Source organism: Argentina silus (assembly GCF_951799395.1).
Source record: "Argentina silus genome assembly, chromosome: 10".
NCBI lineage: Eukaryota > Metazoa > Chordata > Actinopteri > Argentiniformes > Argentinidae > Argentina > Argentina silus.
Genome location: NC_139664.1, coordinates 3,585,687 through 3,727,370, shown reverse-complemented (window position 1 = coordinate 3,727,370; position 141,684 = coordinate 3,585,687). Strand labels below are relative to the sequence as shown.

General features: G+C 43.2%; 12 protein-coding genes across 16 annotated transcripts in view; 3 read left to right on the top strand and 9 right to left on the bottom strand.

The window, feature by feature from the left end:
* glcci1b (glucocorticoid induced 1b) overlaps positions 1-6,211 on the bottom strand; it is a 15,811-nt gene extending 9,600 nt beyond the window's left edge. For 2 of the 3 annotated variants that reach the window (XM_083678141.1, XM_083678142.1), the window contains exons 1-3: positions 6,080-6,211; positions 5,569-5,963; positions 1,866-2,014 (exon numbers count right to left, since the gene is read on the bottom strand). In XM_083678141.1, coding sequence (XP_083534267.1) covers positions 1,866-2,014; positions 5,569-5,911 — 492 coding nt within the window. In that variant the 5' untranslated portion in view covers positions 5,912-5,963; positions 6,080-6,211. The remainder of the gene's footprint in view (positions 1-1,865; positions 2,015-5,568; positions 5,964-6,079) is intronic. The other variant, XM_083678143.1, reaches the window with a different exon arrangement.
* A 793-nt stretch (positions 6,212-7,004) lies between these two features.
* mios (missing oocyte, meiosis regulator, homolog) lies at positions 7,005-15,614 on the bottom strand. Its single transcript, XM_083678899.1, has 12 exons — positions 15,532-15,614; positions 14,124-15,001; positions 13,442-13,931; positions 13,045-13,143; positions 12,481-12,735; positions 11,791-11,960; positions 11,056-11,121; positions 10,496-10,654; positions 9,799-9,951; positions 9,236-9,440; positions 8,264-8,393; positions 7,005-8,101 (listed from the first exon to the last, which is right to left on the bottom strand). Exons 2-12 carry the CDS (start codon positions 14,940-14,942, stop codon positions 8,011-8,013), a joined length of 2,637 nt encoding a protein of 878 aa, XP_083535025.1. The 5' UTR covers positions 14,943-15,001; positions 15,532-15,614; the 3' UTR covers positions 7,005-8,010.
* A 1,379-nt stretch (positions 15,615-16,993) lies between these two features.
* col28a1b (collagen, type XXVIII, alpha 1b) lies at positions 16,994-32,851 on the top strand (the record flags this gene model as incomplete). Its single annotated transcript, XM_083678916.1, has 34 exons — positions 16,994-17,105; positions 17,475-18,040; positions 18,902-18,922; positions 19,045-19,104; positions 19,308-19,361; positions 19,459-19,503; positions 19,603-19,629; positions 19,914-19,958; positions 20,200-20,244; positions 23,570-23,623; positions 24,197-24,265; positions 24,637-24,705; positions 24,953-25,021; positions 25,152-25,220; positions 25,358-25,426; positions 25,565-25,633; positions 25,778-25,846; positions 26,472-26,543; positions 27,066-27,134; positions 27,385-27,456; positions 27,546-27,614; positions 27,713-27,781; positions 27,871-27,939; positions 28,041-28,109; positions 28,298-28,366; positions 28,480-28,548; positions 28,695-28,763; positions 28,970-29,050; positions 29,163-29,198; positions 29,311-29,347; positions 29,535-30,089; positions 30,440-30,624; positions 31,947-32,229; positions 32,678-32,851. The coding sequence occupies 34 exons, from the start codon at positions 16,994-16,996 to the stop codon at positions 32,848-32,850; spliced, it is 3,558 nt and encodes a 1,185-aa protein (XP_083535042.1). The 3' UTR covers position 32,851.
* On the bottom strand, positions 19,986-21,660 carry LOC310810975 (C-type mannose receptor 2-like). The gene has a single exon (XM_083678921.1). The coding sequence runs from the start codon at positions 21,518-21,520 to the stop codon at positions 20,507-20,509; it is 1,014 nt and encodes a 337-aa protein (XP_083535047.1). The 5' UTR covers positions 21,521-21,660; the 3' UTR covers positions 19,986-20,506.
* Positions 32,852-33,689: 838 nt separating the features above from the next.
* LOC310810972 (uncharacterized protein) lies at positions 33,690-40,576 on the bottom strand. The gene is made up of 12 exons (XM_083678917.1): positions 39,962-40,576; positions 39,724-39,863; positions 39,330-39,505; positions 38,840-39,000; positions 38,387-38,527; positions 38,108-38,229; positions 37,672-37,840; positions 37,239-37,384; positions 36,213-36,337; positions 35,984-36,110; positions 35,632-35,765; positions 33,690-34,471 (listed from the first exon to the last, which is right to left on the bottom strand). The coding sequence occupies exons 1-12, from the start codon at positions 40,459-40,461 to the stop codon at positions 34,346-34,348; spliced, it is 2,067 nt and encodes a 688-aa protein (XP_083535043.1). The 5' UTR covers positions 40,462-40,576; the 3' UTR covers positions 33,690-34,345.
* Positions 40,577-41,493: 917 nt separating this feature from the next.
* LOC310810976 (protachykinin) lies at positions 41,494-42,883 on the top strand. The gene is made up of 5 exons (XM_083678922.1): positions 41,494-41,584; positions 41,787-41,889; positions 42,088-42,111; positions 42,401-42,457; positions 42,552-42,883. Exons 1-5 carry the CDS (start codon positions 41,546-41,548, stop codon positions 42,560-42,562), a joined length of 234 nt encoding a protein of 77 aa, XP_083535048.1. The 5' UTR covers positions 41,494-41,545; the 3' UTR covers positions 42,563-42,883.
* Positions 42,884-43,215: 332 nt separating this feature from the next.
* septin7b (septin 7b) lies at positions 43,216-52,573 on the bottom strand. Of its 2 annotated transcripts, XM_083678919.1 has the most exons (13): positions 52,476-52,573; positions 50,636-50,742; positions 49,605-49,705; positions 48,992-49,126; positions 48,082-48,199; positions 47,525-47,617; positions 47,281-47,377; positions 46,748-46,799; positions 46,460-46,588; positions 45,956-45,976; positions 45,064-45,199; positions 44,636-44,778; positions 43,216-44,310 (listed from the first exon to the last, which is right to left on the bottom strand). In XM_083678919.1, exons 1-13 carry the CDS (start codon positions 52,483-52,485, stop codon positions 44,271-44,273), a joined length of 1,182 nt encoding a protein of 393 aa, XP_083535045.1. In that variant the 5' UTR covers positions 52,486-52,573; the 3' UTR covers positions 43,216-44,270. The 2 variants fall into 2 exon arrangements, with proteins under 2 accessions (XP_083535045.1, XP_083535046.1); XM_083678920.1 differs by lacking the exon at positions 45,956-45,976.
* A 2,548-nt stretch (positions 52,574-55,121) lies between these two features.
* Positions 55,122-65,462, top strand: nek10 (NIMA-related kinase 10; the record flags this gene model as incomplete). Its single annotated transcript, XM_083678579.1, is given in 35 exon segments — positions 55,122-55,286; positions 55,288-55,400; positions 55,592-55,652; positions 55,743-55,891; positions 55,988-56,083; positions 56,214-56,298; positions 56,442-56,483; positions 56,596-56,674; positions 56,778-56,845; positions 57,257-57,336; positions 57,451-57,537; positions 57,696-57,920; positions 58,202-58,341; positions 58,603-58,664; positions 58,827-58,904; positions 59,008-59,072; positions 59,183-59,285; positions 59,627-59,755; positions 60,125-60,262; positions 60,485-60,530; positions 60,636-60,757; positions 60,909-61,011; positions 61,406-61,481; positions 61,615-61,744; positions 61,981-62,051; positions 62,143-62,350; positions 62,561-62,669; positions 62,950-63,004; positions 63,133-63,170; positions 63,337-63,437; positions 63,593-63,703; positions 64,287-64,392; positions 64,598-64,650; positions 64,784-64,839; positions 65,015-65,462. Coding segments are annotated over 35 exon segments (3,384 nt in total). The 3' UTR covers positions 65,049-65,462.
* A 1,018-nt stretch (positions 65,463-66,480) lies between these two features.
* On the bottom strand, positions 66,481-77,744 carry LOC310810973 (retinoic acid receptor beta-like). The gene is made up of 8 exons (XM_083678918.1): positions 77,432-77,744; positions 74,663-74,811; positions 73,087-73,228; positions 71,386-71,552; positions 70,873-71,049; positions 68,940-69,144; positions 68,420-68,578; positions 66,481-67,737 (listed from the first exon to the last, which is right to left on the bottom strand). The coding sequence occupies exons 1-8, from the start codon at positions 77,583-77,585 to the stop codon at positions 67,541-67,543; spliced, it is 1,350 nt and encodes a 449-aa protein (XP_083535044.1). The 5' UTR covers positions 77,586-77,744; the 3' UTR covers positions 66,481-67,540.
* A 13,753-nt stretch (positions 77,745-91,497) lies between these two features.
* On the bottom strand, positions 91,498-98,363 carry nr1d2a (nuclear receptor subfamily 1, group D, member 2a). Its single transcript, XM_083679163.1, has 8 exons — positions 97,947-98,363; positions 96,178-96,405; positions 95,789-95,877; positions 95,475-95,619; positions 94,582-95,294; positions 94,171-94,356; positions 93,155-93,365; positions 91,498-92,828 (listed from the first exon to the last, which is right to left on the bottom strand). The coding sequence occupies exons 1-8, from the start codon at positions 97,972-97,974 to the stop codon at positions 92,632-92,634; spliced, it is 1,797 nt and encodes a 598-aa protein (XP_083535289.1). The 5' UTR covers positions 97,975-98,363; the 3' UTR covers positions 91,498-92,631.
* A 2,392-nt stretch (positions 98,364-100,755) lies between these two features.
* LOC310810896 (ubiquitin-conjugating enzyme E2 E1-like) lies at positions 100,756-106,982 on the bottom strand. 2 transcript variants are annotated; one of them, XM_083678801.1, is made up of 6 exons: positions 106,831-106,982; positions 105,832-106,013; positions 105,300-105,350; positions 102,268-102,400; positions 101,532-101,679; positions 100,757-100,995 (listed from the first exon to the last, which is right to left on the bottom strand). In XM_083678801.1, exons 2-6 carry the CDS (start codon positions 105,981-105,983, stop codon positions 100,898-100,900), a joined length of 582 nt encoding a protein of 193 aa, XP_083534927.1. In that variant the 5' UTR covers positions 105,984-106,013; positions 106,831-106,982; the 3' UTR covers positions 100,757-100,897. The 2 variants fall into 2 exon arrangements, with proteins under 2 accessions (XP_083534928.1, XP_083534927.1); XM_083678802.1 differs by lacking the exon at positions 106,831-106,982 and having other exon boundaries at positions 100,756-100,995; positions 105,832-105,984.
* A 2,743-nt stretch (positions 106,983-109,725) lies between these two features.
* Positions 109,726-127,914, bottom strand: ube2e2 (ubiquitin-conjugating enzyme E2E 2). Its single transcript, XM_083678800.1, has 6 exons — positions 127,775-127,914; positions 125,765-125,950; positions 124,562-124,612; positions 113,192-113,324; positions 111,517-111,664; positions 109,726-110,525 (listed from the first exon to the last, which is right to left on the bottom strand). Exons 2-6 carry the CDS (start codon positions 125,941-125,943, stop codon positions 110,428-110,430), a joined length of 609 nt encoding a protein of 202 aa, XP_083534926.1. The 5' UTR covers positions 125,944-125,950; positions 127,775-127,914; the 3' UTR covers positions 109,726-110,427.
* Positions 127,915-141,684: the final 13,770 nt, after the last annotated feature.

The following is a 141,684-nucleotide window of genomic DNA, read 5'->3' as shown; positions in this document are numbered from 1 at the left end:
TGTGCAAAGAAAAGAAAGAAAAACACGAACACTCGTTTGTCAAGTCCCCTGACCTGAATCTGGGGTAATGAGATGGAGTCAAACATTGATGGGACCAGGCGAAAGTCACAGCTACCCCCCCAGTTCTGCAACGGTGATAAGCCGTTTAAGGATGAAATCATGGTTATTAGAAACCATGGTTATTATTATTGTTTAGCGATTATTATTATTATTTTAGCAGTTGATCTGTGTCAAATCATTGTTGTGAGATACAGTACCAGTCAAAAGTTTGGACACACCTTGCCAAGAGTGTGTAAAGCTGTCATCAAAGCAAAAGTTTACTACATAATTCCATATGTGTTCCTTCATAGTTCTGATGTCTTCAATATTAATCTACAATGTAGAAAATAATTTTAAAAAGTAAAGAAAAAACATTGAATGAGAAGGTGTGTCCAAACTTTTGACTGGTACTGTATGTCAGTACTATTGCAATGGAATTCAAGTCGGTTTGTTGGTAGCACACATGCCAGGGCAAGTGTATGGAACATCACTGCTATTGTTTGGCATGTTTTGAGTTGATGAGAACATGTTTTCCTCTTCTGGGAGCTTACGTAGCCTATCTGCTGTCTTGAGCACTTCCAAAATGTGTTGAACATCGTAGAGAATGGGTGAATATCTTTGAGAAAACGTTACTGTTTTCAATCTTCTTCAAGTGAACAAGCATGTGTACATTTTCACTTTCAAGTGAGTGAAAAATGCTGATTTGATTGTGAATGATAATGAATATTGTCTACTTGCTATGTAAAATAGATCAAAAGAATAAGTAAAGAAGATTAAGCCAGTCTTCTGTGTGTGTGTGTGTGTGTGACTGCTTGAGAGTGTGTGCGCTTGTGTGTGTGCAAGACCACTTGTGTGTGTGCGTATCAGTGTGCGTGTCTGTGTGTCTGTGTATGCCTCTGTGTGTCTGTTTAATCTTCATACAGACATTCTCTCTGTTCTGTAACCACAGGGCCTAAGGCAGACAGACCTATCCCGGAACAGCGATTAGCATATGTATGGCCCTGCGCTCCTCCACTCCCACACAAAGGCAGGCCGGGCCAGCCATGAGGGCCAGGTGGTAAGCAGTGGGATTCCTTGCCTCCACCATAGCCTGGGGGACAGGTGCAAACAACTTCACCTCCAAAGAGAGCTGCATTACAACTCAGAGGAGAGGCTGTCTTGGGCTTATGTATTACAACAAAGAGCCAGGGAAGGTTTTTGTCTCAGGTTTTGGCTGTTTGTGTGTGTTATAAGAGATCGCTTGTTAACAGGAAGGAGTGAGTAACTACTCATGGGAAATTTGTCATTGTGAAAGTGTAGCCAGAGTGAGGCAGCCCCAACACATTATTAGACGGATGTTTATGCTATTTCCAGCTACTTCAACCTCAGCCCCACTCACCACTTCCGAAGACCATCGCACAAAGAAATCTGAGGTGAATAAAGGGTTAAAGGGATGAAGCCCATGTAAATGAGTCCCGGTGGTCTCATTCAGCCACATGAAAGGCTTCTGTTACGACGGAGAGAGCAGCCATGGTCAATGGACTTGCCATGATTATACATATTCAATATTCTTTCATATCCATCAAAAAAAATTCAACCTATTCCAAAACAAAAAAAAAGAACACCATTGAACAGCCAGTCATGTTGGTGAGATTTGTGGGTGCTTTGAAGCTGATTTGTGGGTGTCGGCTTCTACCCAGGAAAATTGCGGAATACCCAGCTCTGCCTGGAGCAAACGTTCGGAGAAAAACAAAACTTGAAGGATAAAACTGTTATGCTTTTCAGGACATGTTGACTATGAATCTTGAATGAATCACTATTAGCTTCTATGACTGCATGCCAGTTACCTGTGTGGCTTTGTCTTTCATGCAGGAGGGGTAGGGTCCGTGGGAGTCGCGAGGCCACTGGCCTGTGAGGTACGGCCCCGTAATGGCGTCCAAGGAAGATGCCCGTCGGATGGCACTGGAGCTACGGACCTGTAGTTTGGACCTCTCTGCTGCAGCAATGGGAGAAGAGAGTAGGGGTTAGACACACACACACACACACACACACACACACACACACACACACACACGTTTAAGTAATAAGGCACGAGAAGCCGTGCTTTATTGTGAATTAAGTCACAGCTGAGGGGCGTTGTAAGGCCCGAAGCGGTGGGGGTGATAGAGGAGAGTAGGGGTTAGGCAGACACACACGTTTATATGGTAATGATTCTCCAGGTATCCTTGATCGTAAAACACATGAATCACTCAGCAAACACTTGAAAAAGAGCGCCAGGGCCATGTCTGTGGTCCATAAAATCATTCCACAAACAGAACACCTTCTACAATTTGCATAACCAAACTGTCACATTGGTGACCTCAGAGCAATGCATAGTGGTGATACCTGGATGTTTTATCAAAGCATATCTATTATATCTATATCTATTATTACAGTAATTTGTGAGCAGTAGCCTACAGTGTACTGTACTTTTACAGTATGCACAGTAAGCCATGATGTGAGTTGTGCTCAGGTCTTCCATTTGAAACAATTAACCCATGACCCTTTTGTTGTTTATGCCATCCTGCTTGTATCAGTGCAGTCATAGTAGGCCTGAATAATATACAGGCCTGAAGCAAATGTAAAAGACTGAACTGAAGTTGGGTCTGATGTTATGGAAGCTGTCTTCCAGCCAATGAAGTTTAACACACACCACCCACATAAGAACTCATAAACAACCACACCACAATGAACATCAATACTAGTGCCTGCATTTACTCAACATTCCTGCAGTAAGTCACAGTACAACACCCAAACAGAAATGGGTACTGTTTTCTAGTGATGGGGGGGAATGGGTGGATGAAGAGGTGGATACTATGCAAGATAAGCCTATGCTTAATGATTCTTGAGAGCCAAGGGAAGCTCCTTACTTTCCCTATCAACGATCTTCTGAAGGGTAAAACAGGTGACCAGGGTACACATTCATTCACTCTGTTCCGGCTTGTCTTGGTAGGCGTCATTGCACAATGTTCCTTTTCTGGACCGCCATACATCACCTAGGCTACATGATTTGCCAAGATAACTACTAGAGGCATAATTAACTTAAAGGTATGGCTGAGTAATCTAACTGGCCTACGGTGGAAATCCCCATACCAGTCGAGACAAAGGGGGTAGATTTCGATAAATATTGGTACAGCAACATGTCTCCTAACACACCTTGCGAATCTAGGGCCTGGTTATTTTCCACTGTCTCAAAGTTTAGGCGCTATGAAAGTGCAAGAGGATATGAGAGAAATTCACAGTCAAACTGTGACTAGTGACCCATCATAAGATGTATGAGCCAATGTTGTAACAAAAACTAAAAGTCTACCTTTAAAGTCACCCTGCGATCCATTTAACTTCCAATTCAACCTTTCAAAAATATTTCTTTGGGAGGGGACATTACAGTACATCAGTTCTGTGCAGGCACCAAAAGCGTCCACTACGTCCGATTTCTACCAAAGTTGACAGATTTAGGCTATATGGTTTTACAACATGGTTGTTTTCCAATTTATTTGCTCTTACTCTGCAGTTTGGGAGGTGTGACAATGAGGCAGGCCGTTTCAGCACAGCTGGCACTTTGACAGGGAGGGGGAGTTTCTTTGTTGGGACGGCCTGGTGTGGGGATGATGTCATGGTGGTGAACCTAAAGGTCATGTGGTGGAATGTCACCCTTTTCCATGGCCTTCACGCTGGCCTGTTGTCCTGGTGACCCTTTCACCACCATCAGAGCTGAGATGAGTGATGCGAGCCCTGAACACCCGGACCGGGCTGAAGATGCCCACTTGTTTGCCCGCGCATTTGAACGTCTGAAAATAAAAGCTGTACAACTGTCCACTTTGTCCAGCTCCTTAGTCAAATGTAGCCTGCAACCGTATTCTTGTCTTGCGTAAATTTCACTTTCGACTCCATTCAGCATATTACACAGACAATCACTCAAATTAAAACAGCTCCACATTTGTGTTAGGACAAAGATGGATGAACAATACCAATCCAAATGTCCATTCCTGTGCGCTTCCCAACGCTCCCCCAATTCCGCTTGTCGCAATGCAGTGCGTCTCCAACCCCACTACCCCTAGCAGATGACATCATATGGAGCTTCTCTTGTTTTCAACTGGGGGGTCACTGTCATCCAAGAGCGGGTCAAGTACCCACCGAGACCTACGGGACTTGACACCGGATGGGGTCGGAGGTCGCCTCTCTCCGAGGACCGAGGAATGCGAGGCATGCCACAACATTGTCACAAACACAAAGTTACCATCGCCACAATAACCGCAATGCAGCTCGCAGACAAGGAGGCTGCCATTTTGGGGAAAGGTAAGGGACGGACGCCATTGTACTCCGCTGATGCGAGGGGGCATCAAGAACGCCCGGGTGTTGTGGCTGTCGCTGTATGAAGCGCGATGATTCATGACCTGCACTCGTAAAACGCTGAAGGTCGTTATAGTAAAAACACTTCGGCGTGTGCCTGGCATTCCTTGCAGATTCAGAGTCCCCTGCCAGGTTTGACGCGGCGATCGATTGCAGTTTAGTATCTGTGACTGAAACAATTAACGGTTTTACAGACATCCTTGATATCTGCATGCTAGCATACATACTTTGGCATGTGTGCATATCCTGTTTGACAGTGCATACAGGGGTTTGCTGAGAAATGCACCTCCAATTTTCCAAAAACTATAATGTTGGGGAGGGGGGGGGGGGGGATATTATCAGTTTCAATACCAGCTGCAACATCAATATTTGTCAGGACAGCTTGTCACATAAACAGGATTTAGAGGCCCTGAAAATAGTTGATTTAGAGTCGTCTGGTCCCCAATCTCCTCCTTCGGTCCATCTCCTTATCACCTGAGTGGAACAACAGCTATGGCTAGCTGGCTGAGCCAACACAGGCACGAAATGTCACACCCCGCTGACCTGCATTATCCAAGCAAAATGGTGGGTAGCTTGCCGTATGTTCCAGATGTGTTTACAGGCAGCATACACATAAGGCTACACCTGCCTGTTTGCTTGACAACGTTCCCGAGCGTGTGTGGGCTGTCTGCCACTGTAAGCGTGTCTAGTTGCCAATTTTCTCCTCCCCCTTTCCTGTCTATAGTACATAAGCAGCAGGGAGGGAGAGTAAGAGGACACTTCACCAGCCTTGTTATCAGGGACCGATGAGTAACCTGCTCCTACTTCCCCTCCGCTTCCTCGTTTTGTTATACGCCCTTATCGATAAGGACCTCAACCAATCGTGTTGTGTTGACTTGACTTGAGATTAACAGGTTGAGTTTCCTCTTGTTGGAAACTGTAAATGTTATTTCACAGCACAATATGAATCATGTTTTTGGATTACCCAGCAAGCTTGAGTCCTATACAGTTGTAGGGTGATTGAATGAGGGCCTATGTTCATTACAACACAATATAATATTAGACACAAGCCTACAGCAAAAAAAAAAATACATACATTAAACATAATATGATATAGCATAGCAAAATAGGGATAATTGTCCCTATAGCCTATTGCTGGTGGGAAATAAGAGTAACCTTTACCTCTGCAAATGGGTGAATTTGGACCCCAGTCAGGTGAGTTTGAGCCCCTATTTTCTGGGGATAGTCTCTGTCTGGCGACGAGCTTCGGTTCCCCGGTGCCATTTACTCCGAGACTCAGAGTCGGGCTCGGGGGACTTGAGCCGCGGCTGTTTGTCGGTCCATTGTTGCTTCCCACGCAGAGGGACGGCGAGCGTGTGGGGCTGCCCTGACCCCCGCGGAGGAGCTGGTAGGGCACCATAGCACGGATGGGGTGCAACCGGCAGTTGTTGGATAAACTGGGGGAGCCAGCATTGCTTCGTCTGACTCTCGACTGCTGTTGAAGCGAGTTGGTGGGAGCTGACATTACGCTTCAATTCGGATCACTTTTGGAATATGTATTGCCAAGAATTCCGCTTCTGGAAAAGAGAGGATAAACATGAACTTCCTTTTAATTTTAGCTCGTGCGCTCGGCTCGAGCTCATTGTGCAGCTGTATCTTCTCGAAGGGACGTATTCTGTGGTGAAAAACTTACCTGAAGAACACTAAAGCAAGTCGATATGGTCCATATTTAGCGATAACTTCAAATGCATTTTGTTTAGAACTTAATTTTGACACCTAAATATCCCAGTTCTTCAATTCTTCCTTACCTTCTCTCCATGTCCACTGTAAATGACAGTTGTATCGGCAAGACTACTGGTTGATACACGTGGGCGGGCTACGCTCTTTAATTCGGATCATGTGGTTGGACAGCTGAATTGTACAGTAACATTACTCATTGGTCCGATGCGGTCTATCGTCTGTACTTTTAGCCAATAACTTCATTGGTGTATTGTAAAGATTGGACCAATTTGTATCAGAAAAATTCTTTAGAAACACATAATGATGATTGATGCAAAAAACCCGGATTATTTGATAAAAGACAAAGTGATACAGAATACCATTGATACTTTCCAGTACTCCTAGGAAAGTCATGTGAGCTGGATTCTGTACTGGATTCGGTTGGTGGTGTGTTATCTTCTTATTCAAAGGCAAACCCCAGCTGTTTGTACGTTAACCCATTATTTAAAGGTTCTCAATATGCTCTACATACAGTATTGTGTTTTACTTCGTCTCCAGGGGCATATGTGAATGATTGGCAGTGGTTTTACACAACAGAGAACTCCTAAAACATCCCATTAAAGTACATTTAATTAAGTAATACAGTAAGCATGAAAATCCCATCGAAACTGATCTAATTTGTTGCCTTTGGATCTGTTTTTACATATACACAAAAACATTTTGATGATGGAATTCAAGTTACTTTTAATTCAAAACAGTACACAGCTCACCAATTTGTCAACCCCACTCCATTACGGTTCACAAAAGGGCAAGCCATAAAACATCCCACACTGGTGAAAGCAGTATACAGTAGCTCCCCTCCCTCCCTCCCTCCCTCCCTCCCTCCTCCATGACTAAGTGATTTAGCCAGCTCTGGTGCTGGCCCCTCTCATTTACAATGCTTCTCGGGTCCAAGCAGGAGGGAGAGGAGGGGTGGCAGAAAAGAAAAACACATTTACAATGCAGCTTACACACATCGCCGTCCCTGTGGATGGCGCCCGGCCCTGGATTGATGTGTGGTATGCATATTTTGGGGCGCGTTTTTGGCCCGGAGAGCAGAGAACAGAGGGCCCTCGCTCCCCGTTCTCTCGCCCTCCTCTTCGAGTCAATGGTGTTCCGGCAGCTGAAGTTCTTTATGAGGAGAACAATCTGGAGGGTCTTGTCAGAGTGCCGAGCAGCTGCTGTTTTTTCACCGAGCCTCTTTCATAGACCACAGGCCGGGAGTGGGGAGGTGAATACAGAGACAACCCCCATGCCCCCCCCCCACGCCCCCCCACTCAGAATTGAGAATTGTCATTGTGTTCACTATTCTATTACCTGGGGTACCTTCATTACCCCTTACAATTTCTCTCTCTGAGGTATCTCAAGGTCTTTTTTGTAACCCAGTAAAAGACCTTAAATACATAAGTCTTAAAATATAACTAAAATATATTGGCACGTATTGTCACATCAAGCATCTGATGGACAGGTTTAGCTAAGCTAGTAATCAACAGATCATCCTGATTCAGGTTAGGTCAGAGGGGGGTCGTTTATAACACGACCCCCTTAGTCATTAGTAGGCATGAAACCACAATCCCTCTCTATAGTTCATTATTCATTGATTACATTAAATATCAGTAACACATCGTGTGTCTCTCTCTTATACCAAAATCACAAGACTATCAATGGATGTTACAGTACATGTCTCCCTTCCACGCCAACTATAACGTACAGTGTTATCACTATTCAAGCAGCCCCCTAGCTCAGTCCTGGTTGTGGTGGGTGATGTAGTGAGACTGCTTCAGGCTGGTGTCCTGGTCTGTGGCCCCTAACTGTGAAGTCCTTCTCTAGACTCTGGTCTGTGGCCCCTAACTGTGAAGCCCTTCTCTAGACGCTGTCTGAAGGCACCAGGTTCCCTGTGGTATCCAGCTGCATGCATTTACAGGTGCAGGCCGAGACTGGACACTCTGTGTGGTCTCTGTTGGGAGGGAAGGGCAACCATTAAACAACCAACAAGGAACCACTTGAATTCACAAACCACAAGACCTCTGACACATAGCCCGAACCTTGCCTGAGACACTTTACCCCTGTAAAGTTAATGTTTTATAGGGCAACAGACATGTTATTGTTAAGTTCTCACCTGAACCAGCTGAGCATGTGACCTGCATGGCCGCCATGGCGACAGTTGTGACACCAGGTGAACCAGTTGTTGAACTGAGCTAGTTTATTCTCTCTGGTTAGGTCCACCTTCTCATCCGACTTCCCTGTGCCTGGTAATAAAAACAAAACACAAAGTGGTACCAGTGGTTCAACTGAAGTCTAGTGGCCGCACACATGAGCTTATCAACACGTACTATCATCATCTTCTTCATCATCATCACCACCACCTATTAAAGAGGTAGCAGAAGTCAAAGGTATGCCTACCGTTCGCTGCTTTCATGAGTGAAAACTAGTGGTGATACAACGGCATTTCACACTCAAACAACAAACACAGAAGGAAGTACGCACTTGCGTTCCGAGTTGTATTTGTTGTAACTCGCTTTGGATAAAGGCGTCTGCTAAATGCCATAAATGTAAATGTAAATGTAAATGGGTGTGTGTGTCAGACACCCTGAGGAAGTTAGAGCACTGCACAGAGATCCATCTACATATCTCCTTCAGGATACATCTTGACTGTACCTCCAAAAGACTTCTTCACCCCCCAATACCCCTCTGTACAGTTCCTCTACTGTTAGTAAAGCATTGTGACTGCCAATAGCCCCTGGTCCTAGCATAGATTTGTGCTTACGATGACTGATGTATAGATGATTCACTTACTTCAGACAAATGTACTTGTTGTGAGTCGCTTTGGATAAAAGCGTCTGCTAAATGTCAAAAATATAAATGTAAAATGTTTAAACCCTCAGTATGAGAGCAGTGTGGCCGTGAGGGACAGAGTGGCCTTCGCATGCATGTTCCTCAACGACACACAGGTACAGTAAGACCTCCGGCGCCACCACACCTATAACAGACCTATAACAGACCTATAACAGACCTATAACAGCACAGGTTATCAGCACCATACTGTGGTCCTGGTGAATGTGATGTAAACATAGCGTGTCCTGCCAAGTACCTGGGCAGTTGGACACGGGCGTGCCCATATTCATCAGGCAGAGGGCACAGCGGGGCAGGGGCTTCCTACAGCCCGGGCAGCTGGTGACCTTTGACTTGGTGGGTGAGCCGCTGACGCCATATTGGCTGAAGCCCCGGCCCTGGTGGGGCATGGCAGAGCAACTGTAGGAGATGGACTTCCCACAGAAGTTACAGCTCACAAACACCTGCAGGGGAACAACACAAAGGTCAGGTGATAAGGACTTATGGCACTGAGGTTGGTGTGAATGAAAAACAAGCAGGGATAGGGTCATATAATTGTTGGATTTGAATATAACCCAGGAACATGCATAATAAAAATACAACTTGATGTATTGTAATAAAGTTGTCATTTGTAGGTTTCAATAAGTTGCGTTCTGAGTCGATGTAAAACATGATTTTTTAAATAACATTAAATAACATGATTTTTTAAAAAACATTCTTTATGTGAAGTGCATATGCACGAACAGACATATACAGTATGTACTTAAAACAATAACAAATGGCGTTAAGACACCAAATACCATGGTCTCCAGAGTTACTTGCCTGTGCGAGAGGCTTAGAGCTGGGGTCCAGTTTACTCCGGTGAATGTCAAACTCGGCCCGTTTGTGCCAGAACCTCCATGCGTCCAGCAGGTTGCGGTAGTTCTCGATCCAGCACTGGACACGGGGGTCCTTCACCACCTCGCCCGGGGAGCCCTGGTTGAGAACACCATCAGTCAGGACTGTAGCAGACAGACACACTCTCGTCACATTTCGAAAGGAGTAAGTCTTTAATTGTACCGTCGTACACTCCCCTGAATCCCAGTGCATACAGGACAATTAAACCTTTGAAACAGACACACCAAAGGGCAGGAGATCATAATTGGCAGCAGTGGATCGAAACATGTTTTGTGCTGAACCTGAAGATTTTGGAGTGTACTTGTTACCCACCAAGTAAATAAAAACAATGTTTCTGGCCTTGACCCAAGTCTTGAGCCACACACACTGAACGACTGCACCAGGACAAACCATTTGGAAACGTCTGTTGCGTCAGAGACAGTATCAGTCAACCCTGCCCCTGACTACCTTGATAATGTAATAATAATATATGCCATTTAGCTGACGCTTTTATCCAAAGTGACTTACATTGCAGTGAGTGCATACATTTTTCAGTATATATGGTCCCAGCGGGAATTGAAGCCCCAATTTAAGCATTGTTAGTGCCATGCTCTACCAACTGAGTCACAGAGGACCACCATACCTTGAGCATGCAGAAGCTGGCGGTCTGGACGTCCCCGGTACGGTCTACGTAGCTCTCCATCAGGTCCACTCCATCATTGGTCAGACCCGTCAGCAGGATTCCCTCCAGGTTCCCTGCCTCCTTCATCTCATTGGTCAGCTTCTCAATGTAGCGAGGCAACTGCACCAATCACACAGCGGAAAAACCTTAATCGCATCATTCATCAGGATATAAAACAGCAAAAACACCAATACCATGTGTATAGTAAAAGAGAGGTAGAATATACATAGGATAGGAATACATACAAGGATATGATTTAATAAAGGATACAATATAATATATGCCATTTAACTGACACTTTCATCCAAAGCGACTTACGTTGCAGTGAGTCTATACATTTTTCAGTATATATGGTCCCAGCGGGAATCGAACCCACAACCTAAGCATTGTTGGCGCCATGCTCTACCAACTGAGCTACAGAGGACCACAATATGCTGCTGATAACTTGTGCTGTTATAGGTGTGTTATAGGTGTCTTATAGGTGTGTTATAGGTGTGGTGGTGCCGGAGGTCTTACTGTACCTGTGTGTCGTTGAGGAACATGCATGCGAAGGCCACTCTGTCCCTCACGGCCACACTGCTCTCATACTGAGGGTTTAAACATTTTACATTTATATTTTTGACATTTAGCAGACGCTTTTATCCAAAGTGACTCACAACAAGTACATTTGTCTGAAGTAAGTGAATCATCTATACATCAGTCATCGTAAGCACAAATCTATGCTAGGACCAGGGGCTATTGGCAGTCACAATGCTTTACTAACAGTAGAGGAACTGTACAGAGGGGTATTGGGGGGTGAAGAAGTCTTTTGGAGGTACAGTCAAGATGTATCCTGAAGGAGATATGTAGATGGATCTCTATGCAGTGCTCTAACTTCCTCAGGGTGTCTGACACACACACCCATTTACATTTACATTTATGGCATTTAGCAGACGCCTTTATCCAAAGCGAGTTACAACAAGTACATTTGTCTAAAGTAAGTGAATCATCTATACATCAGTCATCATAAGAAGAAAGAAAAAAAAAAAGAAAAGAGAGAGACAATGATTCTCATCCTTTTCTTGGACTGCAAAAACCCTACTGAGCCCCTTGGAAACTCACTGAGGCCCCCTAGGAGTCCACTGCCCACTTGTTATGAACTTTACAGTCCTGCAGTGCTTTGATAGATTTTGTTGACGATCAAAAATACATTTAAAATCACCTCCAATTCAGCTACGGCATAACATAATGTTTTGCCTCTCTGGTACTGTACATACCAGTACTCCATCATAGGCGCCAGGCTCGCTGGTGAGGAAGGCGAACATCACACACAGGTAGGGGTTCTTCAGCTGCAGCCTCAGGGCACTGCACATCTCCCTCCACAGGGAACTCTTCTCGTCCGTGTATCCCGACAGCGCCATAGCAACCACGTTCAGGTTCAGGTCCCCTGCGAAGAGAGAGAAGGTTAGGTAAGAGTCGGGCTTTCTGATTAGCTGAGTCGTCGGCGTCCGCTGTACACGTTTACATTACGTCCAACATTCCCAACAAGCTTGGTGTGCTATCTTGTGGTGCTGTAGACCTTCTTGGTCAATGTGAGGTAGATCCTGGAGGTACACTGAGATAACGCAGTGTGACAAAGATGCCGCATGAGGCAGAGGAGGCACAACAGCGCACTGGAAGGTCTGTTCACACAACCTCTCTAATGACTCTCCCCGTCAGTCATGTTCAGGCAACGCTCATTAGAGCCCGCGCCAGAAAAACAGCAGCGGGACATTGGGTGTCTGGCGAGCAGCAGGCCCTGGACTACACCTTGAATTCACCATGGTGACAACGACGACAAGTCAACAAAGGCTCTATCCAGAAACAACCCCTTAGCCCCTACGGCCTAGAGACGCATGTCGAGATCCTGAGGGGATTGAAAACCAGTAACTCAGACAGCTCTGGGTCAGTCCCCATCTGCGACCCACCCTTCTCAGCAGAGGCTCCCTTGTTGAGGATCTGGATGGCCCTGCGGATGTCCAGGTTGAAGAGGGCCACGGCAGCAGCCCTCTCCCACTCGCCCTCCTGCTCCAGGGAGCGCAGGAAGGGCTCCACATCGATGTCGGGCCCCTGGCTGATCCAGCCACACAGCCGCAGGGCCAGGCTGCGCTCCTCGCTGTGGAAGCGGGGCACGTCCGTCTGGCGGTCCGAGCCGCTCCAGCACCGCCGGTTCTCCGTCGTGCCTGGGGGGGGAGGGAGGGGATAAGGATTGAATCTGTGCGACGGAAGCCAATGACACATTTCCACATACAATCAAATGGATGATAAAGCTTTCGAACTTCACTAAACCTGAAGAGGAGTTCAAGAAAGAGAGCATTTTGCCTTTACACTGGGGTGCTTGTAGCTGATTGGCTAAATGGCTAAATGGACAACAATGTTTATAATCAGCTATAAGCCTGTTATTAACATCAATTCAGCCTGTATATTTATTGAAATAACAAAGTGGGTGTTTGCAAGAACATTTTCTGTCAGGGACATGTCAGACGGCTCACCTGAGCTGGTCTTTACTATGTTCTTGATGCCTGAATACACCAGAGACTGTTTGCTCCCCTGCTGCTTCAGCTCCATGTCCTCAGTGTACTGCTTCATGAGTGATACTTACATAGGAAATATGTAACACTAGGATATCATAGTAACTGCGTACAGTGGCGTATGGAAAAAAGGGTACATTCTGTGGAATCTCAGTCCAAGGCAACAAAGGCATAATACATTACATCCCAATTAATTACGCATCAAATTATAACTATAGATACTACATATAATATAGAATACTGTAAGTATCATACATCATAGACTAGACGAGGTGTTTGGACAAGTAAATGACATCTACATCATCCTGCAAAACCAAACATAGTCCCCGTCGTAACTTGACCTTGAAGTGAAGGATATAGTAGAGGTCGTACCACAGGGACTTGAGCTGGGGGTCGTCCCCTCCAGCCAGGAGATGGTTCTTCCACACCTGGACAGTGTCGTGTCCATACCTGGACTGTGCTCTCTGCCTCATCTTAGTGGCTATGTCCTTCTCCACCATGCCCTGCCCTCCCTCGCCCCCCTCCTCCGAGCACTCGTACAGGTGCCTCCCGCAGGCCCACATGAGTGACGAGGTCGAGCTCCAGGCTAGCGAGATGCGCTCGAACACGGTGAAGTCGGTCATGGCCCGGTTGGCGGCCGACACCACGACCATGCGGTTCTGGGAGGAGGGGTGCCAGGCGAAGCTGCCAATGAAGCTATCGCAGGGCTGCACGCTGCGCTCGATGATGGTGGGCTCCGTCTCGTCGCCGAGGGGCGTCGGGGTGTGCTGCATGTCATACAGGCGGATGATGTTGCTGTCGCGGGTCAGCGTGGCCAAAAGGCCCGTGCGGGTGGGGCACCAGGCCACCTGGAATTGAATTCAACTTTAGTGGGACCCTTTTCAGAAGCTCAAAATAAAGTGCCAGTATCACAACAGACTCTCTATTTGAGACGAAAGCCTACAGAGAGGGCAGCTTTAGGCATTTAAATGATTCACCAGGGCATTGATGTACACAGAAATTCCCAATAAACTACTGATCGAATAAATCAAGCTGTATACCTTGGTGAGGGGCTTAGGCTGCTCGGTCAGCGTGAGCACAGGCTTCTCAAACTTGCGAAGGTCCCAGATGGCGACCTGGCCCTCGAAGAAAGAGGCCACGCGGTCGTGGAAGTGAGGGTCAACCGTCACGCCCTGGATGGCCTTGGTGTTGACGAAGGTCTTCTGGCTGGTGTTACGCAGGTCAAAGATGGCCAGGTTCCGGTGCATGCCGGCCAGGAGCAGCTTCTGGTCGCGGGGCAGCCAGCAGAGCGAGAGACAGGCATCGTTCTGGCCCAGCTCGTACAGGGGCTTGGTCACCACCAGGCCCGAGTCCATGTCCCCGGACGAAAGGCGGATCTTCTCGGCCGCCACACTCGCATCCGGGGAGAACTTACTGCTAATGTCCCATATAAGAACCGAGAAGTCTGCTCTGTGCTTGTCCAGCCCTGCGGCTAGCCAGTTGCTGTCTACTGGGTTCCAGGCGAGAGTATTGCATTGGCGAGCGTGCTTGGGCACAAACTCCTTCCCCATCAACTCCTTGCATTTGGAGTTATGGCTCTGGCCCAGGCTAGTGAGGACTACTCTACCGTTAGCCTGGCCCACGGCTAGCAGACACTCAGGCTCGTGCTTCGGGTACCAGGCCACACATTTCATGTACGGGGTGTCTGAGTTGATGGCTAGTAAGGTGGCGGCGGTCTCCTCCGAAAGCGGGAGAGCTCCGGATTTAGTCTCCGCGCTCCCCACAGGTCCGATGCGGTAGAGTCCGAGCTCAGAGTCACAGATGACATAGCGGTCGGGGTGGTGGGGGGACCACAGGATATCTGGCTTAGAGCCGCTCATTGTTCAAGAGGAAGAGCTTCTGCGCAGAAGAATCGTGTTGTTGCTTTCAAGTGGGCAGGCTGAGGGACAATGACGTGAACATAAGTTGTTTAACTAGTTCAAAGTTCAAAATGATGTGAGCCAGCAGAGTGCTACAACTATAATCACCAGCTGACATCTGTATTAATAACTCAATGTACAGAATTAGCCATAATATTAGCTAGTTAGCCCGATAGTCTTGGCAACTAGCTAACAGTTATCGCACAAGCTCAGCTGTCACACAGAAGGACTCAACTTAGTCATGAACGACTGCGGCTGTACTGTACATTAGAACATAGCTGGCTTACTAAAACATTGTAATCATACTATGCTAATAACTTACTTACTTTTCGTCTTGGCTGATATACTTTTAACAGAGTAGTTAACAGGAGGAATGCCAATATGCTGTCTAACTGGTAGCTAACGTTAGCCAGCTGAGCTAACGCTAGCTGCAAGTTTGCTACACATGAGTACTTACAGCTGGTAAACGTATCATTAAACATATATTAATTGAAATATAACAAAGTCTGTCAATTTTAACAATGTATATATGCAATCAATAGAAACTTACATTTTGCAAAAGACATGTCAAAGTGTGACGGACCTTGCGTCGCTTGTTTTCGTGTTCCACCAAAATATTTCCCCGGAAATTGCAGATTGCTATCCGAAGGTTCCTGTTACGCACATCAAACCAGTTGGAATGACGAAGACAACCGTCGCTTTTTCCACGAGGTGACGCTACAACCATGTTTATTACAAATACTGGCAGGTTACTGTAAATCAAATTAAGTCTTCTTTACGTGGGTGTTCATGTTTCTTGAACATGCGGGGGAAGATACTAGGAAACATTGTGTTTTTGTGAGAATGCTTCATGACTTCTTTCAATTGGAAGAGCATCATGACTGTTTTTCAAATTAGTAGGCGTGCAAGAGTAGAAGGGGAAAATAATCGTCATATGAGTATAGGTTTGGGACTTATATGTACAGCATCCAAACAATCTCCATGGAAAAAATAATACAGTTCTAAACTGTAACATTGGTCAGGACGCATATGCTTATTTCAAATGTATTATTATTATAAATAAAAAAAACACAATTCTGTTTCAACTATTACAGTTTTGATTATGCTTTTTTGCTCTATGTGTAAACGAGATGGGTTAATTGACTATGCACACTACGGCCCTAATTGCCTTTTACGCACTACGAACAGTGCGTGACAAAGAATAGGCTTTTGAACATGTCAAATTTGATGCGTTAAAGATAAGGGGACAATAAAATAAGCACAAACTGAAATTTGGAACAACCAATGGACCCACTCCTACACACTGCACAAGGATCCAGAGCTGCGCACCCCTCCGCGTCCGCGACCGCACAGCATTTCAGTTTGTGGACTATACCCAGTCAGAACCGGTGACCAGGACGAGATGTTGCCCAAATCACTTCAGATGATTATGCCAAAAACGGTGGTTGTATTTAAATGAGATCCGAGGTAAGATTAACATTTTTTCCACAATCACATTATTACTTTTGAGTGTTGGTCATAATTTTTCTTTACCTTTTTGGGTAACTTTTTTGCATTCTATTTCATTCATTTTCTCTGTTGTGAAAACAGTCACATTATGACGGTGGATTATGCATTATTATATGATTACATACATGTACCACAATTACTGTGGCAACAAACTACACACATTTGTCATGCTAAATATTGTGGAAAACTATGCTTTTCTTTTCGACATTTTAAACACTTTTCGACATATTATTTTCAGTTGATTATTGATTAACAGTTACCAGGAAACTATGTTCAATATCATTAGTTTACAATATTACAGTGATTTGAATAACATTGATACTGTAACTCTGTAGATGGGCAGTGTGCTGTAGTTACTTTAGGTTTCAGGACTCTTAATGTGGGGATGAGAGTGACCGTGGCTGAGAGGAGCACAAGTCAGTGCGTTCACACTTGCTCATTGGAATGTTTTTTTTTTTTTTTTTACATTTATTTCTAGGGTGGAAATGTTGATGCAAAGCACCATGGGGAAAGGGCTGGTATTGTTCTTTTTACTGTTGACTCTTCTACATGAGACCAGAGGCCAGAGAAGAAGAAAAGGACACAAGAACGGAATCCTTAGAGATGCAGGCAATGGTAAATCAAGTATCCGCATACTGTACAGTTCTGATGCTAGAAACGTTACGCTGTGCCAGGGCGCTATCAAAACAAGTTCAGTGCATTTACTGCATTTATTTTTAATTACACAGGTTTTAGTTAGACGACTGCTAGTGAATGTTTTATTTGACATCCCCGATGACACAGCAGGCCTGCTAAGCTCTGGTTCATTGTAACAACAAAATGCGACATATGTATCACCTCACAAGTGGAAAACGTTACATCTGCCCTTCACAGAAGATTGCATTTTTCATAAATGTAGTATAAATGTTCCATCACTTTTGACAATACGTCTGTGTTCCATTTATTATTATGTGTCTAAATACATGTACTGTATTTCTCTCACAGATCTGTCTTGCTCCATGGAGGTGTCCTTCATCCTGGACAGCTCGGAGAGCGCCAAAACCTTCCTTTTTGAGAAGCAGAAGTCCTTTGTTCTGCGTTTCAGCACCCGCCTCGCCATGCTCCAGGTGTCCGGCTGGACCCTGAAGGTGCGGATGGCTGCTCTGCAGTACAGCAGCTCTGTGTCCATAGACCACAGCTTCTCCACCTGGCAGGACCTGGACGTGTTTCACAGTAAAGTCAGCTCTATGACCTACATCGGCCATGGCACTTACTCCAGCTATGCTATCACCAACGCCACCCAGCTATTCATCCAGGAGACCCTGGAGGATACCGTCAGAGTAGCGGTGCTCATGACCGACGGGGCCGACCATCCCCGGAACCCTGATGTTGTCGGCGCGGCAGCGGAGGCAAAAGGCCGTGGCATCAGGCTCTTCGCCGTGGGGTTATCGGACCTGGCACGACAGAGCCAGAACAGTGCCAAGCTGCGGGCCATCGCCAGTGGGCCGCCCCAGCAGTTCGTCCACAGCCTCACTGACCCCCAGCTGGAGGAGAAGCTGCTGAAAGAGATGGTGAGTGGTCGGGGGGGGGGAATCATCCCACACTTTAACTCAAGATTATTGGTTAAAATCAGTACCTCTTTGTGTGATACTCTCTTATAAGAGTATTTTAGTTTTGTGAGGTTTTTCAATCTAACTGATCATTTGAGAGTCCTCAATGTTCTCAGTCATATCCATACTTGGTAGTGAGGAGATCAAGTGAAAGCAACCCAACTAGGTTACCTTCACACGTCTTTCACTGTTCACACCGTGGTCCCTAAGGGTTAGGGTTAGAGTTAGGGTTAGGGTTAGTGTTATTAAACATGGTAAGAAAAGAGTTCGAGTGTCTCTTCCATTCTTTACGACATCCATAGAGATGGATACATCCAAACAGAATTGTGACCGAGCATTGCTATCCAACAGCTCATTCTCCTCCATACTGGTTGTGTCTGTCATGTCCCCATCTACTCTGTCCTGAGCGAGGGTTCAAACCTCAATGGCAGAATTGTGTCCCTGTGGCAAATTCTTCCCCTGATATGCATTTTCCATAAACACACAGAAATGTCTGGAGTCGACAAGAGGTCAGGACCTGGCTGCTGACAGACAGTAGCATTGGTTGTACTGTTCTCCAAAACTGCATAATGTTTCTCATTCGTATTCATCATTTACAGGGGACCTATTAAAGAACTGATTTAGCCATCACACATTGACTGAAAGGGGCTCATCAATGTTAAGGTTCTCTAAGGTTCTCTTCTAGTGACTTTACTGGCTATACCATTGCCAGTGTAGGCCTGCCCAGGTAGTAATACTCAGTCAATTGTGGCATTTGAATTGCTGAAATAGAGAAATTAAGTTCAAATACTCACAAATCGTCTTGTATTGTTTTCCACCCAGGCTACCATTGCGCTTGAAGGGGTAAGTACGGCACAATAATGATGACATGAAATGCACAACAGAAGAACAATGATGACACTAGACATCTAGTACATATGTATTTACATATGTAAATAATTATTTTTATTTATTTACTGTATCAGTGTCCACAGCCCAAAGTGTGTTTGTGTGAGAGAGGAGAGAGAGGCCCTCCTGGAAACCAAGTGAGTGCTTAATCAAAATGCCATGTATAGTACACTAGTATCACATATAGTATCTGTCATATGTACGTATATGAAAGACACCTGATAAAGACGTACAAACACTTGATAAAACGCACAGAATACACTCATCACGTGCAACACATGTTTTGATATAGTAAATTCAAACCAGGCCCTAGCTATGAATAACTCTATGTTTCATCCAGGGTAAAAAGGGGGAACCAGGATATGAGGGACCACCTGGTTCAAAGGGTCCAAGGGTAAGTGTTAAAAGAAGATTACTTTATTTTTCCATCATAATGATCTCATTGATTTACCACAATCTCATACTGTATAATAATGTCTGAATTCTACCAGGGAGAAGTTGGAGGCAGCGGCCGCCCCGGAAGCGAAGGGCTTGAGGTATACTGTGTCATTCGTTTTGGTGCAATTGTTTTCTGCGGCCATTTTGTTTCCAGACTTTCATGGTTTACTGATACTGATATTTCTCCTTCCTTATAGGGCAGACCAGGTTTTAAAGGTGATAAGGTGGGACATTTACAGTACAACATTTCACACATTTTTAGAATATAACAATTTTGTATTTGAATACATGTTGTCTATTGCCTAGTTGGCTTGTTCAGTCATTCTTAAAGAGGCCATTTCAACACTATTCTGACCACTCACCAGTATATCTCTGATATATAGCTCTGATAACAGACTCCTCTCACCTCAAGAGACAAAGTGTTTTTTAACATCCCCACTAACCAAATATGAACTAACTTAGCATGTATTCAATTAAATGTTTGGGTTGAACTTGTGCTGTATTTCAGGGGGAGAGAGGTGACTGTGGCACGCCGGGAGAAAAAGGAGATGAAGTAAGTTCATTTTTTATTTTATTTTATTTTAACATTTTAAAACAAAGCACACATATTACACAAATATACACGAGTACATGAATACAATCATTGAGAATATTAGACAATAAAGTCCAGGACTTATTTCCACTTTGCACCTCAAAGACAAGTTGGCTCAGCAAGATTATACCATGACAATTAATATGGGTCAATCAATACAGTGAGCTGTGTGGACAAACTCAGTCATGATGTCATTTTACAGGGCCCTGGGGGACCCCCAGGACTACGAGGATCCAGAGGCGAGCAGGTAACTTTGATTGATTGATTTACTTTATTTGACCATTTTTAAAACATACAATTTATGCCACGACTGTTTAAAACTAATGTTTCCAACGCAACACAACACAACCAACATCATTCACTGTTCATCATTTAAATGTTAATGGAAAAAATATAATGTTTGACAACAAGCGCAGTACTACGAAGATACCCTCTGCAAATAGAATGAATATTTGGGTGCTATTGGGACCTGAGGTCAAAATACACATGACTCACAATAGGGTCCAGCTCTAGTCATCTTCATAGTCATCCTCATATTTGCTGCAGATGAAGTTGAGTTCCTCTGTCTCCGGTCGGCCAACCCACTGTTGGTCTCCATCTCTCTCCACGGCCCCTGTCAGCCCACGCGTCCCGGTTCCATTGCCAGGGGCCCAGTTGGGGTAACAGGCGGTGTCTCCGCTCACCCAGAACCAGAATTTCAGGGTGTAGATGTAGCGAAGTCCCAGCCACACAAAGGGAGTGGAGGCCCTTTTGGCCCTCTGAGCGACCCAGTGCTGGAGCCTCCTGGAGTTAACAGACACCAGGTCCATATGCTTTTCCCTGCAGTAATTCAAAGCCTCACTCCACGTCTTCTTCTCATCGACCAGGATCAGCTTGTCATCGTAACAAAGGAAACTGTGTTTTTCACTGTATTCACTAACATCCCATGTTCTTTTGTTATTTTTGAACATGATCAAACCACAGTCCACTTTCCTACCAGAATTGTGTGGTCTGCCTGGGGGCCATTTTGTGAATGAGAGGTTTGTCTGATCTGACCACCTCCAGGAGCCTCTGTACAGGCCAATCCAGTATTCTTTACTTTCCAAAAGATTTTTAATTTTCTCATTCTCATCCTGGTTCCTCACACTAACCAGGTCTGTGTGATGCTCTCTGCAGTAACTCTGAGCTGCCTTCCAAGTCTTCTCCTTCTCTGTCACTGGGGTGTAACCTTTACTTGACGCACTGTAGCAAATGAAGAATTTTTTTTTGCTGCATTTTTCAACATGCCATTTTCCTCCTTTCATGAATGTGCAATCACCATCCCATTTTTTGTTGTTGGCTTTGTTGTTGTCTTTGTTGTTGTCTTTGTTGTTGGGTTTGTTGTTGGTTTTGTTGTTGGTTTTTCCACAATGCCAGTTTCTATACTCAGTCCCACCCTCCCTGTTAACACTGTTATCAGTCAGAGACCACTGCCAGCTATTATAAAGTCCTATCCAAACCTTTCTTGTATTTTCGATGCCTACAGTTCGAGCCAGCCTGTCCATGTCTTCCTCGCTCTCGATGGTAGCCAGGTCAGCGTAGTTTTCTCTGCAGTATTCCTGGGCTTCAGGCCAGGTCTTCTCCTCATCCTCAAAGCGATACTCACAGGAGAGAAATGAGCAGAGAGGCCAGACTCCTGAGCATAGGAGGATCACACAAGCAAACCAGTCCATCTCTGATGATTGCAGACTGGTCTTCCCCCGTCCCCTTGTGTCTCTGTCACCTGTTGAGCTTTGGGCTTCTACAAGATCACACTAAACGTCCTGAATCAAACCCCTGTGGGAAGTTGTGTGATGTATTAGTCTTTCACAGTAGAATGCAAAACAGTTGTTGCTGTTTTCCATAAGTACCCAGAGGAACATACAAGAGTCCTTTGTGATGAAGCTGTAGTAACACAATAGTGCCCTGAATAAAGTCAGTAGTCTGTGGTGCTCGGTTAAACAAACATGGCCTAGAGGAGCCCGTTGTACACTGAAATAGAAGCGACATCATGCAGAGTACTTTTTGTTTGCATTTCCAACATGATGTTCAGCATCACATAGTCCTTGACTGCAGCATATCGTATTGACTGTTTACTTCAACTGTGGACAAGCAGATCTGTATTGTAATGCCATTGGGTTGTTCCCATTAAAGGTCTGTAGAAAGAGTCCCTCTGTTGTTGTAGGTGTGGGAACAGTACAGGGGAGGCTCGTGGAGGTAGAAATCGGAGGACGGGCTCGTTGTAATGCATGGAACGGCATAAGGAATGATATCAAACATGTGTGCTTGATACTGTTCCTAATTCCATTTCATGCATTGCAATGAGCCCGTCCTCCGATTTCTACCTCCACCGGCCTCCCCTGGAATAGCAGAAGCTTTATTATGACAAACACAATGAACACCATAGGTGAAATTGGAACACATTTAAGCATTGGAGCTGAAAATCTATTGGATGAGCTTCAGTCAAGCACTGTATCGCTCTTCTGTGCATGTGTATATAATGTATTAGAGTATCAGTATTTTTAGTGTAATTTTAAGTGTGTACTTACAGTATGGGCATACTGTATGTGTACATAGACATCCAAGTACACCTCTGCATCTTTGTGTGTGTATTCTACATGTATGGTCCTCTGTATGGTCTTCTGTGGCTCAGTTGGTAGAGCATGGCACTGGCAACGCTTAGGTTGTGGGTTTGATTCCCGCTGGGACCATATATACTGAAAAAGTGTCAGCTAAATGGCATATATTATTGTGTGTGCATGGCTGTATACTGAATGTGTACAGTACTTGTGTTTATGCTTTACATACTGTGTGAAAGTAGATAACACAGGGACAAAGTAACAGTGGACGTGGGTCAGACATCCCTTCCACTCTCAAACATGGAAAATGGAAGTTGAGGTTGTTGTTTTCCCACCCATGCACATATGGAATGTGAATTTTGGATTACGCCTAATCCTGAAGATAATGTGAGTATCTGAGGCTGTGAATCCAGGCTTGCAGGATATTATTCTTTTACAGGAGCAGACTTTGTGTCCTGGGATTAGTGCTGGGTCATGGTTGCCCAGCGTAACTCTTCCTCCTCTGTAGCATTGGCAGGGTGTCAGTGGCCTTGTTGTTTTGGGACCGGGCCCTGAGAATCCAAGGAAACTGCCGTTGTGAGTTCTTCTCCATCTGTGTAACTCGGTTCAGGCGGGGTTTTGTGTTAGTTAAGTTCGACAGTTGAGTAAAATATGCAATTTATAACGATTTAAATATGATTTCAGATGTAAAATATGTTCAATTTCTATTTCCTTGACTGTCCACCTTTATTATGCAAAGTGAAAATCATATTCCAGTGGGAAAAGGTGGTTATACAGTAGATGCCACTCTTAAACCATTTAGACAAGGAGAACCTGTCACCGCCTTGATACTGGATCGTACCTACAAACATTATGAATGATTTGACTCAAGGCACCAATGAAGAAGTACACACATACTGTAATCTCAGAACCCAGAATCGAATAGTGAGACGACACACACTGATAACGATATTATAATTTCTGGACCTTTTTCTGACTTTTCCATTTCTTCCACAGGGAGTTAACGGACCTCCCGGGGACCAAGGTCTGGAGGGCCAAGCCGGTCCCAAAGTACGCATGCTCTGCCTCAGCCAATAACATGCATCCGTGCCATGACACTTTCCGACATGGAAACACATATACACACAACATCTCTGTTGTCAGGCTGTGTTGGTTTGCCAGAAAGGCCATGGGAGATGACCGAGTCAATTTAGATGCTGATCTTTTATATCTCAGCACCAACCCAAGGCCTCAAACAAGGAGGGCCTTGAGTTGAAGACTGATTTATAGCAACTTTTAGAACGTCTAGACATTAGCAGGAGCTGAAAATATAATGTGGGACAAGCTGCTCTATTCTTTCCGAAATGCCACACACCAAACTGATTTATTGGTCATTTGGATCCTTTGTTTGCATTTTATTGACATTTCCACAGCTCCGTTCTTTTACATTAGATCTCTGGGATAGAGTGGGTGAAAAGCACTGTGGAAAGCACTGACACCGATGTATAGTACTGTATTTACACTCACAATAAGCATGGGTGGAATATTATCACAAGTAGCTTTGTAAAATGGGAACTGTGTCCTACTCTTGTTAAATGTTTCACATTAATCTCACAGATTAATATCTGTATAACTCTTTCACAGGGAGATAGAGGAGTTACAGGTGCTTCCGGACCAAGAGGTGACATTGGTATCGGATTCCCAGGTGCAAAGGTGCCTAATAACCCATTCTCCTTCCAGATATCATGCTCTTCATATACAATGTATATACAGTATAATGTACAGTACCAGTCAAACGTTTGGACACACCTTCTCATTCAATGGTTTTTCTTTATTTTTATTATTTTCTACATTGTAGATTAATATTGAAAACATCAAAACTATGAAGGAACACATATGGAATTATGTAGTAAACAAAAAAGTGTTAAACAAACCAGAATATGTTTTATATTTTAGATTCTTCAAAGTAGCCACCTTTTGCTTTGATGACAGCTTTGCACACTCTTGGCAAGGTGTGTCCAAACTTTTGACTGGTACTGTATGTTAAGAACATAACGCTGATTAGAAATGTATTGTTATTTCAGGGGGACAAGGGGATCCAAGGAAGGCCAGGACCCACAGGACCCATGGGGATAGGAGAGCCAGGACAGCCAGTAAGTTGAAGTGTCCTTCAAGTCCTCATAACATAAAGTGTCCTCATCCTGAAACATTGGTTCTAGATCCCCATTGAGAGGTTTTGCTTCGGTTAGGTTACACTGCCCTCTGTCAGGCAGCGATTGACTACAACTTAAATAGAGAAAATATTATTAAATGCTAAACAAAAAAAGCTGGTGTCTACAGTGTTACGTGACTGTGAATACTGAAACAGACGGACAACATTTATAATACTGTTTATTTCAGGGCCCCTCAGGACCTGCTGGAACACAGGGAAACCTGGGAGCACCTGGGGAGGGGCTTCCAGGACAAAAGGTAGGCACATGTTGACCTGAATATCCTATGCTTTCTATTGGACATACCTCAATTACAATCATGTCTGAGCTGTATGAAGATAAACATCTGCAGCCTCAATGTGGATTTAAGTTCTGTGGGTCCGTTTCAGGGTGATCGAGGATATGACGGTGCCAGGGGTCTGCGTGGCCCTGTAGGTGTTGGGGTCAAAGGTGACAAGGTAAAGCAGTTTTGAGGTCTTGAAGTATGAAAGATATGGCGTATCTTCCTGACCAAGATTATATTCTACTGAATGACGCCATACTGCTGTAGTATTACTATAACGGACTGACTGGGACGTCTTACTTTTTCTCTCAGGGAGATCATGGACCGCCTGGATTACAAGGACCAGTCGGGGGCCCTGGGGCGGGCATTCAAGGAGAAAAGGTACATTGTGATCAGACTTGAACAAGACCCGCAAGTCTGATTATTTTGTTGTTCATAATGTTCTCACGTTTGTTGCTTCACATTGAATTCGTAGATCATGACATTGACTGATAGTGTAAAAATGTTCTTTCTCCTCAGGGGAACCAAGGGCCACTTGGGCCCCCAGGCTCCAGAGGGGCTCCAGGTCTGGGACTGATAGGTCAAAAGGTAAGTCTCAGGTCAGATTTATCAAAGGGGTCTATTTTCTACATTCTGTCTGAGTAACAATGAAGACGATAGCTCTGAAAGTGATATGCACTGTGCACCCCAGTAGTAAATGTGATGTCAGAGGATGTCCCTTTTCTTCTGCAGGGAAACCAAGGGTTCCCAGGTGAGTCCGGAGCCCCAGGGGAAAGAGGTGTTGGTGAGCCAGGACCCAAGGTGAGTTTGATACTTCAGTATACTGTATTTCAACATGTATCAATGTTATGACTAATTAACACCCTAATCCCTAATGGTTAGCCCCCAAACCCCTGCACGATCACTCCGCTCTTCCACCTCGGCTGCCCGTCTGGCATCGCCGCCTCTACGTGGATGCAGCGGCCGCGCCACTCGGTCACGGCTTTTCACCGTCCTGGCGCCCCGCTGGTGGAATGAGCTTCCCACCACTGTCAGGACTGCAGAGTCACTACCGATCTTCCGCCGTAGACTGAAACCCATCTCTTCAGGCTACATCTTAACAGTCCCTCCTAAAGACCTCTTCACCCCCACTACCCCCCCTGTACTAACCCTAACCCCAACCCTTGAGACCTCTTCACCCCCACTTCTCCCTTGTACAAGTTCTCTCCTGTTAATTATAAATATATATATATATTTTTTTTTTAAAAAGCTTCTGGCATTGTGACTGCCAATGGCCCCTGGTGTGAGCATTGATTACTTTGTCTTATGATGACTGGTGGATAGATGATTCACTTACTTAAACAAATGTATTTGTTGTAAGTCGCTTTGGATAAAGGCGTCTGCTAAATGCCATAAATGTAAATGTAATGTAAATGTAATCCTCCAGGGAGACCCAGGATCTGAGGGGTTGTCTGGTATTCCAGGCCTCTCTGGAGAAGATGGTCTCTCGGGACAGAAGGTGGGCACGCCAAACGGTGGTACAATATCATGTATAACAGTCTGTCAACTGACTTTTATTGCATTTATTGTGAACAGTGTTGTATCTGAAGATCACTCTCAGAATAAGAAATAATAATGTAAATGGTTATACTGTGTGCAATGGAACCTTAAAGGGATAGTTCACCTTAATTACAAAATCACATAATTTGGTTCCTTACCCTGAAAGGAGTCTATGGACAAGGACAGACTTCAATCAACACTTTGGTTCTGTTCATCTGGGCACTGTCAGTTGACCCTATATTAGCATGTTTAAAATGTCATGCCCGAATCATGTCAAAGTCATATAAATCAAATTACAATCATAAAAAAGTAATTAAAAAACAGTTAGCTGTTAGTAACAGTGCCCAGATAAACAGAACCAAATTATGGATGTATTTATGTCTGTCCTTGTCCATAGACTCCTTTGACTGTAAGGAACCAAATATAATTATGCCTTTAAGTCTGTGAAAATGCTGACAATTTTAATTTCAAATGATATCAGGGTGATATAGGGTTACCAGGGCCTAGGGGACCTGATGGTGCACCAGGAAAAGGTGTCCCTGGAGGAAAGGTACAAATCTATACTCTTATTTAACCATTCCACTTGAAATGTTCTCAGTTCAACTGTCAGGACAGAACATTTGATATATTAATTGGTCTAATACCAAAGTTGTTTACTGATTTCATGTGCCAGACAGCTGCAATATTTGGAGACCCACTAGTCTGGCTTCACAATATTAGCCACCATGTTGTCATGGTGATTCAATATGTCAAAGGTCTCTATGTCAGAGTGTCTGAAATAAGCGGTGTGATGTTCCCAGGGGGACAGAGGGGACAGGGGTTCCAGAGGTCAGCCAGGGGCTGTGGGACCTGTGGGGCCAATGGGGGCCAAGGTAAGCACACACACAACAGTTATGCTCAATATTGTTCTGATCCAAAACATGGATGGAAGGTTTGTGTTGAAGAGTGTTTCCTGTTTCAGGGAGAACCAGGAAATGCTGGACCAGCAGGTATAAGTGGACCACCTGGGCGAGGAATACCTGGTACCAAGGTAAGTCCCTACTGTATGTTAAGAAAGAACATGGTTATCAAAGTTGAAGTATGTTATTTGAAAGTGGGAAATGGTCATGGTGGTTCTGTTTCGGACAGGGGGATTCTGGTCCTGTTGGCACTGCTGGACCTCTTGGTGAACCAGGAATAGGGATAGCTGGACCCAAGGTAAGTCCCTTCCTTTCATTTGTAATCCATACATTTGTTTTAAAGTGTTCCTCCACTCATGCACTGAACACCTGTGTGGCTCTCGTTAGGGTGACAGAGGACTACCTGGACCCACTGGACCGCCTGGTCGTAAAGGGGAAGGTCATCCTGGCCCTCCAGTGAGTATCCTAATTCTGCTGTCATTATCCTCAATGATACTTCATTCATTAATGTGTGCTCACTATTAATCTATGAATGGATGTTTTCTTATGCCTGTTAGGGACCAGCAGGGATACCAGGATTAATTGGAGAGGCTGGACCCGAAGGAAACGGTTTACAAGGTCCTAAAGTACGTGTACTGATACATTAATCCTCACCTTAACATGGACAAAAATGCTATTTAAATTTAATTATGATAGGTCACCATTTTTGTTGTGCAATGTTGTGGTTAGCATATTCATACAGATAACTTTGTGTTTTGTTGAGATCTACAGTATGTTGTAGCATTGATTTAATAATTCAATTTCTTATGTTAAGGGGGACCGAGGATCTTCAGGCCCAACAGGGCCAGCTGGAGCACCAGGAATTGGCCGGATCGGCCCCAAGGTCGTAAATTATATATTAGACTAACACTGCCATTAAGTTAGCCATCATTTGAGGCGTCATTTGCCTACTATGAAATCATTGATGACATGAAGATGATCCTGTCATCTCTGCAGGGATCAGCTGGTCAGCTTGGAGCCCCTGGTCCTCAAGGAATGTCTGGGGAGGGCATTCAAGGACAAAAGGTGCTAACTTGTGTCACGTTATTGCTCAGTGAACCATGTTAAAGACTTTAGCTACTGTAGATGTATTACTGTATTACATAGGTTTTCTGTAGCCTCACCAGCCCCATTCAGTTCTGACTGGCTCTGTAAAATGCTGATATTCTTAGGGGGAGTCAGGATTCCAGGGGATCCCAGGCCCCAGGGGCCCCCCAGGACAGGGACTACAGGGTGATAAGGTAAGGACCCCCAGTATGCACAGAAATCATGACATATCTGGATCATTAGTCGCTCATACTGGAATATTAGATTGATTATTGATTGATTGATTATTGTGCATGAACTGTGTTTTAGACATTGTCATAGTCCTGGAAATGTTCTTGAGCTTGACCAACCGATATTGCTGCCAGTGTTTGTAGAAAATGCATTGTTGCTGTTCTTGCAGGGGGACCGAGGCTTTTCTGGTGAACAGGGCAGAAAGGGGGATAAAGGGGAGACCGGAGAAACAGGAGTAGCTGGAGTTCAGGTACTACGAGCGATTCCTCAAATCCAAAGTCTACCTATAACAACAAGAAAACAAAAAAAACAACAAAACCTTTATGTGAATATTTGGTCTTGATTTACTTCCTGAATTACAGGGTAGACTGGGACAAAAAGGGGAAGCAGGCCTTACAGTAAGTGGAGTTATCACACATCAGGACAAATCACTGCAACTAATATGTAACAGCATTATTGACAAAGAATACACCGATTCACTAATAATTGTAATTTCATCATTCGTCACAGAGAGAGGAAGTCATCAAAATAGTCAGATCAATATGTGGTAAGTGATATATCTTACTGTACTTTTTGGAAGAGACCGTTCCCAGGTTTGACCGTCCCTGTGAGTGATTCTGTGACATACTGTGGTGTGTCATAATGTAAATATACTGTAAGTATGTTATGGTATCTTCTACATCGAATATAAACATAGTACAGTACATCCACCATGTATCGTCCTCTCGTCCCAGGTTGTGGGGTGAAGTGCCGTGAGAGCCCTCTGGAGCTCGTCTTTGTGATCGACAGTTCCGAGAGTGTGGGGCCTGACAACTTCAAAGTGGTCAAGGACTTTGTGAACGCTCTCGTCGACCGCGCCTCCGTGAGCAGGGAGACCACGCGCGTGGGCGTGGTCCTCTACAGCCACATCAACATGGTCGTGGTCAGTCTCCACCAGCGGTCCACGCGCGACCAGGTCAAGAGTGCGGTCCGTACCATGACCTACCTGGGCGAGGGCACCTTCACCGGCAGCGCCATCCAACAAGCCAATCAGGTGTTCCGGGCGGCGCGGCCGGGGGTGAGGAAGGTGGCCATCATCATCACGGACGGACAGGCGGACGTGAGGGACTCGGTGCGGCTGGAGGAGGCTGTGGAGGAGGCCCACAGTAGTAACACCGAGATGTTTGTCATCGGGGTGGTGAACCAGAGTGACCCACTGTACGAGGAGTTCAGGAAGGAACTCCACTTGATGGCCTCCGAGCCAGATGACGAACACGTCTACCTTATCGACGACTTCAGAACACTTCCTGGTAAGCTGTCACATGCTGCATCTAATTCAATATGGTGTCCATGCTGTAGTGTAACTCTCCCTGTGGTAAACCAACACACTGTGTATGGAGATAGTAATCTATGTTGATGATAAGAGAATATCGGCATCTAAATATGCAGAAAGACACAAATAGTCTGTACTGTGTTGTGTTCATTCAGTTTAATGCACTTGAATAGCAAGTAGCTACATAGGTGGCACTGTAAGGCTGACTGATTGCATTAACTTACACTGGCAATACAAAGAGCATGAGGAGTTGCTGTAATGCCTTTTCAATGGTACAGTATGATGCCGGTCAGTGATGTCCTGTCTGTACTGTGCTGATTCCTCCAGCCCTGGAGAGCAAGCTGCTGAGTCACATCTGTGAGAGCAATGATGGGGCTTTGTTCAGCTCCATCCCCAGCTCCAGACACTCCCCTGGAACCCCTGGAGTCGCCGGGAACGTCCGGGAAACCCCAGACAGAACAGATACGGACACACCCACGTTTACTGGAGACGTGAAGTGGTCACAAACGGTGGTGAGAATAACAGAACACCAGCACTACCTAGTGGGTCTCTCATCAAACTGTGGTCCCCGTTTGAGGAGTATATGGTGTAAAGGCAATAACATAGGTTATAACTTCAGTCATAGCATACTGTATTCGCTATTAAAGGGATAGTTCAGAAATTGTAATCCATGGCTCAGAATTGTTTAAATAGACACTACTAACTTTAGCCACCGCTAACAAAAAACAATTTGTTGTAGAACAACAACAAAAAAATCGAGATTTGTTTTCAAATCACCTCAAATGAAGTCTATGACTTCGTTGGAAGTTACTTTGAGGTAATCCCTAATCACTCCCACTGTAAACCATGGATTACAGTTTCTCCTGGCCCATAGACTACTTTCAAGGTAAGAAACCATCTGACTAAAGTTGTATAATAGTGAACTATCCCTTTAACTAACTGATGATTAGCGAATGTAAGTAGAACTTTAACCCAAATCTCCAAATGAATGATTTTCATGACCAATTGGATCACACCTATACATATTTCAGGTTTGTATTTGCCCCTTAGTGCACACATACAGTGCTGCTTGAAAGTATGTGAACCCCTTGTGCAATTATCGATTTTTTTTAGTTTTTACCATGACATTTTTATTTAATCAGAACCATCGTCTTTTTTATCTGACATAACAGGTCTATATTGATCAATTCCGTATGTTGGTTTCGAGGAAATCATGCGTGTAGTAGAAAAACTAAATTATAAAGAAATTAGTGCAGGTGCAAAAATAAGTGAACCCCAAGTTGCATTGGTTAAATCAAGTAGGTAAGTAGAATCAGGTGGGTATATATGGGTACCAAGTAGTATCTTTACTACTCCACATCATTAAGGGAACCATGAATTCAGGAGAAAGAAGATTTGTGTTTTGCCAAGTCAAAGTTCTGACCTAAATCCAATCGAGATGCTGTGGCAGGACCTGAAGCAGGCAGTTGCATGCCAGACACCCCTCAAACCTCACTCAATTGTCTGAGTTCTGTAAGGAGGAGTGGGCAAAATGGAGGTGCCACAAGCTATTGACTGAAGAGGTTCACGTATTTTTGCACACATGAAATCTGGGTTTTTGTTAAATAAACCACTTTCGTTAAATAAATAATGAAAATATAATATAATATTTTTTAGCTTCTGTCCTTTGGAATGTCTGACATTTGGGTTACGAATTACGAATTGGGGTTGAGATAAAGATTTCATAAGTTCATTTTAATATTTTACACAAAAATAATGACCATCCCTGTAGGGTTCCCAACCTTTCAAGCAGCACTGGACTACTACATTCGATCTTTATCCTTCTATTCCGCAGCCGGGTCCACCAGGAGTACCAGACAGAGTCTTCATCCCAGCGGGACCCCAGCCAGGCGACACCGACACCTCCGAGACCCTGAGGGTGCCGTTGTTCGACAGAGAACCCTTCAAACGCCTGCCGGTGTTCCCCCTCCCGTCTGAGGCCAAGAACCCCACCCACAGTATAGCCGTGACGGGTCCCTCGGCCCCCACACAGAGACCCCTACCCGTAGAGAGGACGCCACTGACCCCCCAGCCGCCACCACCACCACCGCAGTTTCCCCAGGATGCTTTTACACCAGGTAGGAAATGGCTGCTTTATCGTTACTTCGTGTCAATGAATATCAGATAAACCAGTGTTGTTAACATGTAAAAATCTGTTATTGTACGCTTACCATTGTCATGTGCTTTCAAGGTAAATACCTGGTGAATAGCAGACTGTAAAATTATGGGTCAACAAAACATCAACACCTCAGTATAACTAAAACATAATGCTAATACATTATTTATATATATATATATGTGTGTGTGTATGTATGTATGTATGTGTGTGTGTGTGTGTGTGTGTATATATATATATATATACACACACACACACACACACACACATATACAGTATATATATATATATATAATTATGAGCATGGACTATAAGCATAGACAGACTCATGACGTGGCTCTTCACTTTTTGAAGTGGCTAGTTCACTTTCTGAGATGAAGCCCTCTCCTCAATTCCTCTGTTGTTTCCAGATGAGAGATGTGGACAGATTCTGGACCCTGGTCCCTGTAGAGAGTATGTGGTGAAGTGGTACTACGACGCTGCGGCAAACGCCTGCGCTCAGTTCTGGTTCGGAGGCTGTCTGGGAAACAGGAACCAGTTTGAGACGGAGAAGAGCTGCAGAAAAGCCTGTGTGAAGGTCTAACACACACAAAGCTACTGGTTGACTTGCTGAACAATCACAAATGCAGGCCTACTTGGTTATTGTTATAAGGGGGAGAAATATTCTTGGTAAAATGTGGGTCAATTGCTATGCAAGTAACACAGCAGACCAGTAGGTGGCATACGTCAAACGCATGGGCTTGAATCATGGACATATCCTGCGTCCCAACACTCTATCCTTTTCCCCAAAGTGGACACTTGTCCACTCCTATACACTGAGGTATAAGCATAGGATTGGTGTAAGCATGGGCTCTACAATCCTAAGCACGACTCATCAAGCTAGAAAACCGTATCTTGAGTTTGGCAGAATATCCTCTTTTTTTTTTTTTTTAGAACCGTTGGTACCATCATGGCTCCCATTAGAATTCGAAATTCAAACAATTTGCAGAATTCTGTATACTGGATGTCTTGGTACCGTAAACCAAGCTAACTTGTTTTTATTATGAGGTATCTGTCAGTGAATGAAAAGTCAAGGTGGTTTTGAAAGAGGTAAACAGAGAGATGGTGGAGATATGGGGCAGTGCCATCCTTTAACATAATGTAATATTAAAACACTGTTAAACGGTAAATAGTCATGTGACACACATGGCTGACTGTCTGAACACTAACCTTTCTAGGGAATTAACTTTACTATGGAGTAAGTAACCTGTCTGTATGAAAAATGACTTCTAAATATGTAATTGTTTTTAATACTGCACTGTCATTAAAGATCAAAGTACATGAGAATAGGGATAATGTTTTTTCATATTCATTTGAACTTCTCAATATCTTCTTTGTTGAAACATTTTGCAAGACATTGTTCAATGTATTGGTGTCTGTTACCATGGCGCCCAACCCCCCTCTCCCTGGCCCCTGCAAATAAGCCTTTCACTGTCACACTCTGATCACAAGCAGTAGAAAGTGGTGGATCTTGTGTCAAGTCAAGGTTGGTATGACGAGCCACAAGCTCATCCAAGACACACAGCTGACAGATGACTCATTTCCATAAGAATTACAATCAAGGGTGTTTTCTTCTCCTGAAATTCCAAGTTTGACACCTGGGGTGAAGATTGTGTAATTACACATAATTGATTGGGGTAAGTGGTTCAGAGAACAATTAATACACTATCTTCTTAAAAAAAAAAAAATGTCTTTGTTTGAGGGTAAAATGAGCTACTTCAACCCAGTAAGCTGAAAGGATGGCTTCTTCTCAGCAAACTTGAGTGCAATATCTAAAGTGGACACCCATGTATTCATGGGTAAGGCTCCTATCAATAACACTTTACTGTTGTCCTTGCATGGCTACAAAAGTGCTTGTTCAAAGCAGCAACAACCCCAAACGCGGGATACAGTATTACTGGATACAGAATATTTTGAAACAAACCTTGAATACATTTTTTTTTAAATTACACATTTAGTTATGATTGGATTTACACTCATGACAATCACAGTCATTTTCATTCACATTTGACAAATCACATTCATTTTTCGTTGGGACTTCACTTGTAGAACACAAGATAAGAGACCATCACAATGTAACCAGGGTCGGAGGCTGGGTTGGGGTCCCGTCCTCTGTACAACCCAAAGTAGAGCAGTGTGTTGACTTCATGCACACTCATGTCCAACTGAAAATCAAGACCAAAGGAAGTAGAGAATCATTTAAGGAAGTAGATAATCATTTAAGGAAGTAGATAATCATTTAAGGAAGTAGATCATTATTTAAGGCCCCATGAGAGAAACAGTAGCCAGACAATTGTGCATTTAAAAAAACTGCCATACAATTATCTGTGAGTCAAATAGATTCCATCTCAAGTACAAGTATGTTTTAAAACAGCATATCAAACAGGTTGTACTATGTGTTCTAGGCCAACACCATATTGCATGTGCATTGTAGGGTACATTGTGAAGCACAGCTTCAGTCTAAATCTCATTCAATTCCTTCCTTCCTTCCTTCCTTCCTCGAAATGATGCCATGTTTCATGCATCAGTCACAGATTTGAACGGTGAAAAAGAAACAGGCAGAATTGAAAGTTGTCTCCCAAGTCATTCAATGACAGAAATAAGAACTAAGAAATAAGAGCGCGGATTTGTTCATTCCCAGAACACGTCTGTTTTACATGGTTGTTTGAAGGATAGAGGGACAGTCTTTTCCACTTAATGATGTACATTGCCTTCTTTGACACTCTGCATTTATGGTTGTCAGCCCCAGTGACGGGAATGTGGATGACTCAGCTAACAACATTCAGCCGAGAGGGAGAGAATTACAATGATGTGCAATCCTCAAAGGTACCATCAACTGAAGAACACCGGAGTAAGGTGGGGCTCGAGCAAATAGAACTCCCTGAAGCATATAACACTTCCCCTCTAAGTACGCTTCTGAAAGCTGCAACTTTGTGTACTGTGTTCTGTAAATGAAAAATAGCCTGCAACGTCATAATTCCATAGTTGTAAATACAGTAAAACTATACTTAGAGCATACAGTTAAAATGCACTGATGCATTAGAAAACCTGCATGAAAACCGCACTGTGATGTCTCATGTCATCTCATAATGATCCTGAACTATGACAAGACATTTTCGGTCATAGACAGACATAACACATTATAGGACATATTATAAAGACATTATAAGGCATCACACATGCCTTGTAATGAGTTATATTGCATATGCTTGTAAAGTGCTACCATGAATAATCTTGGAATGGTGGAACAATGGAATGGTAGAACAATGGAATGGTAGAATCACCATGAATCATCATAGTGTAAGACCAGGGTAAAAGAGCATACCTGTCTGGTGATATCTGTCCTCCAGGGGTTGACCTGTAGCCCGTCACACCAGCCTCCACGCCCGTACAGCCACGTGCCGTGCTCATTGGGCACCGCTCCCTCTCTGACTCGCATGGCACACCCGAGGGCTGAGCCTACAGTACCCACAATGCACCAAAAAAGACAGACAATATGTGACTGTCCTACAGGAATCCTACAGGTAGGACTGATGGCAGCAAAACGTGCGACACATTTTTGGATACGTTTTATTATTTTTTATATAACTTTAAAAAAATATATAGGCTATAACAGAATATGGGACTATAAGCATAATAAGCATTAACAAAATGTATGGTTTTGCCATTTTTCTCACCTGCTGAGTCAAATATCCGAGTGTTATTGAACACTCCATTGACCAGGAAGTGGTGTGACGTCACACAGAACTCGCCACAGCCGTTGTCATCACTCCCGTGGCCTGTGATCACAGCGTACAACTCCACCTGGAAAACAAGAGTGATGATTAAGAATGCAGTCGTCATGGAAACTAACTTCATTTTTATTTCAACTAAATGTCAATGGGTTTAACGTGTTCTGTTTCATACCCTCTTGGTTGAGGGCGGGACAGTGAACTTCATTGGTTGGTATCTGTTGTTGTAGTTCTTGTCAAAGGTTCCTCCGCTGTACAGTGGTATCAGCTTGAAGGGGTAAAGCCTCTCCAAATGATTGCCTGTGACAAGAGCAGATTCACCTTCGGTTTCGTCACTGTTTATTTTCGAATTTAAGAGTTTGATACCAAACTAAATCAAGATTTATAACAACATCAAGAATATTTTTATGTCCTGACAGCAATAACTGTATATAGAAGACAACATTTACATTTATGGCATTTAGCAGACGCCTTTATCCAAAGCGACTTCCAACAAATACATTTGTTTAAGTAAGTGAATCATCTATCCAACAGTCATCATTTATGAGTACGTTTATTTTCTGGTGGATACATGGTTTTGCAATGAAACCCCTAAATGATTACCATAAGCATACAATATTCCTAACAGAGTAATGCAACTTCCACTGAGACTGTACTATTACTTATGTGACAAGACTGACACACATCTGGAGGTTAGATACATACAGCATCTTCCACGACTACCTCCATTTATGTTGTCCTTTGTCTGGATGTCTTCTCAACATCAATTTTCTGACATCCTGTTCCTTCCCTTTTTCATTTTGTTTTTTTTGTGTTCCTTCCCACAACAGAGACATTTACTCTAGCCAGCCAGAGTGAGGGAGGCACACATCTTTCTATCTGAGGGATGAAATGGTCTAAATTGCTAAAGGAGGGTAATTTCTGTCCATCTCTCCACTCTCACAGTAGGACGCATGTGCACTTATGTGCTTTTCTGCCATTGCTTTGTCACTAGCAGGCACACAAGATTATAGGGTGACACCTACCCACCAATTGGACCCTCAGAAGGGTCTTTTTAGGTTTGGACCCATCACTTGCTATGTACTGTACTGCATTCAAGACTAATCTAATAAAAATCAACAGAGAACAATACAGACTAACCCCTGAACCAACGTACAGTGTGTCTGGCTTATGACAGCCTTATGTAGGCATTACAACACACCTGATTGATTACCGTGACTGAATCTCAGACTGAGAGACACCACCCACGGCATGGCCCAGGCCACTGTCTTCATGGTAAAGGTACATGTCCCACTGTTCAACAGTGGCATCAGAGGAGAAACATCTGTGAGCCAGCGCCCAATCCCTCTGTGGGGGCAACACATAAACAACGTTTAAGCAACGGTTATAGAACACAATTGGTTCTGCCTTCAGTGATCTTGCTTTCATGTTTTTAATCTTGCTATATTCGGAGACAAACTTCTGGCTCCATGAGATTATACATTTAGTGATCCTAGCTATTGAATAAGTAACAATTTTTACATGACACTAGTGATCAATATGGTAATCATTTAGGAGATGACATGGGACATTGTTGGGAACATTTTTAATAAACTCTTAAGTCATGCACTGCACAACAAATTAACAGAACACACCTGCGGAACGCCGTTATCCAGCGCCCCAGCTCCATGTTGCAGGTGGGACTGAAAATATCGCAGCACACATACAGGTGCACAGTGTGATCCCACTGGGCACAGGTGTCGTCCCTCCGACCAGGACAGGATAGGGACGCGTCCAACTCCAGCATGTCATAATCAAACATGTCTACCACCAAAGTAAAAAGTAAACATTGATAGTCCCACTTCAGAAGAGACACCTCGACCAAATGCAAATTAGAAATTCAAAGTCGATATATTTACAGCTCACTGACTGGATTTACAGTGTATGTGATACCTATGTGTAGTTCTGTATACATGAATGACTTACAGTGCAGGTGATACATTGAAGTACTGTCTATTTCTATGAGGTGATATATGTAAATGTGGTGTTGTATACATCAATGAGCTGGTGATGCAATACAACTTGCTTTACCAGAAGGCAGGTCAACAGTAGCTTCTGCCCCTTTGTCCCCCTGCATCTGGACCATGTCAAACACTGAGACCACCTGTGCTGTGCTACGGAGTCGATTCTGAAGTCCTTCATAGAAGTCAAACCTACAGGGGGAATCGAGATGAAATGGAGGATCCACTGATAGTCCAACCTTATTCAGTTGCTATTCCCAACAGCTGAAAAACATCTTGCAATACGACTGTCTGATGTCTAAAGCAGTACTACTGTACTACTGTTCATAAATGAGTGGGTGCTGCTTACCACTGGGCCTGCCAGTTGACAAATCTGAAGGAGGGGTAGAGGAACCAGCCCATCTCGGACAGTGCCCCCTGCTGGTTAATGCCAATGAAGAAGTTTGGGGAGGGGGTGCTCTGGAAGGACACGTTCACTAGCTGCTCAAATCTACGAAACAAACATCAACATACAGTAGAACACTTAGTACACTTCATAACCGAGTACCATGATCCTGCCCAAATAAACACTCATGGTGGAATAGAGTCAAGCACAAGAAACACCTGCACAAATCTGCCACTGACTTCTTCAGGTTATACACGGACCCTTCATCAAGTCACGGTTTTGCACATCATTTCCGTATGGATACAGAATCTAAGAATACTGACAGAACACTTAATCCTCACAGTTTGGCTGAAGAGGAAAAAAGCAACCGGACTGAAGTTCAAACCTAAGCCCTGTAGCCTTGAGTCACGGGCTTACCGAAGGGCCTGGGCTACCGAGGGCTCCAGGTGCACCATGGCAGCGGGTATACCCAGTGGCGTAGAGCACTCATCTCCATCACAGTTCATATCCTGGATGGCGTTACCAGGGAGAGCGTACACAAGGACACCGGAGGCGTTGGAGGCCAACATGGCCTTCACCTGAAGGAGGAACCAAGTGGTGCCAGGCAAGGCGGTAAACAGTCAGTCAAGTCTAACGGAAGGCACTAGGAAGTGTATACAGCAAGTAAATATCTACTGTATTTTGTTTTGAAGATACAGCATGTTTAATTATGTGTCGTCACAAGGAGCTGATAATCTTTCAAAACTCGTCTTTAGTAATTTGACACCTTGGATTTAATACTAGCAAATAAATAACACAAAAACATATCTTCCTTCTCCCCTAAAACTGTACAATGGCCATTGCAAATGCTCTATTTATTTATTTATTTTCTTCCTCCTCCATCAGTTTCACGACTGATTTGACTGACCTTGGTGTAAAAGGAGCAGTTGCCCTCGGACACCCAGGCAACAGCACCAGTGACAGAGGGGGAGGGCTCACACCCACTGCCTGCGTCCAACAGCTGCCGTGAGCTCTGACTCCAGCGTCCCCTCAGCCAATCATATCTCGCATCCAGTCTCTTGACAATCACAGGCATATTCCATCCTGTTTGAAAATGATATGAAAAATTAATTCAGAAAAGTACCTCTAGCTCACTTAGATCTGCAAGTCAATATGTTTTCCAACACAACACAACCTGGCCAACACAACCTGTCATTAGTAGGGCCAGGTGTGTGTTTGCGCAGCGGTTTTTCCTGAGGTTCATCCCTGGATACTTCTTGCACTTCTGACACTTTGAGCCCCTTATGCATAATGTCTCATACCTTCAGAGGTGAACACAGCTTGGGAGAGGCCACAGTTGTGCCCCGTACAGCCCCAGGAGTATAGCACACTGGGAATCCAGTTACCCATGGCAAACACAGGGACAGGTGAGAAATGCAACCTGGACAACACCTCTTTCTTCCTGCAAAACAAAGAAAAGTGCAAATGGGAAAGTGCGCACAACCACAATATGTCATAATGAAACGTTTTGAGTTGACTAGAAGAGGCTATGTTGCCTACCCGTGCATTGCCGCGCGTTGGACTTGGTCTCTCATCCAAAGAGCATCAGTGACAGAGCTATCATCAAGAGACACGAAGAGGACATGAGTGCTTTCGGGTAACTCCTGGACCAAGTCGGACAGGGAGGATTCTGAGTTCCACAGGCACTCCAAAAACCCTGACTTGTTGGTAAAGGCATGAATTATCACTGACACGTTCAACCCTGCAGGTGGCGGGTAAACGAATTCTCCATCTAGGGCTGTCACTTTGAAAGCTGGCGCCGTGTCCTGCGGCTCGAGTCCCGTGACTTGGGGGGCTCTTTTAGATCTGAATTTGACCGCGTCGTCCGAAAATTGAGATGGAACGAATGCACGCTTGTCGTCTTCTAATTGCGTTAGTTTCGTCCGTCTCACTCTCGCTGCTGTTGCATCAATGTGAAATACATGGGATGTCACAACAAAGCACAGCATCAGAATCGTTGAGGACAACCAACTCCTGTTTCCTCTCGAAAAAGGCTGCATTGCCGCAATTGTCTGAATCAATAGGCGCGCAGTAAAATATTCTATGTGCGGGGGAAAAAATGCATTCTAGACTCGTGACAGTTGGCAATGTTGTTATTCCCCCCCCCCCTACTGCTTCCTCGTTTACTTGTTCAAGGGACTTTCTTTTTCAAGTAGGCGTTCCATACACTTGTACGGTGGCCCGTAAATACAAAAATACCTATCACCGATGACCTCATGTCATGGACATAGGACACATAGACTGTTATGGGTCCCCAGATCAGTGGTCCCCACCAATAATTATCTGTTGTTTTGTATGTAATCGGCGTAAAGAAGACATCACAATAATTGTTGCTTTGTAACAATGGATTCAATGTATTATTCTCTCTATCATTCATCGTGTGTGTATGTGTCTGTGTGGGTATGTGTGTATGTATGTTTGTTACACACATGAAGGATATGTGATGATGATGATGATGATGATGATGATGATGATGATGATGATGATACTCTGCAGTTGGATTCTATCATTGCCTCCATTTCGAAATCTACGTTAAATATGGAAGTTTTTACGTCACTTGAACATCGCATAGATTGCAGATTTGTATGGCGGTGCCAGAAGTTGGGTCTCAGGGAGACGTTTTGATTCAAAATTATGACCTCTGTGGAGAAGGTACAGTATTTTTCCCTTATTAAAAAAACACAGTGACGAGAACAGCGAACTGACTCATTAATTATTTCACAACAAATTAAACTGTAGCACTTCAACTATGCGTAAAAGCGCAGCGCGCACGGATGCGCCCACGAGACACTGCAATGTCGCGCCAATGGAGGAGACGCATTTCTCGCTGTGATAATTTGCTCCAGGGGGTATTCCAGCAGGGTGTTGCTTTGGAAACGCTTCAGGTGTATTGAAATTCCGCGTTTATCTAATCCAATAATCACTTTCGTGTGATTTCATCAGTGTAGGGTATCCTATTCTCCAATACACTTTTACGCACGAAGAAGACGCATCATTACGCACAGCGTACCTTCTCACACAATGAAGATTCTACTACCTTTTCTCGTAGTTTTTCTCCTTTTGGCAAACGTCCTCTGCCAAGAAATGTATATTGACGACAACTGGGAAGAGAGTGTTAATAAGGTAAGCTAATAATTGTAGTGTCAATCTAGGTTATTCTACTTACTATGTGACGTCCTATTGTGTGTATTGTTAAATGATTCTTAAGATAAAAAAACAGACATTTCAAATTCCAAATACTCTACTGTATTTTATATTTTGATTATTAGTCACTGACATCAAAGTCAAATATTGGGTTACCCATAAAGATTTTTTTTTTTCTCAGAGCCAACGGCCACAATCTGAGCCATTTCAAAATATCCTGAAAAGAATTAGAGGAAAACTTGGGCCACGCCAATTCTATGGTCTTATGGGGAAGAGAGCCTCTGGTAAGTCTTTACTGCTACTAAAACAAATGGTGTCCAAATACTTTATTTATAATTGACAATAAGCGATGTGCTAGTACAATAATTGTCCTGAATGGTTTATGAAAATATAACACTTATTATTAAATGTGTCCTCCCTGTCTGATAATAAATAGTTATGAGAATATATTCGAATTACGCATCTATTGTCTCCTCTCGCAGCAAAAACACAGAGAGCACGAAAAAGTAAGTTGGATACACGACACGAATGTGCATTGAGAAATATTGCTTTATACGAGACATACTATATCTTTACAAACCTTTAAATATGGCTGTTATGGGATATGCCTAACCTCTTCACATTTTTGTGGATTCCTGCACCGACGGGGAACTATTCTTATGCCATTTTCTGGTGGCTCACAATTCAGAACTAGCATCCTTTTACTGAATAGTGTCAAAATGAGCGCACTCTGGCGGCTCGCTCATTCAATGGAATGTCTGAACTTTGCTCTTCCGTCCTTTTTTGCCTTTCCAGGGCAGAAGTTCGAGTCTTTTGTTGGACTGATGGGCAAAAGGAACTCAGGGGTACAAGGTAAACTCCTATCACTCACTGTACAAATAGTCCTTGCAGTAACATACACTTTCTTTCTCTGCGATATGCTCTTGATAACGTTCGTCTCTTGCAGGTTTCTACTAATGGATCTCTGTACAACTCCACATTGACAGAATCTCGGATGCATAAACAATGAACATATGTTTGCATGATTAGTGTTTTCAGTGTGGGCATGAGGTAAATAATGCAATCACTAATATATTTTGATAAAACATTATGATATTGTGATAATACTATCAAACAGGAAATGTTATGTAATGCTGCTCTATTGTACAATGTATAGCATTACGACTGCCAAAGGCCCCTGGTCTGAGCATTGATTACTTTGTCTTATGATGACTGTTGGATAGATGATTCACTTACTTAAACAAATGTATTTGTTGTAAGTCGCTTTGGATAAAGGTGTCTGCTAAATGCCATAAATGTAAATGTCTCAGAACACTTGAGTGAATACGTCATTGATGTACGCAATGCAAACAAGATATTAAATGTAATGTTCAAGCAAACTAAATGGATGACCTGTAGCACCTTAACTAAGTAGATGCTTCCCCCTAGTGGCGATATGGGGCAATAGAAACAGGACAAATGCCCATAGCGACAGAATAGATAGAAAACCTCAAAGAAATATTTATGCATTTCATTTCACAGCAAACATAAAATAATGGATGTTCATCATGTAGAAACTGTAGTATACACATGCATTGGCCTCTCTAAGTACAATTCATTGCACAAGTCGATATCATCACAGGTTTATTAAGTGACTTTGTACAATACAAATGAAAAATAAAATTAAAAATACAGATGGAGTACATAGCCAAAGCAAAACGTGGTGTTGTTGACTTTCATTTCCTGCAAAATCTGATCTCATTTACATTGAGTTACAGAAATATTCATTACAGATTTTTTTAAATGTTTTTTTATTTGTTGCTCCTTGTACACGACTACTGAATGTATTTGAAATCCTCATCAGAAACTGGTCAAGTTTCAGAAGATTTCTCTAACATACAAAAAAGTATTACTTTAGCTGGCTCGGTATATATAAAAATAAACTAACTGAAATATAACACTTATGAAGTTATAAATGGTGGTCCAAGGCTAGTGAAAATTGCTAAACACAGAAGAAAAGCGTTACATTTTGACAAAAAAAAGAAAAGCCATTTAGCCATTTAAAAAAAAGCCCAAGGTGCATTTTAGCTCTTTTTTTTTTTTGCAATTCCCCATGACTCCTGTTGACAAGGCAGAGTGAGACCAACGAGTTGTTTCGTGTTAGGCTACATTTCACAGGGAAGTGTTCAGTACAAGTTTAACCTTTTACACAATACTTAACAAAAAGGATTCTGTTAATGCCTTTTCCTTTTCTGACTTTTTAACATCATGGAAGATCAGGTTAGATATATATACTGTAACTTTATTTAGCCTGTAAACCAATAAAACCACCGAAACATGATTGTACAACAGTTACACGTTTTTTTGCTCTGCAATAAAACTGTAGGCATCAGTTGTTAAATAGACATCGCAACCTTGGGGGGGAGAGAGAGGGGGGGGCTAGGGAGGACAGTATTCAGTTATAATATGGGTTTGGCCTGCCTAAGACAGTAGGTAAGTTTTCATTAAAGTAAACACATTCCTTGGATGAGTCCACAGGCAGCTCTCTCGCGGTAATTCTGACAGTACATGCAGACCATCGCTGAGCTGTACCAGAACTGTGGTGTTGGTTCTCAGTGCCACACACGGGTGTCCTGGCTGGCAACGTTGGCAAACAAGTACAACTTGGTGTTCAGGAGACTGTCTCTTAGAAGATCTTGCCCTTCTTCTTGTTCTTCTCCAGAGTCCTGTGAAGGAGATAGTGAAGAAGTGAGTTCACACAATAACAAGCTATTGAAATTTTAATTTCAGGCCAATTTAACCATATTATTTACTAGTTCCTCACAAAAAAGAATTTCTTAAACCAACTCAGCATAAAATAAGACAAAAATAAATAAAAACAATAGCTCTAAACACAGACAAATTGAGATAGAATAGGTTTCGCTAACACAGGTAAATTGATTAAGAGGCGGCAATGAACTTGATTTTCTGACAACACAAATGCAGTTGTTAGTTGAGCAGATGGTCATGGAACAGTGGCCATATTTGTAGTCCAGGCGAGAGTCTGGGTACCTGGAGGCGTCCAGCTTCTGTTGCTCCAGGCGTTGATTGGTCTCCCAGTTGGCCCTGTCGTCCTCAAACTGGCGTCTCTTCTCCTCCAGCTCCTTGTGCTGGGCCTCCAGGTTCTTCTTCATCTGCTCATGACGTCGCTGCAGCTGCACACCAACATCGGGGGGGGGAAAGAGAGAGAGAGAGTCAGCACATCACATTCACACCTCACACACACAGGAACTAGTCTACAACACATCCTATCCCCTAACCACCACCCCCACACACACACACACACACACACACTTCTACATTTCTAGCCTTATTCACACACACTCACGCCCGCTAAAAAGGAAGTAAGAAGTGAAACTACACATAATATGCAGTTTGAGAGAGACAGATACCACAGCTTCTGCAGCAGTGCAGTCGGCCATATTGTGATATTATGTTACCTCAGCCTCGGAGTCCTTCAGCTTCTGGATCTTCTCCTTGACCTTCATCTCAAACACCTGCTCCATCTCCATCTCCATCTTCTTCATCTTAGCCACATGTTCTCTCCTCTCCTCCTCCATCTGAGCCAGGGGACTTCTGCAAGGACGGGAGGACACGTACACACACACACAGTCAGACTTGTCCTACAGTGCACCATCGCCGACCCCTCCCTCACCAACACAGTGGAACAGTCCGCACAGTAATGCCACCAAAACCGTTCAAGGAATTGGAACGTGTAGGGGTGTGGATATACACTGTACACAGGCTGGGAGGAAGGACACAGGAATAGAAGCACCCAACAATGCTCTGATACAAGTGTGGACAAAGAGAGGAGGGGTTGGAACCCAACCAGTTCTGGGGCTCTAATAAAGGGAAGGAGCAGGAACCCAAAAGCTTAGCCGTTAGCATTTATAGAACACTAGGGAGGCCAGTGCTTTGAGGATGTTAGCATAAATGTTAGTAGCCCCAATTGAAAGCAGTGTTAGCATGTCGTTAAGTAACAGCAGATTGAGAAACTCACTAATATCAGTGAGACTACGCCACCAATTGAACAGCCAATCAATCAATCAATTAATCAAATAAATAAATAAATATGACTGCGAGTACTCATTGGGGGGGGGAGAAAATGTATATGATATGCATGTTATTATGAAGTAGATTCAGAGGTGCGTCTCTGAAGTGTCTCTTGAAACCTTATCTGGAACAAAGGGAGTGAAATGAGGGGAGAGCACACACCCTCAACACCGGGAGAAGGAGGAAACCAGGGCAGAGCATGACAAAGAGGGGAGGGGGGAAGGTAAACACAACATCACAGGAGGTTCTGGAAAAAAACAACAGAAAATGACCACTTACATGCCTTCAACTGTGTCATTTCTAAAAAAACAGAAACACATAAACACTTAGCATGCTGTGATGACATCATGCACTACAATGAAAAACCCTGCAGACCCTATAGTCTACAGAATCACAAAAAAACCAAATCCAGTATTCAAACTGTGTGTGTGTGTGTGTCGGTGTGGGTGTGTTTGTGTGCTTGCTTGCAAGTGTGTAAGCCTTAAATTAGTAGCTCGTGTTGGGTGCATAGCTGTCTGTTAGGAATAGCAGTGTGTGAGGGTGTTTATCAGTCCATCTGGACGCAGCTAAGCGTGGACTTTGAGTGACAGTGTGAGAGCGCAGCAATGTGGGATTCATAATACCTTCACTTAGAACAATGGACCTAGTGATGCTACACCAGTAACGGGGTACTACAATAACAGCCATTAAAATGACATTACATCACCAGAGCTACACCAATAACGGAACCAAATATATAATACAAAAAAAAAAATGAATGACAGTTTGCACTGCTGGACTCACTTGGTTGACATTTGACCTTTGGCCCGGTTGTTGTCCACTCCGTTGTAGGTGACGGCGGCCAGCTTCCTGCTGCGGTAGTTCTCATAGTGGACGTTGTTGGTCACGTCCTTCAGGTCCTGCATGTGGGTTCTGGGGACACACCACACCGACACCGACACGCGTCAGAAACCACCCCGCAGGTTGTTTCAGAGCCTGAGACTACAGTCACTGCGAGGATCGCTAGATTAAAACACTTCACCGGTGTTCAATAGAAATCTGTTGTCACAACGAAACACTTGATGTGTCTACCTGATGAGCATGTCTCGTAGGATGGTGAAGTCACAATGGTCTCCATTTTCAACTGCAAGGCAAACAAAACATATTTAGACATTTCTAGTCTTAAGTTAAGGAGTAATTAATAAAGGTAAGGATAAAGGTAAATAAAGGTTAAGGAGTAATTAATAAAGGCAAAGGTTTATGCATCAATCAGATCATGAGGAATAGGACTGTGACGGTAATCGTATAACCGCCGGTTATTGGTCTCGACCATGAACAATTTCTCCAATTTTCCATTTAACCATGACCATTTTTCTCCGATAACCATTTTTCATGCCATTGTAAATGTTTGTATTTGGGTAGGAGATAATCTGGATTGCTTATTCAATTTTATAAACAAGGTTCTTTATTCATCATGCGTTTTTCACCCAGAAAACAATTTTCCCCATAACTCCCTGGACATTTAAAGATATACACAACTATATGGTACATCATTGTTTTGACCCCCCCCCCCCCCGCTCCCCCCACACACACACACCCTATTCAAACACATTCTCATTCTGTACCTTCTGCCACTCCCCAGGGGTACTGTCTTCCTCTGGTCCTCTTCCCATTCACCTCAATGATGGTGTTGCTCCCCACCACAGCCAGGGGCAAACGGTCCTGAAACAAAATTCATAACACAGGATTATTATGTGTGTGTGTGTGTGTGAGAGTGTCACTGTTGAATATAACAGAAGCTCCTTATCAGCCTGAGAGTTCTGGTGACACTTAGTCTGTTGTGTGTGTGTGTGTCTAGTCATTCTATACCTTGATCTTCTTCACCAGCTTGTTCTCCTCCTCGTCATCTGTCTCTGGGAACTCATAGATCTTGATCTTGTGCTCCAGGATTTCCCGCATGATCTAAGGGGGGGGGGGGGGGGGGGGGGAGATGTTTCTAGTAGGAACCCAACATGACAGTCGGTGTCCAGTCCCTTTGATTACAAACTATATTGATTAAAATGTACTTCCTGATCATGCAGGATCAATTGAATCCAACACAACTTTATTCATCCCCTCAGGGGGCATCTTGACAGAAGTATCAGCAATAGAGAAGTCCGTCCATTCTATACCATCGCTGTGTGTTTCTATCTGCACCGTGGCCTCATATAGCACCGTGAGCTCTTTGGGGTTAGGGTTAGTCCCTGAGAGCTCTTTTGGGTTAGGGTTAGTCCCTGAGAGCTCTTTTGGGTTGGGGTTAGTCCCTGAGAGCTCTTTTGGGTTGGGGTTAGTCCCTGAGAGCTCTTTTGGGTTAGGGTTAGTCCCTGAGAGCTCTTTTGGGTTAGGGTTAGTCCCTGAGAGCCTAAATTAAGATCTGGCCTACTGACCTGCTTCTTGAACTGTTGGCACTCCTCTGGGGTGAGGGTGTCTGCTTTGGCAATCAGGGGGATGACGTTCACCTTCTCATGCAACCGTTTCATGAACTCGATATCCAAAGGCTTCAATCTGGGGGGGGGGGGGGACGACAAAACAGGGTTTAGGACAGGTACAGGGTTTAGGGGTGTCGGTCGGTGGTGATGCTGTGTTACTGAAACATAATCGGACACTTAGTGTTGAAGCCAAATGTTTACAGGAAAGAGAGACTCCTCCTTCTCAAAAGCCATTGAGGTTGACATCAAAACATGACGACCATGACGACCATAACATGACGACCGTCATCAAATAGAGTTTGCATCATGCCCATCCAATATAAACCAATAAGGAAAAGCAACACAATGAAAATCTAAAATAAGTAGTGTAAATAATCAGGTTTGGGGGGAGGTCAATTTCAATGGTGCAAGTAATAGAGAAGATCTTTGTTCAGTCTCCGTTCAGTAACAGTGCCATTGTTCTAGACACTTGGGCGTGAGGAGGCTGTCAGCTGGTGCTGGGAGGGGAGGCTGTCAGCTGGCGCTGGGAGGGGAGGCTGTGCCAGAGCCCAGCATACGCTGCTCATCCTCGGCCGTGAGTACTGCGCCCTTCTGGAGACAGAGGGCAGGCTTGTACGCAGACAATGTCTCACAGAGGATGGAGAGACAGAGGGGAAGAGAGTGTGGAGGAGACACACACACACACACACACACACACACACACACACTTCCTGACAAGCAGCCAAGCACTACGACAGCAAGCTAGCAAACCGGGCCTTATTGTTGTTCTCTACGAGGCTGGGGAGAGGCAAAGGAGACGAGAACAAGGTCCACTGGTACAGAAGGAGGTATAGCTGAAGTGCAACCCCCCCCCCCCCCCCCGACTCACCCATGTCCTGAGGGGGCGATGAAGTACAGGCAGCACTGCACTCTGCTGTCGGGCATCAGCCGTCTGTTCACGCGCGACTCTGAGTTGAGGTAATCCTCGAACTTGCTGTCTATGTGATCGATGACCGGCTGCCAGCTGCATGGGACAGACAGTCACATGGAGGAAACAAAAGCCGTACATGTTGAGCCAAAATGGACATATTGCAGTATAGTACACACAAGATGTGAGCCAAAATGGTTGCCTTTTAGGTAATAAGAAAGAATGGTTGTTGTAGTGTTGTAGGGTCTCAAAATGGCGGCCCGGGGGCCAAATGCGGCCTGCGACCTGCATTTTTGTGGCCCCCAGACTAACACTGACTTCATATTGAAATCAGGCACCCAGTAGGATTTTCTCCTGGTCCTACCCAAGTGCAAGAAGAATGTTGCCAATTTCAAGAAAACACCAAGAGAGCAGCATGCAGAAACATGCAGAGCAATATGCTTTTTTTTTTTGTTTTTTGTAGGAAAATGTTAGAGGACGGCAAGGACGATGTCAGTCGGTTGGCAGGTAGTTTGAGACCCTTCTTGTAGTGTGTTGTGAGCTAAAATGGAGGAATTGGGGTTCTCAAGCTCACCAGTTGCTGTTGTCCACAGCATCACCAAATCCCGGGGTGTCGACTATCGTGAGCAGGAGCTGGACACCGCCTTCCTTTACTAACACTTTGGATTGCTCCACCTGGGGGACGACAATTTGATTTACATTATTTTTCCCAAAAAAGTAATATTTTCCACATCCCGGTGTTCATGATATTTGGTGAAATGACTCTTTGGAAAATAAGAGAGAAGACGGTAACAAAACGACGCAATAATAATAAAAAAAACTAAAAAAACGAGCACTAACTCGTCCTGAAAGTAATAAAAAGTGGTATTTCAAATTCTGTTGTAGGTCCCAAGGCTTTAGGCAAAGGTTTCCATACAAGAATATTTTTGCCACGCTACACTGTAGGAAACGGCCAATCACAATGAAGGGAAAGTGGAGCATCAAAACAAAGTCGTAGACGCAACCTGCCACCAATCAGCGCCCCTCTCCTGACCTTACATAGCAGCACACACTGTGCAGACCAGAGATAAGTGTGTGTACATGTTTGTATCATCACACACTGAAGCCTGTGACGCTCACTTCAGCTGCAAGCATCAACATGCAGCCCAACACTGTGCTATTACCTAACTATGCTGAGGAACCAGAAAAACTGATGAACATCTGTGCAGACATGGTGTTGTGTGTTTGGAGCCAGCCAGAGCACAGCGCTCAAACAGCAAGTTTCAGGACCATATGACACACAGATACAGTCCGAGTCGGGGGGGGGGGGGGGGGGCTCTGTGGCGTAGCACACTAATGCGCTCACCACGTAATCGCAAGGTTCCCGGTTCGATTCCGACCCTCGACCTATCTTGCATGTCATCTCTCCTCTCTCTCCCATCCTTCCTGTCAATCTCTACTGTCTCTATCCCAATAAAGCAGAAATGCCCTAAAAACATATTAATAAAAAGATACAGAGTCATGGAAAGGCCAGCTTATCAACACTGTGACGATCTTCTGGGCCGTTATGAGAGAAACATTAAGCGCCACAAAGATTTAGACTAGCAGGTCCAATGTTTTCCATACCTGTACAGTCTTTTTGATTCTGTGTGATGGTCCAGGGTATTCCGAAGAATACAGGTCTGTTAGGAACAGAGAGTTGATCAACGTGGACTTGCCCAATCCCGATTCACCTACAAAAAAAAGAGGGGAAAAAAAAACCCAAAACTACGGTTATGCATAAATACTATGATACTGTACATTGTTGGCTATACAGGTAATTTCAAATGCAGTAAACAGTAGGCCTCTATGCAATATGAAATCTACACATACAATAAACAGATATACAGTAGTAGCTAAGGAAACACTTAAAATCATGTTCATCCCTTTTGCAATACCCAGTCATGCAGTGTATGCAGCTACCAAATCAGCATCCAACACCACTGGTGAAGAATCCAAGACAATCCATTCATTGTATACAATAAATAAATACAATAAACCCCATCAAAACGTCATGACTTTAATTGGAGAACATTGACATTTGTCCAGGACGTCCATCCATCTGAACAACAGTATTAAGTCAAAAGCTCTTAAGCCTGAACATGGCCAGAGGACGGCTCTGTTATCATGCTAGCTGTGTGGTCCCATTTCTCCAGTATGGTCGGCCATTGTGTTCCTGGTTTCCATGCTCCTGGTGAATGGAATCATTAGGGCAGTGGAATGGCCACTGGCTCAATCTTTAACGAGGGGCCATTTAGACGGGGAGTCAAGGGCTACTGTATGTGGGTGAGTGAGTCCACTTGAATACATTTCCATGGGTAAAACATCCGCCTGAATGCTGATATGTTTTAAGTGGCTAGCACGATAGTGTTTTCCATGTTTTTTGTTGTTGTTGTTTTTCCAACAGGAAGGGTTGGTGCTCCGTTGATCAGTGAGGAATAGTGTCACGTGCCAGTCACTGCTGATAACGTCTGTACTCTGATAACGTCTGTACTCTTTCACACTAGACCAGCGAGTGACGCAACCCAGCAGGAACATGCGGGCTCACAGCTCCTCGGAAGCCACTACGTTATACTGCTGGGCCGAGGCAGACTAAATATAGAAGAAACATTGGCACACAAAACCAAACCTACACACAAACACCAGCAAAAAGCACCCCCCCCCCCCGACACACACTTTGTTGAAGATGCAACAATCCAGTACATGGTAGCCTAAACCATGTCTAGTGTGTTTACATTCACCCAAATGGCTAATTCAGCCGAGGGGTGGCATTTTTGAGCCTCAGCAGACAAGTTGGGCAACATCCAACACGTCGCCTTTAAAGGAAATTGTATGCAGCTGGAGAAATCATGGTGCCTTGTTAACTAAGAGGCCGTGCGAGTGACTGCCTGAAGAAATGTTTAGATAGAATGAGGAGTGTTTCTTGAATTTATCAATGGTAACCCCATGACCGGCTGTACAAGAGACTGCTGTTCAGATGAAATGCAAGACGCCCTATTCTTAGCAGTGAGGGACAAAGTCTGCTCCACCGACTACAGGAAATGGTTTTGACCCGAAGAAACATTTTCCCTCAAAACAGTGGCTGATTAGCAAACGAGGGTCTTGGCCGAGTTTCATCTACCACATCCAAGCACTTGAAAAGAACTGTTGTATTCTCCATAATAGAGCAGTTTTGAATAATCCAATCTAAATGTTTCTGTTTGAAGAACGGACTGAAGAGGGGAAAATCAAGAAGTGAAGTCAAAGAAAGTCGTTGTCTTCAATCCCCTGACTCAGTGGTTACAACCACAGACACACACGCACATCAAATGCACATCAATGTGGTCTCACACACACCCACACACAATTTGCCGCCAACTGTCAAAAAACCCTTAAACCATTCAAAACAAGTAAGGCTACAAATTGATCCATGATCTGGTTCTCTTACCCACAACCATCAGGGTGAACTCAAAGCCCCTCTTGACAGACTTCCTGTACACTTGGTTGGGGAGGCTAGCAAAGCCCACATATCCCTCTAGATTCTTTTGTTGCTGAAAAGTAAAATAAGAGAAAAATGGTTACCACCAGCATAGCTTTTGCAATGAAAATTCATTACACGGCAAATGGGTCTAATGGACCGTATAACGTTTTACTTTCATTATTGAGTACATGAAAGATACAAATGACTAAACTGACTAAATCAATACTTACAGCTGTTTGAGAGAGAGAGAGAGAGAGAGAGAGGGGGGGGGGGGGGGGGGGAATGTGAAAATGTGATGCAGTCCACAGTGAAGGAAGTTGCAGCCATTTCAGAGGGAGAGATCACAAAAAAGACAAGAAGAATTAATATCAGCCATTAGAATAAAATACAATTCTGTTTTCAGAAAAAACTTCACAAATAATAAAGCCTGGGGCCAATGATGCATGCTTAGGCAGGCATAACAGCACAGAGTTGGATAATATTATACAATGTTCCACTCCAGTAGCTCCTTTAATGTCAGTGGCACAATTTATACTGTTGTTGGCGAAGCCTTAGGCTAAAGAATTCCAATCTCTGTGTTGCTACCTCTCTTGCCTTGGACAGTGGTCCAAATGTCTTAAAGTGATAGGCCCCATGTCTGTCCTGTAGAGTATGTTCAGAAGGACAAACGGTCCTCTTAATTGAGGCCACAACCTGCACTGTTACAAGGAAAATCTAGAAAATGCTGCAGATTGCTGCAGTGTGTGTGAGAGAATGTCAAATGACTTTGAAACGACACTTTGTTTCGGTTTCTGTTAATGGGTCAACTGGAGGAAGTGGTGACAGGTGTAAATTTTGCTCATGTAGTCCTGGAAGTAGATTTGGTGTCATGTACTGTAGTAGCTATTAACACAAGGCCTAGTACTTCAAATCAGTCTGACTTTCATTTAGTCCCTAATTAATGTGAAGAGACAGGCACACTTGAAGACACTGATCTTTATCTCGTGGACTAAGGTCTCTTTGCTAGTAGCAGGCTAGAGCGTAAAGACCTAAAGCTACGGTTTATCATTCATTTGTCCACTTCCCACAGCTTCTCAGAACATGATGGTATGCTGCTTCCCTTTGCACTCTGGTGTGTCACACACACACACACACACACACACACACACACACACACACACACACACACACACACACACACACACACACACACACACACCAGTGAAATATATAGCCTCACTTGCCTGGACTGCTAGGATAAAAGCTAACTGTTTCTGCTGAAACGCTTGAGAGTAAAACAGTTACCATCTATTAGTTATCGAGATACTGTGTAGCTAGACGATAAGCTAACGTTAGCCTAACTGGCTAGTTAGCATTTATGAGTCATTTATCGTTGTCGAACTAACGTAGTTAACGTTAGCTAGCACGTCACGTTAACGTGTTCTAGAAACTAAAATGCAGTTAGTTAGCGGCGTAACTTTATAATTAGTTAGCGAAATGTGGTGGAATTAATTATCGTACTATTAGCTAGCTAGCCACAGAAGAAGGGAAAATAGCGAGCTAGCTAACGTTACACAGGAAATGCCCCCACACTCTCGTTAGCGACGCTAGCATCCAACTGGTGGCGGAGACTGGGCGTTGGTTACAGACAACTGGCTAGCTAGATAGCCACGAACAACCATTACTTTGTAAACAGGCACTCTGGTGGAAACACCAATAAAAAAAATTATGTATCAATGCTAAAAATGTTTTTCAGAAATTTCGGAGACAGTAGCTAAGTAGGCTTACCCATAATGTTGACGTTCCCGGCCGCCTCAGAAACCGATCATTCACAACCCGACATTCCCCTTCTTACTGCTGGCTGCACGGACGTAGCGGGATTTGCGTAACGCGCTGGTTCACACAGGACTGCACGCCAAAATAAAGGCGCACTCAGATTTGTGAATAAGACGTTTATCATCAAAACGTCTCGCGATAGATCATGCGTTAATTTGGTACCTGACGGACGTGTTGTCGCGATGTTGCTTCATGCTTATTTATCTATTTATCTGATAAATCATTTGATCATCATAATTCACCATGGGGCAGGCTACTGTTGTTACACATGAAGTCCTCCATTGTTGCCATATACTATATTAGAACACTGATAAAACTGCACAGTCAGTGTAGAGTTTTACAAAGATCTTTGAAATAACAGCTACCACACAAGTGTGTATTTCGTTTATGGATGATTGATTGCTTAGTTGGTTTGGTTGGTTGGTTTTAAGTGTGTGTCTCTGCAGCTGCCGGAGGAACAACCGGCACACATTCCAATGTAAGAATTCTCCGGTGGCGGAATGTGAACACAGCGTCCGTTGTAGCCATGGTAACTGGAACCCCGATAACGTTGTTTCCTCTGATTGGTTTAGAATGTCGTCAATTTCAAGTGTTACCTTTTCTTATTTGGCCATACCCCTCCCCGTGAACCGTCTGCTAATTTTACCTAAACTGCTGCACCCTTGATAAAGCCACGAATGTTGATTTCAGTGGATGAAACAAGCTTCTGGGAAAACTAACAGGTGTTTCACAGCTTTGCTATGGTGAAGGAGGGTAAGAGATTGCTCAGTGTGGCTTAATGCTTGTTGTTTCTCTTTTATGTTCACCTGTGGGCTCGCTGGTCAGTTTGACAGTGACGCACAGTTTAGCCTGGAAACTGAGCTGGCTTTTCTCCATGATGCTCCTAATGTTTCTTTCTTTATTTGTACCCATAACCATCTATTAAATGCATTAGTGACCTGCTGTGTCAAATACCTGAAGTTGAACCCTCCGGTATGACCCATGGAAGCAAAGGGGTGTTTTTAAAATGCCCAACCCAGTTAAACAGGCGAGACGAGGTGACAAACTACTTCAGAAGCCAAAAGGAGTTGACAACAAGTAAGATATCATTCTACTCTAATCAAGTAATATTATTTTGCTCAAATCAGTCAGTTTTATAGAGATATTGTATCTTTAAGAATGAGAATACTCCCTACATCATTGTTCATCATTTCCTCTGAAATACCATTCAACATCAATTACCTGACTTGAATAGAAATAACTCTGACCAAAAATGTTATTATTTCTAGAGAGTCAAATGATCTCAGAAAGCTTCTATCCCTGCTTGCAACTAAAATTCCCAGACACCAGGTAATGAAATGTCAATTGAATATGTAGGCCTACACATTTTTCTGTCTGTACTATCTTGGTGTGAGCAGGTGTTTTTTTGGTTGACGTTAGGTGGCAGCACTGAGTCCATGTAAGGTCCGCAGCGAGGGGCACATGAACAGTGGAGGAAAATACCGTAACACTCTTCAGCAAAACAATGGCAGTAAACAAAGGACTGAGATTCACAAAGCCTCGGAAGATTCTGACCTGGAAAAATTCAGGTATGTCCCGAAAGCATATAATTGCATTCTTGAAAATATGACTGATAGTTGACCCTCTTGTGACTTTATTTCTACATTTATATTTCCATCTGAAAGTGCTACATACAGAAATCAGAGATGTTTCAGCAGTCATCCTCTACATAAACTCTTTTTGGAGATCTTCACTGCTTTGGTCAAGAACAGACTCTGCAGGTACCCTTGGTTCTAAGATTGCTGTAACCGTTTCTGTTCATGTGCCGCTCCAGCTGATGTTATGCCGCTTAACGAAAGAAAGATTTGGAAAGTTTCTCGCTAAGTTGTGCGCTGTATCTACCGCTTGTAGTGAGTGGATCGACCACGCGCCACCCGAGTCTGTCTTTAGAGTGCTGATCTGCCTACGACTGTTGATAAGAGAGCCGCTTTATCAGGTGACCAATGAGAGGCCTATTTCTTTCCCTTGCTCATTGACATCTCTTATGACCTCTGAAAAATCGGACAACAAATCAGGATGATAAAACTTTTCATGCATTTACTCTTTACTTTTCATTCACTTTCCGCCCATTTCCTCCAGAGAGTTTTCCATCAACTCCAAGGTGTCCATTGTCTTGCCAGGGTAAAAGTTAATTTATGCTCTTACTGTACACACATGACAAGTCTACAGAATATTTCTCTGTTGATTTGTTTTGCTACTGTATCACTTGATTCCTCCTCCTCTCTCTACTCAGTATATGGACACGGTCTCCAGTAGTTATCTGGAGTGTGGAGAGCAGTCCTTTGCCATGGAGAAGTTGGTCACTATGACATGTGAGCCATATGTCATTGAATCTTGACAAAACATATTTCATTGATAAATGCCATTCCTTATTTTATTTTTTTGATCATTACTTGTCTCTTCATCTCTGAATAGATATGTTTCAGAAACTCTCTGCTGTTGAGGATCAAAGGGAGTGGGTTATTGAGAGTGGAGCTCATGAGGTAAGCAAGTTAATTGTCTTCATTTGTTTATTTATTTGTACAAAACAAGCAAGAGATTAACTCGACACTCCCTTTTATTTGATGTACTGAACTTGTGTCCAATTTGTGAAGCTAACATTCTATTATGTCACTGATTGATCTACAGTAAACTGATCAGAATAACTTATATACATATATACAGAAACATGTATGCACTCACTGCAAAATAAGTCGCTTTGGATAAAAGCGTCAGCTAAATGCATATATTATAGTTAATATACCATAATAATAATAATCATCATCATCATCATTATCATTATCATTATCATTATTATTATCATTATTATTATTATTATATTAACTTGTTGGAGACGAGTGTCCTGCCTGAGTGAAGGCTTGGTCAGACTAATGGGAGATGTTGTCGTTGTCCAGACCCTGGTAAAGCTGCTGTCCACGAGGGACAGCAGTGTGCTACTGGGAGCCCTCCTAGCACTCACCACTCTGGCTGAGAGGTAACTGTCCTTCACATCACACAAACCTTATCTGGGGCGTCATACTGGACCTGCTTTTCAGTTTAAATGCTCTGGCTAACAGTTGAACTTCTCATCATTCTCTCCTCTCTCTAGTTCAGAAGGCAAGGAGATGATAGCAGAGCTGTCAATAGTGGAAAAGCTTCTGGTGATCCTCCAAGAATACGATTTACTATCCAAAAGGTTTGCAACCCCCTCATCATGTGCAATATGTTGCTTTGAGAATACACGTGTTTGATACCATTCCCCATTCCATTCCACACATTACCACGAGCACGTCCTCCGATTTCTACCTCCACCAGCCTCCAATCTGCCTCCGTGTATGTGCATGTCCCTCTCAGGATGAGTGCGGAGCTGCTGAGGCTCCTCTCCCCGGTGCGGCAGGTGAGGGATCAGGTGCGGCAGTGTGAGGGCCTGCCTGTGCTGCTCAGCCTGCTGCACTGGGAGCACCTGAAGCTTCTGTGGAGCGTGGTGTGGGTCCTGGTCCAGCTGTGTGAGGAGGCCGACGCCAGCGCAGAGATACGCACCTGGGGAGGGGTGCGGCAGCTGCTCCGCCTGCTCAACAGGTGGGGGGCTACCTCTGTTGCGGAGGTGTTGTTGTGTCCTGTTGTACTGTGTGTGCTGGATGAAATCTGCAGGCTCCTGTCCCAAACGAACGGTAAAGGTTGGCACCATGTCAGTTGGGTCTACGGAAGAGATAGTATGTAAAATACAGAGTTGGCTCAACTAAATACCACGTCTGAGAGATGAAAATATCTGGGTGAACTTTAAAGTGGAATGGAATTGTGATTATTAGGAACGGTATGTGGTCTGCGCTGTATTCCCTGTTGTCTGTTCCCTGTTCCAGTGAGCGGGGGTATGTGTCTGACCGCTCCTCCATCGAGGCCCTCTCCAGCGCCAACGCAGCGGGCCGCATCCAGAGACAGCACGTCAGTGAAGAGCTCAGTCCACAGGAGGAGGTGGACAACACCATGTCTCTACAGGCAGGTAGGAACACGTTTCTGATTTGGAGCTACGCCTTGCAGCCGTGTGATTCGCTGAAATACTTTACTTAGTGAATTTACTCCCACTAAGGACAGCTTTGAATCGGTGTTACTCCAGACTTATATGCGTGCAATAGCCTGGGGAGGAGGTTAGGTAGGAAATACTAGGTATAAATACTGGATATTCTTCAGGCTATGTTGATTGTGGTAATCTGTATCACTCCCAATGACAACGTAGACACTGACTAGTGACTATCTTTCCCAGCATGTTGTGCGGCCCTGACTGAGCTTGTTCTGGATGACACCACTGCACACCATGTGGTTCAGGTGAGAGGTCCTACCCACAAATAGAATACTGTTGAATGCCATTTGGTTTGCAAATCATAACATTTTGGTGCATTGTACTGTATATGAAATTGACGAGGAACTGTGTACTTTTCAGTGAAGCAGACATTTTTGAAATACATAAGCTACTCTTTGCTTTTCCAGGAGAATGGGATCTATGGAATAGCAAAATTGATTCTTCCACGAAGTTCCCAGTCTGGACCAAAAGCAATATCTCTGCAGGTACTTCAAAATGTATTACGTTCGTGTGGTAGTGTAATTGCTATCGTTGTATTCTGTATTTGTCCTCATATCACCATGGTGATGTTTTTGTTGTTGTTGACAGTGCTATGCATTCCGGACCCTCCGTTTCCTCTTCAGCATGGAACGAAATCGACATTTCTTCAAAAGGTGAAGGGGTTATTTTGTGAATGTATTGCCCTTTTATTCCGTACATTTGAAAGCTTTTATTTATTTCTTTATTTTTATTCTGACATTCTGAGTGTTTTTTTCCATTTCAGACTCTTTCCTACAGATCTATTTGAGATGTTTATTGACGTTGGACATTATGTGCGTGACATTACTGCCTATGAGGCACTGCAAGCAAAAGTCTCTCTCTACACTGTAAGGACAAATCCTTTTTTATGCTCAGGTGAGGCTGGTGGAGGTAGAAATCGGAGGACAGGCTCATTGTAATGCATGGAATGGAATAGAGAATGGTAACAAACCCAGATACCATTCCGTATTCCATTCCATGCATTACAATGAGCCTGTCCTCCGATTTCTACTTCCACCAGTCTCCCCTACATCTCACTTTCCTTATTACTAATTTATATACAGTGAAACATAGCTCCATGTAATCATAATAAATGATGAATAATTTATCAAACATGTGAGTGTTCTTTTTTTAATACTTGCTTCGCTCCGGGAGAATTGTTTAGTAAGGTGACCTGTCTTGTGGTTAGGAGGAGGACCTGGACAGCCTGAGGGAGAGCATTGAGAGTGTCGATCAGAACCGCCCTCCTCTCAGAATGATCAATGGATACGCCATACTGGACCATCTGGGCACTGGGGCCTTCGGCAGTGTCTTCAAGGTAGACTTCTCCTCTCTGACGACTATTCATCAGGGTCACCAATGAGACCTCCCTTTCAAAGTGGATTGCACGGCTTAGTGGTAACGCACCTGACAATTACGCACATGTACAACCTCCCCCGAATGCTTATTTCTGACACACCTGTGCCAAACATTTACATACTCAGCTTATTAGTAAGTGGAGTGTTGTTCTTCAGGTCACCCTTGTAACCCCCTGACACCACAGGTGTTTCGTCCATTAGATTTCAGCACCAATTACATGCTTGAATTTGCATTCCATGGACCAAGTGAGACTCATGTCATACATGAAGTGTCTCATGTATTTGATGTATTTGAATTCTGTATCATTTATCTGGGGTGGTGCTGAGAGGTCCGTAAGCAGATTGGACAGAATCTCCAGGCTCTGAAGGAGGTGAACCTCCACAACCCTGCCTTTGGCAAAGACAAGAAGTCCCGGGACAGCAACGTAGACAAGATAGTGTCTGAACTCACCATCATTAAAGAACAGGTTAGGATTAGTTTCCCCTTTGGTTATTACCCACATATCCTGTTTTTTTATTTTTTGATTGATTTCATACCTTGTGGATATCATACATTACAGACATGCCAGAGATTACATTATACTCAAGTGAAGGCTATGGTTTTACTTCACTTATATACAGTAGTAAAGTATTTGGTATTACTCATTTAACCACTGTTGATACGCCCCTCCCCTGTCTGTTCCTTGAAGATGACCCATCCAAATATTGTGAAATATTACAAGACATTTTTGGAAGGTAATGTACAGCATCACAACAAATTTCAACTCACAACAAGCATAATACATAACCAAGAGATATCAGTTCTACCACCAGCTATGACCTCCTCTGTTGATGTGACAGGTGACAGACTGTACATTGTCATGGAGTTGATTGAGGGGCTTCCTCTGGCCGACCATTTTAACTCTCTGAAAGAGAAGCAGCAGCAGTTCACTGAAGAGAGAGTTTGGAACATATTCATTCAGGTAGCACATTATTCATGAACAATCCATTTGTAACATAGAGACACTTTGGTTATGAATTCTCTATGCTATCACCACAGGGAATGATAATAATAAAATATTAAAATATTAATATATTAAAATTAAAACATAAAATGTGATTAAAATTCCTCAGATGTGTCTGGCATTGAGGTATCTACACAAGGAGAAGAGAATCGTCCACCGAGACCTCACCCCTAATAACGTCATGATGGGAGAGAGGGACAGAGTCACCATCAGTCAGTCTATCACACTTTGCTGCTTTTCATGCTCTATTTCTCTCTCCTTATCTCTCTCTCTCTCTCTCCTTATCTCTCTCTCCTTATCTATCTCTCCTTATCTCTCTCTCTCTCTCTCTCCTTATCTCTCTCTCCTTATCTCTCTCTCTCTCTCCTTATCTCTCTCCTTATCTCTCTCTCCTTATCTCTCTCTCTCTCTCTCTCCTTATCTCTCTCTCTCTCTCTCTCTCTCTCTCTCTCTCCTTATCTCTCTCTGCCGTCTCCATTAGAAACTTGGCACAAACTAATGTGAAAGTGTACTGTACCCCAGCCCCCTTCATTCACTCCATCATGTTCACATGGCGAAAGGAAATGTATTTTCAGCTTGTGACCTGTGACCTGAATCTGCTTCCAGCTGACTTTGGGCTGGCGAAACAGAAGCAGGAGAACAGCAAGCTAACGTCAGTGGTCGGGACTATTCTGTATTCCTGGTGAGTTCTCTGTAGATGACAACATGGGAGGAAACAGAGCAGTTTTAATCATGAACGTCAGGCTTGTGCAGGTTTTATTACTGCTACCTCAAGTAACATTAGAATGATTTGATTCATCCTCCGTGTGTGTCAGTCCAGAAATAGTGAAAAGTGAGCCGTATGGGGAGAAGGCTGACGTCTGGGCCATAGGCTGTATGCTCTACCAGATGGCCACACTGAACCCTCCCTTCTACAGCACCAACATGCTCTCCCTGGCCACCAAGGTAGCACACACATACGCATACGCACACACACACACACACACGCATACGCATACGCACACACAAACACACACACACACACACGCATACGCACACACAAACACACACACAAACACACATGCACACACACACACACACATGTGCACACACACACACACACGCGTGCAAACACACACACACGCACGCACGCACACACACACACACACACGGCCTGTCTAATACAGTCCTTGTATTGGTAGATTGTGGAGGCGGTCTATGAGCCAGTGGATGACAGTGTTTTCTCAGAGAGAGTCACAGACATGATCAAATGGTGAGATCAATGATTAATCACATTGACTGATTAAAGGGATATTCCACCCAAAATACAACACAATGCTATGGAATACCACCCTTCCCCCCAGGTGCCTGACTCCACACGCTGACCTGCGACCTGACATCGTGGAAGTCAGCTCCAAGATCTCTGACATTATGATGAGGTTCATGGACAGCCTCTACACTTCCCAGCATGCATTGGAAAGGAGAGCAGAGCGGGACAGGAAGCGAGCACAGAAGTACTTCCTGGAAAGCCAGAGGGGCGGGATCAGCGATTGTCAATCATCCATGTCCCAGGTGAGCTGTGCTAACTGGTGAAGCTAATCAGTTAAATAGACATGACAAAAGCACACCAGAGGTTTTAGTTTGATATGTTCAGTCAGTACAGTAAACGTTAAAAACACATAGAAATATAATTATTCTATTATTCTAAGATTCTATTTCTATGTCAAAACTATGGCGTCTGCACTGTTGTATGCGTTTCTGTCCTTGTGGTTTTTCTGTCAGGTTCTACATGTCAAAGACCGTGAGAGGACCTCTATGATGCCAGAGTCTGTGGCTCCATACTCCCCTTTAGCCTGCAGCTCCAACCAAAGTGAACACAGACGCAGTCAAGGTACGTCTCTCCTCTCCAGTATTTCATAAAGTTCTCTTGATTACACCAGGCTGTGAGTCTCCTTATGAAATAGTAGCGGCCATATTGATCACACGTATGTTTTCTTAAACATAATGGCTCAGATGAGGATGATCCATCTGACACTAGCAGCTCTGGCGCCCGCCCTCATTATGAAACTGGTGAGTCGTGATTTATTAATTAAATACAAAATACCAGAATCTTTCACTAGAGTATTCATACGTCTTAACTTAGAATCAATGGATCTTTGATATCATTTAAGGGCCTACAAAGCACAGTGTCAGCGCTTCAGTGACTGATGAACAAAACTTACCTGGGTAAGTCTGTATATACGGTATACACACCCTGATGTACAGTCTACACTTCATATGAAGACCTCATGTACTGCATGCGTGATGTACTTCTTTGCCAATTAATTCGCGTACCATTCACTTATTTCCCTCAGTGGAGATTTTGCTCTTCCGAAGCCCAAAGCTCGACCAGGTAAATGATCGTAAATAGTAATTTGCCAATATGACAGGGAGCTCAAAGGCTGGACTTGATGCAGTCAGGTTATTAAAGCATCATGTTCATAACTTCCACCAATGTACATGGTGCATGTTATTTAGTATTTATGTCCTGTAACCCATGTTGTGTGTATTCTCCACAGCATCAGCAGGAATTTGTGTTTCTCAGAGGAAGGTTCGTCAGATCGATGATCCTGTCCAGAGACTTCTGGTACAGCTGCATAAAATCATATATATCACTCAGGTACAGTGGGTCTCTTTCCATGTAGTTTGTATTTGTCTCTAGACTTACGTTTAACAGTGACAGGCTCATTGGAAGAAGAGTAACATGGTGCGCTGTTATGTACCATATGTTTTCATGTCGTTATTTATGGCAGTTGGGAATTTTTGAATTTGCAGCTCCCTCCAGCTCCTCACCACAGTGTGAAGCGGCGGGCGATTGAGAGATTCAAGAAGTCTCTTTTCCACTATAGTAGCAGTTCCTGCAATCTCAAAGTGGAACTTAGTAAGGTTAGTCTGGCTCCACTGTTCAAGTGAAATCAGATACATACTGTATGATTGTATGAATTGAAAATTGTACCTGTTTTAGCGGGTCATTTGTTGTGATTCCTATTTATTGTGTTTTGATCTGTTATCCACAGACAATCTAGCACACAGTACATCTAGGTTGTGCTTATATCTTAAGAGTTTATATCATTGTTGTTTTTCTCTTCTTTTTTTACCTTAATTATTGTGTAGATTTCCATTTTTCCCCCCTCTGCTTTTATTTGGTTGAAATATTGTGTGATTTAGTCCGTCTGGATGTTTCTTTTACCTTACCCCCTGTGTAAACTCCTTGATGTCTCAAGTCTGTTGACCGAAACATTGGTATCTTACCACATCAATGTAAAGTAGCAAGAAAGCCAGTGTGCTCGAGCTTCTTCTTCCTTTTCTGATCTTATTCCCTGTTGCCATGTACTTTGTTCTTCCAGGGCTCCTCTGTAAAATAGACTCAGGTCTCAATGAGATCTCCCTGCTTAAATAAGGGATGAACATCCTTGACATATGTGTGGCATGACATCAAAAGAGAGCTGTTCTCTTCCTGTGTCTCCAGCTGCTGCAGGGATCCCCAGAGCTGATGGAGTCGGGATCTGCCAGCTCAGACTGGAGGTCTCTGGTCCAGTCCTTTGGAGGAGACCCTCTTAGTTCTGACAACCAAGGTACAGAACATAACTCTCTCCTCAGCGCAAGACCAGGAATACACACTGCATTTAAACTGAATACAACCCAGCCAGGACTTCTGGTTGCCCCCTAGAAGACACCTAGATACTCTCTCTCAACTCTCTCTCCCAGTGGGCTTGGGTGCTTTGGTGCTGTTCTGTTTCATTTTTTGCATTTTTACATTCATGCATGTTTTACACACAGGTGATGTGGGCAATGGGAATCTGAAGGAGGGGGTCACCTATGAGCAGATGCAGGTGAGTGCCTCATCTAGAAGAGCAGCAATGGAAGGTACAGTAACACACAAAATGAAAACAGCCTTTCTGGGTCAACTTAAACAAAGTCATGTGTTTAGGCTGTGAAATGCCCTATGCGTGTGTTTCATTTCAGGCTGTTATAGAAGAGGTGTTGGAGGAAAATGGATACTACAACGCAACATCTGCTAGGTAACGTGTCATATGATGAAAGAAAGACTTTCACTGGAATTTCACTGTATTGTTAATATACAGTATCATATTATTATATCTTAACACTTTATAGTAAAAATAACTTTGATTGTCTTTGATTCTACAGTAATGTTTTGCTCTCTTATTGTTATTGTCTTATTGTTGTTTGTTTTAGGAAAGACCAGGAGACAGCTGGTGCACACAAGTGACCGCCATCCTCATAGGCTATAATGCTAGCTGGTATTTTTAAGTCTCACCGCAGATTGACAGATATTTATGTCAACCAGACAAAAAAAAAAAAAGACTATCCAATATAATTTCTTGAATCTACAGGAAAGCAAAACCTCAGGGGGCAGTTTCCCGGACACTGATTAATCCAAGTCCTGGACAAAGTTGTACTTCCACTGGAGACAATCCATTGCTGATGCGTTTTAGCGTAGGAGTGGTCTTAATCTGTGTCTGGAAATCAGAGCCAGGTGACCAATGGTCTTAATAAAAAGGTTGTGTTTCATGACACAAGTTAAAACACAGTACATATAAAGGGCCAGAACATTGTATGCATGCACATTGTGACTGACACAGAACATTAAGTTGCAGTGTGTTTCATTTATGAGGTTTGTCAAAGGGCAACTCTAGCTGCAAATGGAGGTACTGACCTGGAGCAACAGTTTCCTCAGGCACAGATCAGATGTTGAAATCCCATGTCCTGCACCTGTCCTTCCATGCAAACGATACACATTGCTGTTTGCTGTGTTTTCCCTCATGACAGAGGATGGACTCAGTAACAAGTCATGAGCTGTGTGGGGTTCTCTGTGGGGTTCTCTGTGGGGTTCCGTTGCCCTACTCGTGTGAGGTTTAATTGTGTGGTTCATTTGCTGTGATCACTCAAAGAGTTTCTGAACTGGCACTTACTATACTGTCCTTTGAAATCTCAGGAGACAGAATAATTTACAGTAACTGTCCATCTTTCAACACTGCATAACTGCAAATCAGGCAATGTTTTTTCTGTTGGTGTGTCTTCTGTTGTATATGTCAGGGTTATATATTTATTCTATCAAATCCTTCTATTTTATGAATTGTACATTTCCTTCTTTTATACTGTATATGGCTTTGATAACATTTCAGGGGACGCTTGAAGCACTTTCAACAGAAATCCTGAAGAGGGGATTGTCTATTGTGTGTGTACAAAAACAGCTATTTGTGTGTATTTGCTTCATATGTGACATAAATATAGGCCTACTGGTGTGTGGAGCAACCTGCCCTCCGTGGTGTTCATTTTCACAACATTTTGTCAGATTGATACAGATTCAAACCAAACTGCCAACATTGATACAGATTCAAACCAGATTGCCAATGTTTTACAGCCATAGTTGGTAGAGCATGGCGCTAACAACGCTTAGGTTGTGGGTTTGATTCTTGCCGGGACCATATATACTGAAATGTATGCACTCACTGCAATGTAAGTCGCTTTGGATAAAAGTGTCATGTAAAAAAATCATGTAAAAAAACAACAACAACACAGTCTACAGTTTCAAGACTTTAATAGATCGATAACTATCTGAAATATGATCATATTCAATATCACAAACAAATGCACCATGACATTCATCATAGAGAGAAACGTAGCCATACAATGGTATGTAGAATATACGCTGACATGAAAGAGTGTAGTAGCACTTACTTAACAAAGCCAATCATGCAAGACTTGAAACAATGGAAATGTGAACACCCTTACTGCGTGGTTGTAGGCACATGTTCAAAAACTCTTGTACATTTGTTACCCACACACACACACACACACACACATGCAGACGCGCACACACCAACAGACACACACACGCACACACACACACACACCTCTACAGCTGTATTGGTCCACACACAAGCACACACAACCACAAACAGTCAAACCTCTACAAATGCATTGTTCCTTAGAACACATACAATGCACATTGTCATGCCTTACCACAGTGCTGGAATGTCTATCCACACGCATCTCCACTCCCGTTCATAAGAAAGGCTCAGTGTGAAGTTAATACAAGGAACTCTTAGTACTGCACTGGACTGTATACTTTATGTACTGTATTTACATCACGTGAGCACTGTACATGATGATATTGACTGACACACAGGCTACTTCTGTTATCTCCTGTTATGAATAGTCAGTTGTGTCAAGTTAGTTATTAACAAGTTATGTCCAGTTATTAATATTCTCTTTGCTCAGTGTGTATGCCACCCCTATGAGCACTGAACCGTTTTTTAATATTTACATTTCCCTTTTGTACACAAGTTCAACCCCTTATTCACTCTTTAAAGAAACAGTCCGGAGCTTTTTTCCGCCAGGGGTGTGCACGGGCAAATAAGGATCCCTGAGATTGGACCTCACTGAATGTGTCTTCCTGGGCGCAACCCTCCATGCACACAATCAAAAGATTATACATTTAAAATGTGATTTGTTTCAAAAAGTACTCTAAAGCTACTCTTAAACTGAGTATTTCTTGGTTTCATGAGGTAAGAAATAAGAGCTGTGATACGTGTTATGCATTTAAAACCCCCCAGTTTAAATTCCAAAGCCAAAATTCTGAGGTAAACAATTATCAACTAAGCCTCCGGACTGCATCTTTAGCTATTATCGTTAGCCTTTAGCCATCTGATTCCTTCTCAGGGGGTTTCCACTGGAGGCATTCTTCTGTCCAGGTGATCAGGCAAAGAGGCCAGCGTCTTTGTACTGTGTGGAGACGGAGAGTGTGTGTGGGATGACGTTCTTCTCTGCCTTCCCCTCCTGGGAGTTGTGGTTCTGCTGTTTCTGCAGGTTCTCCAGGTCCTCCAGCATCTCCTTGATCAGAGGAGGCATAGAGCCTGGGATCTCCATCTTCAACGTGACCACGCGCTCCGCCCCTGGAGAGTTACGTGGGAGACAGTCGGTTAGGTCAAAGGTTATAAGGATGGAAAGAGAGCCGTACTCTCTTGCTCTGACGCTAATTATTTATTCAACCGATGTTTCGGCAGCAAGGTTTCGAAGCCGAAGAAGGGTTTTCTGCGAAACGTTGGTTAAATAATTAATTAGCATTGCCGCAAGAGTGGGTAGTTCTCTTTCTATCTTTTAAGTTGCATCCATCAGCCTGTACCTCACCAAACTATGGTGTGCATTTTTTTGCAAAGGTTATACCTGAGGGGAGTGTCTCTGACCTTATCAACACAGGTAGCCTTTGTAATGTCCATCATTTTGTAATGGTGTCGTAAGGATGACAAAATGTGCTATACCATGAGCAAATATGTTAACAGAGTGAGTGGAATAGTGACATATACTATCTAGCAGTTAGCCTTCACTGATTAAGGCGATGTAAATGTTTAATGTCAGTTGGCAAAGGGTTTGTGTTGAGCATCATAAACTGTTGCCAGAGTTGTTTTTAACTGTTATGCTATGTGATTTGTTTTTATCATGTGGGCTTACTGGTGAGTCATGAAAAAGTGTCCTAGGCTGCCGGTGAGGATGATCTGTTATTTGACATCTCAGGATGTACTCAAGTACAGGATAACTGCATGTCATGCACAGGCCGGCAGGCCATTGACCCCTGACCTTTGGCGCTGATGCTGCGCAGGTCGGTGATCTTCATGAGGACCTTGGGGAACATGAGGGGCATGGTGGGCCGGCGTTTGCGGGAGTAGATCTTCAAGGCCTCCAGTAAGGGTTCCTGCAACACTTCCACTTTAGACGGCTCCTCCAGGTCCTGGCGATCTGACGGACGGAGACGCTAAGGTTACAACTCCACATCGCTCATTTACTGTTCATTCTGATGACTTTATGTAGCTTAGCTTTAGCTTCGGTTATGTAGTCGTGTAGGAAGAGCCCTTAAGACGCACATCCACAATAGGAAAAATATGTAGATGTCGCTGGACTTAGTGGTATCAAATAAGGGGTAATTTCAACAACGTAAACATTTGTTAAATCAGTCATCATGGCATAGTATTTTTCACCAAACCCCTAATTATCAATTTATCAAACCATGGTGAGAAAGGGGGCATTTATTGTCTACTAAAACAGTTCTTGTTCTATTTTGGAGCAGGACCTGTAATGCTCTGAGCACTAGCTGCAGTACCTCCAGACACCAGGCAGATGGCACTGAGGAGTCCGCTCTCTGTGTCGTCCATCTCTAAGGGCAAGAGCTGGCCGGCGAAGGTGAACACCAGGTCAGTGAGCGGGCCGAAGCCAGCGTTGTGGATCTGAGTGCGGGTGAGGGTCAGGCCGTCTGAGAAGGTCATGGTGTCCTTGTCGGGGGTATACCTGGTACAGATCCGCAGAATCTACAGGAAGGGGGAAAAAGAGGGAGAATAAGGGGGGGGGGGGGGGGGGAGCGGGTTGTATATTTGATGCAGAGAGAGAGGGGGGATGGAGAGAGAGAGAAGGGGGAGGGGGGAGGAGCGCAACAGAGGTAAAACTCAAATAGACATGAAAGAATGTGCAGGAGATAAAGAAGTAGGTCACAGGAGACAGAAGAGAGACAAAAGAAAAGAGAGGAAAAAGCTTCCAAAACAGAGTAATTAAAATGTATTAATAACACCACAGAAGATGAAAGACGTCGAGTTCCAGAAAAAAAAACCCCGCCTCAATCATGATCAATTTAGCCAATAATTGCCCCTGCACACCTCATTAGAAAAAACATCTAGGTTATGTAAGACAAACATGATCACTCTTTGATTTCCCATTAAAGGATCTCCCATAGAGAAAGCATGGGGCCGCGAGTGAATCATCACCACCAGCGAGAAGGCAGCCTTTGATGGCGATGGAGGAGGACAGTGAATAACGGGAGATGGGGAGATGAAAGGGAATAAAACATGGCTTCCACTCTGCCTGAACCCAACACTAGTGTCTGTTTGCTGCGCAAACGTACGCCGCCGCCATAATCTAATACGAGATCCATAGTGTCTGAAGGCACACTGTCTGTGAACTCACACAGCTTGGTCCACATGGGCTGCTGAATACACAGCAAGGAGGTTATCTCTGATATCATGATATGGGGGTGGGGGGGGGGGTACTGTGTGTGTGTGTGAGTGTGAGTGTGAGTGTGAGTGTGAGTGTGTGTGTGTGTGTGTGTGTGTGTGTGTGTGTGTGTGTGTGAGTGTGTGTGTGTGTGTGTGCAGCAGGGGCAGAATAGCAAATGAGAGGAACTCATTGAACTCGTCTGTCTGCATTTGTGAAAGTGTTAATGATTCAGACTTCGCCATATGCAAGACACCTCAGTCACAAAGCGCTTTCTGGATCAAGCATTCACATTACTCAAGTCCTTTGTGAAGTTGTTATTGGGAAACTTACCCATGTACCTTTAATTCTTTGCCGAATCAATACCCAACCGTGCTCAGTTATTGTTGACCTGTTGTGGGACAGATCTACAGTGCTTATTTGCTTCGTTAACTAACTGGATTTCTTTCACTCTTGTAGCTCATGAATCAAATAAGGAAGAAATACAAATTTCAGTATCTGCTCTGCTTTATTTACTTTGCTTTATCTGCTTTATTTACTGTAAATAAACAGTTGTGTAAGTGCATAGCTCACACCTTGATCATAATCTCACAGGTGGTACTGCACCTTTATTTTGATACCACGATCAGCAGTCTGTTATCTTTGGCCATGTTCTTTCAAAATCCTCACGGAATTCTCAAGAAACTTCTGGGCCAGATTTCGAAATATATTGTTAATAATTAATCTTTTTTTTCTTTTTTTTACACAAAAAAATGCGAAAATAAGCCTACTAAAGCACGTACACATACAGTATATGTTTGGGGCAGCGAATGGTGTTGCGTTGTATATAATGAATCACCTCAAAAGCAACCAACACATGCTATGTTTCCCATGATTATGTTCTTATAAACCTACTGACCAGGGATAGACCAGGAATAGACCAGGGATAGACCAGAGATAGACCAGGGATAAACCAGGAATAGACCTGGGATAGACCAGGGGTAGACCAGAGGTAGCGCACATGCACACACACACACTTACACACACATACACATACACACACACACACTTACCAGAATATCCAGACAGGCAGCTTTGAGGAGGGTGATCTGGTCAGCGATAGTCAGGCCGGTGAAACCTGGCACACGTTTGGCAAACTCCACCACCTTGATGATGCACTTGGTGGCCAGCTCACTGAACTTATCCCACAGGCCCAGGTCCAACTGGATCCTGTGGTCTGAGCTCGAGTTCTACAGAGAGAGAGAGAGAGAGAGAGAGAGAGAGAGAGAGAGAGAGAGAGAGAATAGAATAGAATAGAATAGAAGGGAAGAGAAGAGAAGAGGAAAGAACAGGAGTAGAATTGAATACTCCATAAAAGTTCATGGATAACAATAATATAAGGTTATAGCCAAGTAGGAATGATGGACATGTGCATCTACATCTCCTATATAGGCTCCAACTTCCATGGCCCTTGAACCACACAACACAACAAGTTATCCTGTTGTAATTATGGTCTACGGTGTTTATTGAAAGAGTGTCTTAGCCTCACAATCGACGAAACAACTATGACTGTGGTTGCGACTCACTGTGGTGTATTTGCCCAGCTGACAGAGGGAGGGGAAGGTCTCTCTGTGGGCCCTGCAAATCTTCTCCACTATAAGGCCCAGCTCTGCAGTCAGCTCATACGTCTCGATGATGGTCATCTTCGGAGCATCAGACTCCTTCTTCTTCTTGCTGCGGTCGTTCCTGACAGCTGGAGAGAGCAGCGCATGACACGGGGGAGGAGTTAACTCAAGGTTAACTCAAGGTTAAATCAGGAATAAACCAAAATAAACTAAGTGGTTCAAGGTTGAAGATTCCCATGGGGATTAATGGGAATTTACGGGAATCTTTTTTTTTTTTTTTTGTATTTGTCTCTGATCCTTTTATTATGCTCTTCTATTACGAATGAAAACAGCCTCTTTAAACTTGATTAAGGTTGACCTTTTGAGCTGTAATTGAGTAAGATTGTAACATGAGGTATGACGTAACATTGACCTTGTACTTGTTACATTGCTCCAGACTATCCATTCAATAACAATTGAATCACTGCCCACCCCCCTCCCAAAAAAAATCCATTTAGTATAGAAAATAAGATAAGAAGTTAGAAGTCTTAGTAATTAGCCTGTAGACACTACTGGAGCAAGATGAAGGCCAAATGACCAATAATTTTCACATTGAATTTATTTCTTTCACTTTTTTTCAACACGACGGACCAGCTGTGAACAGCTGAAAGCGATGTTTCTCTCTCCCTCGCCTGTTGTTTGAATCCGGACTGTGTTTCCATTTAAACTTGCTGCTTCCATTTTAAACCTGGAATTCTCCAAACAGCCTATTTCATATCATTTCCACCAATTCAAAACACATGACTATATCATAGTACTTCATCAAACGCCTTTAATTAATATACTTTTGAATAAATTGTTAACGTTATATACTGTGATAAATACAGTTAAAGGAGGCAGGCTTTTGTAATCAACCTGTACATCATGTCAGCTAGACGGCTCTGATGTCGTTGTCAAGATCTAGACACAGGATAGGCCTCCTCCTACTCTGCTCTGACGGATATGCCCACGTCAAGGGGGAGATCCATCAATCTTATACAACGCAGGAGCCAATCTCCTCAGACACATGGGTCTGCATCGTCTGTGCTATCCCTGGGTGCATCCATCCACCCTACTCCCTGCTGATAGGCATTGTGTAAACACAGAGATCATGTTAGACACCCATGAGTGTAAATGGCAGCCTTAGTGGCATGCCATCCACAAGGTTCATACATGTGATGGATTTATGTAATAGTGGCATGCTTGGGAGACTAGTGTACTTGGATGATATTGTAGTACTCTATGTGGGTATCTGTCATCACCATCCCTCATCCCCCTGCTCTGGTAACAGAGATTTTACTATCTAGGTCAGTGGTCTTTTGGGTAATGGAGTTTGAGGTTTGTTTTTTTCCAGAGGTGTTGAACAGCAGAGTGTGATTGGATAGACATTTTAGAGATGCACGTTGTTAACGGTTTGTTGGGGTTTGAAAATGGTTTCAGCTGTTAAAGCTGCGGAAGCAGTTCTGATAGGTTTAGAAATATTGCTCAGCAGAGGTTCGCGCTGCAGTGTTTTGGGATGTTAGGCAGAGGAGCTAAAAAATGTTTTGCAATATTGCTCAGCAGAGGGTAGAGGCTGTGTTTGTAAATAGGCCAATTGAGTTAAGGGGTGCTCTGAGATGGGGGGTTTTGTTTTTTGGCACTCACACTCCTTGGACATGCCCGCAGCGAAGCACCTCTGTAGCCGGCAGTACTGACAGCGGTTCCTGGTAATCTTATTAATGATGCAGTTTCTCTCCCGGTGGCAGGTGTACACCATGTTCTTCTGGACACTTCTACGGAAGAAACCCTGGAATACCAGTGGGAATAAGAGGATACAGTATGTATTGAGTGAAGGAGATATTTCACTTTTTCTTATCAACAGTTTGTTTGTTATCAGCATTTGTTTGTCTATTGTCAAGAGGAGCTACAACTAATTTGTAAGTATTTGGAAGAGTACAATACCATTTCTTCAGAATCCATGACTCTATTTGCAAAAAACTCCCAAAGGACATTCCCTATAATAGTACATATTCTCTCCCCACAACAGGCAGGGAGAGAAACACGCTTGTTTTAATCAATTCCTATGTTATTAGATCATGTACAGGGGATAAAATCAGGCAAAAACCACATTGACAGAAACTGGTCAATAGAGGGATGTAGCAGGGAAATAGCACAATTGGTTGTGTCTGAAGCGGGGTCTGTTGTCAATAGTATTGACTGAGGCTGTCTGATCCAACACGGACAGTTGATAAGGTCAAAGTTCAGGCCCTCTAGTGGCACGACTGTTAGAGTGCAAAGAGTAAATGATCTCTGGTGGCCAATAATCAGCTCATTTGGATAAATTGAGTAACATGACACAGTGAATTACTGTATTTGTTCAAATTGGATTGCTCCTGGGCTACACTAGCATCCAAAAGAAATGATCGAAATCTTTTAGTTAATAGTCGTTTAAATCAGGTTTTTCATTACAAAATATTTCATATTTCATTCCTAAATAGAGGAAACACAAATGTAATGAGAAATGAAAAAGGCATTTCAACAGACACCAGCTCATATTTTGAATGTATACAGCTTCTATTTTTCCATTTTCATATATGTCCTATATATATATATATACACATCAATGGAGAAAATTAACAATCAAGTTACTTTCTCAAGTGGCTAGCACATTATAAACCCCTCCAGGGCTAACTTGTAGAAAAGGATAATGGCTACATGCTCTATCAGTTTCCGCATTAAAGTGCGACACAACTGTGCAACAACTCAGCAATATGTGACATCAATCTATAATTAGGATCATTGCCTTTCATCTTGTTATGGAAAATGAGGAGAGGCCATCATCCGTAGCCAAAGTCTCTTCCACTGTTCTTGTTCTTGTTCACTGCGCTGCCACTGCCCATCAATTATTTACCTTCCCTTTGTGGAGGCCCTGCGTTGCCTGAGCATTCAGCGGTAGCAAAGGGAAAATCGGCCTTCACCAACGATTGTGTTAACAGCTACTCACTGACGTGAGCCGTCAAAGGGTGGTGTAGGGGGTCAGTGAATAGTAGAGGAAAGGGTGTGTGTGTTTGTGTGTGTGTGTGTGTGTGTTGTGTGTGTAGGAAGGAGGGGTTGAAATAGCTTGTTGTAGCGCCTCATTTCATGTAATGCACCTATCTTGTGTCACTGTTTTGTAGGTGACTCCAATGACGGTCTCAGGAGAAATGAAGTGACAGGCGGACGGTCGGCTTCACGCGCTTACCTTACAGCCCTCACAAGCGCTGACGCCATAGTGGTAGCCCGAGGACTTGTCCTGGCAGACGAAACAGGGTTTGTAGGTGCGAGGAGGGGGCGGAGGGGACAGGGAGCTGGCAAACAGGTCCTCGGAGCTGGAGCTTTGAGTCTCAACAGCTAAAGACACACAGGAGAGAGACGGAAGAGGCACTTAAAAACAACACAGCCCTGAGAGTTGCTAATGAGCAGAGTCACACATCCAAATGCACTAAAAATGGCCCCGTTTCCTCATCTCATTTCTGTCACGGTGAGTCATAGAGAAAGGGACTAGTTGTTGTCGTTTTTTGACGAGGAAAGGAATTTATCGAGGACTCTAGGGACCTACGGTATGAAAGAGAGGAGGGTTTCAATGCAGTAGCTGAAATTCACTTTTATATTTCTGTGTGCTCTCAACTCTCTACCCTATATTTCCTTTTTTTTTTACACTAAACATGAATGTGTGAGTATGAAAAGCATTTCGGAAAAATATTTAGTTACAAAGCCTTTCCTCCCTGTAGCCTTAAGTCTTTTGTTCTGACACCAGATGTATTTATTATTTAATTATTATTTTTTAAAATGATTATATGTCTGTTAACATTGTACAGTACTCAGCATCATTACTATCTCTATGAACTCTTCTGACTGATTTGAAGGAACCCACAACCAATGGGCTGAATATTCAAGTCACCTCAGACAACAGTGCCAAGTCCACGTGTTTAAGGCCTTCCGATAGCCCCATATCTGACTGAGATAATGTTCAACAGCTCAAGCAAAACAATTGTTTTGCCTTGACTAAGACTTTTATGAAATCATTTTAGATTTTTGAGTGTAAGGGTGAAGGCAGGCAAAACACAATCTTTGTAACACTTCAATTTACCGCTCCTTTTCCCCTGGTATCTACCTGGTATTGACCAAAACATTATGTGCTAACAATGGACATTTTCTGGTACTTATACCCCAACACAACTAAATTGTGTTTCTGAGGGAAAGAAACAAGTAATTCGTAGGTTATTACTATGTAATTGCCATTTCAACATGTATTTTCCAAGTAAATACCAGGTAGTGTAAAGTGTAACCACAACCTTTGTACCCCGTCCTCAAATATAAAAAGGAAGAAGAAAAAAAAAAGAAAAGAAAACATGACACTCTTTTGTGAAGTGCTCTCTACGCCACCGCGACAAGTCAGCCGTCCCTGTTGGCTTCCCATCACCTCCAATATTAGAGCACTTAGGACCCCTGACAGAGACTGACAGAGAAGTAAAAAAGCCCTTTCGGAGGACAAAAACGAGAAAGATTGCTCATCTCCATCCCCTTGAACCAGTGGCCTCCAGTTGAACCTCCTCTCGCAGGGTCAAACAAGTGAACACTGCCATTAGCAAGCATTCTCTCCCCTGCAAAACAATGCAGGAGCATGCTACAAGATCAACTGACTGATGAAGCAGTGGAATGTTATTCTACTCTAAATGATCTGAAGCGGGGGGAGGGGAGGTTATCTACATTTCAGGGTGGTTTCATTAGATGTTTGCCACAGTCATACAACATACTACGTCTAACAAAATCTTAGTCTCATAGTCTATGAGTCTATACATCTCATAGTCTATGTCTGTAGTTAGCATATATGTCTGTGTGGCTAGATTACTCACCCAGATTAAACTCATTAGATAGTTTTAGACAATAGGAGTAATATCATGTTCATTCTAGTGGCATCACTGCATTACATGTCAACATGTTCCGTAAAATATATTGATGATTCAGTTGAATGGGTGCTGTTGCAGAATTTCCTAAAAGTTCTGCTTTGTAGTGGGGGATGCAAGCAGTCTGGGACTCGTCTGAACCCCTGAGTGACCGTTCAATGAACCCACGGTGACCCCACAGTGACCGTCCTGACCACTGATCACCGACCACATTTGGCTGTGATGTGGTTGAGATGCCCCGTGTCCTAACACTCTGCCCTAGCACTCACTGCTGCTTTCGTCATGCCTCTGATATTGAAAGCATGAAGAACATAGTGTTCTGTCAAGCCCTTGAGGCTGATTGTCAAGAGCACAAAGCTGTTGTGTTAAATACATCTTAAATACTGGTTGATGAAGAGGGACAGTGAGAGCCAGAGGACATTAGAGAGGTGTGATGAGAAAGATGGAAGATTTTACGAACAGTAATGATACATCTTTGACACTTTTACTAATTCACAGCAAAATATACAGAGCAAAAAAAGTAGGTAAAATAAACAAGTTATTAATTTGGTTAGCAAAACATGTTTTATCCTTAGGCTACTTTATCATAAGCTGCCGTTAAGTATTTAATGAGAGATTTTACCTGGATTTTATAGTGGGTTAGTTAGGTAAGGCAACTATTGAATTCCATGTACAGTGTCAGCAGCCTATGCAATAATATTTGCACATGTAGGCCTCATTTTCTAAATCATCGATTTCATAGTTATAGTGTAACATCCAGATGATATGTCATTAGCTCGGAAACCAGATATGATTGCCCCACATCACCTAATTTCAATGTTGGTATTGCTATAGGTTCGAAAAGGTATACGTGGGTACACAATAAGCAGTTTGTCATCATGTTTGTGGGAATATTGAGTCCCATCGACTTTGGTGAAGTGTGACAGAGCCAAGTCCATGTATCCCGGCAAATCATACGTTCAAATATTCCCTTTTTACATGATCACAAGTAATAATTAATACAAGAGTATAGTGCAGAGAGATAAAACGTTAAATCCTAATGCATCACATAAAACTTAACCTACATTGCGCGCTCCGATGAACTTGCCAATCCGCTTCCGTTAGTTCAGTGAAGCATGCGGTTAGAGATGGTTCCTGGAGCATACAAGAAGGACTTGCAGTATAGAAATCCAGCATGTCTCCGGGGCCAACTGCGAGAAAATCCATATAGTCAAACATGATTTTTCTATAGCATGGGTTTAAGGCAGAGTCCTTCCTCGTCAAGATGCGTCCAGCTCAGGAGAAATATAAAAATAGAACAGCGACTGCCCTTAATTCGCACGTCCAAATCGGATTCTTTCCCTCTCAGTGAAGCGGATGATGGGCATTCATGTTAAAAGTTTGCAATTGACCCAAATGATATTGTATGAATTTAAGTGCACATAGGAAATATCTAGAGGGGTGTGCGCACTCCGCGAGAGACGAGTTCCATCTGCGTATTTAGCAAATATTTGCGTCCGTCGTGCGCAGCGAACTACAGTAAAATAGCCAATCCTTGAGGAAACCCGAATTCAAATTGAATATATTAGGTTATTTTACATAACAAAGTTTGTTTTGGAATTCTAATCTCCGCTATATTGACGAACGGGTTATGCTGTCTCAACACAACCCACTTCATACTAGTTATGTCACAGGGACCGATTGAATTACTTAATATATGCGGGTGAACTTTCCATGAACCTTTTTTCCGCGGCTGCTAACCTTCAAATGACCCAAACATTGTCTGACATCAAGTACCAGGATTCCCTCACCAGACGTGGTGAACGTCAATATTGTGTGCACGTTGGGTTTAATTTTAGTCAGAAGGTAGGCATGGAAAAATGCAGTTAGATTCTGACATGGACTTCTCAGTGTTTGTGAGAAAGTAATGGAAAAAAATTTAATCGTATTATTTAGTGATCAAGTTCGACCGTAATTTATCGGACAAGGAAAGTCCAGGCTCGTGTAGCTCTGGCGTACGTGCTGACGCCGTGTTACGAACGCGCAGCCAGTCACCACAAAACGTCCTTGTCTCTTGTCTATCGGTCAATTGTTTAGTGATTATCTTCAATATGTGTTCGTTACTCACCAAAGTACTGACGGTGATAGACTGCTGACATGTTCTTCGTACGTGCAAGGGTCTCATTTCTAAAAAAAAAAACGAAATAATAGAAGAGAGAATACACTGTCTACCGAATTAGTGTTGTTTTTCGCTAATTTACACTTGTCCGATGTGCAGCACTTTTCCCAGAACTTTCCCTAGAACACTGGGGAAGGTAAGCAAAGTGCTAGGGTTTTCTTTTATTTCGTATTTTGGAGAAATGAGACCCTTGCACATAGGAAGAACAGGTTGCCAGCAGTCTTATCAACATCAGTACATTGATGAGTAACGTATGAAGATAGTCACTAGAAGAATTTACCGATAGACAAGAGGCCAAAGGCGTCTGTAACACAGCGTCAGCATGTACGTATACGCCCTGGACCGGAGCTGAGGCTCATGATCACAAACATTTCTGTGCAGCAATAAGAACAGTATAGCCACAAGCTTGTTAAAACATGCATGTCACCAAATGAAAATAAGCAAATTATTGAATTTACACACCTCTCATCGATAGGTACTTGGTGAGCTTTTTGCTACCTCTTGTGTAAGCAGTAGGAATAGTTTGTGGAATGCATGTTCTGATTGTAAGGTCTAATTCACCATGATAACAACGGAGTCAACTAAATCTCACACTGCCAACACTATAAATTGCCTGCACATTACCTGAATGCTGGCGTTTGATGTTTATGTAAATTGTAAAATGTCGGCCTACGAGAAAACCTAAAGTGTTCTAGTAAAGATCCCGTGGGTGGGAGTGACAGATAAGCACTTCAAATGTATGTGTAGCAGTACAACCACGTCGTTTATCTCCCTAAGCTATCACCAACGGACGGCAGAAAGGAAAAGATGAAATCATGATGAATCCCCCAGTCACAGACAGAGAGAATGAAACTGAAGGAGATGGCAGAGGAGGTATGTTGTGATAGAATCTAATCTGAAATACCTGTAGGATTGCTTCAAGCTAAACCTTTCACTTGTCATGTGCCATGTGATCCAAACTGAAGTGACCTGCAGGGTATTGTATATTCTAGAACAGGCTACCCAGACCCATTGAGAACCATACTGACTACTTTGTTTTCAATACCGTTTTTTCTTCTTCTTCTTCTTTCCCTTAGTTTAGAGATGAGGATACCTGGTTTGTTTTATCTATTTTATTTCATTTCATTTCATTTTATTTAACAAGGACAATGCACAATAATCAACATTACAGACAATACGCAAACATGAAAGTGCTGGAGATAACTAAATAGCACATTTTCATCAGTTGTCCCCTGAGAAGTCTGCAGCGGTTAGAGGAGGCCACTATCTACCAGAACTGTCACTTTTCAAGAACACTTCCTGAATTCAATAAAACGACAAGACCGTCCCAAATAAAACGTATAACGAGGATGTTCCATTATTGGCATTCTGTGATCTAAACCGTCGTGTTCTCGGAAAATCAATACCCTTTAGCTTCCGTTTCTCTTAATATATGTCTACTTCGATTTCTCATACTTGACATAAGGAAGACAAATTCACAGAGAGAGAGAGAGAGAGAGAGACAGAGAGCGAGAGAGAAAGACATAATCAAATATTGTGGAAGATAAACTAGGTCAGCAAGATGGGCAAAAAAGAAGAAAAAAAGACAAACTGCTCCATTTCCAAATAACAGGATCAACTGGGAAAAATCCCTTAAAAAACACACACACACACACACACACACACACACACACACACACACACACACACAAAACGACTAGGGATTCAAAAGTATCAACAAAAGCCGTAAAAGGTGTAGGGATTTTTAGAATAAAAGGAAAAATAAGAATGCAAGCTTTTCAACAGTAAATACACTTGGTTTCCCTCAATGCCACTGCTAACCCCATTCACGGGGCTGAGCTCCAATGTTAAAAGAGGCTAATTACCTAGTATCTCCCACACTCCAGGGAGGGGAGGTCATACAGAGGACAGGCATGCGGAGCATTCCTCTGGCCTGCTGGTCCTCCCCACCGCCTGGATTCCCCCCCCCCCTCTACGGTATCTCTCTTTCTATCCATATGCGCTCGCTCTCTTTTAATCTGTCCATCATCATCGCTCAAGTCGATTCACTGCCTCTCTTGAGCACTGTCTCTAACATGGCACATTTCATTGGTCTGTCTGTCTGTCTGTCTGTCTCTACATGGGGGGGAAAAACATGGCGTTCAGTTCTCTACCTTTCTCTCTCTATCTCTCTCTCCCCTTTTCCCCTCATTCTCTCTCTCTCTCTCTCTCTCTCTCTCTCTTCCATTTTCCCCTCATTCTCTCTCTCCCATTTTACCTCTCTCTCTCTCTCTCTCTCTATCTGTCTTTGTCTTTCAGAGGGAGAGAGAGAGGGAGAGAGAGAACTATCAATCCGTTGTTTTTCTGTTGGTGTCTATCTATCGAATCCTTCGCTCATCCCTGTGTGTTGCTGTGGCAATGTGTTGCCGTCTGCTTCTATCAAGGAAAAATGTGTACTACCCCAGTACACTCTAGGTGAAATGTTTATGATTTTCATTTTAAAGGGCAGCAGATTACTAGCAAATCCGCAAGGATTAGAAATGGATGCCCTAAACCACTCTTTGCTTTGTGTTATCCTTTGGTGTAAAGCTCAGATGATCAAGCCGTTGCACCCTCCCCCAGTCCATTTGTTCACTTGTGATAAAAACACAGTGAGACATTCCTATTTGTAGTGAATACACAATTAAGGTTGAATGCATCTGTTCCTGATCCGCCATACTCTTCCTCTGTGCATTATCCAGTATATTTGTTCAAATTGCCCCAAACATGTGACGCTAAACTACATTTGTGATTTACTTTCTCCGAGTATAATTAATTTGCTATTGGCGTGCTATTGCCGTTCTGACCAGATCTCCAGGGAATATCCTAATTGTATTCTGGAAGGAATGGCAGATAACCTTCATAAAACGAAACACTTAAAAACAAAAAACAAGGCAAGTGTTAAAAAGGAGACACACAATGACAAGTACAGCTATAATCAACATTTCATCTGCTTTTTACAGCCTGTTGTTAGCCTTTACTCAGAGCATCCCACCTTTGAGGAGTTCTTTATTGTGGTTGTATATCTTTTATAAGGGCTGTTACACACGCAGAAACAGGATGAGAGGGATAGAGTGGTGTTAAAGGGGCAAGCTTTCTATCAAACTTCCTTTTAAAGTACTGTTTGATTTTCTAAAGGATCGTGTCAGGCCTATTAACAACCGAACAAAGAGACACCATTTTCTTGATTGATGTATGGTTGCCATGGATATTCAGATTAGGGCATCTGTGGCCAATGGGGATTGAGGACAGGAGGACTCATATTGTCTGTTTTGGGACAATATTGTAATCTTAATCTGTGTGGAATAGAGAATGGAAGCCTTTATTTATACAATACATATAAGCTCATTAAATGTATGTGACCCAAAACAGTATTACAATGATGTCCAAAGTATGTCAGACATAATACACAATTGGTGCTTTATTGTCATTGGTCAACATTGTAATGGCGTACCACTAAAACAGATTCTATATTGGTCGTTGTTGATGCATTTCAAAGACATAGATAACTGTTTTCTTTTTTTTTTATCAAAATAGAGTACAATAATCTAAATTACTCAATTTTTTCACAATTTCCCTTTTGCTTACAACTATAGTAACTATACTGTATAACATTGCATTACCATGTTATTGCATAGTCATTTAGTGTGTGTGTGTGTGTGTGTGTTTATCCTAATCGTTTTGAAGCCCTTATTTAAAACAAGCCCATGTCATGCTAATGCATGCGACTTGAACATTTCCCTTGAATTCTAATCGTTCTAGAAAAGTGAAACCAATTTGAGTGACGTGATGGGGATTTCCCAGTGTCTTTATTTGACTGGGATTAAAACAGCACAACATAAGTACATCGCTACACTTGGAAGATGATGGATCGGATTACATTTATGAACTGCTTTAGCGAAGGAAACCACTGCACATCGTTGGTTAATATTTAGCCACGTTACCAACACATCAACACATACAGTATTGTGATCTAAATGCAGAAAAGAAATCACACGCCAAATTACATTTAAACACAATGTCATCTTTGTCATGTCATGTTTTTTTTTTTTAAATATGTTTTTAGGGCATTTCTGCTTTATTGGGATAGAGACAGTAGAGATTGACAGGAAGGATGGGTGAGAGAGAGGAAGGATGACATGCAAGATACAAGGTCGAGGGTCGGAATCGAACCGGGAACCTTGCGATTATGTGGTAAGTGTGCTACGCCACTAAGCGCCCCCCAACACAATGTCATCTTGTCCCATTATATTGGTTTGTAGCTAGTGAAAAGTCCTCTGTATATACAGTGCCTTCGGAAAGTATTCAGACCCCTTCCCTTTTTCCACATTTTGTTGTGTTATAGACTCAATTTAAAATGGATTAAATTAAAAGAATTTGCCATCAATCCATACACAATACCTCAGAATGACAAAGCGAAAACATGTTTTTAGACATTTCAGTAAATTTATTAAAATTGAAATACAGAAATACCTCATGTACTTAAGTATTCAGAGACCCTTTGCTATGACACTCTAATTTTGCCAAAATGCTAATTTGCCAAAATGTCATTAACAAATCACTCAATAAGTTGAATGGAGTCCATTTTAATGCAAGGATAATAGTTCATGTAATTTTGGGATTAATATCTTTGTTTTTATAGGGTCTCTGATTTGCATAGGAATCAATTACACACTGTGTAGATTAGGATTCTGGGGTATTGTGTGTGGATTGATGGCAAATTCTTTTAATTTAATCCATTTTAAATCGAGTCTATAACACAACAAAATGTGGAAAAAATGAAGGGGTCTGAATACTTTCTGTAGGCACTGTAACAAGCATACAGTATTCAATACAGTATGTGGCTCAGTTGGTAGAGCATGGCGCTAACAACGCTTAGGTTGTGGGTTCGATTCCTGCTGGGACCATATATACTGAAATGTATGCACTCACTGCAGTGTAAGTCGCTTTGGATAAAAGCGTCAGCTAAATGGCATATATTATATATATATATCAACACCATATAAACCTCCTATTGAACTGATGGAACAACAAGTCACCAGAGAGAAGCTCCCCTATGGCCTGGATCTGCAGACACCTGTGAAAGAGACACAGAAAATACAGCTCAAAGACACACTAAGAGACTAGCCAAATTGAATCAGCGCTCAAATGTAAGGGCATTTTCTCTTAGGCATATTGGTGCCCTGGTGCAGTTTCTTGCAAGTGTTGTTGATAATTCCACAACATACGCTGAAACGATAAATTACCGTTAAATGGGGCAGTCTGGGACTGGTGTGCGTGTGCGCATGTGTGTATAGATTAGTATAGAATATTAAGATCATCTTGCCTCTGTCTAGTTTCTGGTTGTCCTCCTCCTCCTCCACTTTCTTCAGTGGCGTCTTCCAGCGCAGTTTGAAGTCGGTCACACCCTGGTTGGCAAGTGCTGCATGTAACTGAGGAAAAACACAATTGTCTCTCTCTCCAACTCCTTCTATTTTTCTCTCTGGAATAGAACGGATTGTTCCCTTCATTCACACACACACACACACACACACACACACACACACACACACACACACACACACACATACACACACACACACAAACACCCACATACACACACACTCACAAACACCCACATACACACACACACACACACACACAAACACCCCCCCCCCCCGCCACAGGCGCGCACACACACACACACACACACACACACACAAACACAAACTGCAGTACTTGTCACCTGCATGCGTAAACACTCACACACACCTGTCTCTATCTCTCACCTTCTGCAGGAGCTGCTCATTAATGGCAGGGTCTGTCATGTCAGCATCAGAGTGGACCTTTATCCTCACCACTGATGTCCTACTTATTGGATCTTTAATGCGACACACACACACACACACACACACACACACACACTTTTCTCAATATACAAACAATATACAAACCAAAGCAATACAATTAACTCAAAAGCATAATCTATTTAGTAGAGAAAAATAAGAGAAAAGTGTCTCACCCCAGCAGTAAAAAGGATGTTTCTGACCACAGTGCACATCATTCCACTTCTTCGTACTGAGCGCCATCACTGTACAGCTTACCGGTACTTGCCAGTAATTGGGCTGTCCACCGTCCCAGTATGTGAAAATGGAGTTACTCTGATCTGACCACCTCCAGGGCACCCTGTACATGCCAATCCAGACATTTGTAACGCCTGATATTACACTGCGAATGTTTTTGTTCTCAGTCGCGCTCCTCACACTGGCCAGGTCTGTGAAGAACTTTCTACAGTGGCTCTGGGCATTTCCCCAAGACAACGACTGGGCGCTGAGGACGTATCTGGCTTTGGCATCTGCTGCACCTGGGATCAAATTCAATTAATCGAACAAAACAGTCATTGTACTTCAAAAGTCAAAGCCGCAGCAGTAGGTGGTGCTGAAAACAAATCTGTGAGTGTGTGTGTTCAGGCACTGCATATGAATGTGTGAGTGAATTCCATACAATAATTAAAAACAAAAACTCATACAGTACCATTATAACACACAAAGCGATGAGGCGTAGAACAGGATACGTCATTCCATTTTCCGTCAGTCCCTCTCATGTGTACACAAAACTGATTGCCATTCCCATTGTTCGGATGACCGCTCAGCCAGTTCCCAAACCCTTTTCCTACCTGATGGGTCCCATCAGCCAATGACCACCTCCAGAGTCGATTGTTATCATACAGTCCTATCCAGGCTGTAGTATGACTACCTGGCTCAATCTTCAGCCGGGCTACGTCATCCATGCTGTCTATGGTGGCCAGGTCCTTGTGGTTCTCTCTGCAGTAGCTCTGTGCTTCAGCCCAGGTCTTCTGCACGTTGATAAAGTGATAACCATGTGGGAGGCACCAGGAGGGGACGTGGAGACCTGAGGATGGAGTGGTTGTATCTGATTTGTGTGTTCATTAAATAACACACTTGTGTGCAGACATGGACAGCAGCATAATGTGTTATATTATATATAATATAATATGTTATTATCTTCTATTATATATATATATATATATATATATATATATATATATATATAGATAGATAGATAGATAGATAGATAGATAGATAGATATAGATATATATGTCATAAAACACAAACCTCTACATGAAAAAAAAAGAAAAAAAAGAAAAAAGCTTTATGTAATTTCACTGACTAAATGTAACTACTGTAGCAATTACCTGAAACATGTAGGAGTTGTGCTAGCCTGTAAATCTACAATGTACATTTGATTTAAGCAAGTCCTAGTGACACGTAAATCTGACCTGAGAGAAGGAGAGCTGGAAGCAGGATGTGATCCATGTGTGCAGTAGGAGGAGGGTGAAACCTGTGTGAGTAGAGGACATGGAGAGCATGGAGGAACAGAGAACATTACTCACCAGTACTTCTACATGTTGAAGGTCAAACGTCCTAGCCTAGACAGGGAGTACAGGTAAAAACTAGCTACCTGGCTAAATCTGGTGCAATGACATTGTAGACATTGTTGTACATGATCCCTGACAAATAAACTACCATACAAATGAGGCAATACTGTATGAATTACACAACCAAACAAGTATTACTACATTAACAGTATTGACATTTTTTTGACATCTTCTACCTTTTGTTTTGTATTGACCGAATCACAACAGTGTTGTTTTCAGAGCGATCAAACAATATGTCGTTACAATGATATTACACAAGCTACGTCATACACATTGAACATATATTTTATTAATTAAGTTACACTTACTAAAATTGAGAAGGTCCAACTTCTGTTGATATGATTGAACTAAATGCAGGCGTCCTGTGTGCTGTCCCTGGCTGCCCTCCCTCCTCCTCTCTGAGGGACCCTACATTGGAGACATGCAAAACTAATTGATTTGCAATTGTAGGAGGCACTCAGAGTATGATAAATGGTGGCATCATGCATCAAGCACTGACCACACCTTCAGTTCTGATAGGCTTGTAAACGACACCGTGATGTTTGGATTGGGACTTTGAGAATCAACCAGTTTGTCTTAGATTAGTGGCTTTAAGGACAGGTTTTGGAGTGGTTGCTGACAGGAGCAGACCAGCGTCTAGAGCCTTTACTCTTGATTTACAATCAGACTCAACTGTGATACTGCAGTTGTGTTTCACCCAGAAAAAAACTTTACAACAAATACATTTGTTTAAGTAAGTGAATCATCATTCCAACAGTCATCATAAGACAAAGTAATCAATGCTCACACCAGGGGCCATTGGCAGTCGTAATGCCAGAAGCCAATTTTTTTAAAATTATTATTTATTAACAAGCGAGAACTTGTACGGGGGAATTGGCGGTGAAGAGGTCTCAAGGGTTGGGGTTAGGGATAGTGCAGGGAGGGTAGTGGGGGTGAAGAGGTCTTAGGAAGGACTGTTAAGATGTAGCCTGAAGAGAAAATGAAAATGAAAAAGAAAAAAACTCAAGTAAGTCAAGGACATTTACCACTTGGTGGTAAGACTCACGTTTGACCTTCAAATTCTCATTAGTTATGGTTTAAATTTGTGGCAATCTGGCCCAGATGGGTTTGGCCACCATGCCACAGTAGAAAGACTCCTGTCAATTGAATTCAGAAATATGGACATATATTGGATTTGTTGACACATTTGGTTGACAAGAAATAGTTGGGCCCAACTGCTAATAAAATGTTTTAAAGCAAGTTGAAGGAGCATTATATTTCTGCAGTTGAGACAACTAGTTTCTTATTTACTCCCCTACAACCAAATCAATTTAACTATGATTACAATAAAAGCCTAGTGGCTGTATTTTAATGGTGGAAAAAACTGTCTTAGCGCAAACACGGGCGCTGGCGGGGGCGCTAGTGGCGGCGCTTAGGGGTTTGAAATATTAGTGCTATTATCAAGGACGTACGTTTCAGTGCACATGATGGCACTTGACCTGGTTATTGTTATGAACATGCCTCTATTTAACGCTACTCCACTCGTGTGCGCAGGCGGGACAGCGTTTCAGCGCAATGTTACCACCAACACACATTCCTAATATGCCTGCGTTTGCACTCGCGTCCGTTTTGCACCGGTTGAAAATAGAGGCCTGTGGCTATCTTCTAGTGAAGGACGATTTGTGGCCTCATACAAATTAAGGATTAGAGAAAGTCACCTGATTCCTGTCTAGATTTTGTGAAAGAAATGTATTCAAACCTTTACACTGCATGGAAATCTCACTTCTCCACTCCTACGGCATTTGCCTTTTGTGATCAAAGATTACCATCTCAGAGCAGAGACGGACACTGAGTTACATCCATGGTACCCAATGATGCAGAGGTAGAAGAAAAGGTATGTATCGGAGAAAATGAACGTAAATGTTCATGTTAAAATATGCACATTTTTATATGAGGTTGGTAAATGCCCCCCCCCCCCCCAAAAAAAAAAAAGATGTGGAAACCACATTATACTTGTGATTAATCATTACATCTCTGATCCCAACTTTGAATATCTTTGAATGTGTGTGTGTGTGTGTTTTGCTTGTTTGTTTGTTTGTTTGTTTGTTTGTGTGTGTGTGGTGTACATGTGTGTGTACATAGCAACCATATGTGTACACCCACTGAACACTTTATTAGGAACACTATACTAATACTGGGTAGGGTCTCCCTTTATTAGGAACACTATACTAATACTGGGTAGGGCCTCCCATTGCTCTCAAAACAGCCTCAATTCTTTGTGGCATTGATTCCACAAGATCTTGGAAACATTCCTTTGAGATCCATAATGACATGATTGCATCACACAATTCCTGCCGATTTTTCGCGTGCACTTTCAAGCTGTGAATCTCCCGTTCTACCACATCCCAAAGGTGTTCTATTGGATGACTGGAAAGGCCACTGAAGAACACTGAACTCATTGTCATGTTCATGAAACCAGTTTGAGACGACTTTTGCTTTGTGACATGGTGCATTATCATGCTGGAAGTAGCCATTAGAAGATGGGTAAATTGTGGCCATGAAGGGATGCACGTGGTCAGCAACAATACTCAAATAGGCTGTGGCATTCAACTGATTATTGATTGGTATTAACAGGACCAAAGTGTGCCAAGAAAACATTCCCCACACCATTACACCACCTCCACCATGAGAAGGTGTACAGGTGTTCTTAATAAAGTCCTCAGTGAGTGTATGTTTGTATTGTAGCGCTATCTCTGTTGACTTGGTATGTAAATCATTGCTCACTAAGCATGCTGCATTAGCATTTGTTATTCCAGGGCTCATAGGCACTCCGGTAGCCCTTCAACATACAGCCTGTAGCCTGTAGCACTATCCAAGATATCAAGAGATATTTAAAGGGACAGATGTCAGATTTTAACTTCTAAAAGCTCTAAATGCCCATGATAAATCAGTGGCAAGAAGAGAAGGAGATCCCGTGAGAGAAATGGAACATTGAGCAACGTACTGTAGAATCTCCAATCACATCACTGGCCTTTAGGCTACATACCATACCGTACCGTTCATGTTTTGTTAGACATTGTCTTGAAAGATAATGCACGTATGTATTAAAAATTCACATTCTCAGTGAATTTTTAGTGTCAATGAACGTTTGAAGGAGGAGGGTGCGTAGGATTCCTTAATGTGTTTTGGGAGAGTGTTCCAAAGGGTGGGGGCTGCAGTAGTCCTGCCCCCCCCCCCCAGGTTCGGTCCTTAGTCCTGGTGATGGGGACAAGGAGGTTGGCATCAGTTGACCGTAGGCTACGGGTGGAGGTGTAGTAAGCAAACGACTGCTTTGCCTACTGTATGTAAATAGCCTCTCTCTACTACAGATCTATTAACAGATCTATTCCCATTGTTGTGTTGGTTAAAACAACATTATTGTTAAGAGAACTCTAGCATTATCATCACGAAAAGCCCAGAAGAAATCCAGCAGTGAGAACTTATATTTCTACTTTGGACTGGACTGATTTCAAAAGGTCCAACTTATTTGATTACACTCTATGCACTTTCTGGACTTCTGGTTATAATCTAACAGCCCTGTGTTTGAGTGAAGTCCCTCTCACATGTGAATCACGTAATGGACGCATAAATCATGGATTTGCAACAGTCTTTAGGGAAAAGTGCAGTTTCAAACAGTGAGCCCAGGTCACAGAGAGGAATTGGAGTTAGCTGAGGGTGGAGGGTAGAAGTCAGAACTCATTTTCAGAATCACTAAAAGGACCAACATGTTTTCTGTCATCCAGTTCTGTCAAGAGGCATCAAACAATCGCTATCTAAATGAGAACCTACAGTATGTCATCTGGCTGGCGAAGGACCTCTAGGATTTTGTTTTTTGTTTTTTAAATATGTTTTTCGGGCATTTTTGCTTTATTGGGATAGAGACAGTAGAGATTGACAGGAAGGGTGGGAGAGAGAGAGGAGGGATGACATGCAATATAGGTTGAGGGTCGGAATCGAACCAGGAACCTTGCGATTACGTGGTAAGCGCATTAGCATTTAAGAAAAAGGAATTTCACCCCATAATGTAAATCAAGTCACATGTTGTTATTCAGACCTTTGAGCCCCCTGCAGAGAAACCTGCAGTGCAAACTGTATGGTAATGTCTTGTTTCCATTCATTTGCCTTTTGTTTGATCAAAGACGTTGCTGTCTTCAGCAGAGGCTGATGTTTAATGCAGAGTTACATGGCACCTACTGTATATATTTGAATGCAAATTATGCCTACATACTGTGTGTGTGTGTGTGTGTGTGTGTGTGTGTGAGTGTGTGTGTGTGTGTGTGTGTGTGTGTGTGTGTGTGTGTGTGTGTGTGTGTGTGTGTGTCTCACTATCCTTGTTGACTCTGCATCATGTAAAACATTGTTTTCTGGTTCTGCTACATGGGAGTTTATTTCAAGTCTCTCCTGTAGCCCTGGCTCACATCCTGTGTATAAACTTAACATTTTTTATTTGTTGTAAGTCTCTTTGGATAAAGGCGTCTGCTAAATGCCATAAATGTAAATGTAAATGTAACATTACAATCATATTACACATATAACTCATGGTCCCATGTTCCCTTATAGATGTCCTAGAGAAAAGCTTCACCAACTTTTAATGAAGACAAGGATTTAAACTTGTCAATTTAGGACGTAAGCAAATTTGCCATTTTTTTCCTATAATTTATCAACAAAGTGCAATAAATTGTTTGATTTAGTAATACATTTCAGATTATTTAAAATATACATGTTCATGTCTGTGGTAAAACAAATATTGTCCCCAAGCAAGATAAACTGTTTGGAGAGCTCTACCTTGTGGAGAAACTTAGTCAATGCATCACTTGATTTCAGGACCTCATGCTAAGGGTGTGCTTAGATCTAGTATCATCCTACCATTCCCAAATCCTAGACTTTTCCCAAGACTGGGAATCCTTTAATCCAGTGGGAAAATGCTACATCCACACCAGTGTCTAGTTCATAGGGGCGAGATTCACCCCACTTCATTAGCTGCAGCTCTAATACATGCCATTTAGCTGACGCTTTTATCCAAAGCGACTTACATTGCAGTGAGTGCATACATTTCAGTATATATGGTCCCAGCAGGAATCAAACCCACAACCTAAGCGTTGTTAGTGCCATGCTTTACCGACTGAGCCACAGAGGACTCTAGTTGGAGGTCACTATCAATGAGTTGATGAATACACTGGACGGACTGTGGTATGAATGAATCCAAATGGTAACATTCCTACTGTGAGAAGGGCATCTCCGTCTTACATTTAAATTAAATTGCTGTGTCACTGACCATGATGCCTTTCATATGCTCATGTTTATAAACCCTCCTCGGGACTGATGCTGAAAATTGGCGCATACTAAAGCATGAAGGTGCAATGCATCGGACTCCTGCAGATTCAATGTTTCAATTGTGTCTGTCCCTAACAAAAAAATAATATTATCAGATATCTCGAGATCATCTAGATGTGGGGAAATGAATTGCAACCAGGAAGAAAAGAGACAAGACAAAAGATAACATATCACTTGTTTGCATTTATTTATACTATATATACCATATATTCATATATGAGCGATATACATAACTATTTACATACTCCAACCTTGTCAGCAATGGAAACAAATATAGACATTCCTAGTAAAGCAGATGCGAGATAGATTTCAGTTGTAGTCAGTGCTGTGTTGACAGCCAGGAGAGGTGTCAAAAAACAAGAAGCCTTGTATGGAAGGAAAGGGTTTAGGAACACTTCAATAATCACTGTGTTACTGGTATACTTAATGGTCTGTGATGGCATATATGGTGTTGAGTTAGTAGGTTGGTGTGGCCACTCCACAACACAATGTGCAAAGTAGTGTTGCTGAAAAGAGTACTGTCGACAACACCCCAGAAGGGGGCGTGGTAGAGGCAGCTGACAAGGACTTGCAAACATCATAAATTCTGACACAAATAAAATAAACCATACACAAACAACAGTTAAAATGACATTACAGTTATATAAAAAAAAAAAAGAGCAAAAACTAAGAAATTACACTCTTTCTCCCCTCAGAGGACAGAGGAACCATATCAAGTTGTTCACATAAGGATAGCCATGCGTCAACAGCGCCCACCACACATTCTTATTGATAGATCACCGTACGTGATGGTCGAAAGCTGTGGTGTAGCGCGCCATTTTAAAAATTCTCTCAATGAATAATATACACCTCTCATTCACACTGCTCGTAAGCAATACACTTTGGTATTAAATGGCTTTCAGAGAAAAATACAAACTAAAACAAAAACTAAGTGGTTCTTTACTAAATCGTTTGAAAAGCCAGTTAATCTCTTCTTTTTTTTTTTTCTATTCTGGAAAATAGATAGATGCCTCTTACTTTACAAAACATTTTACACACACACACGCACATATGTGTCCGCTTGTGTTACACATCTGTCTCTTAAAATACAGTACAATATCTTCTCTGACCCTTTAACATTGTCCAGGTGAAGATAACTTCTCAATACATTCTAGAGAGAAATACACAACTGAGTTGGTCAAATGCAGAGGGTGTGAGGGATGGGGGAGGCAGATCCTGGTATTAAGGTTGGAAGAAGTTCTGTCCTGGTTTTCAAGGGTAGTAGGAGGGTGATTGGGACGCGTTCCCTACGGAGGGTTCAAGGGTGCACTGTGAAGGCCAGCAGTTCCTCGGAGTGCAGGTTGTTGAGGGAGCGCAGCTCAGGAAGCTTGAGCAGGAGCTTGGTGTAGGTGGCGGCCTCGTTGGCGTGGTTCTTCATGACCAGGCTCCGCAGCGCCCGAATCAGAGTGTCCTGGAGGGCCTCCACTGAGTCCAGGTCCTGGATCCCAGAACGATCTGACGAGACAACACGGCAGACAGAGAGTGAGTCATTGTCCCAGCGGGATGTTTTGCCAACTGTCATCACTTCCTCTAACAGTCAATGCTCTATTACAAGGAAAACAACGCATTGCCAGAAAATTATAGAGAAATGACTCAGAGAACAATTACGTAGGAAATAAGAGTTTTTTTGCATTACGCTTTCACGTAATTGTCCAAATGAGAACACAGGCTATTAAAATCACTAATCAATGAGACAAGTTCACAGACGGAGGATAGACGTAGGGTGAATAGAGGACAGACAGACAGCAGACAGACAGAAGGTGAGGTGTGTGTGTCCTTACCAGCTGAGACCAGGACCACGGCGGTGAAGAGGCTCATCTCGTCCTCGTCCAGCTGCAGGGCAGCCAGCTTCTCGCTGAAGTCGCACATGGAGGTGAGCAGGTCACTGGCGCCCACTGAGCGCAGGGCCTCCAGGCTGTAGCGTTTGCCGGTCAGGAAGGTCACCGTGCGCTCTGCCATGTTGAACAGTGAGGCGAAGCGCACCATCAGCACCTGGAGAGGAGAAGGAGGGAGGAGAGGGTGTGAGAGAGGTGTTGCTAGGCTAACTAGGGTTCAAGGTTCAAGGTTCACGGTTTCTTTATTATCCCCTAGGGGAAATCAGTTTTGCAGCCAGGGTTCACAAAGACAGAATACAGAAGGGACAACATCACGCCAACATCAACACAATAAAAGTACATAAAAGTATAAAAACTGCAAGTGTGCAAAATGTGCAGGGGTAGTACAAGGAATACAGCCAAAGTGCTATTTGACATTAAGCATATCAATGGCACTTGGGATGAAGGACACATTAAATCTTTTAGTCCTCCTAACAGGTGCCCTGAAACTATGGCCTGAAGGCAAAAGCTCAAACTCTCTCTGGAGTGGAAGGTCCTGGCAGACCAATATGGCATTAGCCCTCCTCAGGACCTGCCTGTTATAAATGTCTAAAAGCCTGGCCTGACTCCCCCCTGAGATCCGACTGGCCACCTTAACAAGACCTCCAAGTCTGTTTCTATTGGACAGATTTAGGTTACCAAACCAAGCCGTAATTAGAACACATTCGATGAAACTTCTGTTAAAGAGAGTCATCATTTCAGTAGGAACGAGTTCATTTTTCTCAGGAAAAAAAGGCTTTGCTGGACCTTTTTAGAGGTAACGTAAACATGGGATTCGAAACACCGTTTGTTATCAAGAACAATACCCAAATATATGGAAGAGAGCGTTTTGTTTTGAGGTAAAGTTCGAATCACTGGGCCTCATGCAGGAAGCAATATACCAACAAATTTCGTATCATGAGGCCCACTGTTTGTTTTCTTACCTCGAAGGTTCCAGCTTTCAGCAGGCTGACTTGGTCGTACTGGGAGAGGTCTCGGAAGCCTGGGATCAACTTGGCAAACCCCACCACCTCCCGCACGGCGGGGGTGAAACTCCTGGAGAACTCCTCCCAGATCTCCTGGCTGCGTTTGCGGGGGTCCACATAGGAAGAGTTGTTCATGGGACATACCTATGGAGAGAACGATAGGGCCATAAGCTATGTGAGCAAGAAAGCTTTTTCTTCTTTGAGGGGTTAATATGAGAAAGAAACATTGAAACTTGGCAAGAGCTTCAGAGATTGGGTAATTTAAGTTTTATCTAATGCAATTGCTTCTAATGTGCAGTAATGTATTATAAAGAGATCATATTTTCCATCATAACATTTGGAGGGCAGCTGAACTAAAGAGACACTCACCAAGTGTCCCCTGTGGTCTCCACTGTACGCTGGTCCACCGTAACCATTGGAGGTTTGTGCGTTCATGTTGTGTTCCCTGTGATGGAGGCTGTGGCCATCATCTGGCATTCCACCACTGGGGGCGCTGTTACACTGCTGAGCCTGCTGGTTAACAATCCTCTCTTCCCTGTATGGACCATTGTTGACGTGTTGGCTGTTGCCGTAGTGACCATGTTGGTAACCACGGACGATGTCTTCGTTGCATCGGTTCCAGCTGTCATGTGGTTCCTCCATGAGGCTGTTGCTCTGCGTTGCCCTGCCGACAGGCGAAGGTGAAACCTGGTCCTCTCTCTGCGACCGTTGCTGCTCCTGGTTGTACGTGAAGGCGCCCTGATGCGCCCGGGTTACCGTGACAGCAGACTCATCCTCGCCGCTGTCCGACGAACATGAAGAGGCGGAGCTGGAATTAGTGTCCATGGAGACCATGGACTCTGAGTCTTTGGGGCATTGTGGGGAGGAAGGGTTGGAGTTGGAGCATGAGGACGAGGAGGAAGAGGAAGATGAGGAGGAGGACGAGGGGCTAGAGTTGTTGGGGAGGGCCTCCATTGGGCAGCTCTGGTTGCCATGGAGCATGCTGTGCAGCTGACTGTTGTTCATCATATTGTTCATGGCGTTCTGCATCTCCAGAAGCATCCTCTGCTTTTCCCTCTTTGGGATACGGCCAAATCTAACAGCTGGAGAAGGAGATAACACACACATCAGCTCCAGCCAAATATTCCAAGAAATTATGTCCATCCATCAAACCACCTGCATAGCTTCATAATACAATACGAAGGCATTATACTCTAACTACTAAGCAAAGGCCTAAACAAACAAATAGGCAAAATACTCCACTGTACACTATGTTCACTTACAGTCTCTAGACATTCCCACAGCCAGACACTTCTTGAAGCGGCACTGCTGGCAGCGATTCCTATTGATCCTCATGATGATACAGCTCTCCATCTTCAGACACTTCTTGTACTGTATGTTCTGCTGGATGCTCCTCCGAAAGAAACCCTGAGAGAGATCAGAACATTCCATAGAACATTGTTATTATGATGCCATTGTTAAAAAAAAGGAAAAAAAAGAAGGGGGCAACAGAATGAGACACGGATGAATGAAGCTGACTGGGAATGTTACATTCCGTGGAGAACAGAACCAGAACCAGAACCAGAAGCAGCCTCACCTTGCAGCCCTCACAGGCATGGACGCCGTAGTGGAACCCTGAGGCCACGTCACCACACACTTTACATAACAGCACCATGCCATTGATCTCTGCAAGATAAAAATAGTCATCAGTTTTTAGTAATAATAATAATAGATTACATGTATTATTTATGTATATGCTTTTATTATTATTATTATTATTATTATTATTATTATTATAGTAATGATGATAGTACTCAAAATAAACTGAATACAGAAAAAAGACATTCCACACTAATATTATTCATACTAAAGGTACAAACGAGGGCTTACTTATTTTAGAATAGTTAACCCCTCCTTGATAATTTATAACTGTATAAGTAATAGTAATCTTGATTTTGTATCTATGTTTCTAGGATTAAAACTCACTGGTAATGCCACTCTTGGCAGAGGAGGTGGATCTCCCGGGCTTCTCCGTGCCATGGCTACGCGGGTGTTTGGCTGGCGTGGGGGCAATGTCCACCACCATGCCCACCGCCCGGCTCGGCAACGAGGGGCGGGGTGGGAAGGAGGTCAGGTAGCTGCCGTTGGAGCTGTCACTCAGACAGGACTCCGGGCCGGAGGCGGAGCCTGAGGAGATGTAGGCTATCACACCTCCTATGGAAAAGGAAGGGGGGAAAAAAGAGAGAACTGTTAGAGAAATTAAAATAATTAAAAGACATATACAAACGGCTTAGCAGTGAAATCAAAACTACACAGCACTCTTGGATAGGATGGCACTGCAACACTAAGCTTGTTTCAATGCACAAGCCCAATTCTATTTACATGCAATGAAGTTAAATATTAATTCAAATAAAAGATGTATTACTTCAGGCAATTTTTTAAGACTAATTGACCCTATAGGCATAAACACTCTGCTTCATATGTTTCCTGATTGACAAGAAAGACAGGTTTGCAGGGTTCAGCTATGGTGCTATGGCAGAGATCAAAATAGACCAACTATGTTAAAGGTTACCCAAGCATACAATCCAAGGCTGATGAACAACCTAATTAAAAAAAAAAAAAAAAAACTGCAGGGTTAGCTTGACACTCCCAACTCCAAGAGAAGAAACTCATACACGTTTTTTTTTTCTCTTTTTCTCTCTCTCTCTCTCTTTCTCTCTCTCTCTTATTCATTCATCCCACTTGTCTTCCTTTATGCGTTATCACCTCCTCCATGCTTCCTGGTTGAATAACACATGTTACATAACAAACCTGGGTCTGTGGGAGTGCAAAAACACTGATGGTTGCCTTTCAATATTTTTGCCCAGATTATTATTATTATTTTATTTGTTTGCCAATCTATCATCTTTAGATCGTACATTTTTAACCCAATAATTAACTGAACTGAATGAATTGAATAATGAGTGTGTGATCAAGTGTGACCTGTTTGCAGTTGTTGACGAGGAAACCCAAAGGATGACTCTTTTCACAAACTATAAAACAACATGTACCGTCTATCTACGGTTGTCCTAAATGTAGTTGAAATGTACTCGAAAACCAGTGGATGATTACTCGAAAACCAGTGGATGATTACTCGAAAACCAGTGGATGATTACCGTACAAACTCTGAGTGTTCGCTTCCTAGACGCACCCACACGTGGACCTGTCATGAGTCAGTCCAGGTCAGCACAACCGCCTCACGTGGACCTCCGCTCGGCCTCGAGCCCGACACAGCACCGCTTTATGCAATGGTCGCGTCACAGCCTCTCCTCGACCAATCAGCGGTGAGAGTACACAGAGACACACATGCTAGGCGACCTGCGCCATGTGAGCTGAGCCGAAAGCGGAACACTGCTGTTTTCAATGCCCTCCAGCACACTGACACTCCTAACCCAAACGGCCCCACAATCCGGACCAACAAAAGATAAGAATTATCTTATCTTTTAGCAGGTTTCTGATAGTGTTCGGTTTAACACTTCGAAAACAACACAACGCAACATGGTCTTCGGCAAATATGAAGATAACCTCATTCATGTACAATGTTGTGGAGAGAATAGATACGAGTGACACCCGTTCCTCCTCGACAGCGCCAGTCACTAAGTAGATTATTCATTCAAACAAAGTAACTTGTAAAATGTAACAAGGCCCATAGATACTTTAGTTGACGTAAAATGACACATTGTAAAAACACATTGTAAAAAATTCTCCAATCTTACCAGGCTTGGTTGATATATCTTCAGGCATCTCGAATCCGGAAATCTTCACAGTACAATCTTGACCGAATAATCTTGTCAAGTGCTCGCCAGTTTAACAGAATAAACTTCTTCTCGATTTCTGCAACGTTTGCCAAGTGCTATTTCACTGTAACAAAATGCGAACGTCAGCTAAAGATCATCACTGTTCCTTCCTTTAGACTGTATGACACACAAGTGCAGATACAGTAGCTGTGAAAAAAGTGCACATATATAAAATACTTTGCACTCAAAATTCAAAACAAAAACAACTCCCTGCTCTGCATTAAAACAACGGTTAAATTCTCTTCTGCAGCGTAAACTGTTCACCCAGGACAGATGTAGCAAATTTTAGGCGAGTTGACAAATGTGAAATAACAAGTTGAGAAACGCTGAAGAACTCCCTCGCAGGATGAATGTTCAGAACTGAAGGTTCTCAGTGTTCTCTACCATGTGACCTAGTTGTCGGCCACTCCCCCTGCCTGGCGCGGAGCCGCTTTAACCCAGTGACACACTTCTGCACCGGAGGCGGAGCAACACGACGGGAACGGAACCGCAGCCTGTGTCACGTTGCATCGCACAAGCAGAGGACATCCAGTGCTCTTTATGTTCATCTACTATTGAATTTCATTGGGATCACAGTACATGGAAATATAGCAGCCAAACGACCTTTCAGTCTTTCATCCTATAAGCATATATTATTAATAATAATAATAATAAACTTTTATTTATATAGCACCTTTTAAAAACAATGTTACAAAGTGCTTTACAAATAGATAAAACAGATATGCAAATAAAACCATATAAAACATAATATATAATATAAGTAGAAAAACAGTAAAACACAGACACATTAAAAAGAATCAGGGCAGCATCAATTAAAGGCTAGTCTATAAAAATGAGTTTTAAGAGGAGATTTAAAAGAGAATACTAATCTAGCCTAATATCCCCAGGCAGGTCATTCCAGAGTCTAGGGACCCTAATGGCAAAGACACGGTCACCTTTTGTCTTCAGTCTAGACTCCGGAACGGTTAGGAAGGCCGTGCCTGAGGGTCTTAGGCTGCGCTGAGGCTCATAGGGGATTAAAAGGTCCAAAATATAGTCTGGTGCCAGACCCAGACCCAGACGAGCCTTAAAAGTGATCAGTAAAATCTTGAAATCTATTCTAAAACTAACAGGTAACCAGTGTAGGGAGGCTAACATTGGGGTGATGTGGTCTCTTGTCCTAGTTCTGGATAAAAGCCTAGCTGCTGCATTTTGGACTATCAGTAACTGTGCGAGGGGACTTTTTACTGAGGGAAGAATAGAGGGAGTTGCAATGATGTAATCGAGATGGATGCTTGGATGACTTTCTCTAGACCGGCAAATGACAAGAAAGGCTGTATTTTGGAAATGTTTCTCAACTGATAAAAACATGACTGTACAACTGTTTTGGTTCGTTTCTCGAAATTGAGGTCAGCATCAAAAATCACCCCTAGGTGATTTCACAAGACTGTCCTGTGTCTTACTGTGGAGCTAGGAGGGCCAAATATGACTCAGATTTACTCATTTTCATTCAATTGCAAAACAGTCTGGGGCATCCAACATGTAATATCTTTCAAGCAATCATTAAGTGAAGCTAAACTGGACGAATCATGGGGTTTAATGGGAAGGTATAACTGCATAACAGTGGAGGGACATACTGTGTTTGCGGACAATCTGGCCTCAAATCTCAAATGTGTACACAGTATAATATAAATATGTGTTGGTAAATGTTGTCACACAAAATGGTATAACTATATTGTAGGGAATACAAATGTAAGCACTGAATATCATGTACATTAATAGCCTGTTGAATGTAACCTACTGCTCTTGTCCACTTAACAAGCTTCAGGTAGAAGTCTATCAACCTAAAAAGCAGGATTTATTTAGACAGGCAACACACAGTTAAATTAATTTAATTTAATTAAGATTAAATAAAGTAGCTAATAATACTAATAAAGAGTGAGAGTACTCAGGCATTAGACGGGCCAGTGTTCAGGTGAGAATTAGGGAAATATTTGTTTGTTTTTCTGTTATTGGAATGACTACCTTGGATTGGTGTTTATTACAAGTTAAGACATATCTGTAAAATATAGTAATCTCTGTAGAGCATGTATGATTCCATGACTTGCTATAGAGATCAGATAACGATGTTGTAACAGCTGTTACTCATTTCATGGTTTAAACCAAAGGCCTCAAAGTTCCTGATGTTTCAAGGCATTTCTGGTCAATTTAGGACATCTGCTTTTGGTAAGGGATTACTTTGCTGCAAAACCGCACTGTGGCACACAGTTTACGTGTTTTTCATGTGGAGTAAGTGGCATTTTATTACTAATCCTATTTTACAATAATCCAAGAGGACCACATTTCAATAGGTTTTCAATCGAGATTACGATAATGTTCTAACCCGGTGACTACATGTTATCAAATCTGGAATCAGGACAAAACAATCAGGGTTATATGTTCCATTAAAGGTGAACTCTGTAAGATTACAGCAATACAAAAATATGGGGTTCTATTACATATCTTGGAGCAGTATGTGTATATATGTATATGTATATATATATATGTATATGTATATATATATATAGAGAGAGAGAGAGAGAGAGAGAGAGAGAGAGAGAGAGAGAGAGAGAGAGAGAGAGAGAGAGAGAGAGAGAGAGAGAGAGAGTGTGTGGTCCAGGTGTGTTTAAAGTGCGGCAAATTAGAGAGGGGCTTATTCAGGACCCCTTCAAAACAAGATATTACAAGACATGTTTTGTCATTGTTTTTATTTCCATATTTGCCAAGATAACTTAATCAGGAAGCAAAAAATACACCAGACAATAAAGTACTAAAAATCTGAAATAGAAATAACCCCTAAAACGCAACCCCCCTCCCAGAGCCCCCGCCCCCCATGGCTGTGGTCCTGGGGCCTATGTGGCGTACCGCTTGGTCCACTGTTTGGCTGTCCGGTCATGCTCTGCTCTGTTTGTCGTGTACTGGGTGGCGATGCTTCCAACCAGGGGATCGGCTGCAGGTCGGGGAATAAGAGGGATGAAAACCTTAGGCCAGGTGGAACAAATGCAACTGTTGAATAATAACAGCAGCTTTGGATTGAGCTTTTCCTTCATGACACACATTTGACTGTTTACATTTCCTTACTGATACCGATAAGAAAAGCAGAGAAGTGGCATCTGAGGAATGTGCATGGGAAACACGTCGATCTATAGGCAAGTTGCATTGGATGGCCGTGTTACAAATGCGCTGTTAGCAGCTCAGCCAGCTGTTTCTCGGCCACCCTCGACATCACGGGTGTGTTACTGATTGGACTGTATTTGCCCACATCTGTTGGGTCTAGACGCACATTGCCAAGCATTGAGAAAGATTCATCTTTCCAGAGTAAGGAGTAATAATTGTGCTCTAGGACCAGTCTGGTGCATCAGTCTGGTCTATTACCAGGCTGGTGACATCATTCGTCACCATCAAGCACACATAACAGGCAGAAAGGGGGAAAACTTGGTGACCAGTCAGGCCCCCCTGTACTGGTTGCACTGGTCTCTGTGTTACCTGGGTTACAGTCTGTGAGCAGGGAGCAGATGGACAGCAGCACCTTGGAGATGGTGAGGGCGGGGCTCCAGTTGTCCTTCAGGATGTCCAGACAGATCACCCCCTGGCTGTTGATGTTACAGTGGTAGATCCTTGTGCGAAATGTTACCTGGTAAGAAAACATCTTAGTTATTATCAAGGTTCTCATCAAGGTTCTCATCAAGGTACACTTGAGGAAATGAAAAACGCTGAAAAGACTAGCCATAGATGACAATCAATAAATGTTGCTTTTTTTTCTTTTTTTTTTATAAAAAAAGGTGGAGCTTTATTATGGCCATGTATAGGTGTCAACATGATAAATGTTGAGGGGGGGGTAAATCTATAGAGTCAGAAATAACAAATGAGGCAGAAATAAACCTAAAGGAAAACAACAATGTTGATAAGACAGCAACCAAGAATGAGTAGCTGCTTATTCTGGCATTTTCAAGCAGAGGTGTGGAAAGCCCCCTGCTGGTTGATAAAAGGCACTTCATTACGTGTTTAAAGGGATATCCCATCATTAAACCTCAGACATTGACCGCAGTTATGCCGCGTTCTTCTATAAAGTTTAGACAAATGTGTCAAGACAAAGTATGGTGTTAATAAAATAAGACAAAATCAATTACGTTGACTGATGACAAGAGCATAACAAAAACATTTATACATTAATCAAATGTGTGGTGAGTAAGTTGTAGCAGAGACAGAAATTGCCCAGTACCTTGGGTGGTTTGAAGGGGTAGTCGGGGGTGAAGGCGATGTCGAGGAAGAAGACCCCTCCCTCGTAAACAGAGCCCGGTGGTCCCAGGATGGTTGACCTCCACTCATAGATGTTGTCTCCTTTGGGACCAGCGCTGGAATTGGGAAAATAACTGTCGTCACTCTGAACAAGTGTGTTGTAAAAGTTAATCTGTCGCCAAAAGGACTTTAAAAGTGCAATCTGTATCTTAAGTTACTGTAAATAGTGCAGCCCCAAAAGCATTTAAGGACTGTAGGGCATTTGTTAATTAGTGTGAGCTACATTTTGTTGTTGTTAAAGGTAGATTATGTTTATTGTTATGTACATTGTCTCCTTGCGACAGAGAGCTTATAAATTGTGCGTTGACAAAGGCCTGAAAAAAAATACTGTACCACTATCCAGAACCTAGAAACAGCAACTCTTACACAACAACTGTTACCATGTATGGCTTTACAGCTTGAATGAGAAAGTTGTTTTTTGTTTCAACTTCATTCAAAAAGAAGCTTCCTTTCACAACAAATCCCCGTGGTGCCTTTGCATCATGATCAACATTGATTTGTTTCCGAGCAGCGAAGCCTTTATCCTTCTTACAGGGGAACATGCAGTCTGAGCTCTCCGGGGAGTCATGACTACACGAGTCAGAGTACTATTGATCTAATACAACTCAGAAGAGATATAGTGGTAATGTGTTTTTTCTTTATATCCACATTCATCATTCTAACTTTATTTATAAAGCACATTTCATGGACAGATGCAATACAACACGTATGAGGGTAAAAAGATCAGCCATAGGTGTTCAAACAGTAAAAGCAGAGATATGAGGACTGTAGAGACTAATGCATTGGTAGACAGTAAAAGCTCAAATCTAACAAATAAGCATGAGCTAAAAGAACTGAACGCCTGAAAGTCTCAAAACACCAAAAGCAAAAGCAAGGCTAAAAAGCTATGTTTTAAGATGTCTTTTTAAAAAAAAAGAAATGTCTGCAGTAAAATGTGCACACAAAGATGCACATAATTAAAAGACAAGTGTCACAAGTTACCAATACATGTGAGGATTAAAAACAACTGCAGCTGTCGTGAATATTTCTGTTGATCAGAGTCTTAAAAACAGGCAAGGACACTAACTAGCTACTCTAACTTTAAAATATGTTGAAGCGTGTTCCAGGATAAAAGGGGCACGATGTGAAAAGGATCTTCTCCATCCCAGTTCTAGCCCGAGGAACAGATAATGAGAACGGTGATTGTGAGCAAAGACCATATTGAGTGACTGATCTGGTCAATACAGAACGGAAATGCTGAGAACAGAGGCTCTCTGGTAGGCTGTTACAGAGGCTGTCTGGTAGGCTGTTAGAGGCTGGGGGCACACAGACTGAAATCTGCCTCTCCATGCCTCTTTGGTCTGACTGAAAACTACCGGAGATGTGATGATAGCAAACCAGATCCAAGGGCTTCAGAAAGACAGAACAGCTTTTTTGCTCAAGCAAAACTTGAATTCAGCCCTTACTTGAGTCCTGCAATAATCTGGACAGAGAATCTCACTCCTCTCCCTTTGACATCAGTGTCACTCTGCGGATGGGTGTCAACCAGCCCATATAGTTCACAAGTTAAACAGTTTCAGAGGCCAGTGCCAGAGGACCTGAGAAATCTACTGGGTATATACACCTTAAAAACACGTCTGTCATGTATTGGGGTGCGAGACTACGAATTGGTTCATAAACCAATATAGAAATCTTAAAACCAATCCTAAAACCAACAGGCAACAAATGCAGAGACTGGTGTTATGTGTTATCTCCAACTGGTCTTGGTCAGGACTCTACATTGATGTAGATTTCAAACCACAATTCTCCATATTTTTTTCCACTCAGACATTTTAGTTAACTCAAAACAGAGCAGCTCCATATCAGTGCACGTGACATTACATAAAGCATGCGAAATGTCAGACGGGACACGGTCTTCTGTATGCGTTCGTATTAATGCTCTGTGTGTGGAACTTTATCTGAAAACATACGGAGTCTGAATTGCTCGGCTTGAATTTTTAGAGGACGACCTTTCGTCACAGCGCTTCCTTATTACTGCTCTGTCAATAAAGTGTTCTCCGTTTCCTAATCCCTTCCATGGCTGCCACAACAACAAACAAATATGCAAGAATTGTTCCAAGGCGGACATCACACAAACTTTTCATGTTCGCTTCTTGTGAACTACATGAAAGATGCATTCAAAATGCCCACTCGGCTTAAAACCAGCAGCTTTGAAAATAAGAAGTGAATAAGAAGTGAATCTGGTGATTTTATCAACTCCTCCTTCGTTTTTTTCTCACTCGCAGCTTGGGTCAGTTTGATTAGCTACTGGAATGGCATGAACCTATTAATGGAATAGTGGTATGGAACGTTTCCACTCTAGGGATTAGTCAGCCCCATATTAACAACCAGAAACTTGCAATCTCTGCAAATTCGTATGAAAAAGAACAATGAAAATGGATTGGTGCTTCAGCAGGAGACTGCGTCAGAGGTAGGATTTCATGGAAATTGATAGCCGGTAAATGATGGTCAATTCCAGGATAGCGGAATGAGGTTTTTGCAAAGGGCAGCTGACGTCAGGTAATGCTGTTCAAATGGACCTAGATGTATTGTGGTAGCCTACTTAGTTTGGGGTGGTTAGAAGTGTAGTTGTTACTGCTGGAGCGTATTGTGTTTTCAGTAATGTTACATCAGGTAAACTTCAGTGAAGACATGAATGATATTACCACACCTAGCCAATAGGCTTTCTCTCTTTTTTTCCCCCAGAGAAATGAAGGGATAAGATGAAGACTGTCACACGGAGGACTATCACAGCAGTTTGCTGTTATCTAGGGATGGTTTGCAACTGAAATCAGAGCGACTGGAGTTGGCTGGAGGGAATTTGTTGTCTGAATGAAACAATTCCCTTGTCGGTGGTGCGTTGGAAATAGATAAGAGAAGAAGCTAACTGGGTTGGAATGGAGAAGATGCCCTAATGAGCTTGAATAAAAAACCCACCTGCAGTTTGGCGGAGGGTCCAGGGTGATGTCCGCCAACTCTTTCTGAATCCTGCACACAGACAAATGCATCCAGATCAATCGTTGGGCCCTCCCCAACTCTGAGCTTTCCCTCTTCTCTTCACAGATGAATAGCACACAGAAACACAGTTCTCTAACACAACGTTTGTTATTCAGATTTCTCATAACAAATACCACTGCGTTGTATCTCATTTCTACAACTTGACGTGACTGAACTGACTTAGCCATTATTTATTGAGTTCAGAAAATCAGATTTTCCCTTTAAACACAAAGGTTCTATGAGGAAAGAAGGAAAATCACCTGGAGACGCGAGTGATGAAAACAAACCTGATCCAAGGGCTTAAAAAACACAGAACAGCATTCCTCAAGCAGAACCTGAATTCAGCCTATGCTCTTATCCTACAATAATCTGACGGTGCATCTCACTCACCCCCTTTGACATCAATGTCACTCTGTGGTTGGGTGTCAACCAGCCAATATAGTTTACAAGGTTTTGGGGGGTATTACCCTACCTCTTCGCACTGGTGGATAACAGCTTGGAGGTCTTGCTCATGCTGGCTTTGCTCTCTCGTTTCTTGCAAGGTGTGTCCCTCTGTTTGTTTTGTTTCGCAGAAGAAGTTGATGATGAAGAGCTGGTGCTGGCACGCGAATCCTCATCCGACATACCGGTTTAAGCAAGAAATGAGCAGGAACCCTAAATGAGATGCACCAGTTCAAGGACATCCTGAGGCAAAATTGTTTGTTTTGACATATTTCAAAGTACAGTGTGTGACATACACCTCTGGACACATCTTGGAACCCCCCCGAGGCTGGGGGTCCCCTTTGGCAAGGTAGTTACACAATTTGCGCGAAGTAGCTGTCTTATTTAGCTGGCAGCGTTGATGACACAAGCAGTGCTATTTCCCTATCAATAATCTGATGATGGGGAAACTAATTGGGAACAGTCTTCTTCGGCCTCATCTGCTGACCTATCAACGTACAAGTGACCGGAATGTTTAGTATGTCGGCTAACAAGCTACCAAACGTTAGCGCTTGCGTTTGTAAAGAAGTGCTGCTTCAGAGAAAAGCTGGTCTGGTGAGGCTGAGTTTGGTGAACTGCGCCTTACCAACTGAAAGGCTGGCTAGCTACTTGCTAACCCCTCACGTCACTGCAGTTTTCCTCCCGTAGTTAGCTACCGACCACCTCGCCAACCGTCCGATTGACTGGACACACTAGTGAACATATAAAAAGATGACCACACCATCATAGCTGGCTGGCGATAGAAACATTTGGCTAGTAGGCGCTACAGCATTAGCTGGCTACGTTAGCTGCTAACGTTAACTCGCTAGCTAGCCCCTTTTTTTTTTGGCCAGGCAGTCACAACAATTCAATTGATCGTCTGTTAAGTCTCCTGTCTTTCTTCAGCTGTCCTTCCTCCCACCTCACCAGCTATCACACTCCGGACGAACAGTGAACACATTCAAGTTCCAGAAACACATTTGAGCGGAGCTGAGTGGTTCGCCGAGCCTACCTCCTCTTTGTGTCTGGACCCTCCAACGCCGCCTCGCCGTGCCTCGCCTCGGCTCGTCGTGCCTGTCCTATCGCTCTCTGCGGAGCGGAAGTGTTGCGGCGGCGGCGGCAGCTATGGAATGATGTCGCGCCCTGAGATCATCAGAGCAGGGATCACTGACCATAGGTGATCTGCAGATTATCAACCGCAGAGAGGTGTAAATATACCTGCCCTGCCCTGCCCTGCCTTGTCCTGTCCTGTCCTATCATGTCCTGTGCCCCTCTCTGAAAACAGGCTTGGCATGAGAAAAGATGTGAATTGTCTGGAGTATGCAGGAAATGTTCCTATAATAGATAGTATGTTTTATTAAGCAATATAATAGTGAGGTTACATTTCCTGTTAAACAAATAATTCATGCCAGGCACACTACAGGAGTGGCAGAGATGATGTGCAAGTGTCATCACGCATTTTACTCATGAAGGCATACTCTACAATTTACAGTCGCTACAGTCTTTAGATGTCAGTCACACAGTCAGATGGAGCAGGCCTGGTTGTAGACATTGATTCCCGTCAGTTTTTTGTAAATCTCTTTCATGAGTGGTTGGACTGGACCAATTAGCTTATTACAGCAGTGTTCACAAATAACCCATGAAGCCTTTAGCCAGAAGGCCTTATTTATCTTAACGTGGAGAGTTATGTGTACAGTGCCCCCTCCGGCATCTGAGAACGACTCCGCACAATAATTAATGCATCGCAGTGGTTTAACATTCCACCCATTCTCAAGTTCAGAAAAGGTTTTGATCTGCTAGAATCTACTGAACTATCCAAAATCGACAACTGACCTCTAATCATTGCGTTTAATGTTTAAACATACTTCTGAATATTCACTGTTATCTCTAGTTCTTAATTAGGTAGATTAGGTAATTAACTATCCATTCTTCCTATTTATCTGATGTTGAATTTTCAATGTGATATTTTGATACTTCTGTATCATTAATTTGCTATTTTACGTTGGTTTTCATGTTTCTCTCATCACTCTCTCCAGGGCTATGATGACCGACTTTTCATCAAAATGGACTGTGGATGTGAGAGAACCCTTTCTTGCCAGGGAGAAAGCACACTTCCAAGAGGAAATGATTGAACAATTTCAGGGACAACTTCATAAGTAGGGAAAACGTGTTGTTCAACACTGGTTCAACTTGAATGGAGGTCCATCTCTTTTGCATAAAAGGTTCATGAAGAAATTCCTGACGCCCAATAATCAGGAAGATCTTCCGTTCTACATAAACCTGAAAGGATGAGGAATTGGCTCATGACTGGGAGAGTCTCCCTGGAAGAGTGAATGATCAGGTCATCTAGCTGTATTGATAGATTGATGGATTAGATGGTTAGAAATGTGATACATTTTCATATTCACATGAAGGTGTCAGGAATTGGCAGATAAATCAGATTGGCAGCTACAAACTCAAATCGGTAAGTAGCCTGGTTAGATTACACAATAACATGCTCACTGACAAACACAACAGAAAGCTAATATTTTGAATAATTCTATCTTGAAAAAATCAAAAGATTTGTCCCAACTCTCCTGTGATGTCAGGGCAAAAACATTGAAAAAAAACAAAAAAAACAGTGATTTCCTGCACATGTCTGGGAAGCAAGAGGTAGCTCAGAGGAAATGGAACAGGAGCTCCGCAGAGCACTTGAGACGGAACGCCCCTCTCAGTGCAGTTTGGCAGAAGGGTATGACAACCCATCACTCTCCTGCTTTCTCTTGACAAACCCTGAAGGTCTGTGGTTGAGTTAACTCAACAACCTTTCCTGGAGAGGCTGCAGCTGTGAAAGATGTGAAAGAGCAGGAATCCCCCAGAATACACGGCCGTCCTCGGCCAGCTGGCCACAGCCCAGGTTGCCATCGACGATGGAACCACAGAGGGCCGTCCTGACAGAGGTGCTGCAGATGGAGGAAGTGAAGGAAACACACGTCCCTCGAGTCTGACTGACCAATCACAGCTCGACAACTCCACAACGTTAGAAGTGAAGAACGCAGCCCATCAAAACAAGATTTTGTTCTTGTGAAATCAAACGACTTTGCATTTTGAGTGTATTACAAGTGTATCAAACCGGACATTATTATAATGAGTCACCACTGCAGTATACTTTGTTTTGTGGAAAAGCTATTACACAACAGCTGTTTATACATTCTATCCACACACAATTAACAATAAAAAACGCATTTGTATTGCATTTCTACATGACATATTGTATAAATTATGTAATGTAATGATTGGGGTTATCTACTTTACATCTGATCTCAAATGTCAGCCTACAGCATGACACACCTGTGTATATGTAGGAATAAGAAGATCAATCAGTAACATCACCTGTAAAGGGAGAAGGATCCCCGGGTCACAGAGGTGTGAACACAAACCTTCCTGCCTTTTACCAGCAGCCTTTAAACACACAGGAGGGATTTCAGTCATTAGGACTGACTGAAACAGCGATAGAATGTTAAAAAGTGGTCAATAACCAAACTAAACTATTTTGCATTATTTCTGCAGATAGTATATTATCATATATATATATATAGCCTTAATGGAAAATAACCACAAACACATTTAATTGAACAGGTGCTGCTGATGTGCATCTCTCACTGACTAGAGCAAAAGGGAGAGAGAGCAAGAGGCACGTTGTGAGTTACCACAGCCGCGGCCACGGCCACGCACAATTATAGGCTGTGTATAAATAATGTAAACGGCTCTTTCGCCGCAAACCCGAGCACAGCCCGACCTGAATCAATTGTCTGAAAATCAGGACCGGCCCGAGCCCGAGCCCGCTGGGTCCCGTCGGGTTCCTGACTGAAAATTCTAAAACTAAATCACACACATTCACACAACACAACACAGAAGAGAAGAGAAGAAGAGTGTCACAAGCCAACCACAGTGTGTTTTATTGGGTGCTTCAGTAATACAAGTGCACAACAAACCACGCTGCCAGGGCAGAGGTGGCGTTGCCAGTAAATGTACAAGTCCTGCCTCTTTCACAAGCAGACCTATATATCTGTGGTCTGCCTCAAAAGCCTTTGAAAAAATACATACAGTACAAACAAAACCAAAGAGAGTAGAAGAGCATGAATTTTTCCTTTGATGCAAATCTTCCTCCTGTTCCATGCAGATAACATTGAAGACTGAAATACGAAATAAAAAATAAACACACAAAAAAACCTAGTGTAAAAGTAAAAGCATATAATCTGCATTTTGTTCCTGGAGCCACTAAGAAAACGAGGGTACATACTGTATAGTTGAGGGACAATGCCTATGAAGATAATAATAATAATAATAATAATAATCATTTTTCAATACAATAACTCCAACATTCAGGTATTGGAAAATTAAATCCCAATCTTCACTTTGTATAAAAAAGAAGCTTTCAAGTCAACAAGGAACAAAGGACAGTTCTTTACACAGAAACGGTAGATAAAAGGATGGGAGGAGGAGGAGGAGGAGGACATGAATACCGTTGCACTTAGTGAGTGTGCTTTGACAGACTGGGGAAAGAGGTAGAGAGGTACAGTGAGGGGATGAGGGGCGGGGGGGGGGGGGGGGTCAGACAGGGGAGGATCTATGTGGCGTATCTCTTTGTCCACTGCTTGGCTATTCTGTCATGTTCCGTTCTGTTGGTCAGGTATTGTGTGGCGATGCTCCCAACCAGAGGGTCGGCTGCAATGACAGGGGAAGTGGGAAAGTTGCTGATCAGAACATGTATTCATAGGTTGAGACTCACAGGTATGGTGTTAGAAACAAACAAACCCTGAAATAAATAAATAAATCTGTTGACGGAGGAATGAGATCATTGCTTCGACTTTTTCGGCCTTAGGCAACTTTTTTCAGCTACGGTTCCATTGTGAAGGCAATGCTGTTACAATAAGGCAGAGCAGGCAACCCCTCTGCATACGACAACTACGTAGCCTACGGAATCAGCACAAATACAACATGACACTTGGTCAGAAAACACCAACTGACACAACGGTTGGTACATGCCCCTGGCCAAACAAAATTTGCTGTGTTTGTGCGAACAAAATGACAGTTGCGAACAAAGCGACCTGTTTGTTCGTTTGTTTGCTTGTTCGCCGGTGCTGTTCGTTTGTGTTTGTGGCGTCCTACGCAGCTGAAATGTTGTGACTCTGCGAAGCCACCGCAGTCCAACCCACCGTCATTAGTGATCGGTGGTGGGAGGGTTTCGTGGCTGCTGCTCCTCTCCTCCAGCCACAAACAACAGCATCAAATCAGGGAGGGTTTCAACTAAATTTGAAAGGTTTATAAGGCCTGACTTTGAAGAGGTTTTTAGTCAATTTAAACAAACTAATTTTAACCAGTGCCTGATCCCCTCTTCCCCTGTGATCACTGCTGATTGTGTGCGATGCGCATCGTCTGCACGGTATATTTTCCAGGCCTTGTCCTGTGATTCTGTGTTGTTGTCGTCTAATGTAACACAATGCCCAATCATAACGTCCATCCTATCTGTTGGTTTGGTATGGTATGCGTTTCCTCACAATGTGACATAGGATCAATATCCGATTTGCGTACATTGATGCCTGCTGTAATGGCGTGGTATGGAACCTCAAAACACGCACAAAGTATGCCGTTTGCGCAAACATGAAAACAACTTTGCACCAACAGAGAGCTGTGCTAAAACCTTTAGCACTCTTACCTGGGTTACAGTCTGTGAGCAGGGAGCAGATGGACAGCAGCACCTTGGAGATGGTGAGGGCGGGGCTCCAGTTGTCCTTCAGGATGTCCAGACAGATCACCCCCTGGCTGTTGATGTTACAGTGGTAGATCCTCGTGCGAAACGTTACCTGGTAAGAAAAAAACAAACACAGATTTTGCGGATCAGAACCCTTTGTGCGACAATTGTGACAGAAGAACGCCGCCTTAACTGGCCAAATTGAGTCTAGCAACAATGAGAAATATCCTTTCTTTGCTGAGGCAATTCCTTGCCGTTATGCTCCAGTAGAGTTCTATCTCATCATGGAAGAAGGCCAACCGCTTCTGTGGCGGTTTCTCACAAAGACAGGTTTGACTTTGCTGTAACGGCCAACAGAGGGCAGCATAGTGCATAACCAGAAGCACAACACCATAACAATTAGTCACTGGATAAAAAACAAACAACAATATGCTTATTCCTAATCTTGGCGTTATCCATGTGTTCACTGCTGAGGGGAGAACAATTCAGGAATACATTATATCCGTCAATATTTGCCTCCAGGTGGACTCGTGTGAGGGATTAGATCTCATTCTTTTCAGTTGGTTTCAAATGTGCTCACGTCAACCCTTTTTTTTTTTTTTTTTTTTTTTTCATACAACAAACCTCCACCACAACAAGGCTGTTGACTACTCTGCCTGTGATTGGACATGAGCCTGACATCTGCTTAGACCTGACACCTCCTCACCCCTCCAATCACCAGACATCTGGACAGCCTGACCTCGACCTTCCAGAGGAAACTTCTAATGAGCCTTGGCATTCCCAAACACACGTCAAACAGGACATTATAAATAACCCCACAACCCCCACGCCGTTCTCACTGCCCCACTCTGTTCCTGAGAACTAAAAAAAAAAAAAAAAAAAAAAAACAGGGTTGTATCTGACCCGGCAAGCTTGTTAAACTGGGGATTCATTCAAGCCTCTGGAAGTGTGTGAGGCTCTGGATAACATCCCCACCGTGGTCAGTGTGTGTTCACCACGGCTCTGATGAAGCGTTTCCACTGAGGCGCAGTGTATCGCAGGGTACAGGCAAAGGCAAAGGATTGGCTGCAGATCACAGTGAGGGGGAAACACTAGAACCCTCTGGCTACACAGAGCAGAGCTGGAGCCTATGGATTTGTTTGAGTCTGCTGTCAAACACAGAGCTGGTGGTTACACAGCTCAGAGAGAGAGGGAGGGAGGGAGGGAGGGAGGGAGGCGTGTGTGTGTGTGTGGTGTGGGGGGGGGGGAAGTGAGAGAGATAGAGGGCAGAGACAAAGAAAGAGCGAGAGAGAGGGAGGGAAGGAAGGAGAGAAAGAGAACAAGGGGGGGAAGGAAACAGAGAGAGAGTAAGAGTCAGAATGAAGGCAAGTGAGAGGGAAATCGGGGGAGGGAGAAAGAGCCCGTGCACATTTCTAGCACCTCGTAATGACTTCCACTGAACAACAAAACACACACTGAGGCAAACTGAACATTGAAACTGGTAAAGCTTGCAGGAACAGACCTGATTCTCAGGGAGTAAATCTAGCTGTTGAAATGACATTAAAGCATGACATGAGCTTTCTACAGAGGGAGAGAATGGTCCGGAACAGTGTTAATAAAAGCTATAAAACCCGTGTGGCCGGCGTGGCCCCTCTCTGACCTTGGGTGGTTTGAAGGGGTAGTCGGGGGTGAAGGCGATGTCGAGGAAGAAGACCCCTCCCTCGTAAACAGAGCCCGGTGGTCCCAGGATGGTTGACCTCCACTCATAGATGTTGTCTCCTTTGGGACCAGCGCTGGAATCGCAAACAGAGACGTGTCAGTACGTTAAGGAACTCTGCACATCAGAATCGGCAAATTTCTACTGAAACCGGTGGCGAAGTGAGATGGCGAGAGATGCGGTAAATAAAAGCTAGTGTCTGACAGATTAATGACAGATATGTGTAAGTCTTAAATCCAAAGAGATTTGGGGAGATTTTCCTAAGTTCTGCTCGAACAAATTCATGAAACAAATAAAATGTGCAACAAAACATTCCCAAAATAAAGCCATTTGCCAACAGTTTTGGTTAGTTACCGGAATCCTTTTTCCACGAATCCATTTTCACAATTGGAAAACAATCAAACAAGGATTAATTCATGTAACATATACACTGCAATGTCATTGTATCTCCATAGTCCTTCATCAGATGAGTAGTTATTTTGAATGGGGTGAAGGTCACATCTGCTGTATAGCCTGGTAATTAATGCCATTTCCATATTAAGGCTCCATCCCCTGTCCCCTCCCCCACTGGTGTGAGTAAGGCCCTTGCTGGAGCAGTGCCAACAGAGGACTGGGACGACGTCCAGATCAGAAAGCCCAGGACAATGAACAATCCCTCAGATTTCATGTAATTACTGTGCATGATCTTTAACATGGACAAAACCCACATACACCACTGAGCGCGCACACAGACGCGCGTGCACACATGCAGAAACACATGCGCAGACACGCACACAGACAAGTGCACACACAGACACGCGCGCACACAGAAACACGGGCACACGCACACACAGACATACGCGTACGCAGACATACACACGCGCAGAGAAACACACACATGCGCAGAGACCCACACACACACGCGCAGAGAGACACACACACGTAGAGAGACACACACACACGCGCAGAGAGACACACACACGTAGAGAGACACACACACACGCAGAGAGAGAGACAGACACATGCAGAGAGAGACACACATGCGCGCGCAGAGAGAGAGACACATGCGCGCGCAGACACACGCAGAGACAGACACACGCATGTGTGCAGAGAGACCCACACACGCAGAGAGAGAGAGACACACGCGCGCGCAGACACACACACACGCAGATACACACACGTGCAGACACACACACACGCACAGAGAGACACACACACACGCACAGAGAGACACGCGCAGAGACACACACGCGCAGAGAGACACACGCACACACACAAATGCATAGCTGTCAAAATATATTGCCCCTCACTTTGTTTCTACTGACATGCACCAATAACCTGTAACTGACATTTCCCAGTAGAGTGACTGCAGCAGGATATGCTTTCTCCAATAAATAATAACCTCTTACAGTGAAGTACAGAACAAGTTTGTGGCTCAGAACACGGCCATGAGAACGGATAAGTCCCCACAAATAGAATTAACGTAGACTTTTCCTCTTTGCTCTAATGTCAACATATGCAAATTTCACTAATCTTCTCTAACCATTTTTTCCCCTCCTAATGCCACTGTTCTAAGCCTTCTTTAATTAGCTAATTACGATCCCTTCTTCCTCGGGTCTTACATCTTTTTCAACAGTTATTTTTGTGTCAATAAGAGGCCTGCAAATCTGGACCTCTTGAAGAGGCACAAAGAAAATCTGCTGTATATTTTGTTAGAATTTGTGTGAAAAAAAATTAACTATACAATAACATCTGGGAATCACGCTCAGGAGTGCATTGTCTTTTTTTTTTTTTTTTTTAATGTGTTTATTTTTTTATATTTTTAGGGCATTTCTGCTTTTTTTTTATTGGGATAGAGATAGTAGAGATTGACAGGAAGGATGGGTGAGAGAGAGAGAGGAGGGATGACACGCAGGATATGTCGATGGCCGGAATCGAACCAGGGACCTTGCGACGATACGGTACGCGCCTTAGTGTGCTACGCCACTGAGCGCCCCAGAGGAGTGCGTTGTCTGTGCGCTGCAGGTTAACATGGCAGATGTTAACGATTCATAGCCGTTACGAATCTAATAAACGTTGGGATGCTCCTTAGACGAGCTAGCCGTAGCGTTGGTTGTTTGTAGAGAAAATGAGTGCCAGACGCAGCAGAGAAGATGTGTTAATGTGGCGGGGAGTGGGGAAGAAGTTGTCAACAGAGGTGTTGAACTATCAAATCTCTCATCTACCGCATGGCGCTGGAGGGAATCAGATGATTAAAAAGCCTCCTTTTCTGATCTGTGTGAAGGCAATTTCCTCCCAAGCACTTGAGAATAAAACTTTAATTACAATTCACACGATTCAGGGTAGCGGGATACTCCTCGTACCTCGATGCTATTCAGAAGCGTACCTCACACCGAGGCGGAGTGTGATCTCCAACAGAGGCACAATTTGATCTCCTTTTGAAGACGCTTCCGAGCCCAGATGAGAAAGATGGAGGAGATATGAGACAGCAGAGCGGCGGGGCTCCAGTCTGCACGGTGACCTCTGTGTGGATCTGACAACCGTGGACCTCTGGGTACAGGCTAAGTCAATAGTTTAAAGTGCATGTCACAACTGGCAGTTGCCCGGCAACACCCCCCCCCTCCCCCCCGCCTGCCAATCCCCCCCCCCCCAAACACCAGCAGAAAGGGGGTTTGATGTGCTTTGTGGTGGCGGTTACTCCAGGGCCATTCAGCACCTGACAGTCTCTTATAAGACCAAGGGTGGGAGAGCTGAGCACTGGAATGGTAGTGGCCTGAGATGGTATTAGCACTGGAATGGTAGTGGCCTGAGATGGTATTAGCACTGGAATGGTGGCCTGAGATGGTATTAGCACTGGAATGGTAGTGGCCTGAGCTGTGGATCATACCAGAGATGGTACACACTGAGACTGAGAGGGAGACTGCTCAAGACGTCCACTGAGTCAGCATCCTGAAAGGGTTGAGGAAAATACTGTGCCCCTTACATCATGTTCCCTGGTGAGGCGATGAAGAGAGATGGTTTACAGCAGACCTATTGACCGAGTCCAAAACCAAGGCTAAAGCTAACGAACGTACACGGGCAGGCCATGGCTTATGACTTGCTAACTTTGGCAATAACTCTAGAGTTCATGACTCAACAATAATGCACAGTAATTTTCACCTCTGGTTGAAGGACTGCAGCTATCCAACCTTTATAGGACCACATTTAAAGCGTTTCAGCAAGAGCAACATTTACACTTGGCGTAATACGGTTTCATTCTTGTCTGAAAATAACTAGCCACAAAGTTTGCACTGCGCTTCGCAAATCTGGCCCTATAGAACGCCAAATGTCAAGTCGCTAGAGGGGCTTTGAGGAACAAAGCATCTCAATTCACTATTTGTCTTGTGGCATAATCTGACACCCAGACTGCAACTGCACGGCCTCAATATCTGGATGCTACGATTCCTCAACAAGCCTCATTCTCTCCCATCTCCCCTCTGTGTATAGCTATGGGAAAACTCTTCCCCATTCATCCAGACAGATACACTTTGGTCCAATACACCAGACATTAAACATGAAACAGTGCTTAGGAGCGCCATGGCTATGCCTTGTAATGATATCCCCCCTCTGTGCTGCGAGTTGTATTAAATCTGCTGCATGTCGGAGGAATTCTTTGATTCAGTGAGTATTTGGGTCATTTGTTCCAAGAATCTGGGATACATTAGTGTGCGGGTGTCCGTGAGAATCTGCCACTGCCCCGTCCTTTGAGATTACACTCATGTGGGAAACGGCTTGGACAGCTGGAGTGCTGCCTCCGCAACAGAATACACAAATAAAACACGATAGGACCGATTCACATGGCTTCCCTATCGCTGTGAGACTCACTTCAACAAGAAACGGCGAGCAAAGCAAAAACATGAAATCGTCTTCAGTTTGCATGCAAACGAATGGTTGATTTTTTTTTTTTAATTTCACCTCGCACTCTATCAAATAGAACGAAACAGGTTCAAAGTCTGCAAGAAAAGCTAAATATTGCCGTTACAGTCAACAAGTTCAATTGTTGTTCAATTTACGACAGATGCCCCCTACACAGCAGAAATAACCATGGACAGTCATTGTCAAGGGATGAGATAAATATGATGAACTTGACATTTTGGATCAATATGGGCACACCTGAATCATACTCATCATAGCCTACTGGTACATGTTTCAGTGTGAATTGCAAGTAATACGTAAAACGCATGGTAATATAATAATAATCTATGCCATTTAGCTGACACTTTTATCCAAAGCGACTTACATTGCAGTGAGTGCATACATTTCAGTATATATGGTCCCACTGGGAATCAAACCCACAACGTAAGCGTTGTTAGCGCCATGCTCTACCAACTGAGCCACAGAGGACCATTGGTCCAATTGGCATGGTGCAGTTACACGCCCACCGACAGACAACAAAGAAATCCTCTAATGTCTCAGTTTTGTTCCACTAGAAATAGGTGCATGTACAACACTGTACAACAGACCTACTTCTTCATTCATTCATTCACTTCATGTTTGTACTTACTGGAAACTATCCATAGCACTCTGTGATCCATAAGTAAGGAGACCAGACATAATTTCCATATATATTGAATGACCTTTCCCTTGAGCAGTACAATGCTACAGTGTGAGACTAGGGCACGCTTTGCCCCATTTAACCGTCTATATTACCTTGGTACAGACACTTACTGCAATCTACAGATTGTGCCAACATGAGATAACCTTTATCATATGGCATGAGGATTGTATGGCAATCGTTGTCAAGTCTGTGACCTTCCGCAGGCTATCCTGCTGTATTGTCAGCTCTGATAATTCTCCCTGACATCAGGGCAGCAGTTGAGTTGATGAGGCAGACGTAGACAGCTGATCAAGCCTGTGTCGTGGACGCAATCAGAAGTGGGAGCTTGTTTGTTTATTTTATAGTAATCAGGGGATTGTGTGAGGTGAGTTGTTGTCTTCTGTTGTGAGCTCAGCTCAACTGGACTGCGTAGGAGGATATCCTATGATTTGAAGAATGCAGTGCAGTGTTAGAATCTGACCTTTGACATTAGCTGTGCACTCGAAGACTAGACCAGACTAAAGGTTATGAAAAGTGCAACGTGTTCCTCATCTGCTACTATTAGCTTGTTGACCCATTATGTTTCCACCAGACAACTTTGTACAGACATAACCAAATCCAGACAGAACTGTCAATATGTAGAAAAAAATGTGGCTAGCCACAGATGTTGGCCAGAGGGTCAGGCAGGATAATTACACTAGAGTCAAGGCAGCAACGGCATTAATCTACAAACAAAAAAGCACTCTGAATCTTGAAAACCCGAGTCCTACTAATCATGGAGTCATTGGAATACACCTCACCTCAACCTCTGGTGTTTCGGGACACTCTAAAGTTTATTTGAGCTATTTATCCTTTTTATTTACACAGGTATATTAGACGACGGACAGCCAACCATGGATTTGGGCCGAGCGTCAGGTTGATGTATTCCTGGCCTGACACGTACTTAAACCCCGGTCCTTAAAAGAGTGATTGTGTGAATAACTGAAAGTGCACATTTTAAATGTGTAGGGCAGCTAATGTAATATTGTCATCATAAAAGGACATGGGAGCACCCTCAATCCTCTCATAGAAAATTGTCCTTTTTTTTCTTCTTTTTACAGTCGGACGACGCACTTGGTACAATATTCTACATGGCTGGTTTGAATAATGGCATTCACAAAAACCTCTCCGCTCCTCAAAACACTCAGCCGCTGGAGCTGTTTAGTATGTCGCTGGGTGAAAAGGTCTTCCTGAGAGCTGACCGCTACGGTAGGAGCCTGATGAGCAACAGAGGAACTTAACCGGTAATTGAATGTGAATCAGAGTGTTTTCAAGGTTTTGAACACTGCCGTGTGCAAATAGAGCCATTATGTGTGTTATATTCACCATTCCAGTTCATTTGCCTAAGGCACGTCTTTTTCTCTCCTGATGGCATGCTCATTCAGTTAAGATTTTCTATTTTATCGGTGCCGCTGCGGTTATCAGAACAGGAACTTTAATGAAGCAATCTTACTTTACCCCGACCGTGAAAGAGCCCCGAGTCCAATTACTGTGGAGCTCAGCAGCCGAGGTGACACCTCCTTCTCCCTGCCTCTCGCCTTTACTTTCTCAAATGACATGGTTAGTTTTTAATCAAGCCTTTTACTGTTCATCTCCACAATGAATGGTGCAATTATTGTGTGGTTTGTGAAAAAATTTACGAGGAAAATTGTTGAAAATTGAATATGTACATACCGTACGCGGTCCATCACTCCAACTGAATGTCACATTTACCTCAAGCAAGACTAGACGATTTCACATGATGGTTCACTCAGTTGCTTTAAGTTTGGGACTGAAGGAAATGTCTAATTTACAAAAACGTACTTAAAGCCACAATCTGTGATTCGAAAAACAAAACTCAACAGCCCCGCCACATTAAGCGGAGGGATGAGGAGAAGGTCACCACTCTCAAATTCAGAGACAGAACCCTGGATGAAAGGACTGACAGTCTGTGACATCAACATGGGATATATATTCAGTATACACATTTTACAAAAGCAAACCACTGGTTTAAAAAGACACACGAACCATTCAACTCTCTGAAGTTTCAATAGTCAGAAGTCTCTGGGTGCCTTTCAGTAGTGAACATATTTATAAGCTATACTGTGGTTGTTTGTCGTTGTTTGTAAACATCCTTATACTGCATGATGGGGGTAAGACTCATGAGGCATCTATATATAATATTCTTCAAGAATCAATGGGCAAATATCAAACGTGTGTGTGTGTGTGTGTGCATGTATGCATACATGCATATGTGTACATAAATAAATAAATAAAGGCTCCATGAATTACGTATTGTGGCTTTAAATTCAAAGTACGGTTGTCACCAGGTGGTGGTAATCAAATCTTGTATAATGTCGTTTTCACCCTGATTCTGTTTCATTCCGTGTCCTCCATTCTAATTCTCCGGGATGTTTCTGAGGACCGCAGACTTCGGTGGGATGAGCATTTTTCACTTCTGCCTGCAGCAAGCTTCTTATGCGGCGCAAATGTTTGCCTTGGGGCTCAAATGAATAATGAAGAGCATATATCATTATCACAATACACAGGCTTTGCATACATGAATGACTCAAAATGATGAGTCATAAAATATCACTTAACCCACAGCGATTTGGTGTGTACCACAGTGAAATATGCCACAGCAAAACAATAATACAGAGCCTTAAGCACAACAGAAAAGCACAGGGCACTGGCTGTGCTCTCTTCAGACTCCGAGCCATTTAGCCATGATCACAGGGTTTTTGCCATGTCTCAGCCCAGACAGAACCATTCTGAGGCGGCCATTTGTCCCCGAGGCTCAGGAAATGGACCCATTACCGGGAGGTCAATGATTAAGATTAAGAGTGGTGCTGTTGGATCTTCCGTCAGGCACTCAATTTATATCAAGAGGAACAAGAGTCGTCCATCTGTGTGTAACGCAGACACGTTATACAACAAACCAGTTCAACTGTATTTATTTGTAAAAGTAGTGAAGGTTTTCAGAAGGTTTTAAGTAAAAACTTTATGCTCAAAAGAAAATGGCATTACTCATACATGCTATTAAATTGATATGACAAATTATTTATTTGACAAGTTGTCACCACTTCATGTCTGAGATAATCATTAACATTATTGTTTATTTTAACAAGCCATAGAAATAACGAAGACGGTCAAAGATATCCTTTGACTCTTGGCACGGACTATTGTTTGTGGCTCAGAGAAACCCATTAAGCTTTGAGATGGTATCTCTGCCAAAGTGGTAATGGAATTGCAGAGCGACTGTTTACTTTTGACTTATTTGTTCGCTTGCCAAAGATTCTACTGTTTGTTTTCACGTCAGATGTGAATTACCATTCTGTCGGTTTCAATGACCTAAACCACTTCTGTGCAACCGGTTGCGTAATGGCAGCACTTCACCGCGAAATGTCCACATGATGTTTCACACTCGGTTCCCTCTGAAACCCATTAATAACATTCTGGACAAATGTTTGCAAGAAGTACCTTGCAATTGAGGACATTGAGAATCCAATGACACGCATGAATCAAGACGGGCGGTGTTAGCTGTCAAACAAGGGCTGCAGTGGAGAGCATTAAGGATGAATTAACACAAGATGATGTCTGAGGTCTGAAACAGAGCATATGTTACCTTCATTTACTCACAGCTAATTGTCTCTCCACTCCACTTTCTCTGCAAAGAGAAGAGCCATGGAGAAAAGAGCCGTGGAGAAAAGAGCCGTGGAGAAAAGAGCCATGGAGAAACTTCAATAGAAATGTCCAGTTTGCACTGGCTAGCTATTACCTGTTACCTGATATTACCTATCTCCCATGTGTGCTATATGACACACACACAGACATTGATATCTGATAGATGTTGACATGTTTTGCAGGGATTTGATGTAACCAAAACTCAAAAGGTCAAGAACAAGTCAATATGTTTAGACACACATTAAATGTATTTATGAACTTGTTGATCAGACAATGATATGTGCATGAGGACACATTTGACCAATTGCAGTTTGCAGTTTAGTCTAAATGGTTGAGTCAAGACTATTTCCATCTTGGAAATTCACTCTACAATTCCTGGAAGTTGAATTGATCAAGTACAATTCTGCCGTTCTCACCCCCCTCCCCATCCCCCTCCCCATCCCTCCACCCCCTCATAAATATTGATATCATCCCCGCTGTGGCTAATGGCAAGACTGTGAAAAATGATTCTGAGTTTGTCACTCCCACAAAATCCCAGAGGGGCACGGTCGCAACAGTAATAACCAGCCGTCACAGACATAGAGATGATCCCATCAACTACAGAGGGTTAGATGTCTGTGGGCATCGGTTGGTTGTCCTGTGACATAGATATACAGTATTACAGACGCATGCTGACAGACTAGACCAACAACTAACAAAAAAAACCAGCTGGATATCGTCTGATAAACCATGCTGACATTTCCCCAAGACCCGGCTTTCCCTGTTGGGGCATCTTAGGGGCATTACATCATGCTGTTTGCTTTCAGGGGCGAGCCGAAGCTGTGTGTGTTTGGGATTGACAGTGTTATATTAACCTGTTTTGAGAGTGAATCTGGTGTCACAAGAGTTCTACCCTGATAGTCTGTCAGTATTTGTATCTCTACTGCAACATTCAGTCTGAGTACAAGTGCTATTTTGTTCAAATCCCTTTTCATTTGCCTTTTCACCATGTGGAAAACATTAGCTGCCCGTGCACATATACTTGAAAAATGTGAGAGAGTTGGAGTAATTGCATAAATGTCAAATCCTTTTCGGTTTCAAAAGAGCTTCCACGTTTGAGGCATGACAATGGCAAGGTGGCGAGAGGGCTGTCACAACATTGTGAGTAAGACGGGGCTTGAAGTGCCTTCAAAAGACTCACTGGCAGTTTGCTGCCCTTGTAAATGGTGGCAAAACACCACCACCGGGCTCAAATTCCAGTGGAAAAAAAAAACATAATTTGTCCTAACAAATACTGAGTACCCAGAGCTTATGAAAGGCCTGTGTCAACCCATGGTAAGATCGGGATAAAGCAGAACAGGAACCGATGATCAAGTATCCAACGATACTAACCACTACCTTCAGCCTTTCGGGATATAACTTCTTGATTCAATTTGCAGCCCCGCGTCTATGAATCTCAAGAGATCATGTTTTACTACATGATGAAAAGACTGGGAGACTCTCTCCAGTTTGGACAAAAGGCTGTGTCTCTGTGGGCCTTTCACCGGGAGAGATGAGAAGAAATACATCAGATGGCCCCGGCTCTAAATGTTGAATGCACCCAGGTGATCTTTTTGACACAACACTCTCTCTTTCTCTTGAAGGGGCCAACAGGCAGTGACACCGTTTGCGGTGTGAAATAAAGTGGAAAAACCTCTGGGGCTAACCTGACACATAATAGAGTGGTATACGGGATACAAATAATGACATTTACTTTGACATGCTCTTCTTCATGCAAATGGTTTATTGCCCTCATCATTCGCTTAATGAAATCGTTAGCTATGCACATTCTGTGACCCTAATTATTACATTATAACAATTGATCTTGAACATTTTAATTTGGATGCGTTATAAAAACCTGAGCTATTTTATAATTTGGGATTAGTAAGAATAATGAAACACGCAGAGAGGATTATCTAGAAGAGGCCTAATTGTTTCCCATGCAACTAGTTATTTCTCGGCTAAGATGACTGTGAAATTTCCGTCTGTGATTATTTTACTTTCAAATGACTTCCTCGTACCCTCAAGCTAAATCCTTTCAAGCAAGCCAACCTCATTTTTAGGAGGCCTTTGAAACAGATTATCAGAGACCCCTCAAGGAAAATGAGTCAACACTCAATACCTAATATCCTTTGCCGTTTGCATTGACAAAACTCCATTTTGAATTAGAATGAAAAGGTTAACCATGTTTATCATTAAGGCCAGCAAGGGTTTAAAATCAAACCCAGTGAGAGGGATTAATTCATGTGCTGGTGAAGTAATAGTGCACTGCTCGGTGAGTCACAGAAAGCCATTTCCCTTTATTGTTTTTAACAGGTGTCTATAAATGGATTCAAAATGGTTGAGAAACATCAACATTCTTCTAATGTACTCCATCCCGTGTATCTCCTTCAGCAAATGCCTAATCTTCCCTTGCCTGGCCTCCATTTTCTCTCCTAATTTGCCTTTGAGTGCCGAGCCCGAGGTAATTACTGTGCTGTTATAAACAGGGGGATAATCAATGACAACGTCACTTTGTGTTATTTAAGTTAATAAGGGCTGGCTCCTGCACACCGTCCCTGAGGGAAGCCTTTTGTCATCCTGTGAGGCTGATGCACATGTGGGCTGCCACTCTCCAGCCGGCCATATCTCTTCCTCAAAGGACAGACAGCAGCACACAATAACCATTGTCTGTGGTAAATCCCCAGCAGAACAGGGAAACCACACGATAACCGAAACAGCTTTTAAAGTCACACCACTTCATTTCCTTTCTGTGTGTATCCTTCAACCAAACTCGTATCATATAAATGCTTGTTTTGATATGTGGGCGTCTCGTGTTATAAAAAGAGAACAGCAGCGAAAAACAGAACACGCTAGGGTAACTTCTATTCATACATTAGAGACTAGCATCTCATGCTGTAATTACCTAAGTAGAAGCAAAATACCGTAACCCGCCTAAAGAAAACCTGAATCCATGAGAGAAACAACGCTTTGAATTCCAAACCTGTACAGTAGCAAGAGCTTTTCTACAAAAGTGAGAGAAAGACATCTTTCCTTACCTGCAATTTGGAGGTGGGTCTAGTGTAATTTCCGCAAGCTCTTTTTGAATCCTGAAAAAGAAAGTTAAATCTGTTTGAATAAGGCAAATCTCTCACCTCATCAAACGAAAACATGAAAAGGGGTCACTTTGACAGGGCCTGCCCAACCAAAAAAAAAAGAGTGAAAATCCAAGCCCCCGAAGAGGCAATTTTACTTGATAAGACAATGTCACTTGTGAGGGAGAGGTAACATCAAATTAACAATTTTATTCTGAAGATGTTAAACAATGATTAACATGCACTACAGTGAAATGTAACAAATCAGTCTTAAAGGTATGTCACATCCATTTCATGTGAGTCGGGCATGGGGAACGCTAATGCATCACATCAGATGAAAGAGAGCTGTTAAGCACCTGGTCTTAATGTTAAACTCTGATTTGGAAAAAAGCGGGTCAGTAAAGTGCCATGCCAGACACACACACACACACACACACACACACACACACACACACACACACACACACACACACACACACACACACACACACACACACGTTCAAACATTAAGAGCTGTTACACATGCACGGTAGCCACAGCCAACCCTTGCTCAACTGGTTGCAAAATTCTGTCATCGCCTTGCCTTGTGAGTATCAACACTCCTCTGGCAGGGATAGGTGGGGGACAGAGGGTGTTCAGCATGTGAAAGAAGACCATTCAAACAAATGGAGCCGATGCGTGAAAGTGTGGCTATCATCTTAACCAGCTGTCAACTGACTGGTGTGCATAATCACGATATGGCACAGGACACCGTTTCCTCTTATTTCACATCTCGTACAGATTAAACAGTTTTTCTGTTTGTTAAATAAATTCAATGGCATCGATGATCAAAGTAAGAATGCCCCCAGGAACTCTTGGCATTGCGTCGTTGCACACCTCCCTAGCACAGGGGAGGCGCTCAAACCTGCTCTACCTAAATACCACAAGGCTTGTTTATAACATCTTTGTGGGTGTGGGTGTGGGTGTGGGTGTGTGTGTGTGTGTCTGGCATGGCATGGCATGGCATGTGTTCAGCACATAGGACCCACTTCACAGGTCTCCAAATCAGAGTTTAACGTTAAGACCATAGTGTTTAACAGCTCTCTTTTCAAAGAATTTCATCTTTGGAGGACCACAAAAATAACAACATCCTAACAAAACAAAACAAAGCCAAATTCATGGGTTTACCTTTTGGCACTCGTTGAGAGTTTGGCAGCAGTTTTACTTGAGATCTTGGTCTCCCTCTTTTTGGGCTGTTGTGCTTGTTCCCGCTCCTGTTCTGGGGGTACCGATTCCCTTTGTTCGATGTCCGAGCTTCCCCCACTGGTGCTGGGGCTATCGTCCGGTCTCTGCACCTCACTGGACATTGTGGCCCTGCAAATAATAATAATAAATAATATAGGCCATTTAGCTGACGCTTTTATCCAAAGTGACTTACATTGCAGTGAGTGCATACATTTCAGTATATATGGTCCCAGCAGGAATCAAACCCACAACCTAAGCGTTGTTAGCGCCATGCTCTACCAACTGAGCCACAGAGGACCACAGGACAATGGACACAAGACAATGTAATGAAGTTCCTATTGGACTTATATACAAACAAGTAATAGTATTTATTATAACACAAGTGGTATAATAGTAGCCTACACCAAGGTCATTTTCACTAAATTACAGTTCTTGTGGAGAGCACAAGTGCCATGGTTAGACAGTATAATTGTCATAATCATTGTTTTGTTAGAATGTTATTTTTGTGGCACTCCAAAGAGGAAATTCTTTGCACAGTCTCCTACATGTTACCTAAACCAACCAGACACAGTAGAGAGCCAGGTTAATATTACAGTAGAAAAGTGACAGACGTAAGTCTGTTTCACGCCGTTCAGGTGCCTGGTGTCACAGGCCGGGGGGATGAAGCTCATAAAGCGTGTCAGTTTACAACAACTGCAAAACTTCTCCAAATTCACAAAGATTCAATTTTACTGAGCAGGCTTAACATTGAGTCCCAGTGCCCATGTTATGTTCATGCATCATATATCTTATGTCGAGAGAAATAGCCTTGAAGCAACGTATGAATTGAGTGAACAAAGCCCAAAAGACGTACTGACTTGTCAAGTCAACAGAGTCAACGTGTCACACTGGCAATAATGTATAATATATTCTAAACAAATTAATTTAGTATCTTGACTTGTACACGACGCTCTTGAGTGGTAGACTACGCACTTATAAAACATCGATCGTTTGATGTAGCACAGATCAAAAGAGACACTTGAACATTGCACTGCCACTACAAAGAGCATCCCAGATGACTGAGATATCACTTAGATCATGAACACGAATAGGAGCATTCTTTATGTGCCACCGCCACGAAAGCCAATACATCAATTTCAATATGTATTTGTTGTTGTTGTTGTTGTTGTTGTAAAGGCGTGTGAGTATGTGACGGTGATAGAGATAAACGGTTAATCAAACGGTGAAGTAATAGTGGGGCTTAACTGCTCCGTATTTCCCGGGGGCGTTTCATGATAAGGACATCATCGCTGAATGTATCCACTCGCGGACACATGTATCGACTTGCGAAGAGGCGTGTAATGGCAACGTTGGTGCAATGATATCAATTCTTAAAATATAACAATGTGACATTTATCAAAGCGGCTCGACTGTTTGTTCTCTCTGGGCCTCTTGCCCAATACATTGAAAACAATGTATCACTTTCTTGCTCGTTGACGGGAGGTCAACAACATTGTGAACGTCCTCCCTTTCTAGTGTAAAAATAACAAATAGCTCGAGACCCCGACACCAATAGAGCTGTCAGAAAAGGTTAACAAACGTCATTAGCTAACACTGCAGGAAAAAGTAGCACCCGCTGTGATATATCCTGCTATGGGGTATTTAAATGAAGAGGCCTCGGCGTTTCCAACTCAGGAAAAATATGCAGAGAACACGTTTAACTAGAATCCTCAGAAAGGCAACAAGGGCTTGCAAAGGCCAGTCGACGCGGAGGGGAAAATGAAACGGCTCGTAAATGTGTTGAATCTCCAACGTTTCTGGAGTGTCCACAATGAGCATTGAGAGCCCTGCGCCTCCGCACAAAGGGAGGCACGTCCCACACATCCCCCTCATTGGAAAACGCCACTTTCACGGGACATTTACTTACTTTCTGTACACGTACGAAGGACAGTTAAAGACGTGCGTTAATATTACCTGGCAGCTGACCGTCGATGCTGTATTCTATATTGTAATCCCAGGTAAAAAGTATATCCACACACGGCCGTCTGCTCGCGCTCGTGTCCTTGCTATTTAACTGAAGGTAGCAACAGAAAAGCGATTACAGAAAACTGAAGCAGCCGGACCGCCTCCACGCGCGCTCCCAGGCTGCGCGCGCTGCTCGTGCACGTGTGATGGTCGCCCATGATGGATGAAATGTGTTGGCCTCAAGTTGCAATTCGGTCAACAAATTGTAAAAGCCTCCGCACACGGCACCTCTGTAACGGTGGCCAAAGGGACACATGTTTTCACACGTACAGACAAGTCAAGATAACGGACGATTCTGGAAGGTAGTCAATTGTCGGCTCACTGGTTTACCTGGAGACAGGTCGATGTGGAGCGGGGAATGAGACAACACTAGGCACCAAATATTGAGAATGATATGAAGTTAAGCACTAAATCTACACCGAGATTAGGCTATTCTAGATGTATCTATCTGCCATCGGGATTGTGGGGAAGTCACAGTCCAACTGACCACGGTTTGAATTCAAGCAAAAGGTGTGGTAGGCCTACCTACTATCACTTGCACCGTCTTTTGTGTATTGTATATTAGTTATACCATCTTACAGCTACACTTATGGAGCAGTATGAAACGTTATAATGTAGCCATAGTGACACGGAGACAATCTTTCCTTATTATTTTACAGTCTGACAATGCTTTATGACTGCATCTATAGAGTGCCATGTTTATAAGGCAAGATGTTTGGGGTATTTTGTATATGCACACACATATGCACAAACATAATTATCCATTGCAGACTCATCTTCCACTGTAATTATCTGTACTGTCAACCTGTCATTGCCATTGTATATTGCCATTCCATTGTGTACATTGCTTCACCGCTGTTTATACTGCTTATATTTTTTATATTTTTTATTATTTCTATTTTATTTTATTTTATTTTAAAACTTATTGTTGCAATACTCTGTGGCACTGTCACTTTTGCATTCCACTGTATACTTGCATGTGACAAATAAAGAATCTTGAATCTTGTATGTAGATATGGGGTCTCTTTTTCTTGTCAGGGGAACAATACAGTGCACCACCTCCAACCAGAGCAGGGGTTTTCTCGCAAAACTGCATTCATCCTGATACATTAGAACCAAACTTTTATATCATGCCTTCAACGTAATGATACGACCATAATTCACCCCGGTGCTTCTCTGTGATGTGGCCATGCTCCCTCACCCTCACTGAATGTTCATGAATTTGGATCCTCATTCTAATGAAGGCCTTTTGGATTACCCTCCAGAGCCATTAGATCAGCATAACAATGGCCTTCTGCCAACGAGGGGGCTGACAGCGACCTATAGGCCGGGCCTGCGTGTGAATAGAGGAGGCTGCAGTGCAAGGACACTTCCTGAGTCTGGCCCTGACAGGCCTCAAGGTCAGGGATGCTGTGTGCTGAGGGGCTTTGTGATGGAAATGCAGTGTATAAAGTTTAAACCCAGAACAATCCCCAAACCTGGTCCTCCATGTTCTCCCGGTCCCCTCTCTCTCTCTCTCTCTCTCCCCAGTGGAGGAGGAATGCCAAGAGTCTCCCGGGGCAGTTGGCTGTTTATTAGGCTTGTCTTCAGAATGGCAGAAATTAGATTTTGAGGCTGGTGTGTGTTTTGTTTTTTTCTTGTTTTTTTTGTGTGTCTGTGTTGAGTGCGGTTGAGTTGAGTGACAGTAGATTCGACAAATTCGACACAGATGTTGTCTTACTTGAGAGAGAGAGAGAGAGAGAGAGAGAGAGAGAGAGGAGAGAGAGAGGCGGAGACAAAGAAAAGGCGAGAGATGAGGGAGGGAGAGAGAGAGAGAGAGAGAGAGAGAGAGAGGGAGAACAAGGGGGGAAGGAAACAGAGAGAGTAAGATTCCGAATGAGAGAGAGAAAGAGAGAGAGAGAGAGAGAGAGAAATTAGTTTAATCTGTGTGAATGTGTTTTGCAAAAAATGTTCCACAAAATCTGTTCAGCAAATGGTTTGATTGACATGTTTAATTTCTAGTAGAACATTTGGTGTAACATACCCATAAACAGGATGGAAAGCATTCATCATAAGAAAACCCTAAGCGCTAAATAAGCATGACATGATGAAAGCTTAATAATATGGGGCTATATGCTGAGCATAGCACTAGAACCACGGACCTGGGCCTGTATCATAAGTGAAATATTACAAAGCATCTAAATAGTGTATATTTACATTTTTACATTTTAGTCATTTATCAGACGCTTTTTATCCAAAGTCATCATAAGTAAAACCTTCGATAAGAACAAGTACCACCGGCAGTCACAGTGCTGGAGAAAGGAAGAAAACAAGTCGTTTTTTTTGTTTTTTTTAAAGCAAAAGTTCAGGTAAAGAGATTTGGTAGACAGAGAGAACAATAAGGGCTCTTGGACAGCCCTGGGAGACGCCAGTGGTAAAGCTGTCCTCTCCACCTCACCTGGTAAGAGCGATCGGACAGGTAGGATACAAACCAAGAGAGTGCCAAGAAAGAGTCAGGGAGGAATTGATTTGGTTGGAAGGAAGGCAGAAGATTGAATTTTCAGGATGGTTAAAAGAAGCCTTAGCAGCAGACACAGAGGATGAGACACTCAGGAGGAGAGGGAGTGATAAGAGGCAAAGGACTATCAGTTTTCCTTAATTTCCTTTCAGCTTCCCAAAGCCCTGTTCTTCTAGCTGGCAGGGAATAAGACAGAGAGGTGCAGGGGGAGAGGATTGCGCTGGCCTACTGGTTAGTGGACAGCGAGAGTGAAAAGATGAGGAGAGAATAGATAGGGGGATGGAGGAGGCAGCGGTAGCAGTAGAAATAAGGGAGAATGATTCATTAGAGAGTAGGGAGGAAAGCACAGAGGAAGAGAGAGAGATGTGGGAGAGAGGGTTTGTAGATTGCGGTGGGTGGTAGCTGTATGGGTAAAGTTCGAGTGGGTGGATTTGAGGGGAAGGGGGTTGGATACAAAGTGATGTGTCAGGAACTGGAAGAGGGGTAACAGTGGGTTTAGAGGTGGAGCAGGATCTGATGAAGACAAAGTCAAGCTGATATCATGCTGCATGAGAAGACGGGTGGGAGAGTGAGAACGGGTATGGTCAAAAGAGGAGAGAAGATTAGGAAAGCCAGAAGAGTGGGAGAGTGAGAACGGGTATGGTCAAAAGAGGAGAGAAGATTAGGAAAGCCAGAAGAGTGAAACTTCTCTGACTGGTTGTTGAAGACACCCAGGAGAGCGAGCGATGCGCCGTCCTCAGGGACGAAGCTGAGAAGGACACCCATCTCTTCCAGGAAGTCACCAAGCTGACCTGGGGGGGCGATAGACAACAACAATGTGAAGTTTTGACAGGGAAAGTAACAGAAACAGCATGGAATTCAAATGCGGGCATGGACCGATGTGACAGAGAACAAGAACAAGAGATGGGGGAAATTCTCGGGGTGTGGGAGAAGGAGTAGGCAGAATCCGGGCTGCTGGATTAACCGCGTTCTCCGGTGTGATCCATGACTTACTGAGAGCTGGGAAATGTTGGCATTCGAAGGTGGCACAGGCTGAGATAGCCTCTGCTGACTGGCAGTTCCAGAGTCCTCCAGCAACAGCAAGGTCAAGACGGCTTGAGCGTGTAGGGTACACCAGATCTGATTGGTTGCTGCGGGCGGCGAGGATGGAGCGTCTCCTCTCTGTGCCCTACAGAAAGATGAAATAACAGGGGTGGGGAGAAGACACACTACAGTAGCAGACGCTAGCTCAAAGGATTATAAAGCAATATAATGCTGTGTGCACAACAATACCAAAGGCAAATACTCTCTGTCCCTCCTAGATGGACTCCCTCTTAATGTACTGTATATATGCCATTTAGCTGATGCTTTTATCCGAAGCAACTTGCATTGCAGTGAGTGCATACATTTCAGTATGTGTGGTCCCAGCGGGAATCAAACCCACAACCTAAGCATTGTTAGCACCATACTCTACCAACTGAGCCACAGAGGACCATGTTTACCATTCAGATGAATTCAGAATCCTCAAAAACCTCAGAGGGCTGCATACCAAAGCAGGATGCTTATAGTTGTATCGTAAATGCTTTATTTAGATAAAGATCATGCAAATTGTTATCCTATGATTTATCCGACTTGTAAATCATTTTACATCTTACACTCCACACCTGCTGTATGGATTGTAAGGCCATTATCCAAGAACTGACACTTTAATGACATGATTCTAGGTGAAATATAACGGTTGTTGCTCATCAATCAACAGCGAGAGTGTAAATCCTTTCCTGGTGTTGAACACAAGGTGGGGCTATGAGACCTGCAGTACCCGGCTTGGGCATGAATCAGAACCAGGGTCAGGGTGAAGTGTTTTGAAACTCCAATTCCGTTCCAAATTCATAAAGCATTTTTATTTTCAATTTACAGCAGGATGTAAAGAACACACACAGAATATTTGTACAGTATACCCAGACACTGAAAAATCTGTAACAAAAAATGAACACCCTTTTATCAATTACCTAATTGGAACACAATCCGCGACTGGAGTTTATGGAATTGAAAGGAATGTGTCCCAACCCTGATCAGAACCACTGCACTTTCACACTGCACCGTTCTCCGTCTCCCTGTGTGTCTGCATGTTACTCTGTGGTCTGATGCCACAGTGACATTTTCTGTCATCTTGATGTCACGGTGGTGTGGTGAAGAGAAATAGACTGGGGGGGATGTCTGTTTCTCCTCTTGTCTCTGGGATGGCAGCCAGGCTGCACTGCAGGCTGATTGGACAGGGCCAGGGAAGTGACATGAAGACGGGGACGAGCCAAGGTCAGTCAAACACATCATCTTGCTCCTTTACAGCATCTTGCTCCTGTTATGAGAAACAGGTCTGGAGCTGCAGGGGTCTCTACCATAGATAGAATGTTACGCTCTCTGTCTCTCTCTCACTGTGTGTGTGTGCGTGTGTGCGTGTGTGCGTGTGTGCGTGTGTGTGTGTGCGTGTGTTATGCATCTGTGTGAGCAGAGTCGGATGCATTCTGGTGTTAGATTTGCAATATGTGCATGGTGGGACTGAAATCATCCTAAGAATCAGTCGGTTCCTCCTCCTTATTCAGGAGTTTGGATAGTGAAGCTGAACATCCCTTTAAGCAGCACATCCCACCCCACATCCCTTTAACCAGTACATCCCAACCACATCCCTTTAACCAGCACATCCCACCCACATCCCTTTAAGCAGCACATCCCACCCCACATCCCTTTAACCAGCACATCCCAACCACATCCCTTTAACCAGTACATCCCAACCACATCCCTTTAAGCAGTACATCCCACCCACATCCCTTTAACCAGTACATCCCACCCACATCCCTTTAAGCAGCACATCCCACCCCACATCCCTTTAACCAGTACATCCTACCCCACATCCCTTTAACCAGTACATCCTACCCACATCCCTTTAACCAGCACATCCCAACCACATCCCTTTAACCAGTACATCCCACCCCACATCCCTTTAACCAGCACATCCCACCCCACCCCACATCCCTTTAACCAGTACATCCCACCCCACATCCCTTTAACCAGTACATCCCACCCACATCCCTTTAACCAGTACATCCCACCCACATCCCTTAAACCAGCACATCCCAACCACATCCCTTTAACCAGTACATCCCACCCACATCCCTTTAACCAGTACATCCCACCCCACATCCCTTTAACCAGCACATCCCACCCCACCCCACATCCCTTTAACCAGCACATCCCACCCATTGGATGAAAGCACGGTTTCTGAAAAACACATACAATAATATCTTGAACAGTATAGAAATCATCCAAGGGTGTAAGACTACAGTCTTGGTTGGTGGTTGTCTTTTTCTATATAAGTGCAAATTGTGTGAAACTGATTCTCTCTATTCAGCTGTGAAAATGGGACTGCACACATGCTAGTCTGCACTCTCAATAATTATCTTCTGTGTTCAGACGAAAATGGAAAAAATGCCCTCTTTTTTCATTTGATGTTCTTTGTATTCCACTTGTATCGTGCCCATTTCCTTATCGTTTGGATGGTTTGATGTTATAATCTACTGTTTAACACAGAAAATACAATGAGTGACCTTCCGGCTTTCTCAATCTCCATTCTCCATTGATGATCTTAGAGGATCATTCACTCATTGAACAGTTCAACCCCCATTTTATATTCATAATTATTGTATATGATTTTCTTAATCCGAATATGAATTAATTTGAGCAGTATGTGTCCTGTTTTAACAATAGTTTGTGCAATAGCATTTGTGCAATTCCCTTTGGTATGATCTTTGCACAATGCAAAGCCAATCAGCAAGGATACCACCTTATCCTTTAGGGCCTGATCGTTGTCGTCCTAGCTCAACCCGCGTCACCTGAACTACAGTGTGGATGACGTGTGGATGTCTGTGGTAAGACAGCGAGCTTATTTCTGGAAGTGGACCCGGGACATTCCTAGTGCTGGTTAGTGCTAGTGCCTTTGTGTAAAGGAACGGTGCACAACTTGGCAGAGGTCACAATCAATCACAGACTATTCAAACACAATCAGCAGCGTTGTGTTGTGGAATGACAGCGACCTCCACTCCAATTACAAATACAATCACAGCTGATTGGTGTTGTGTATCTTGGTCAGAATCCAAAGGGATCAGATTCTCATATTGGCTCTGAAGCAGCCCAATTTCCACCAAAGAAAGGAGACCGAGAGAGAGAGAGAGAGAGAGAGAGAGAGAGAGAGAGAGAGAGAGAGAGAGAGAGAGAGAGAGAGAGAGAGAGAGAGAGAGAGAGAGAGAGAGAGAATGTTTTGAAGTATACCTGTGTATAAAAAGATCCTTTAGATGATTAATTTGAATGCTAACAGAATGTTAAATACAGGCATGCATTACATTGGATTCGCAGTCAGTGTTGAGCATAGAATCGCCAACTAAATAGAACTCAGTGGCAATACTCTTACTCTATTGGTTATTTTCTCATTCCATAAAACTCTTGTCTGTTACAAATCTTCACCCCCTGTAGTTTGCATCTTCTCGGACCGTTTATGTTAATGGTAAATAATTGTTTAGAAAGTATTCACAGCTTGGAATGGTCATGTAGTGTCTGTGGGTCCAGGTTAATGGTTTGTTTACATTCCCTGCATATGTGCATCATTTACTGCCCCCAGCACCGCCCCTGTGTATACACACGTACAGGAAATATAGGCAAGATAAATGGGATTCAACAGGAAATTGTCATCCTCAGAGATCAACATGCAGTGGTTGGCAGAGGCACTGTTATCCTTGAGAAAATACACCTCCATTTGAATGGGGTGGTTGTCCGTATGGACTTACAATACTTATATGGAATTGGTCTGGTTTTCTTTCAACATTGGGATCAAATTTGGACATGGGTGGAGATTTGACAGTTTGTTCATGTTGCATGTTTGTTATGGCATGAAACATAGTTTGTTTGGACTAAATGATCTATTGGGGACATATTGCTTGAGGTTATCAATAAATCTTTTGCTTGATATTTAAATCTGGAAATTAAAATTAAAAAAAGTAAATCATTATAAACATAGGACAATAACAGGGCACTTTTCATTGAAGATGAGGGGCTGTCTTTTCATAATGGGCAGGAGTAAAGGTTTTTCTAGCCAATGAAACCAACAAATAATTGTCTCAAGGTACCACTGGAGTAGGGTAAGTGTTCACCTCAATTCATTAAATGGTTGTGAATGTGTTATTTTATGGTATTAAAAGTGTAGACGTAAGGGTTGAAAATAGCCTTTTAAAAGTGAATTGATTGATTTTACAGCTGGTTTACCCGGCAAAATGAAACAATGGAAAATTAGAGCGTTCCCCAGGGAACAATACTGTGGTGTGGTATATTTTGTGAGAAAGAGGAAATGCTAACTCTCCGAGTAGTCGAAGACATTATCCAATAAACATACTTAGGAGAGCAACAAAACAGATCAAAAAGTGACAAATGGTTGCCGAGAACTGGCCCTCAGTGCTGCCAGGCGAGTGAAATAGTGTTGTTTACTGTGTGCTGTTTAGTCCAATTAGTCGTTGGATAGGTCTCTTGTTTTGAAGATAAGGTACACAGAAAATGTTTCAGGCGTACAATAAATGCATACACGCTCTATTGTTTAAGTTGTAATGTAATGGGATGCATTGCTACAGGAGGAGGAGTTGTTTACATCTGCGGGGACTTGACAAAAGGAAGTCGGTAGCATTTTTTTTTCTTACGGTGCTATTCCATAGCTGGCCCACAGATGGCAGCAGAAGCATGTTTGAAATGTAGACATAAAACAGAACGCAACATACTGTTTATGATGTATGATCCTCCTGTGATCATATAGACGTGGCATCACATCACCTTTGAATATGCTGATTGGCTTTTCTTTTGTTGCTATTGTAGAAACTAGGAATTAGTAAAAGCAACACTCCTAAACGTCTCCTTATCGATAGGTTAGGCCAGACTTTTAAAGCGATCGTTCCCTCTGCCATTATCTAGAAAGCCGTAAACATAGAGGCCCTCATGCATCTACTTCAAAGCGACGTTCGTCTTCCTTTAATCTTAACCAGTCGCATGTGATGTGTGTTTCTCTTCAGGAGCAGGGTCCGGGAAGTAAGCTATCACCAGATCTGTACTCATGTAGAAAATGGATTTAAAGAAAATTCAATTTTGCCCAATGTAGGGGGACATTTATTTCACTGTCTTGTACAATTCCAATAACGTTTCAGTGGCAACTGCTGAGGGGAGCAGTTCAGAGCCTGGCTTGGGTGTTTCTCGTTTACTCGGAAACGTTTTTTTTCTTCCCACAATGCCCACTAAAAGAAGGCTTTGCTGAATGTTCACTTTGCCCTTTAGAACTCTGACAAATGGTGTTTTATTTTTTTATTTGTACACTAACTCCAAACTTTTACGACAAGTTTATAGACTTGACAAAAAAATCTCACATTTAACTGCCATAAGTCTTTATATTGACTTTAGCATCAAGTCTGTAAAAGAAAAAAATTAAATAAACAATAAATGATCAGAAAAAAAAAACAAATATACGGCGGATATGTACAGGGGACACAGTTTTTGGGGTTGGAACATCGACTTTATTAGACATAGACATAGACAGTAACATTGCCATAATTGTCAGGAGCTCTCTGAAAGCATAAGCCTCTGACTGTCAGAGCGATACAAGGGAAGCTACCCTGCTAACTTGTGACAGATACTACTCTGAACCTTACCCTAAAGCTGGCCAAGGGCTTTGAATCAATCCACTACTAGACAATGAACTGACATACAACTCTTCAAACTAGAGCAGATATCACTGCATAGGATCCACTTGAGGGCTGGTCAAGGCCCTGTAAAAGCAAAAGGGCTCAATCCATCACTCATTTTGACTGGATTTTATTGGGCTGTCTTGGAAGTAGAGGACTTCTCATAAAGTCACTTTATGTAACTCTGCATGGCAGGGAATGAGCCTGAGAAGAACTCACAAGGCACTGCCTCTTAGGGAATCTCAAAATGGAAGTCTGTGGCAAAATTATTCTAAAATGCTAATTATTATCAACAAAATAGGCTAGGTGCTCATGCAGAAAGAAGCGGTTTGGCCTCACACACACCCCCATCGTCCCTGCTAGCCTGCCTCTCTCTGACTGATACAGCAGACCTGCGCTTACAACCTCCATAAAGGACATCCTACTCACAGGGGATGGGGCTTCTGTGTTTTGGGGAGTGTGTGTGTGTGTGTGTGTTTGTGTGTGTGTGTGTGTGTGTGTGTGTGTGTGTGTGTGTGTATGTGTGTGTTGGAGAGAGAGAGAGAGGGGGGGGGGGGGGGGTTGGGGTCTGAAATTAAGTGGGAGAGACGTGAGTGAATTCTATTATGTGAAGGGGGGAGCAGCTGGTGGAGTGGGCTGTTTATTTAGTTCTGAAGCAGGCCTGCAGTCTACGGTTGTCTGGCTCTGTCACTGCTCTTGATTACCAGGGGGCAGGGGAACCACGGGGGGCCAGAGACGGTATCACAAAGGCCCTTATCACCAACTACCAAGAATAACGCTGTAGTTGTCAGCTACACCACACCACATCCATTTGTTATGCTTTGTAATCCCTAAGGTAAGATATGTACTGCAGAGTCGACGGAGAGAGGCAGAGAGAGTGTGTGATATTGAAGAGATGCCGAGATGCGCACGCCCACACACACACACACACACACACACACACACACGCCCACACACACACACACACACACACACACACACACACACACGCCCACACACACACACACACACACACACACACACACAGACGCATACTTGCATGCATGCATCTCAGCCTTTCAAGCACACTCAGTTGGCTCCTAATCAAACTAATACGATCACCCTCGATGCAAACCCCTGCATTTTCCATATCCAATTTAGTGGATTGCGTTTGTTTTTGGGGACAGGCGGATAAGGCATTTGGGAGATAAAGTGGATGATAACTCGAGCAACAGTGCTCTTTTTCTCTGTCCAAATTGCAGTGAAGGGCACTGTGGAATTTTAAAAGACACATTTATCTACCCTAGACAGGGCCTTTACACCGTGAATAATTAATGCACAGGGCTTTATGTGTCTTCTCTGTCTGTGTCCTTGGGGGCTGTTGTCTCAGGGCATTGTGTGCCCAGGTTGCCTGTGTGGGAAGTCTTACGGTACTCACCCTGAGCCATACATCAGGGCTTCACAGCAGATTTACATACACTCTGCATTGGTTGACTGGTCAAAGAACATTGTGGCTATGAATTACTAGTTTCCACAGTGGCGGCCATGTTGTTTTGTTTCAATCAGGGAAATTAATAAGAGTAATAAAAGCCGCGTGCCTGTGACCGTGACCTATTACTGGTACTGAGGAGAGGCTGAGGTGGGTGTAATGACGGGGTGGAGAGAGCGTGAGCGTGGAGATGACTTTGCAGCTACCGCTACAAATGAAATATATGAACATCGTTTGGGTTATATTACACTTTCAATCAGGTGTACTACAGGCTTTGGGGTTGAAGGAAATCAAATCTCTTGCTCTAATAAGGTTCATGCCGATGTCGTTGTTGTTGTTGCTGCTGTTGTTGTTTCATGTGTTATAGCGCAGTAGGACTCTTTTTCTATCGTTGTGTGGATGACAGTTATTGTGGTACTCCATGAAATGACTTCACCGAATGAAGTGGATGCATAGCAATTTACTGTATCACGTCAACAATGTCGGTATCTCGTTCCAGAGCCGCTGCGGCTGTGGAACAAGACCACACAATAAGGTGTGTAATCTTGGCTTCACACAGTGGTGTGACTTTGGCTGCAGCAGCACGGGTTTCAGTGTCAAGTCTTTTCTGCTGGGTCAAGTATCCAGAGGAACATTGCCACACGTTAAGTGCCTTACACAACACCAGAGCTGAGATTATCCCTGCTATAATATTTCCCAAACCTCACGGCTTTCAGTTTTTCCACATATTTCTTTTCAATGCTAAGAGTAATACAATAACTTTAATCCTCTCTTCCTTTTGCCCGTGGCTATACATCTCCTCCTCTCCCATTGCCATTTTGATACTTCTTTATCTGACACATTGATTACTTTAAGTACGGATGTAGAGGATTTGGACGGAATTAAGATGGGCTGTTACACGCCGACGAGGTTTCCCCCAAAATCCTTGGAGAGTTGATTTTGTTTATCCGATGTTCACAGCTGTGAGGTCAGCTAATCGTGTCCTGACACAGACCCCGCTTCATCTGGATTTCACTAAAAGGAAGTGGAGGTTGCAGTGGAGGTTGCAGTGCACACAGTTTATTTGTTTACTTTCAACAGAATGCAGCCCTATGATCCAAGTGGGATTAGGTTTAGACAGATGTAGTATCATTCAGGGATTTGAGAAGTCACTGAAACGGCACAGAGTTGATGGATATTCTCTCTCTCTGCTGAGCACGATTTTACCCATGTGCGTGTTTAAAAAAGACTATTCCTATGGTCCCGTTCCCAGATGATACTTAGCTAACATACCGAGAATATGTAGTAAAAGAGTCTCTTTGATGTGAAAAAAAAACTGTGCAAGATCAGGTTAAATGATCAAAGGGATGACATAACTTGTTTCAGTGCTGCTCTGCAGTCCCCTGAGCCGGGGGGCTATTCTGGTACCCGGAGCTTCCACAACCGAGATAGCTCAGGTTGACAGCGAAGAACATTGATTATCTTTCCCAGAAGTCGCCGGTGAAATAATCTGTGCTGCTCTGAGGTGCCGGGGCTTACTGCAGATAATTGACCTCAACATTTCCAAGGTTTTTATGTTCTTTTAAAGACAGGGCCTGACAGTGTTCTAGTGCATGCCTCAGAGCGAAGGTAGACTATTAATTCTGCTGTTGAAATGTGATCTCATTTGTCCCTCTTTCTGTAGCAGTATATGCACACGTGTGTGTGTGTGTGTGTGTGTGTGTGTGTGTGTGTGTGTGTGTGTGTGTGTTAACCCTAACCAAAACCCTTGAAATTCATAGTTTATAACTAAAACACCATTATAATTGGACAAGCTTAACATTCTCCTGTGTGGTACTGTATAGCAATCCACTTAGGTCCATTTTACTTGTTAGCTCATACATAACTGAGTGTTTGCTGAGGCAGTAGTGGTTAAGTGCCTTACTCAAGGACAGCTGCAGCGTCCCCTCATGGGAAACTCATTAATGCAGTGATGATCTCTGTGCCAAAAGCACCAGGCTCACCAGCTCAGCTAAATGCACCCTATACACAAACTGCAATGCTGAAGCACTAGAGTGTTTTACTATGTTGACTATAAGCTTAACGATCGGAATGTTTACCTTTTAAAGGTTAGAATTTGCATAAAGAGATAGGCCTGTGCAACAGTTTAACTGGGGTGATGAAATAATGCAGCTTGTACTGTAACTGAATCACTAAAGCCCATATAAGGTCAAAGAAAAAGGTGGTAGATAATACAGGAAGTCTAGATATAGCCCTCTATAGAGCCGTGGCAATATAGAGTCTTATAACACCAGGGCTTATCTTCTATTTCCCATCATGCTCTGAGACAGCAGGGATAATTAGATATCGATAGAGGGGCAATAATTAATGATGATGAGCCTAGGCGCAATATTATCTGCTTGTGTTTTCATCCGAACAGCCACGCTGATTGGGCCAGGGCGTCATGAGACATGAACACTCGTTTGTCAAGTCCCCTGACCTGAATCTGGGGTAATGAGATGGAGTCAAACATTGATGGGACCAGGCGAAAGTCACAGCTACCCCCCCAGTTCTGCAACAGTGATAAGCCGTTTAAGGATGAAATCATGGTTATTAGAAACCATGGTTATTATTATTGTTTATCGATTATTATTATTATTATTATTATTATTATTATTATTATTATTATTATTTTAGCAGTTGATCTGTGTCAAATCATTGTTGTGAGATACAGTACCAGTCAAAAGTCTGGACACACCTTGCCAAGAGTGTGCAAAGCTGTCATAAAAGCAAAAGGTGGCTACTTTGAAGAATCTAAAATCTAAACCATATTCTGGTTTGTTTAACACTTTTTTGTTTACTACATAATTCCATATGTGTCCCTTCATAGTTTTGATGTCTTCAATATTAATCTACAATGTACAAAATAATAAAAAATAAAGAAAAACCATTGAATGAGAAGGTGTGTCCAAACTTTTGACTGGTACTGTACGTGTTACTGTTCTGACCCAGATCACACGATGTTGTTTTCGTCATTCAATATCTATGGACAAAATATGAGATTATGATAACCCTCCCCATAAAATCTAATAGGGATTCATAAAAGGGAGTCAGAGCTGGTAAGACATTTATGGTTTCATATGAATGTTTATGAACTATGGAAAGTGATCTAGTGGGATAATTGAGCCAGATA

Bases quoted from the DNA above. Each gene is read 5' to 3' on its own strand.
- nr1d2a (XM_083679163.1), bottom strand. From the start codon at position 97,974: ATGCCTGAAGATATATCAACCAAGCCTG. The intron at 95,878-96,177 runs GTGAGTTTTAAT...TTTATCTTGCAG, and splicing joins TGCCAAGAGTGGCATTACCA to AGATCAATGGCATGGTGCTG. The intron at 95,620-95,788 runs GTGAGGCTGCTT...GATCTCTCTCAG, and splicing joins ATGCCTGTGAGGGCTGCAAG to GGTTTCTTTCGGAGGAGCAT.
- LOC310810896 (XM_083678801.1), bottom strand. From the start codon at position 105,983: ATGTCGGATGAGGATTCGCGTGCCAGCACCAGCTCTTCATCATCAACT. The intron at 101,680-102,267 runs GTACTGGGCAAT...TTTTCTTACCAG, and splicing joins ACCCCTTCAAACCACCCAAG to GTAACATTTCGCACAAGGAT. The intron at 100,996-101,531 runs GTAACACAGAGA...CCCGACCTGCAG, and splicing joins GCTCACAGACTGTAACCCAG to CCGATCCCCTGGTTGGAAGC.
- LOC310810975 (XM_083678921.1), bottom strand. From the start codon at position 21,520: ATGGACAGGCTGGCTCGAACTGTAGGCATCGAAAATACAAGAAAGGTT.
- mios (XM_083678899.1), bottom strand. From the start codon at position 14,942: ATGAGCGGCTCTAAGCCAGATATCCTGTGGTCCCCCCACCACCCCGAC. The intron at 13,932-14,123 runs GTATACAGCTTG...ATTCAATTCCAG, and splicing joins AGCCTAAGCCCCTCACCAAG to GTGGCCTGGTGCCCCACCCG. The intron at 13,144-13,441 runs ATATCCTTCACT...TGTAAGTATCAC, and splicing joins CCTGTGGTACGACCTCTACT to TCATGAAGCAGTACACTGAG.
- ube2e2 (XM_083678800.1), bottom strand. From the start codon at position 125,943: ATGTCCAGTGAGGTGCAGAGACCGGACGATAGCCCCAGCACCAGTGGG. The intron at 111,665-113,191 runs GTCAGAGAGGGG...TTTTCTTACCAG, and splicing joins ACCCCTTCAAACCACCCAAG to GTAACGTTTCGCACGAGGAT. The intron at 110,526-111,516 runs GTAAGAGTGCTA...CTGTCATTGCAG, and splicing joins GCTCACAGACTGTAACCCAG to CCGACCCTCTGGTTGGGAGC.
- LOC310810973 (XM_083678918.1), bottom strand. From the start codon at position 77,585: ATGTTTGACTATATGGATTTTCTCGCAGTTGGCCCCGGAGACATGCTG. The intron at 74,812-77,431 runs GTAGGTTAAGTT...GTGTGTCTTTAG, and splicing joins AGTTCATCGGAGCGCGCAAT to CTGTTGAGACTCAAAGCTCC. The intron at 73,229-74,662 runs GTAAGCGCGTGA...CTGGTATTCCAG, and splicing joins GCGCTTGTGAGGGCTGTAAG to GGTTTCTTCCGTAGAAGTGT.
- LOC310810976 (XM_083678922.1), top strand. From the start codon at position 41,546: ATGTATATTGACGACAACTGGGAAGAGAGTGTTAATAAG. The intron at 41,890-42,087 runs GTAAGTCTTTAC...CTCCTCTCGCAG, and splicing joins TATGGGGAAGAGAGCCTCTG to CAAAAACACAGAGAGCACGA. The intron at 42,112-42,400 runs GTAAGTTGGATA...TTGCCTTTCCAG, and splicing joins AACACAGAGAGCACGAAAAA to GGCAGAAGTTCGAGTCTTTT.
- LOC310810972 (XM_083678917.1), bottom strand. From the start codon at position 40,461: ATGCAGCCTTTTTCGAGAGGAAACAGGAGTTGGTTGTCCTCAACGATT. The intron at 36,338-37,238 runs GTGTGTTGTAAT...CTCTTGTCACAG, and splicing joins CAGTCACGGTAATCAATCAG to GCAATCATTTGGAGAGGCTT. The intron at 35,766-35,983 runs GTGAGAAAAATG...TGGGTACTGTAG, and splicing joins TCGGATATTTGACTCAGCAG to GCTCAGCCCTCGGGTGTGCC.
- septin7b (XM_083678919.1), bottom strand. The intron at 49,706-50,635 runs GTATGGAAAACA...GTCGTCCCCCAG, and splicing joins GAATCAAAAAGACTGTACAG to GTGGAGCAATCCAAAGTGTT. The intron at 46,589-46,747 runs GTAGACACATCA...GTGTGTCCCCAG, and splicing joins CTACGAGACATGCTCATCAG to AACCCACATGCAGGACCTGA.